Source organism: Micromys minutus (assembly GCF_963924665.1).
Source record: "Micromys minutus genome assembly, chromosome: 2".
NCBI lineage: Eukaryota > Metazoa > Chordata > Mammalia > Rodentia > Muridae > Micromys > Micromys minutus.
In genome coordinates this window covers 80,197,493-80,302,898 of record NC_137971.1, presented here as the reverse complement: position 1 = coordinate 80,302,898, position 105,406 = coordinate 80,197,493, and the positions used below count along the sequence as shown (strand labels likewise).

Here is a 105,406-nt window from a genome sequence, read left to right as displayed (position 1 = left end):
TACAGATGGTTGTGAGCCACCATGTGGTTGCTGGGAATTGAACTCAGGACCTGTGGAAGAGCAGATGGTGCTCTTAACCACTGAGCCATCTCTCCAGCCCAAATAATCATAATCTTAAAATGTATTATTTGACATTCTTAGGGAATAAGAACATTTAAAATATTTAGACATAGCATACAGTTAAAAAATAACAAAAGCATGAATTGAAATACCCCATTCCCACGTGTCAGCAGGTGTTCAGTCGGTAAAACTGTCTCTCTCTTCTGACCTTCATCAAGTACCTCCATCCATCCCCTTCCCACTCCCTTCATCCAGCAGCACCGGTCCAGAGTTTCTCTAAATATGGTGGTTTGGCACTATCGCCGCACACACAGGACAGACGTCTCTGCCTGACTGGCCCTGCTGCTGTCCCCATCCTCACACATTTCCACACACGAATCCTTCTTTCTCCAGCTGTATGCAGGCCATCTTTTCCCAAGGCCACAAGGTACTTTCTACTTTTCTTCTTGAATTTTCCAACCCAATTTCTCCTCCAGAAGACTGTCCAAGGGACTGAAGGGAGACTTGGGCCAGGCCCCTGCTGCCCTCTGCTGGGCTCTCTGTTAGCTCAAGGCCTGTTTGTTGCCTGCCAGATTGCCTCCTTTTGAGGGTTTGTCTTGGGCTGTAATCCAGCATAGGTTTCTTGTAAGGCGCTAGTGGAATGGGATTTAACAGATGAAATAGTTGTCACCCGTAAATTCCTAAACATGAGGACGGTTGCAAAATGCTTCTGAGGAGATTGTTATAACGGCAGTCCTTTAATTAGTACAAGCTTCATGGCTTACATTAAAACACCATTTGTGTCTGTGAACTAGTATTTGTCCGGTTAGCCCTCAAACAGGTGCCAGTTTCTCTAAGACATTAATGTGCTTCTCCACTGACTGGAATTCAGACCCTGAAGCAAGTAAGTGAGAAATATGGTGTGTGTGTATGTGTGGGTGTGTTGGAGGAGGGGGTGGTTTCTGAGCTCTGTCCAATCAGTCTTCCTTGAAGAATACTCACTGCTAATGTCACAAGTGTGTGTGAAAGGTGTATTAGTGGCTGTGATAAAATGCCCTGATCAAAGAAGTTTATAGAAGGAAGAGTTTATTTGGGCTTATGGTTGCAGAGGGCTGAGTCCCCCGGGGCTGGAAGCCACCCTCACATCTGCAAGGAAGCAGAGAGGAAGCGAGTAGGATGGAGCTCAGGATCTGCCCCGGTGTCCTATGTACTTCCTCCAGGAAGACTGCAGCTCCTAAACCTCCTCAAACATCAATACCAACGGGGGGACCTGAACCACATTGGGCAATGCTGATAAACCTTGTGGAGAGTCCCAAAACAGTAGAAAGTAACATTCCTCAAGAGATGGTGGCCCTGAGGGACCTGGGCTGAGGCATATCATCGCGCAGCTGTAGCCTTAGTGCTCTGTGTCCCAGTTTGCCCAATCAAATATGGCATCCCAGGTCCACAGAATCCCTATATGAGCACCAGGAGGCGACCTTGGAGCCTTGACTCCAGCAGGCACATCACTGTCTGACAAAGATTTAAGCATCACAGCAGCCTCTGGCCACTCCGTTCCCCCAGCCCTGTTGTCACAGACACGCTGCTGCCCAGAAGAGGCTTGCTATTGCACGGTGCTCCTCCCACTCCTCTACTCACCAGTGACCTTTGGAGGAGTTCGCATTAGGCCTGTTAGGGAGGAGATACTTCCCAGTAGAGAAACCGAATTCCTCTTAGGTCCTGATCTTCCTGTCCCGAGGTCCAGGCACCCTCTTACTACTCTTTGTCTCTTTGTGCCAGTGACTGTTTATGTTCATTCAGGCTGCACAAAACAACCTGGCACTTCCTTGCCCCGCTGGTGCTTATAACAGCCAAGGACTCTGCCTGTTGCGGAAAGCCCCCAGTCACTGCTGCCAGCAGCAGCCTGGCCCTCGGCCCTCTTGGGAGTTTACCCCTTCTCTACTTTCTTTCCCTGTAAGGTTCACTAGCCAAACTAAAGTGGTCACTGGCCTCACTTCCTTTCTCCATACTCTGACAGGAGGCTCTTTGCCCCAGCGTCCTCCGGGATCTAAGGGTGGTCTGAAGGCTTCTAAAGCTCTATGGGTTTTTCCTAATATGTACCTTCACCTTTCCTCTGAAGTTCATGTCCACATCATGAAGCTTACACACTTAGTCAGGGTCTCAGCTAAATAGTCTAGACTTCAAACACGGATTCTCCTGCTTGTGCCTCTCAAATGCAGGGATTACAGGTGTGTGCCACCGATGTTCAGCAGTCTGCTAACCTTCCAAGGCACACGGTCACTTGTGACCACCTTATTAGCACCTAGCATAGAGCTTTGTTTATAGCAGGTACTCAATACATGTGATGCGTCTAATTAATTAGCCACGCAGCTAGCCCCTAAAATGCTGCTCACTGAAGTGAGTGGCTAAAGTGAGAAGCTTAGAAACACTTGTTGAATTGAATGGGCCAATTTCATAATTCTGGACTCTATTAACAGTTAAATAACCTACGGAGACAGTTATAACAAAGCTCCTGTACCTGCCACCTTGCTTATAACTCCAATATTTGCCAGGCCTCAAACTCCCCAGATGGCTCTGCCCCAGGGAGGGACCATTATCCTGACCTGGGAATTCAGCTGAACATTTCATCTGGTTTGTAGCCACAGCAACACCTAATGGTGTAAGCAGCAACGTGACGGAGGCAAGGTTGCAATGGCAGAAACAGCACCAGTGTGGAGCTGAGAAACAACCATCTCTAACGAAAGGGAACTCTAATTTGTACTTATTAGTAACGCCATCGGACAGACTGACTGTAGAAAGTGGTGGCCTGCTGTAAAACATAGGCACACTGTGCACAGGCTGATTCTCCAGACCAAAGGACCTCGCTGGGCGGGGGCACTCTCCTGCATTCTCAGTGTGTGGAAGGTGGAGGCGGGAGGATCAGAGGCTCTTTATTCTTTGCTAGTCAGTCAGTTCAAGGCCAGGCCAGAATAGAGGCCGTCTCAGCAAACAACCAAGTGGGGGAAGGGTGGCAGCTAAAGCCACTTAATTTGATACATTTTTTTCCTTCTTGGTTGTGAGCCACCATATGGTTGCTGGGATTTGAACTCGGGACCTCTGGAAGTCAGTGCTCTTAACCGCTGAGCCATCTCTCCAGTCGTTTTTTAAAAGATGGGCTCTTGCTTTGTTGCCCAGGCTGGCTTCAAATTTCTAACCCAGTGCCCAAAGTAGCTGGGTTGATTTGAGGAATTTTTAAATCTTGTTCTTTGAATGAATGGGGACTTTATTAATCTTTATGTTGATTTGCCTAGAAAAACATTATAATTCTTGTTTTGAGACAGGTTTTCATTGTCTGGAACCACACAGACCAGGCTGGCCTCCACTAGCCTTAGCCTGGTCAGAGCTGAGATAAAGGTATGCATCAGAGATAATAAAAGCAAGAATTACCGTGAGAATAAAGCTCTAAAGATAGAACTCTAGACATGTAGAGTTTGAGTCCCCAGGTTAATTACTTTCCTGAACTTCAGTTTTCTGGCCCTCGGTGGTGTTAGCTTTGAGGCCGGTTCTGTCATGTAGCCTTTGCTTTGTAAACCTAGAACTTGCTTTGCTGTCAGCAGTCTCAAACTTGTCCTGAAGGCTGGGATGCAGGCATGCACCACACCTGGCAATTCCATTCTTTAACATGGAGGTAGAGGGCTGGAGAGATGGCTCAGGGGTTAAGAGCTCTTCCAGAGGTCCGGAATTCAAATCCCAGCAACAACATGGTGGCTCACAACCATCTGTCATGAGATCTGATGCCCTCTTCTGATGTGTCTGAAGACAGCTACAGTGTACTGGGAACTGCCACGTGTGGTACACACACATAAAATACCCTTATGCACAAAATGAAAATAAATACATCATCTTTAAACAACCTGACTTCAACTCCTGTGTGCACTAAGATGTTTTTACAGACTGATTTCCAACCTAGACTTTTTTCAGCTCTGTCAATCAACAGAGAGCCAGAAAAGGAGTTTCCTAGTCTTATTCCACCTATAGGGTTCCAGGTCAGACAGTGCTGGAGACCCTGTCTTGAGACATTGTCTTGTCCTGTGCATTGGTGAAACACCTTAGAGTACACCGAAAGCACTGAGCTACTAACTGGGGATTGTATGTTACTTTCATAACTTATTTTTGACACCGTTTTCAGGAGAATCACATCTCACGAGAGTTGGTTCTCACCTTCTAGCATATGGTACCTGGACTTGACGTCAAGTGCATTTATTCAAGCTGTCTCGTCAGCCCTACCCTGAAATAGTCAAGAGCAGCTTTTTTAAAAAAAGTTTACCTTTATGTGAGAACACTGATCTCACCAGAAGAGGGCATCCAATTCCACTACAGATGGTTGTGAGCCACCATGTAGTTGCTGGGAATTGAACTTAGAATCTCTGGAACAGTCAGTGCTCTTAACTACTGAGCCATCTCTCCAGCCCTGTCTCAAAGATTTAAGTTTGTGTCAATACGTGCCCAGAAAGCCCAGCAGAGGGTATCTAATCCCCTGGAACTACAGGTAGGTGATTGTGAACTCTGACAGGATTGATTGTTAGGAACCAAACTCCTGCAAATGACCAACTTCAGAGCCATCATGCAGCCCCTTGTTTGGCTTACTTTTGGAGGAAGGATCTTGTTATGAAGTCTTGGTTGACCTGGAACTCATTCTACAGATCAGACTGACTCCTGGTTTATGACTACAAACGTCACAGTGAGACCAGCAATCCTATGTTGGGATGAAAAGCAGAGGAAGCACAATCACCATGATCCAAGGTCAGCTAGCATGCATACTCAGTACAGGGGAAGAACCAAGAGATCCAGGCTGGAGAGATGGCTTAGTGGTTAAGAACACTGGCTGCTCTTCCATAGGACCTGTGTTTAATTCCAGCAACCACATGGTGGCTCACAGCCATCTGTAACAGAATCTAATTCCTTCTTCTGGTGCTGGTGTATAAGAGAATAGTACACCCACATACATTAAATCTTACGGGGGGAAAAATAGAATCAATAGACTCTGTCTCAAAACCAAGGCAGAAGGTTAAGGATTCCCTAAAGCTAGCTGCCCACTATAAACACTATGGTATGCTTATGCCTGCACTCAAGAGCATGTACAACTTGAGACTGAGATCTCACCTAAATCCTATCTCTAATGCTTTCTAAAGGTGGAATTTAAGTCCATTCTGTTGTCCACACTCAGACAAGTTGAATTTTGCTGGCCTACCAACCAGTTTATAAATATGTGTTGTTAAACTAACAACTGAGGAACAGGAGAGATGGCTTGGCAGTCAAGGGTGCTCTTGCAAGACACTTCAGTTCCCAGCACCACAAGGAAACTCACACCTCCAGTTCCAGGGGACTCAACCCCCTCTTCTACTCTCTGAAAGTCTACCTGACTGTGATGCTGTTTAACTCAACCACAAATCCGAATGCAGATTTCAGTTTTCCTTAGGATCCCCCTAGCAAGAGAATCAGCTCTTACAGAAGTGTGCACACCATGCTTGTTAAGGTCTCACACATTTTAAACATGACTATAAGAGGACTTTAACTTTCACAATAGAACACACCCCACTTCCTATTGTTTTACAGTTCTACATGTTGACAGCAACAACCCACCAGCCTTTACACTAGCTGGACTAGTAGTTTAAAACCAACTAAAACAGATGCTAGCTAGCTTTCTGCCAAAACAGTTCCCCATCACCACATGCTGAGAAACACAAAACATAAATTTACTCAAAGTGATTTTATTGCTTGTGTACACAACAGCATTTATGCCACTAGAGCAGAGGCTGTAGATGACTCGCTGGAAAAAAAAAAAGGAGAGAAACTGAATTAGAATTGGGACTTCATGATTCACCGAACTGTTGTTACTAGTGCTATCCCTAAATAACCATAATAACCAAACGCACCAAAATGAGCAAGAAAGAACCCAAAAGTTCATAGATTTAAACATAAGGATGAATGGCAATACCCAGACATCTAAGGCCAAGTCAAACTGGCCAGAATGAGGAAATACCGATCTGGCATAAACTATTTGTTTATATGACCATCATAGGGAGCAATTCATGAAACTAACAAAAAGGTTGTAGTGTACATTCATGCTTTAACCAGAGTCTGCTATGACCCTTTTTTTGCTTTTAGAAGCAAACATGAAAAAAATAATAATAAAATAAAATACAAAGCCCATCAACACCCATTATTTACTATCTAGCTAATTTGCCAACAAAGAACTATATACTTACTATTTCCAGTTGGGTGGAAGCACCCGCTTAGTCTTATAGTAGCGAGCCAACCGGTGAATTCTGCTCTCTATCAGAATCAGGCGGAATTTAGCATCCTTATCCTAAAAATAAGAGATATATACTTTCTACGGTTAAGTCCCACGGGGCAGGGTTTCTTATATATAGCCTTGGTTGTCTTGCAACCTGCTAGACCAGGCTGGTCTCAAACTCAAGATTAAGGGCATGCATCACCAAACCCACAGAGGCAATTTAACCTTAAGCCCCTTAAAGAGCCCTGGCATCTGGGACCAACTGGATATAATGTTTAAGGGAGCTAAAAATCAACCTATTTCAAGGAAACTACCATAGTGACTACACTAGTCAGTACCCAGAATCACCTGAGAGGACTCAACTTAAATGCATGGTACCCTCTGAAGACCAGCACAAGTGTCTACACAATACCAGGGTTAAGGTCTTGCTCACCTTTCTGTTCCTTTCGAGGTGCTTTCGGACAGCAACTGCTTTCTTAATCAAATGGTAGAGATCCTCAGGGAGATCGGGAGCAAGGCCTTTGGACTTAAGGATTCTCAAGATCTTATTTCCAGTCACAAAACGGACCTGTGCCACACCATGTGAGTCCCTCAGGATCACACCTGAAAAGAGAAATGTGTATTTTCAACACATGTACAGACAAAATCCTGAGCATGTGATAAATTCCTAACAGCAAAACTCTCCAAATTTCCAGCTCACTCAGACATCCAAGGAAGGTCTACCCAACATGGAAGGTCCTTCTGGTGGAAACTGCGAATGTTGGAACACTATCATCACAGTGAGCCTGCCAGAACACATCTGACCAAAGGAACCAATGATTTCTACCTTTATATTTAGTGGTAACTAAAAGCAGCTTAACATTTCTTTGTACCAATTTTTAAAGCTGCATGTTATTACTTTTAAACCTCAAATGACTTCATGGTAATAGAAACAAGTTGTTTCCCATGTATACAAAGTCAGTTTAGAGTCAAGTCAGATGTAACTCAATTCCAGACGGTCCTTATTCAGCCATGGACTAGATATTTTGATTTTTCCAGATCACACGAGAGCAGAAAGAAGAGATTACATCAACACACCTATCTGAGAGGGAGTCAGGCCTTTCTTGGCCAACTTGTAAATTTGTTCCTTCACGTCGTCAGACGTCAACTTCAGCCACTGTAGATGGAACAGAAATCGGCCTTAGGATGAGAAAGCACGGCGCCAATCTCCCACCTCCGGCCCCATCCTCACGAGCACAGATCGCTTCCCACGCCGCCCTCCAACCCTCAGCCTCTTCTACTCACCGTGGGGACGCTACGGCGGTAAGGCAGCGCCGACTGGGACAGGCCCTTCCTGAGAACAGAAGTATAGAGAGTAAAGCGGCGGCCCACACTCCAAGCAGCCCCACTGTCCCTTCACCTGAAGCCAGCATCCTACTCTCCCGGCCCTGCGCCCCAACCCCTCAACCCAGCTTGGCGCCGCGGGCTCACCCGGGAGCGTGCATGCGACCCATGATGGCGGAGGTCTGGCAGCAAAGAGAGAACGAGGTAGGAAACGGCACAGGAAGTTAAGCCACACAGGAAGTGACGCCACGCAACAACGCTTCCTCTCACGCGGGGGCGGGGCTACATGGTGTGGCCACTGGAGCCCGCCAGACTACGTGTCCCAGAAGGCATTGCGGCCAGACGTCACACCTCCTTTAGTTGGGCCGCTACGCCCTGCGCCCTTGTCTCTGCTCTAAGAGCCAGAGCGGATCTATTCAGAAGTCGCGTCTGAGGGAACCTAGGGAAGGTTCGAGTCCTGGGCTGAAGGATTTGGACAAGCTGCGGGTTCGGGTGATTCGTCAGGCCACCTCCTGCGGCCCGAACTTGTGCGTTACGGCGTGAGCGCAATACCTCCGTGCGGGCCGCGCCTTCCCTTCTCTCTAGATCGTTAACTCTAGGCTTGCAAGCCCCACCCCATCGCTCCTTCGTTGCCTGCGCGCCTGTTCTACACAGGGCGGAGCGCAGGCCCGCGGGCTCCGGATGGAGAAGAGTTGGGAACTAGCAAAGAAGCGTCCAGAAGATGAGGGGGAAAGGGATGATCCCGGGAGTTGATCTTTTAAAAATGACCTAGTGCCGGTTCACCACAGTGCGTTCCAAGAATGGGTGAATAGAACAGTTATGCAAGCAACAGAAAACAACAAAAGCATGAAAGACCCAAGAAAGAAGAAAACTCAGATCTACAGGACTAAGTGATGGGCGAGAAGTTTAAAACAGTACTGAAACATTTTTCTTATTTGTTGTGTTTTGAGACAGGGTTTTCCCAATGTAGCTCTGGTGGTCCAGGAACTCGCCTTGTAGACCAAGTTGTCCTAAAACACACGGAAGTCTTTCTGCCTGTCTTCAAAAAAGGGGGGGGGGGGGCTTGAGCCATCATGCCCAGCTGCTTTTTTAAAAAATTATTTATTATATATAAGTACACTATAGCTGTCTTCAGACACACCAGAAGACAGCATCAGATCCCTTTACAGATGGTTGTGAGCCACCATGTGGTTGACGGGATTTGAACTCAGGACCTCTGGAAGTGCAGTCAATGTGCTTAGCCACTGATCCATCTCCCCAGCCCCCCCCCCCCCCCTTTTGTTTTAAAACCCATCACTACTTAAATAACATTTCCCAAAATATTGGGAACTTGAACCAAATTATGTGGTATTTTTTTCCTGGTATAAATTGTAGTTGATTGATTAACCAGATTCATACTTTCAGCCCAGATCTGTACATCAAGCTTGGCTTCAATTTGCAATTCTCCCTAAGTGAGAATCTTTCATTTCACTTTAACACATTTGTCCAAATACAAATTCAGTGTTCATTATTCTTTTTCACTTCCAGGACTCACTCCAACACTCTTACCACAGAAATGTATCATACAAATACTTCATTGTTTCCACAGGTACCCCTATCTTACTCATCTCTCAGACAGCTTAAGTGGTGTCCCATTCCGTATACAATCCATTGTCCACCTAGTGGTCAGAAAAATGCATTGCTTTGTGAATCTCTTTTTAAAGACTTTTAATGTGTGAGTATGGGGTAAGAGGATAACCTCCTAGGGGCTTTTCACCTTTACTTAGCTTTGCATATCAAACTAGGGTTGTCAATGCACAGTGAGCACTTTTGGCTACTGGGCCATCTCGGGGGCCCTCTTTATTTTCTCAAATGTATTTGAAATAAACCCAAGTCCCTGGCCTCATGTCCTACCACTTTGCCCTCATTTCTATTCATTTCAGGCAGATTTCTGATCCTATACACAGTAACATGTTTACCTGGAAGAAAATAGACTTTTAAAGATGTGTATGAGAGTGTGTGTGTATGGATGTATGTATGTATGCCTTTGAGTCACAGTACCTGCAGTACCCCTGGAGGCCAGAAGAGGGTATCAAATACTTTGGAATTGAGATTCAGAAAATCCTTAAATTGCTACATGGGTGTTTGAAACTGAACCCAAGTCCTCTACAAGACCAGTAAGTGCTCTTAACCCCTCAGCCATCTCTCTAGCAATCTGCCCACTCTCTGTGTTTTTTGTTATTTGTATATATGGCTGTGCCAGCTGAGTGCAGTGTCTACAGAGGCCAGAAGATAATACTGGATCCCCAAGAGCTAGAGAAATAAGCACTTGTACCTTTATATGGGAACCAAACTCTAGTCCTCTACAACAGCAGAAAGTCATTGTGGCTACTGAGCCATCTCTCTAGCCCTATATTCAACAGATTGAACTCTAACACCCCCAAACAGCCTGGTGCTCAGGTAAGAACTCAGTTAATTCAAAGGACAAGCCATCTCTCTGAAGATGTTTGGGAGCCAGAGGATAGTGGCCATCATGAAGATTTGGCTTTAATTGTCCTCTTAGGGTCTTTATACTGTTAGAGTGCTAGTCTTCTTAGCTCCGTGAACTATGCCTAGAATGTGGATAAGTGAACGTTCACAGACCAGGAACCATCTCTACAGGATTCACATCTCAGTAAGTGATAGTCTGTAGCAGACAATATCCAGACCTTCAAAGAATCACACTCAAACTTAGGATTATTAAACTTTATAGGCTCCTAGGTAAGATGCAATAACTATATTAAAGTTTGAAACCAAAACACTGAATCAAGAAGGAAATGACAGCTGAGTTCCTTTATTTCAGAAATATTTTAATATAACTGTAGTATAGTTATGAAGTCACATTCAATTCACTGAATATATTCCAAGTATTAATAAAAATATTACACATCTTAACTCACTATGCTGATATAATTAAAGCATTTTGTTCTTACAGGCGACACCAGTAATCTCTTTCATATTTGCATTGCTAGTGAACAGCATGTAAGTAAATGTGTATCATAACAGCAGGGCTTCAGTGTTTTTAAAATCTGAGTTATCAAAAGTGATTTTTTTAAAAAAAAAGTTACAATTCATGAGTCTTAGAATTAAACAATTTAAGGCAAGATTTTGAACTTTATATACAACTTTAATTTGAAAAGATACACATGCTTCAACAACTTGATTCACATAAACACAGTAATAAAAAAAACCTTGGTGCCAGTTCTCACTGGATTCCTCAGAGAACACAGGATCTTGGGATGAACCATCATCTTCGGATCCTAGAGCACTGGCAAGAACAAAGAATTCTGGCACAGGACTTATGTGTAGCAATTATTTTTACTTGATGAAGGTAATTATAAATATGATATACAAAAAATTAGTGTCTTGGCCTGTTTCTTAGAGTTTTGTTTTTCAGATTTATTTTAAGGTAACTGTTAAAAAGCTTTTAGAAAGCCAGCTGATTGTAACTGACAGCAGGTGTGTGCAAAGAGGTTACTTCGTCCTCCCTATCACTGCTTTTTTGCTGTTTTGCTTTGCTTTTTGGTATGGGCTGAAGATTAGCATTTTACAAAGAATAACTTAAATTAAAATATATGTATTCTAATGACCAAAGAAGGCACAAATTGAATTAAATTAAGAGACAATATTACCTCTTGAATTCTTGTTAACTATACAGTATTAATTATAATATATACTTTTTGATATTAATCAGATTTCTTGTTGTTGAAAAGTGACATTACATTTTCTAATTCTGTTTCTGCTAAGATACACTGTAACAGATCACATAGCTGTTCAGTCAATGACCACCTTTTACAAACAGTATTTTTTTTTTCATTTTTTTTTTTTAAGTAGCTAAGTGACTTGTGGAATGAAATTAGCTCTCAAAAGAAAAAAAGTTCTAGTGCTATACATCTGCAAAACAATTTAAGGAAACGTTAATTGTGGAAAAAGCAAACAATGGTGTTTTGATCTTCATTTTAATTATCAAGTAGACAACACACTTGATAAAAAAATTCACATACCATACTCATATAGGTTTCCCTACAAGTGGACCATAGTGTTAGGCACCAAATGTTTCAAGTTTTGATTTTTAAAACTGCATTCCAATAATTTAACTATGTAAGCATCATTTCTGTTAATCACCTTGTACACTTCATAAAAACTTTATTCTGGCAAACTGAATCAGATTGTCTTCTTATGATACCCTTCATTATGTAGTTTGTCAGTTTTCTCTTAACTACCAAATTTGCTATATCTCTATTACTGTTCTAAAAATGTATGAACTTCTAACCAAGAAATTTATTATATATACATGTCTTCCAAAACTAAACAAAATTATGTCTGAAATGGGAAATAAAAATGAATCCTTAATGGCTACTCTGTAATAACTTCAAACCTCTCTCTTGAAATTCTGAATTTCATTGTATTACAAAAAATAATTCTTTCATGTGAATGTACAATGTTTACAAATACAGGACAGTTTACACAACACCTTCCATAAATGTCTAAATTAAAATTCAGCAAGGACCCTAACTCCTTATGCTGCCTGACATCTTACCAAACAAAAATGGGCATAAGGCTGAACAATTTCCATTTGTTTAATGAGGGAGTAAAGTATAGATACATGGAAATGAAACTCCTTCAGTTCACACCCTTGAAAATGATAATGGAATGATAGAATTTAGAATACAACCATATCAAGGAATCTCATTCAATTACTGGGCAATAAACATTAAATCAAATAGCTTAATAGTGAAAATAACAAAGTCACAATCAGAAGTAGAGAAAATAGTATTTCTGTGGGGAAACCATTAGTAATGTACATGATATTTTGTCCTCAGTAAGGTGAAGCTCTCTAATCAGAAATGAAGTGCCAGTGAAGCATACAGTTAGTAAGGCACCATTATTTACAACTTCAGTGATTGGCACTTACTCTGAAAAGGCTTTAACAAGGAATAAAAATAGTATTGTTTTTCTACTTCTATAAACTACTTAGTAGTTCTTAGCATTCTGACTACTTGTGCTTTGCTTTTCAGCCTGTTGAGTAGCAGCTGCATTTTTCCTTTGGTGTCTGTGAACATACACAGTGGTAAAGGCTGTGAGGTGCATAACAAAAAACAATGTGCTGTGTCTGTGTAGGAAGAGTACAGACAAGGTTGCCGAAATGACACAGTATTATGTCAAAGTCTTTTTCAGGACTTAGTATGCATTAAGTTTGGAATTGGTAGCATTCAACAAAATGACTCTGAAACAGCAATGGCTTCCCAAAAATCTATAAAAGTTAGTTATGTGACAGTTGGTCCAAAATGTTAAGTTTATAATTTCTGTCCAAGTATGAAATTATACAAAGTTCCCAAGGTGTGTGTATGAGAGTGCATACACACATGTGCATACATTTATAACTCCTTGATTCCGAAGCTCAGAAGTCGGAGGTTTATAGGTATGTTGCTGCAGTCAGCTGATACCACTTAACTGTCTCTTTGCTCAAGTTGAAATCTTTCAGTGGCAGGGTTATTCCACCCAAGAAGAAATTCTCCCGCAGAGATTCTGCACTGAGTACACTCAGTTGAAGTTCTCTCTGCCTCAGAGTTTCTTTGCTGTATCCACTATATACAAGCTAGAGGGGGGAGGGGGAAGAATAAGGTTTAGTTTCTTGGAAACTTTTCAACAAAATGTAAGCAATCAGTCAGAAAGATCCAGTGAATGGCCCTGGCTACAGCAGCAGGGACTGTCTCAGTGCACCAGAAGCACGGTTTTAACCTCTGGAGTCTTGATTGAACTGTCATTCCTGTCAGTGTTAACCCAGAGACCGAATAAAGCAGGACCAGTCACTGTCAAAAACAAAACAAACCCAAAATTTTCAGACGTGGTTTCTGTGAGATGGAAGTGATGGGAGGGGAAAGAGATCACCTGGTGAACCTTAAGGTGCTCTAACTGCTGGAGGAAAAAGAGGAAAGGAAAGCAAGTTGGATAATATAATTTTAGTTATTTTGTAAAAGCGGGTTAAAATTTCATTGTTCCTTTTGTTCTTTAAGTGCTACATGAGATGCAAACGCACAGTGACAGTGCAGTCTGCAGCACATCTGCAGTGCTCAGAGCTGCTGCTACTTCACATCTTCATCACAGCACTCAGGCCCTTTTCTACAGAGCTACACAATGGCCTCTGAGACAGTTCACTGTCTGACTAGAGCAGCCACACACTTGCCTGCATCTCACTGTCTTCACAGTGCACATCAACTGTGGACTAACGAGTAGAAAACCCACTAAAAACCCACTGCTATTTTACAAGACTAACACCAAGTGTTGTTTGGTAAACACTGCATGTATTTTTAAAGGTAAGTGATCCTCTATAGATAGGCATCTGGGGTGGGGGGGGGGGAGAGAGAGAGAGAGAGAGAGAGAGAGAGAGAGAGAGTCTCTTCTATATAAACAGCCCAGGCTGACCTTAAATTTAAATTACAATCTTCCTGCATCAACCCTCTAACGAGCTAGGAGTACAGGAATTTACCACCCCATCTGGCTTTTTCCTCTTCAAATTTTATTCATTCATACATGTGTAGGTGCCTGAGGAAGCCAGAAGCCAGAAGATGGGATCAGAGGCAGTTTTAAGTGCACTGACGTAGGTGCTGGGGACTGAACTCGGGTCCTCTGAAAGAATAAGTGCTTGTAAGTCTTAAGCCATTTCTTTACTCCAATGCTTGGCTATAATCTTGATAAAAATTCACGTTGTCTTCCAATCTCTGACCAGACAATTTTTATGTGGATGAAATGTTAAGATACATAAATAATATGTGTACCTAAAAAATAGTTAAGGGAGCAAGATGGGAGAATTTTAGCAGGTTTTAACTAGTTTAACTAATTACTGATCTGTTAGTTGGTCATGAGTATCTCAGCAACAATTATACTTACTATTGTTCAGCTGAATCATTGTTTAAGAGGATTACTGAGAGAAAAACATTCAAGGAAGGGCCTGAGAGATGGTTCAGCAGTTAAAAACATAGGCTACTCTTGAGGAGAACCTGGGTTCAATTCTCATCACCTACATGGCAGTTTACATCTGTATGGAATATATATAACTTCAGTTCCAGAGAAACCAGCACCCTCTTCTGGCCTCTGTGGGTTCCATGAATATACACTGCACTTACATACATGGTAGAAAAACAGTAATACACATAAAAATAAGTAAACCCTCAGAAATAAAGACATTAGAATCTCAAAACAACTACTCTTGGAAATTTTTAGAAACGAAGCTTAGCTTACCATTTCATTGAATGTTGGGTTCCTAGTTTTACGTGAAGTTTTGGTTTTACGTTTTGATGTTTTGTGGGTATCTGGAAGCAGGTATGTTTTGACATATGGATTTGGGTCAGCCCCATCTTCAGTCACCTATAAAGAAAAGCAGTCTCTTAATAGTAGTGCTTCCTACTGAGTGACAAATTTACTCTACAGTCATTTGTCACCACTCACAAGATCTTTGATGTGCATCACCATGATGAAGAGGGTGCCATTTCGGTAAGAAACAGATAACTTCACTGCTCCTCCTATTTGGCCCAGAGTAGGGCTGAAGGGACCTGCACCTGAAAACAGAAATACTTTCTTCTTTATCTCAATGTGCCTGAAACGACTCACACTTCAGCGAAAGAATTGCTGCATAAGGGCAAGGTGAGAGGAAGCAGACAGGAAAAGTAATCTCATATGCCACTAATCTGTACTTTGTTTGGTAATCACATGATAATTATTAGGAATGCTAAGTTTTTCCAGAAATAGACTGGCTTTGAAAGACTTCTCGGGAAAGAGAGGAAGGAAGGGAGGGAGGCAGTCAGAGACAGAGAGTTTGTTTTATTGCCCTTACAGAAAACCTGGGTTCTATTCCCAGCACTCCATAATGGCTTACAACCACCCATAATTCTAGTTCCAGGAGACACAATTCCCTCTTCTAACCTCTGTAGGCATGTATATAATACACATGTATGCATCCAGGCAAAACACTCATGCACCTAAAATCTTAAAAAACAAAACAAAACAAAAAAACCCAAGGTAGACACCTGAAGACTGACACCCAAAGCTGATTTCTGGCCTACACACACATGTACTTACACACATCCACCTCCACCCCATCACAAAAGTCATGCAGTATCAACCAGGAGGAAAAAGTATAATCTCACCTGCAGACTTAGCTATTCCTTCGGCTTTCTCATCTCGAAGTAAGGGGTGGAAAAAAGTACAAACAAGATCACACTAAGATTGAAGAGAAAAAAGGCTCATTAGTTAACTATTACATAACATCAAGATAGACTTATGTTATTTACTTCTTAGATTGGAAGTCACCTCTGCTACATCTGTTGATGCATTCATCAAACTCTGTAAATAACTGTTTAATTCAATTTTCCTCTTGGCTGCTACATCTTTTATGTGTGTTCTTCCCAGAACCATCCTATTAGGAAAGCTACAAAATAAAAACAAAAACAAACAGGATTTAAGTTATTTCATCAGAAAGTATTTGTAGATTCATGAACAGCGCTTACTTTAAAGTACACTTTGCTACGTTTTTGCCCGTATGACTCAAAGCACTGGGGTAAGCTGCTTTCATTTACTCATTTCCTTTATCTAAGCCTTGGCATCAGGATGCATGTTAGCTGGGCACGGTGGCACATGCCTGTAATCCTAGGACCACTTGGAAGGTAGAGATAAACAGATCAGGAGTTGGAAGTCAGTAAGCTGCAGGCAAACTGTGGCTATAAGAGACCATATCTCAACAACCCCTGGGGAGAAGGGGGAGGAGAAAGATGCATGTTTTACTAGTTTCCTGGTTTTTGTTATTAATTTTCTGTTATTTGGTCTCAGCTTTAATCAAATATTTTACAAATATTTTACCTGATTTGATCTCTAAAATAATCACGACTCAATAATCATAAAACAAGATTCACAAACAATGACATAGGCCCTAAATCAGGTGCCAAAACCATCATCTCAACTCTTATTTTGGTGATGGTAAAAAAGAAAAATGAGTGTAAAGACTAATATGTGTGTGTGTGTGTGTTTGGTTGTGTATGTATTGTTTTTCAAGACAGGGCTTCTCCTGGAACATTCTCTGTAGACCAAGACCAAGCTGGCCTCAAACTTAAAGAGATCAGTCTGTTTCTCTAGTCTTCCAAGTGCTGGGGTTAAAGCTGTGTGCCACCACTACCACCTAAGCCAAACTTTGTGTATCTTTTGAGACAAGGTCTTACTGTGTATTCTTGGCTGTCCTTGAACTCACAGAGATCCACATAGAGCAATGACAGACTTTGACACCCATTTCGCCTCATTTTTGAAATCTTGTATGAGAAGAATGTGGCAAAGGAAAACTACTGGTCATTAAGCTACAGTAAATATAAGGTTTTACAAAAGGAGTCAGATAAAAAGCTAAGCACTAGGGGCAAGAAAGATGGCTCAGCAGTGAAGAACAGTGTTGCTCCTGCAGAGTTTAGTTCCAGCTCCCACACTGGTCAGCTCACAAGGGCTACTGTAACTCCAGTTCCAGGGGGTCCAATGCCTCTGCAGGCAACAATGTGGCAAACACACAAACACATACACAATTTAAAGCAAAAAAACCCCAAAAAAACCCAAAGTCTTTAGTGTCCTCTTGCCTCTGCTTCCTGTATACATGTGTCACCAGGCCTAACTTTAAGATTTTAGTCACATGTTCATTCAACATAAAATTCTAGCTCTTTATCTACCATCAGTCCTGGTTAAGATACTTATTTTTTTTAATTGGAACTAAATGCTAACCAGTTTCTCATCTACATGTAAAAATAAATTGTCCCTACATAGGAAAATAAGTATGAATTTCTGCAAGAATAGGAACATACCCAGGTAATTTCCAAAGTGGGAAAATAATACTGAGTTTATTGTGAAGTTCCTGAAACTCATCAAATGTCCGGAATACAAATGATGGTTCAAGGTGTCCTTCTCTCAGAATTCGAACGACATAAATCTGAAAAGAAATCACACAATAGACACATTACACTATAAGAAAATTTCCTTTCCTGATATAAAAATTTACAGTGCAAGTGCTTGTAATCTTGGTGCTATATGTCACTATTAGGCCACAGTGAATAAGAGTTCACTGTGTTTGCAGCACACATCACTGCATCCTGAGAATTAGCATGAAGAGGAGAGGTGCAGCTCAGTGGCAGAGCTTACAGCGACCACTCCTGAGAAACCGGGATGAGAAACTCTGCATGAAATGAAAGGGGAACCCTGCGCAAGGGTCAATAATAACAGCCTCAAAGAGTGGGGGGAAAAGATACAAATCCTGTGTTTGTTTCAAAGGAAGGTTTGGCAAGGCATGTTAGCACAAGCCTTTTATCCCAGCACTTGGGAGTCAGACAAAGGTGACTCTGTGAGTTTAAGGCTACCCTGGTCTGTGCAGAATTCCATGGCTGCCAGTGCTATATAGTAAGACCCAGTCACAGAAAAACAAAATCAAAAAACAAGCTTTGTGTATATTTAATGAATGCTATGTAACTGTTAAAGCCCTGAGTTTAATACAAAAAATAGGAAAATACTGTATTGAAAGGCAGAATGAGGGCTGGAGAGATGGCTCACTGGTTAAGAGCACCGACTGCTCTTCCAGAGGACCTGAGTTCAATTTTCAGCAACCACATGGTGGCTCACAATCATCTGTAATAGAATCTGACGCCCTCTTCTGGTGTGTCTGAAAACAGCTACGGTGTACTCATATACATAAAATAAACAAATCTTAAAAAAAAAAAAAAAGGTGAAATGAGCGCTTTAGACATTTTTTTGTTCCTTTGGTTGGTTGGTTGATTTGAGACAAGCTCTCTCTAAGCAGCCCTGGTTGTCCTGGAACTAGGTATGTAGATCAGGTTAGCCTCAAGCACAGAGATATGCTTCCTGAGTACTGGGATTAAAATGTGCACAACCAGGCTCTATTTGACTTGTACTATGAATTGTACTGTTAAATCTGTTATAGAAAGCAAAATTTACCTTTAAAACAAAATGGAAGGAACAAGAAAACAATACTTTGGCACCAAAAGAATATATTTTGGTTCTTGTGATTTTTAAGTAAACTTAACAGTACAAAAAAAAAAAAAAAATCAAAATCATACTGTTTAAGTACATTTACTTATTTTTGGACCATTCAGGGAAGCAGCAAGTACAAAGAGAACCAATGCTTAGAACCTCAAGCAGCCAGTGACAAACGAACAAAGGACAACAGAAACTCACACACAATCTACAACTGAATAAACTTACATAGTGCTTATCTGGGTTATATTTCTTATGATATGTGAAAACAGAAACTTCCTTGATCCGGCCGTCTTGTCTAAAGGAGAACGTTTTTGGTGAGAATGAAAGGATGGGCTCATCATTAGAAGGAAGGCCAGAAAACCGTAGCTGAGCAAGGTTATGAATGAAGAAATTAAACTTTGTGGCAATGCTTCCCAAACTTGACTCAATCAGCCTACAAAAGAATCAAAAACTTGTTAACAGAAAATTTTCATAGAACATATTCTAAATTTAAGCTAAAACGACTTCTTTTTAAAATATTAAAAGCAGGCTCTGGGAATGGCACAGCAGGTTAGGGTATTTGCCACCAAGCCTGGTGATCTAAGTCTAATCTGCAGGATCCACATAGTAGAAGGAGAGAACTAACTCCCTATACAATATTATCCTCTGCCTGCTTTATAAGTAGGCAGCAGACACCACACACAGAGGAAATAATAAAAATGTTCTTAAAAAGTAAAGTATTAAGTAGGTTTTTTTTCCTCTGCCAAGGATTCTCTTTTTCTGTAGGCCAAAGAAAATCTGTTAAAATGTATCTTACTCCAAAATAAAGAAATAATATTTGAATTTCTTGAACCCTATAGAGTCAAAGACCAAAGAGTTATAGAACTAGAATATGATCAATATATTACTGAAAAGATGACTACCATTTTAATTCACATTTTTAGAAAATCTATTAAGCAACATTGGATAATTTGATAGCAAGACTTCCTCAGATAATCATGATCATACTTAATTAGTAAAAGAAGTTTTGAGATGGTGGAGTTTGTAGAAGCACTTTGTAAGGAAGGCCAGGATTATATATTTAGGTCACTAAAGGAACAACAAGACTCAGAAACACATTTAAGGTCTAAGTTCGATAGTCCTTTACTTGCTTGACTTAGGGAAACCAACGACTAGAACAAAACCCGAAAAAACTGAGAGTTTAGCTCAGTAGTAAAATGCTTATAAGTACACAGCCCCGGGTTTGGTCCCCAGTCACAGCACAGGGGGACAACAATCACAATAGAAACCATAAACACTCAAGTTGGTTGGTTAAGCTGGGAAGTACTGAAAAGTCAGCTTCCTTCATTTCAGCCAAACTTGACATTAGGAAATATTGGGCCAGTACTTCATACCTCCTCTCTACTGAAAGGAAGAAGGGGAAAAAGTGAGCTCCCTGCCCAGAAGACAAAACTACAGAATTCGGTTAACATGGTCACTGGAACATGTTTGCTAAGATCTGTTTTTATCGAAAGCAACAATGGCATTCAAATGCCAGCCGTTCCCTGGCATGCACTTCAAATACTGTCACGAAACAATAATGTACAGCCTTAGTGTATCAGAATCTCTTGCTGGGTTGTGGTATCTGTAGAAACTATTACAGTAGAATCTTGAAAAAAGTAAATCATCTCAGAAAGAAACCTTAGAAGAAGCACATTATCATTACTGTGGAAAATGTGTTTCTTAGAAATATGTTTATAAGCAAGATTCATCCAGTAGAAATCATGTACTAAAAAACCAGAGATTATACTTTGAAAGGAATAAACATTTTTTAAAACACCGCTGAAACTTTTAGTAACTTTTTCTTTCAGTGCTGGTGAAGGAACAACCAGGACGGTACAGAGGAGAGAACAACACTCTACCTCTGAGCTATATCCTCTCTTTTGTCACAAAGGACTTTTTGACACAATTAAAGATGCTGTACCTAGTAAAGAAAATAGTAGCTTCAGCATCTGTAGTTTGGGGCTGAAGTGCATCTCTAACATATTTCAAATCCTGAATACTTGTAAGTTCTGGCAATCCTGAAGGAATCATCTGTAAGAGGAAAAAAATTGTTAAAATTTCTGTTGGTCCAGTACTTAGAGTTAAGAAAACATACACTTGAGTTTGTTAATGGGCATTTAAATGACTCTTACAAATGAGAAACAAAGTTAGTAAGTCAAATGACTTACTGGAAGTAAAGTCCATTTATGAAATGTAACATGTAAAATCCCAGTCTCCCTCCTAGAATTGTGTTTATTATAACAATTCTAGTCACAATTATAGCACCTTTTTGTTGTTGTTGTTCTTTTTACTGAGGTGTTTTATATTCTACAAAGTACAGAGATCCTGAGTATACAGCTTAGTGAATGTTTGTCACCTGAACATACTAGATCGAGAGACAGAAATGCACTGACGAGCAGTGAATGCCCCTTACAGACTCCAGTCACTACCACTCTCCACTCTGGGGTCACTACTTTCCTGACTTTATTATTCTAGTCAGTAGAATCAGACACTGGGGATTCACAGTAGTAATCTAAAAATGTTGCACTAACATTTTGACATTTGTGACTAAAGCCAATTTTATTCCAAAAGCATAAAACATTCTCTTTAAATTATCAAAATACAGAGGCTCTAATATACAATTCAATGTCTATAAAGACTGTTACCAGTGAGAGAAGGTTAAGAAAAAGGTTTGTTTGCTTTCTTATCAAGTTGTAGGCTTGACAGCAGAGGTCCACAAACAACTGGAAACGAATGGTGGGCTTTTCACCTCCATTAATGACATATGCCATGTCAGAGGTCAGCACGAAAGGAGCTCGGTCCCTGTTGAAAGCACACACAGAGAGCATATTTACAGACGCACACAAAATAAATGGTGCTACTGTTCTTGAAAGTTATTAAATGAAGCCATGTGAGATACAGCAATTTTCAAGTAGGAAACAGCAAACAGTTTTGCATTTCCAGAATCCTTAAATTCACATTTTGAAGAAAACTATTACATAGCAACTTCATCATTGGAATATAACTTAAATATGAAAGTTTCACAAATGTGACTACTAGATCAATATCCTCAAAGACAGATTCAAGAGTGGTTACAAAAATATGCAGAGGAGAATTTAGACTCATTACCATTATACAAATGGAACCAATTGTAGCTGACACCATGAACTATACTAAACAGAGTTTATGCCCATTTACTTCAACAAAGTTTAGACACAAACTGGTTTTGTCTATTGTGTGGTAAGATCATTTCTTAAGGCCTTTTCATTCCCAGTTATGTTCAAAAGGAGACATAAGGCAAAGCACAGCAAGAACAAGGCCTGGGACATGTCTCTTCAGTGATAGTGATAAGAACATCAGTACCTTTTGAAGCTACCAAACATCTGTGCATGGCCCAAAAACTTTCCAAAGTCAATGTGGAACATGTGTCCTGTGCTTCGAAGCATTATATTGTCATTGTGCCGATCACAAATGCCTAAAACATAGGTGGCTACACAGCACCCAGCACAAGAGTAGATAAAGTTCTCAGAAGCCTGCAATAAAGACATAAAATTATGTTAGGGGAAAAAATGTCTTAGAGAAGGCAAGGTGAAGTGAGGCAGGGATTGCCAGTGTGCAGTAGTCATCTATCACTTATTTTTGTCATAGGGTTTCACTATGTAGCCCTAGCTGTCCTCAAACTCACATAGATCTACCTGCCTCGGCCTCCTGAGTGTTGAGATTAAAGGAACATACCACTACATCAGGCCCAATCTATCACTCTTGGAAAATAATATTTGAAAAGTTGGGTATGGTAGCTCATATCTATTCCAGCACTCAAGAAGTAGAAGCAGGAGGACTGCTATGAGTTTCAGACCAGTTAGAACAAGATCCTGTCTCAAAAAAAATCCAAGAACAAAAAATTTTAAAGGCATAAAACCACTGCAAATTTCTCCTAACAGCATCAGCATACCAACTGATCACCTTTTCATATTCTTCTTCAGAAGGGTTGTATTTCCGCAGCCATTCAGCAAGTGGTTTATCTTTAAAAGATCCGGTCACACCATATTCTACTTGGATTTTCCTGAGAGTATCTGAAGCAGGAACTAGCTCCACCATGCCTTTAACAAACAAAATATCAAGCTATGTGAAAATGTGTCCTCACAGTTAAGTGTTTAAAATATTTATACTTTTCAATCCTCTAAATAAGATACCAAATCTGACAGGTCATGTTGGAAAATGTGAGCAGCCAAAATTATCTTATTTTTTAAAAGCATTCAAGACCTGGAGAGATGGCTCAGCAGTTAAAGAGTACTAATGGCTTCTCTTCAACTCTCTGTAACCCAAGTACCAGGAGATCTCATGTCCCCTTGTGGCATCCTAAAGCACCAAGCACTAAGCACCCACATGGTGCACAAACATACATGCTAGCACAACACCCATGTATGGGGCTGGAGAGATGGTTCAGCAGTTAAGAACACTGATTCCTCTTCCAGAGGTCTTGAGTTCCAAGACACAGAGAAACCCTGTCTCTGGAAAAAATGAAAAATAACACATAAAAGAGTATCTAAAATGTAATGACTAATTTGTGAGTGTTGTGTGTAAATGTTGTTCATGTGGTAGGTACCTAATGAACGTTCACTGACTAAGAACAATGATGGTGTCACTTGATGAACATGTAATATATATCAAATAATGAATTTAATCGAGGATTGAGTGAGATGGCTCAGTGATTAAAAGTGCCTGCCATGCTACCATGCTAGCCCCTGACTTCAATCACTAGAATTCACAGAAAAAAGAAAAAGAACTATTCTTTTTTCTTCTTCTTTTTGGTTTTTCAAGACAAGGTTTCTCTGTATAGCCCTGGGCTGTTCTGGAGCTAGCTTTGTAGACTAGGCTGGCCTCGAACTCACAGAAATTCACCTGCCTCTGACTCCCAACTGCTAGGATTACAGGCATGTGCCACCATCACCACCCAGCTGAGAACTGACTCTTGAAGGATGTTTTCTGTACTCCATACTTGTGTGCCTATCATCCAAAAACACATAAGTAACAAAGGAAAACTGAAAAATCATCAACCGAGAAAGTAAAAATCTACAAAAACCAACCAACTAACCAACCAACAAACAAAAAACAAAACCCCAAAACAAAACAAAAAACTCCCAAACAAATCAATTATCATTATTTATTCTGTGGAAATAAACCCAAAATTAGCTTAAGTAAACAAATTCCTTATTGGGTCAATTGATCTACACTTCTGGGTAATACAAAATGTCTATTAGGACTACTTAGCTGTTTTGTTAGTAATTATATTAAATGTTTTATAGTTGTTTTAAAAATATTTATTTATAAATAGTCCAACCAATAAGTAACACTAGATATACATAACTAAGAACCCAGTAAGCCTGCACCAGGACCTGTAAATACATAACCAAAAGTAAGTTCAAAAGTAAACTTCATTTATGAGACAAAAGAAAGAAATCAAGACCCAACTTAAAGACCTACCTCGATCTCGGCCAGTTGACAGGCATTTGAATATCACCATCCTCAGATCCAGTCCCTCTTTAAGCCAGATCTTATCCATAATCTTTATCATCTGTAAAGCTAACATATCTTGCCGAAGATCTTCACCCACCTCAAAATTAAGGAAATAAAAATTATACCTTTCCCCAAGTACTTGTTATATGCTTTAAGATCTGAGGGGTGTTTGGAAGGAAATGTATAGAGAGAAGAGATTATCAGAGCTGTACTGGACTTTCCTAGAGAGACTTAACTTGAAACTCTTTCTGTCTCCATTTCACAAAGAGTGAGTTAAGTTGGGGACTGAGTCTTTGATCCTATATACACTAGACAAATGCTCTACCATTGAGCTACACTCTACTCAACAGTACAGAAAGTTGAATTTTAGAGTATGCAAAATACCTTTGATTAAAAAGTCACTTAAAAATATCAGTCCTCTTGGGACATCAAGGTTAAGGTCACTTATTGGTCTTTCAGAGGACTTAGGTCAGAGGACCCAGGTTCAGTTTCCAGCATCTATACATGGTGGCTCACAAATGATTTTAACTCCGGTTCCAGAAGATCCAATTCCCTTTTCTGATCTCAGAGGGTGCCAGCAGCATGTACACACATCCAGACATTCATACACACAGAGTAAATCTAAATATTAGTCTTCCCAAATGAGTAGGTGTAACTGAAACGTCAGCATTTCAATTTTCTTTTAAAAACTGGACCACATTTGAATTTTACTGTTACTATCCTTTGAGACAGGGCCTCACTCTGCACCCCTGGCTAACCTGGAACTGGCTATATTGACTAGATTGGCCTTTGCTCTAGATAGCTGGAATTTAACATATGCACAACAATATCTAGCTGAATAACATAATATTAACACAGACAACTATAAATATATTTTTGAGGCTACCCAAGGAAACTATGAAATAGATCAAGGGAGATTTGCCTTAACAAATATTCAGACAACTTCCAAAATGTCTATAATTAAAACAGATGGTATTGTTTTAGAAAAAGGCACCAATATCAGTAAAACAAACAGAAACTTATATCTATCAAAGAAGGTTCAATTTCAGCTGTCTTTGTGAACCTCCAATTAATCAACTTAATAAATTAACCAGAACTCTCCATTCTTTCTTAAAGTGTGCACGCTACGAACTAGAAGAGGTCCTGAGTTCAATGTGGTGGCTCACAACCATTTATAATGTGATCTGGTGCCTTCTTCTGGCCTGTAGGTAGAATACTGTATATACAAGTTAATAAATCATAACTCACAAATTTCAACAGGTAATAATTCTTCTCTAATACTCCAGTCCTACTGCTTCACATAATAATTTCTGTTTCTAAAAACCAAAACCAGGTAAGTGGCATACCCTATAACCCTCAGCACAGGGGAAGCTCTAACAGGATGATCCAGGGTTCAAGGCCAGCCATGACTATACTGTGAGATGTTGTCTCACACCAACAATTCCCTAGCTAATGTCACTTCTGTTTTTGCAATTTGGCAAACCTAATGGTGCCTGCCTGTTGTAATATGTTCAGTCAGGTTGGCCTAGGGCTAAAGTTCTCCCCAGTCCTATCTGAGAACAGTGTATGGAGTAATAATTTTACAGAACTACTCAAGTTGTTCTTTTTTTTTTTTTCTTTTGGAGACAAGAGTATCAGAGTCAAGGTTGGCCTACAACTTGCGGTCTTCCATTCCTAAGCTTCTTAAGCATTGCATTGAAACTGTATGCAACCATCTTAAATTTTACTGATTCATCTTCAATATTAAATATTTAATAAAGTTGGTTAAAAGAATTTTTAAGCTGCCCTTTCCCCCTCAGTGTCCTAGCTGGACACATGGTGCAAATCAATAGTATAGTATAGGTATTTGAGAAGTTCAACCAGGAGAAGGATCCCTTGAGTCTAGGACTTCAGATAGGTAATACAGAGGAATTATCATTAAAAAACAAAACAAAACAAAAACCAAGAAGCCTAGTATGGTGGCACACACTTTTAATCCCAGCACTCAGGAAGTAGAAATGGGGAGACAGCTGCTATGTTCAATTCTAGCCTACACAGCAAGTTCCAGAATAGCCAGGGTAATATAGAGAGCCCATCCCAAAACCAAACCAAATGTATACCACCCCCACCCTCAAAAAAACAAGAGACAAAAGCTAAATAATAACTCTGGCCTTCTCACCTTAAACATGACATTAATCTCTTCCCCCAGAGGATCAGCATTCACCATTGTGACTTTCAGAGGCATGGCATTCGAACTGAAGAACGAACATGACTGTAAACACAGCACTGAACATTAGGAAGGCTGACACTACATAAGAGTAAAGTATGAGTTTATTGTCCTCATGCTTTACTTTTCATCTGCTCTGAGTTATAGCAAATCATACAATGGTTGTTAACTAGCATTTACATGATCCACCAATAACATATGTAAATATCATTTGAAATGTAAATACACTATATAGCAGTAAAATAGCTTCACTAATAAGACAAAAATGCCAAAAATTTTAAAACCTGGCATAAAATTAATAATTATTTATTTTATGTATATGACTACACTGTAGCTGTCTTCAGACACACCAGAAGAGGGCATCAGATCCCATTACAGATGGTTGTGAGCCACCATGTGGTTGCTGGGAATTAAACTCAGGACCTCTGGAAGAGCAGCCAGTGCTCTTTACCACTGAGCCATCTCTGCAGCCCAGTACAAAAAAGTTCTTAATCACCTGAACTTTAAAGTATCTGAATCTCTCAACAGAACACACAGTTGTGTGATTCTCCTCCTGATCTGGAACAGCTCCTCTTTCACCTATGTACTACTGGTGAGATTCGTGACCATGATCAAGTATCAACTTTAATAATTACACAGAAAAGATTTTACCTAATTTTTTGTGTAGGTTGGGATTGCACATATAGACAAATGCTCTACAAAAAAAAATCTCACCTTAAAATAAAACTTACCAAACAGCTAATGTAAAACCACAACCCTAATTTAAGAATACAAATAAAACCTAAAATGGCAAAAAAAAAAAAAAAAGTTTGACATTATGTCTTTAAGAAATACTGATATACTGATTAGGTAAAAATGTACTGAAAAATAGACCTATATATCACACTTGCATGAAGCAACCCTATTTTTGTATTATTTTGAAGTTTATATGAACTTAAGTTTATATTGTGTTACCTTAATATTTAATTCTTTTGCCACTAGACTTGGTTTGAGAGGAAGACGACATTTATTTCTCAGAAAAAATGACTGAACTTGTTCCATACTCTTCTGGAGGACCACCTATGGAAGAGACTGCCTTTGTAAGTACATCATGAAAATGAAGATCTATTCATTTTGAGTATGTTTATGTGTATGCACATACATACTAATGGAGGCCACAGAATATGTTAATGTTTGCTGTCTTCTGTAATCACTAGTTTTCTGGACAGTCTCTCACAGAACCTGGAGCTTACTTATTAGGCTGCCTGGCCAGTGAGCTGTCCCCGCTTCCCCCCACCCCAGGGATCCTTGCTTGTCTTTGTTTTCAGCTTCCCCAGCTCTGAGATTTCAGGTAGGCACCTCTCTGCTGCCTTTCTATGTGGGTACTGAGTATCTAAATTCAAGCTTGTGCTGCAAGGACTTTGTTGACAGTGCCATCTTCCAGCACTGAAGGAAGATCTATTCCTTGAAATTTTCTTCTATGTATATACAATGTTTTTTCTCATATCCACCCCCTTCTACATCCCTAATACATTTCCCTCTCAACACCACAAACTCTCTTTTTCCTATATAACTCACTAAGTCCAATTAGTAACACCCATATACACAGGGTATGGGGCCATGGGCATGGGGGTCTCACTATATAGCCCTGGCTGGTGTAGAACTCACAGAGATGTGCCTACCTCTCTCAAGTGCTGGGATTAAAGGCATGTGCCACCATGCCCAGGCTTTTTAGAAAAAATAAGATTCTAACAGAAGTCATTATAGTTAAATGTATATAGGTCTTAATTTGACTATTTTGTCCATAGGAATATACCATAAAAAAAGAAAAGCATGCCTGAATCAGTGGCATGTATCTATAGAGTGAGCTACTAGGGAGACTGAAACAAGATTTTGAGATAACTTAGGAGTCTGAGACCAGCCTAGGCAACACAGTAAGATGCCATCCTTTCAAAACATAAATAGAAAAAAATAAGAACTGCTAGGGAATGGGTAAAGATGTATGCAATAATGCTCACAACAGCATTATATGGGAAAGCAAGAAAATATAAACAATGTACATGGAGGCTCAGAAACAATGTTCTAAATACTTTTTGACATTATGTACTTACAGAATGTGAAGTATAACTGTATGTGCTGACAAGAATTCTTCAAGATAAAGTGAAAAGAGCCATTTTCAAAAAAAAAAAAAAAACACACAACAAAAACTAGAACAAGTTTTGAAAGACTCTAAGAGCATCCATATAGACATCCTACCTTGTGTCCCTGACACAAGACAAGCTGAGTTAAAGAATTAAGATTTATGATTGTGGCTGGGTGTAGTGGTGTACACCTTTAATCCAGCATTGGGAGGCAGAATCAGGAAGATCTCTGTGATTTTGAGACAAGCCAACATAGTTCAATCAAGGACAGTCAGGACTTATAGGGAGACCCTGTCTCCAAAAAACAAACAAACAAACAAACAAACAAAAAAAACCAAACCCCAATTAGATAGATAATAGACAGACACATTATTACAATCACAGTATTTCCAAATTGATCTATAGATTCAACGCAGTTCTTATTAAAATTTCAACTGCCCAAGTATAGGCTTTTCCAGTTGATGGCTTCTGAAAGGGTTGGTTTTCTTTAAAGGGCTGGCCACTGAGAGTTTGGCTATGCTCCTGTGAATATGTGGGCAGTACTAATTGGACTTGAGTTGTTTGTTTTTCCTCCTCCTTCTTCTGTTTTGGGGAGGTCATTAGAGTTGGGAAGTGAATGGGATCAGGGTGCATTATGTGAAATTTCCAAATAATCAATAAAAACATTAAATAAAAAAAAAACCAACTGTCCAAGTGAAGTGGTGAGCATCTGCAATCCTAGCACTAAAGCTGAAGCAAGAAGATATAGGGGCCAGCTTACCTGGGTATGTAGAGATCTGCCCCCTCAACCCTCCCACCCCCAAAAAGAATATTTGTGTTCTCTTTCATGGGTACATACATACCTGTCTGGTTGATCCACTAGCCTGCCTTACTTTTTCTGCCACTCCTCCTAAAAGCTGTACAAGTTTCATCTGCTTAGAAAGCTCTTCTCTGAGTCCTTTTCCTCCTACAGAGAGGAGAGCACCCAACACATGTTCATATCTGCTTCCAAACTGTGTATCGTGCAAAGCATCCTTGAGAAGCCTAATGCAACAAAAATGCATATGTCAGTCACTTCTGTGAACTAGATGAAGCTCCTGCAAAGATCTGTTTAACAAGATCTATTTTGTGTAACTAGAAAATTAAGTCATATAAGCAAGAAAAGGTTCATTAATTATTATAAAGCCATAATGTTTAAATACTGTCTACTTTTGGTTTTATTTTTAAAGACTAAAATTTTAGCTTCTGTAAAATAAAAAGTTCACTACACATCTGGTTACCCAGAGCAAGTATCATGAGCACTCTGTTTATTTTTAATGATTATGACAACACTGACAATATCTGCAAAAGAAAGGAGCCACTTGATAAAATTTAAATCTTACCAATACAAACTGTGTGCTATCTGGATGTTTCCCAATGCCCTGGACAGAAGGAAGCGCACTAGTGAACTATTCAAATAAATTTCATATTTCAAAGCCTATGTGTAAGAGGAAATATGAGTTATTGTGAGTCAAACCATAGTAAATTATTCAGGTAAAAGCATTAAATATGTAGACTAAATATTACTCATTGGTGAAAAGATGGTATTTATAGAAATGAAACCGCTAGGTTTTATAGCTCAGTAATAAAAGGCTTGCCCAGCAGAAGCTTTATACTGCACTCTTACAGTGTCCTCAACATTTCTCTTTACTCTAATGGCATTTTAAAATAGAACAGGGGTCCCATCGTCATTGCCTACCCACTGGAACTAGAGTGGGCAAGTAGGAAGCAAGGTAGCTAGTAAAAGCTCCTACCTGTACAAACTGTGGGAGAAGATCTGTTAGCTCATCATCACTAATGGCCTCAATCCAGCTCACAGCGAGGGATCGTACTTCCTGATCAGCAAATCTACAATATCAGAAAACTCAAGATTTAACAGTAATTTCTTCCCAATGCAGCTGCATTAATTGAAAACACAATTTTAGTCTGACCCTAAGAAAGAACATTCAAATGGCTCTTATTTTCATACATCCTTAGTTCTGGTCGAACCTACTCCACAATCTCCACTTTTTTTGTTTGTCTTATTTTTTTTTGTTTTGTTTTTCTGTTTCTCTATATAGCACTGACTGTCCAGGAACTCTGTCTGTACACTAGGCTTGCCTCAAACTCAGAGATATGCCTGCCCAAGTGCTAGGATTAAAGGTGTGCCAGCACCCAGATCACAAATCTTCATTTAAAAAAAAGATTATGTATGTATGTATGTATATATGTATGTATGTATGTATATAATTATACTGTAGCTGTCTTCAGACACACCAGAAGAGGGCATTGGATCTCATTACAGATGGTTGTGAACCACCATGTGGTTGCTGGGATTTGAACTCAGGTCCTCTGGAAGAACAGTCAATGCTCTTAACCACTGAGCCATCTCTCCAGCCCCACAAATATCCGTTTTTACTCTTCCCTCTTCTGATTGTATATCACATGTGTTCTTTTGCCCTCCTACCCCTCAATACCTTCTTTTTACAAAAGTAGAAAAAACACTGACTAAATACAGATTCTATTCCCAGATTATTACAAAACTTAGCTTCATAAAACTTTTTGTCCCTATCATAAAATATTTAATAATTAATAATAATAATTTATATTAATATATAAATTTAGATCTTTGAGTTTGAGCCCAGTCTGGTCTACAAAGCAAATTCCTAGACAGCCACAGCTACACAGAGGAAACCCTATCTTGAAAAAAAAAAACTTTTTATAAATTATATAATTAGTAAAATTATTCAAAATTATCCATTTAATTCTTTCTTTAGGTTAAGTTTTAAATGACACAAAATGCTTTCTTGACAATTTCAATAAAAAATATTGTTTGCATAAATTACATAAACACAGTTACATCATCTTATGCTGTTTTCACGTTAAAAGGTAAGTACTCCTGCAGTAGACACATTGATGGAAAATTTGACAATAAAACGTCAAACAGATGGATTTGACTTACTTTGCATCAAGGAGCTCCAATGCAGCTAGTGGGCACAATGGTGGCCACTGGTGCAGCAAGGAATAAGTTTTGGCAAGATTTGCCCACTTCCAGTTTGGAGCACTTGATAATATCTTCGGAAGACAATTTGAATGTTTTAGGCAATAATAGCGTTTTTCCCACAAAAAGATCTTATCTTCTTTAGAAAGTCTGTACATATAATAGAATGAAATTACTTCTCAGTAGAATTGATATAATTTTCTCAATAATTAAAAATTCTAAGAAGAAATGTATTCATTTGTGATAGTTACCTCTTGATAGTACTAATATCAAATAGAAATTTCGATGTACAGCAAACTACTAATCTACCTTCATTTGGAGATGAAAATCACTCTACCTTGACAAAAGTGCCATATTTGTTAAAATAACGGGAAATTCCAACAAGATGCCAAGCACTACAAAGCGAGAGTTAGATAATCAGAACTCATTCTCTAAGACGGCAAGGATTCCATCCACCCAAGTAAAATCAAGTGCAATAAGGAAAATAATGCTGCAGTGATTTTAAGGAAGCATATAATTTAATTGAAAAACAGTCGAAATGGGAAAAAGTTCAATGACATGTTCATGAAATATTTTACTGTTGTTCCTCATTCTTTTTGAGGCAGAATCTTATATAGCCCTGGCTGGCATCAAACTTGCCATGCAGCTTAAGATGGCTTCAAACTCCTGTTCCTCTTGCCTCTATTACCTGTGTTGGGATTATATTATTCATCTTTGCGCACATAGTACACAAGTAAAATGTATCCATCTCGTATTCAGTATGAAAAAGCCCACAAATATGATAAGAAGCACATAAGTTGCAATGGCTAGTTTTAGGTCAACTTAACACAAGTCATCTGAAAGGATGGAACTTTAACTGAAAATGCAGACAAGCCCATACATTTTCTTAAGTAACGATTCTCCATCTGTGGACATCAACCATTAGTTGGCAATGCAAATAAATATTATAAGATTTTTCTCTACATAGAAAGCAGCCCTGCTGGGGTTATAACATCTACAGATCTTGTCAAAGTTTTCTCCGAAAGAGATGTGGCCTTTAAATAGCCTTGCTAACAAAATAATTCTTGGGCTAGAGAGATGGCTTAGAGGTTAAGAGAAATGACTGCTCTTGCAGAGGTCTGGAGTTCAAATCCCAGCAACCACATGGTGGCTCACAACCATATGGAATGAGATCTGATGTCTTCTTCTGGTGTGTCTGAAGACAGCTACAGTGTACTTATATATAATAAATAAATGTTTAAAAAATAATTCTTTCTTTCTTTATGTGCATGTATGTTTTCAACCTAGCTTCATAGTATGATGATTATAAATTTTTGCCACTTGGATATAAGATACTACATTGGGTTAATTATATGTCATTTTTAAGGGCTTGTCTTTGTTTATCCCCTTTCTGTTACTACTTATGTTATAGAGTATTTGTAGCAGTCAGATGGCATCATTTGAGCCTGTGCTTTCCTCTCACCTTTATGTGAGCTATAGGATTTAACTCAGGAGGCCAGGCTTGACTGAAAAGCACTTTTATCACCTTGTCAGCCCATGAATAGATAGATTCTTTATAGGTTAAGCAAATTAATCAACTGTTACTTATTAGAAACATATTTCTCAACCTGTTTGCCTCTGATAATACAAGGACTGGATGATGGCTCAGTTGTAAAAGTGTTTGCTTTGCAAGTGTAAGTACTTGAATTAAATTCCCAACACAATGTGTTGTATTCTGTTTTTTTTTTTTTTTTTAAAGCAACTGGGTGATAGAGGTGGAGACAAATAGATCCCTAGGGCCTGATGACCAGCCAGTCTATTCAACTTGCTGGCAAGCTCCAAGTCAGAGACCCTGTCTCAAAAATAAGGTGGAGAGTGATTGATTAAGGAAGTTATTTAATGTTAACTTCAGTACTCTATATGCACATATATGTACACACATACAGTAAAAATGGGTCTGGATAAATGGCTCAGTGGGAAAAGTACCTGCTGTGCAAACATAAGCACCTGAGATCAGATCCTTAGCACTAACATGTAAATTTGGTATGGCAGTATGCATCTGCAAACCCAGCACAGGGAATGAAGAGTCAGGGAAGATTCTTAAAGTTCCATGGCCAGCCATCCTAGCCAAGAGGTGAGTTCTAGGTTCAGTAAGAGTCTGTCTCAAAAAAATGTTAAAGAGACAGAAGAAAAGACTCCATATAGACCTCTTTTCACATGAGCACACACATGCGTTACACAAACAAGTTTAAAGACTAAACAATTATAAAGACTAAAAGATTTATACATTTCCCTAATTTGTACGTAGCTGGTCGTTCATTGGCACTGCTGGGATCAATCTGCACTCCCAGTCCCAAACAGCCTGGTCCACATCAAGACAAGTTTTAAATCATGGGCTATAATACAATAGTACTACACTGGAGAGTTCCAAGAATGTAGTAAACAATGCATACCCAAACGATGAATCTCTGTTAATAATATCCAGAAGTTTTCCCTTTATATCATTCTCCAGTGTTTCCAACTTGTATTGCTGTATAATATTTCTATCTATTTGAGGAGATGTATAAATAATGTCAAATTCAGGAGAAGGAAAATCAACCTGAAAAAAATTAAGAGAAATCAGTGAAAAAGAGTGAGTGTGTGTGTGTATATACTAGTTTTTTTCTATTTGTTTTCCTGAAGACAGAATTTCTCTGTGTAGCCCTGGCTATACTGAAACTTACTCTGTAGACCAGGATAACCTTAAACTCAGAGATCTGACTGCCTCTGCCTCCTGAGTCGTGGTACTAAAAACATGCTCAACCACTGCCTGGCAAAATCACTCAAATTATAATCCAAATTTTCCATATTAGTATCTTTGTCTTTCAGGAAACTGATTTTTCATAACAGCTTAGATAAATTTATATTAAGTAGAAGGCTAGTGTTTCTTCCTGTTGGTAATGATTACCAACAACAGTTCACCATTCTCAAAATCATGTTTGTATTTCTAGGGATAGAAACAACATGTTTTACTCTCTCAGGAAACTGGAAATCGTTTTATTAACACTTAAACTGAAGACAGATTCTGAGATTAAAACAAGATTAATTAGGCTTCTTCAGTAACAATCCATGTTATGAACTCCAAACACTTTTTACAAAGACATTCACATTTAAGCCCTCCATGTATCAAGAACTACCATTACCTGTAGCACAATTCTTTCCATGACATAGGTTTTTTTGGGGATTGCTCCAGGAATAGAATTTGTATGTGATGAAGTCCAAAGGTAGAGAAGTTTAGTTCCACATGTTAAAAACCTTAATGAACATAAACAGAATACTGTGATTTTCATTATTTTTTTTTAAAGATTTGTTTATTTATTTTATGAGTACACTGTAGCTGTCTTCATGCATCCCAGAAGAGGGCATCGGATCCCATTACAGATGGTTATGAGCCACCATGTGGTTGCTGGGAATTGAACTCAGGACCTCTGGAAGAGCAGTCAGTGCTCTTAATCACTGAGCCATCTCTCTAGCCCTGTAATTTTCATTTTAAAAATTTCAAACCCACAAAACATCATGATAATCAACTTGGAATGTTAGTAGAAACAGTACAGTTTTTAAGAATACATTGGAGTCAGGTACTACACTGTACTGAAAAGTTAGATAAAATATTAAAGTGTAGGTTAGGAACAGAGAAAGGAAGAAAGAAAATGCATCTTGGAAAGAATGGCACTGAAGGGAGCATAGAAGGGACAAGGACAGCCACTGCGGTCTCACACCACTATGTAAACAGGAAACTGTAAAAAAAAAAAAAAAAAAAAAAACCAAAAAACAAAAACAAAAAAACCCCAAAACTAACTCTTTCCAAGTTTTCTCCAGAGATCAGGACTTCAAGGTCATGGTTTGGATTACAGAACTGCATCCTAATTTTTACCATTAGAATAAAAAGCCAAGAGAATCATTAACTGCTTTGCCATTGAAGCACAACTTATTTGAGGTAAGCACTCCACAGTACATTTTTTCTCTAAAAGGCTAGACAAAAATATTTAGGAGTCTCTTTCTATATATATTATATATATTATATAATTACATAATATATATATACTCAATATAATATATATTATATTGAGTATTCAGTAGGTTGAGGCAGAACCCAAAGTTTGAAATAGTCTGAGCTACATAGTTATTTCCTGCCTAAAAACAATAAAAAAGAAAGAAGGAAGGAAAGAAAGGCAGTGGGACTCACAACATATGTTGATCCTTACCCCAAACTATCAACTATTTAAAACACTTAGTTACATACTTTAATAAATTAGATAAGTTATTTTTTCCAAGATTAATCATTAAAACTTTTTGTGTATGAATGTATAAATAAAGTATAGAGATGGCTCAGTGGTTTAGAGCACCTGCTGCTCTTACAAATAACCTTAGTTTCTAGAAGCAGTATTAGGTAGCACCCAATCATTTATGACTTCATTTCCAGAAGAGAACTCCAAATCTTCATTACATATTTTATCTATAAGTTGTTATGTATTTTCTCCAAAATAAACAATTTCAGGGCTGAAGAGATGTTTCAGTTGGTAAGTGCTTGCTCTACAAGCCTGACATGACTATGATCTCCAGAAGTCATATTAAGAAGCTAGGTGCGCAGTGTATACTTGCAATCTCAGTGCTGAGGGAAGCGGACACAGGTGGGTTCCTGGAGCGCACTGACTAGCTACTCAGAGACCCCGTGACTCAGAAATAAGGTGGATGAACAGCAATCATGGTTGTACTTGGAACTCCACATGCTGTCCCCAAGAGAGATCTTTAGAATTCTTAGGTCAAGTGCTTATAACACTAAGGACTGTCCCTGCTTCCACCCTGGCCACCAGCCTGGTTTTGATGTACAGAGTGTCAGAGAACTCACTATCACAATTCAGTAATACTCACCGTTTAAAGTCAAACAGAGTTAAAGAAACTTTGCCCAGAGCTTCTGGCCCCCTTCTTTGTTTATTAGAATCAGGGGAACTTCCACTGTTCTGATTTAAAACTCCAAACAGAGTAAGGTGAAGAACTGACTCTAATGGCAACTGTGATATCTGGATAGGAAAAATAATTCTGTGGGGCAGGAAAAAAAAATTGTTGGTGTTAAGAAAGAAAAAGATTAAAAATAAGGCTTAATAATCATTTAATGAATACTGATAATTTTAGGTGTTTTATTTCACTTATAAAACAATCTTTAGTTCTGTGTAGCTTTTATGACTAACTTGTAATGTTACAGCTTACATACATTTCACTATCAATATAAAACTTCAAAAATGTAACACTTCTTTCTGTAAAAATGTATAAGTACTTAAAGATAGGCAGTTCTATTAAGGCCAAAAATAATTAGACCTTAGTTCTGCAACTAGTTATTTACTTAAATAATGGCATGTTCACTTAGTTAAAAAGAAAACTATTTTTAAAAAGTAACATTACAGAATATTATCATATACATAGATTTAAGATTCAGCTTGGCTGTTAAGAGCTAGATTCTTGTATAATGTTATATAATAAAAACATAAGGATTGGAGAGATGGCTCAGCAGTTAAAAGCACTAACTGCTCTTCCAGAGGTTCTGAGTTCAATTCTCAGCAACCACATGGCAGCTCACAACCATCTGTAAAGGGATCTGATGCCCTTTTCTGGTGTGTCTGAAGACAGCGACAGTGTACTCATACACATAAAATAAATAAATGTTTAAAAAAAACTTAAGCAGTTTATAAAACACCATTTCTAGAGTTCTGTGTAAATTTTTATCTTTCACATGACAAAGTCTACAGACAAGTAACACTACACTATTGCAATTTTAAAATGTTTAAAGGAGTACTTCAAATTTTTTAATATTAATTACAATTTGTCTTATAGTATTTTGTGTAGTATAAGATATCAAGATATTAGTAAGAAGTTACTGAATTTCAATGGTGATTATAATATACACATTGGAAAAATTATAGAATAGGGTACAGTGAAATAATTATAAAAAAATTCTACTTACAGTTCATCCCATTTAATAAGATAGAAGAAATTCTTGTACGTGCCAACCTTCTTTGACTGAATAGGTTTAAAAAGATCCTTTCCATTGTGAGACAGGGAACATATCAAGTAGTATTTTTCATAACTGAGAAAAGAAAGCTTAATTTGATTTCTAGGTTGGTAATAACTATTTAATGCAAGTACATTAGCAGTTTTGCCCAAGTGACAAAATGGTCACTTTTTGTTTTTTGAAACCCATGTGAAATTTAACCTTTGCAAATTCTACAGAAACAGAGAAATGGTGTAACAAAAGAAGTAGAGAGGGAAGCATATACCCCAAGTGTCAGTCTGGGGCCGGGGGTGCTGGGACTGTAATGATCCCCATAGAACACAAGCTATTTCAGGTACTGTGCTAAGAACACAGGTGAGTAAGTGACTATGTGTTTATCCATTTCTAGCTAAAATCCAGGAAGTACCAACATTATCTTCCGTTACACTCCTGGGGGGAGGTTTGTTTAGCTTCTTTTGGTCTCTTTCTTGGCAGTGGTGGAGATGCTGAAGTAACTTTCTTATGCTACACCACTGAAATACTCAACACAGACCCAGCAACTCAGCCAGTCTTCACAGGTACTGCTGCATGCTTTCACTAAACAGCAGTGACTTAGTTCCAAATTGCTGTTCATACAGACACAGTAAGACAATCTTCTAAGAACCTTGGACTCAATAGAACTGTATTCTATTTCTATTCTAACTTACTTCTAGATTTACACAGTCATTCTCCTCATAGCCACAGATTCTTCTGGGTGTAACTAGGTAGGGTGGGGGTTGTTCCTGGAGACTTCTATTCTTCTGCCTCTACCTCCCAGTACTAGGACCAAAGAAATGTATGTCATGTGCACCTATATCTATAACTTAAAATTATACAGGGCAGTGATGGCACACACCTTTAACCCTGCCCTTGGGAGGCAGAGGCATGTAGATCTTTCTAAGTTTGAGGCTATCCTGGTCTACAGAGAAAATTCATAGACAGCCGGGCTACACAGAGAAACCCTGTGTTAAAAGAAAGAAAAAGAAAGTCTTTTCATTACATTTATCAAGAGTGTGTTTGAGTCCATGAAAGTGTGTACATGGAGGTTAAAGGACAACTTGTGGGAGTTGGTTCTCTCCTACTATGTGGGTTCTCCTATATGGAACTGCAGTGAACAAAAATAAATAAATAAATAAATAAACAACACAATTTGTTTTCCATGTTTTTAGCTGGACATTTTGGAACACACCTGTAACCCCGCTACCTAAAAGGCTGTAGTGAAAGGATCACTCAGTTTCTGAGGATGAGACCAGCCTGAGCAATAGAGTGAGAAACCATTTCAACAACAAGATAGACAAAAAGAAACAGGCAGTAATAGCCATTTAAATGAAAGGCACTACTGAAAACTCTGCTGACAGATGGGACCCAGTAAACACTTATTTTATGACTTAACAAAACCACTTTCAGCCAGGAATGGTGGTGCATAGCTTTAATCCAGCACTTAGGAGTAAGAGACAAGTGGATCTTTGTGAGTTCAAGGTTATATAGCAAATTCTAGAACTGCCAGGACTACATACATAGAGACCCTGTCTGAAAACTACAAAAACACACTCCATCATTTCAATTCAATCGAATTTAATTGAAGCTCAATTCAAGTGGAATTTTCTTGGTCAACTCTTCACTAGACTATTTTACTGAACAGTTTAAGCCATCATGAACATATTTCAATAAAATATTAATTTTACACTTTTTAGTTTATATTAGTTATTTCAACGTAATTAAAATTGGCTACAAAATGCTATGCCTTAAAGATTTTAACAAAAGATAAAACCTCAGTATGAAGAAATATGCTTTTGTAGAATTCAAATATTAGTAGCTAGTAGACTGTGAGCTATTAAAGAGATAAAGGGCCTGAATTTTAGTCCTATTACATTTTGTTTCAAATTATGTTGACTCTAAAAGAAAGGCAGAAAAGCTCAGCAATCTTAAGGTAATTCTTTTAAATACCATTTTTGTTTGTTAGTTTCACTATATATTTTTCTGTTTTTTTTTTTTTTTTGGTTGGGCTTTTTTTTTGTTTTGTTTTGTTTTTTTTGTTTTGAGACAGGGTTTCTCTGCGTAGCCCTGGCTGTCCTGGAACTAGCTTCATAGACCAGGCTGTGTTTGAATGGAGATCTTCCTGCCTCTGCTTCCTGAGTACTGAGATTAAAGATGTGCAATCATCACACCTGGCTCTCCTGCTCTTTTTTTCATGTCATAAAAATGTTGTTTTTCACTACAATTACTTCAGACAGCTCTGTAATTTTCTGGATAACTGTGAATGTCCGTTAAGCAGCTACTTACTTTGACACCCAGTTACTGGAAATACCGTGGGCAGCATAGACAGTGAACTGGAGCTGCTCTTTTGCAGTCCAGGCTTCCTTGATGTTCCTGCTCCCTTGGGGACAGACTGTAGAACTCTTACAAGAATTTGCGTGGAGCCTGAGAAGGTCATAAATTGCTGCCGTTAAGTGATCCATGCTTACTTGAACAGGATTTTCAGGATTCAGTGACCCTATATTGAAACAGAGTCTTAATTCTATGAAAAAGCAAAAGTCATTGCCAAAATGTAAAAAAATCTAAAGACATACCCCTAGTTGAGTTCTTGCCAGTATCTCCTCCAGGTAATGAAGTCACCTGTGTACACATGTATCAATTAGTCAGAAATTGACCATAATTTAATATAAAATGTTTTCTTTTTCTTTCCTTTTTGAGACAGGGTCTTGTGTAGCCCAGGCTGATCTCAAATTTGCTAAACTCCTGATCCTCATCCAAAATGATGGGGTAACAGGAGGGTATCCCACTCTAGGCCTTTGCTTTTGTTTTAAATAATCTTTACTCTTGATACATTCAAGTGTCAAAAAAACCTCAGAAGAAATCTGCCAAACATGCTTGAAAAATTAATAAAATAAGAAACAAAGAAATGGAGGGCTATGAAAATGTCTCAATTGATAAAACAACTGCCAATAAAGGAGGAGGAAGAATTCCCTGCACCCAGATAAAAGCTAGTGTGTTGTGTCAGCCCAGGAAAGGAGAAGGGATGAGGCAGAAGGTGGATCCTTGTAGCCCCTAAAGCTCATTGGCCATTAATCTAGCTACGTTGATGAACATTAGGTTCTACAAGGTACCCTGTCTCAAAAGGGGTAGAGAGCAGGTAATATCTGTTGTAGACCTCCAGCTTCCACATGGACATTTGCCCACCCCCAACACATATTCATATACCCACATAAATATCTGTATCCATATAAACACACACACAAATGCAGAATAATGACCAAAATAAAAAGGCAAAACATAAACCTAAGTAAGCATGTTTTGCTTTGTTTAGTTTATTGAAATGGGGTCTTACTACTATGTAGCCCAGGTTAGCCTTGAACTTCAAGATCTACTTGCCTCTGCCTCTCAAGTGCTGGGATTAAAGATGTGTACCACTATGCCTGACAACAAAAAAAAATTTAATAATATGAAAATTAAGGCAAGCTGGAGTGGGAAGCCATGCCTATAATTAGAGCACCCGGGAAGCTGAAGAAGGAGAATACAGCAAGTTCAAGGCTGGCCTGAGCCAGAGTGAGACCTTGACTCAAAGTAAGAAAGAAACAAAAGGCCGGCATGATAGTGCATGCCTGTGGAGTAAAAGCAGGACAAGCAGTCCAGGACTTCCTTGGCAAAGGTACAGAAAGTTTGAGACCAGCTTAGACAAATCAGAGCACCTAAAACTTACTATGGAAAAGAATAAAATCAGTCCTTTTATTTTAAATGAATTAAATAATTATTTTGTAACATAGTACAGTATTTTTCACTAGCATGAGTGAAATATCCTTAAAGAATCTAAACTCTATTACCATTCAGTGATTAAAAGAAATTCATATATAAAAAAATTATTTAATGTAAATTCTCATCTTGACTACACTTAACTCTTCCTTTATACAATAAAGGAATAAAAAACCAGAAACTTCAGACTTTAAGATCTATGGTGATTGAGTTTTCAAATACTTAAAAAGAGCCCCCCCCCCCAAAAAAACCCTCAACCAAACCAAAGTGGACACTTAATCTTTAAGTGTCATATAGCTAGAATTTCTGCAAAAAATGAATAGATCTGTGAGCACCCAGATACAGAGGAGCAGGCCAATGACATAGCTTCTCCTTACAGTAGCTTGTAAGAGTCACTTTTTCTTTACTCCTTTCAATAAAAGGCATAAACATTTCTACGAAGTGGATTTATTCAGGTCCCATGGGAGGAAGTATCACAGGACATAGTTTTATTAAAACCTGACAGATGCATAGAAGAAGATTCAACATCTGCTGCTTCTAAGGCAATGCCACTGTGATGGACAGAGGTTTGACTCAGTACAATAAGCATGGGCATTGCCATCTTCCTAAATCGCCAGGGATCTCACTTCTAGAAGGAAGATATTGAATCCACTATTTGGTGTCAATATTCACAAAGCTCTTCCATCACTTCAACAAGGAATCCCCATCTTACTAAAAAACCAATTCAACAACCCCAAAAGTAAAAGCCAAAGTTAAAATAACTATTTTTTGTCTAAAGAGGTGACCATACTGTGTGAGTGGCAGGTGGTCACCTACGTCCACACACATACTCACATCAGCACTTTTGTTCCTCGGAAGGTTAACTGCTCGCTTTAGCTTCTTCACTGCTTCTGTAACGGCGGGGGTCTCCACCCCATCTAAAGCACTACAGATTTTTCTTACCGCTTTAATCACTTGATCAACAGCTCGGTGCTGGTTCTTTAAAAATGAAAAGTAAAATAAAAATAACCAGGTACAATATATAGCCCATGTCAAAGATGAAGCCAGAAGCTAGATATTCTAGACAATTCTAAGATTAGATATTTTCTATTGAAAAATAAAAGAACTGAGATAAGTTCTCAACCATGTGGCATACTGAGTGAAATATACTAAAGCAAGACATAGTTAACTTTTACTCTTAAACAATTATTCATGTATAAATGTTACTAATTTCTTACTAGAATTAAAAGACAACAAATTATAAACAATTACTAAATCATTTTAAAACTAGATTTACTTATTTAAAATAAATCTAAAAATTATGCAAAACTAAATTTATCTTTTAAACTCTCACTTGGAAGTAATTTCCATGTTGAAAATAACCCTTTCTTCTGTAAAACACTGGTATTAAAAACTAAATTCTAACAAACTAAACCAAACAAGTAACCCTTGAGGGGCTTAAGAGATGGCTCACTGGTTAAGAGCTCTTGCTGCAGATGATCTCTATTAGTTCAAGGTTAGCCTAGTCTAGATAACAAGTTCCAGTTAGACAGGGCTGCACAGAGACCCTGCCAGAAAGTAACAAATCAACCAACCCAATAAAAGTATCAGGAGGACCTGAGTTTGCATCCCATCACTCAAACAAGCTGAGTACCCCACAAATGCCTCTAACTGGCTCTGTGGGACTCCACAGTATGCAGGTATGTAGTGTACCCCCATACCAAACATGCACATACACATTTGCATGTGCACCCACACACAGTCACACAAATCTTAAGATAAAAAGCAATAAATAAATAAACCCCTGAAGTTGTTTTTTAAAGGTCAGTTGTAGCAGTGCTGGGTCAGCTTCCTATAAGGCTTTTTACAAGTCTGTCTGCCCTCAGTCTCCATGTGGACAGCTAATGACTGTCACTCCCCTACAGCTGACTGCAGCATAAACCCACGTGTATACAAGCCAATGTACTAAAAGATCGTTTACCCAACGATGCAGACTTCTCTACTTAAAAACTATTTATTCATTTTTACTTTTGTGGACAACTGGACTTTTGACTACTTTTGTGTTCTTTTTCTTCTCCACTCCCCCCACCCTTTCAACCCCTAAAACTAGGTAGGGGGGAAAAGAGGATCAAGGGGTAAGGGACAACAATATCATTAAATTACTTCCTGCTGATTAGGAATTAAGTTCCTTGGGACAAGTTTGATCTTTGCTGTTAGGATATCTAATTTCTTCTTTTCATCTCTTTGCACATGACTACTTGACAATCAGCAACCAAGAGCATCCAACCGCAACTACTAACCAGCCAACCAACCCTTCTTATTGGGGCTCTAGCATTTATATATCCTTTGAAAAGTCCCCAGATTTCCAAGTGTCACACACTACCACATACTATCTGCACCTGGTAAAGCCATGCCCCTGCTAGAGCATAAGGTAAATCATAGTCACCTGCTGTGAAGCAGCCCCATATACACCTGAGATTAAAATATAAACATATTCCCATATTTGTGGTTTAAAAAAAAACAAAAATTTCACTACATATTTGTGTGTATGTGTGTGTGTAATGTGTCCATACAAGTAAAAGCTACATGTGTGTAGGTATCAGTAAAGACCAGAAGTGTTGGAACCCTTGGAGCTGGCAGGTGGTTGAGGTACCTGATTTGGATACTGGGCACTCGTGGGTTTGACTTAAGTCAAACCACACAGACTCAGGTATTTGAATGCTCAGTCACTAGGGAATCAAACTAAAAAGAGAAGGATTAGTAGGTGTGGCCTTGTTAGAGGAAATATGTCACTAGGAGTAGACTATGCAGCTCAGGTTGCTCTGAAACTTATGAAACCCAGGTTGACCTCAAATGTATAAATTCTCTAGCTTGTGTAGTGCTAGGATTACCTGAGTGAATTCCCTGCCTTGCATGGGCCATTACTCATTATATATATATGCTGAAATATCTCATTACGTACCATAAATATGTATTCAGCTAGCTACACATTTTCAGGCTGTAAAAATAGCTTAGTCAGTGCTGTCAGCATACTGGCTTTGCAAGCATGAGTATCTTCATTCAACCCCTAGAACCCACATAAGAATGCTAGATTTAGTGATGTATGTCTGTAATCCCAGTGTTGAGGAGACACGAGAATCCCTGAGGCCTCATGGTGGTTAAAATGTTTATAGCTCCCATGGGTTTATAGCTCTTTCAATGTTTGGTTCGTGACTCGTGGACTAATGGATTGAGAGGTTTGACCCTGTTGGAAGTGTGTCACTAGGGGTGGGCTCTGAGGTTCCAAAAGCCCCTAAGGCCCACTCTCTCATTCTCTGTCTGCAACTTACAGATGTGAGCTCTCACCTACTGCTCCAGCACCTGATAGCCGGCCTGTGGTCATGGACTTACCCTCTAAAACTGTAAGCAAGCCCTCAATTAAGTACCTTCCTTTGTAAGCTGCCTTGGTCCTGGTGTTTCTTCACATCAATACAATAGTAACTAAGACAGCCATACTAGCCTACTTGGTATACTCCAGGACTAGCTCAAAGGAAAAGTAGATGGCATGCCTGAAGAATGACACCTGGTTATCCTCTGGCCTGTACAAACACATTCACCTGTACACAGACACCAACAAAATGTAGTCTTAAAAACTGAAACAACAAAACCATCCATATATTTCTCTTCCTTCTCTTAGACAGGAACTTGATATATTGCCTAGGCTGGTCTCAAATTCATAAGCTCAAAGGATCCTCTCTCTTCCTTCCTAGAAACTGTGCACCATGTACAGCTTAAAGACTCATAAAATATTCATGCTACATTTTTATGCAAGCACTATGAAAGGCTGGAACTCAGCAATGCATCTTCCCTTTTAGGATTTCTATTCGTGAGGCTTGGCATAAGTCAAATGCCCCTTTCACCTTCAAGCATAAATGAAGCCATCTCATTTTCTTAAATATCCAATTACTGTGTAGTTCTCAGGGCCTGAACTGAAGATCAGCACTCAAGCTCTCCCTTTCTGGTTATCCGATTTATATTTATGCTTGTAACTCGTCTTCATGTGAAAACCTTTCCAATAAGAAGGTAACACCATCTTGCACCATCTGCTATTATTAACATGTCATGGGCCAGTCTAACAGTTCTAACTCCACCCCTCTTTTGCTCTGCTTTGTAGAGCAGAACTGAACTCACACTAACATTTTTTTTTTGTCACTAGAGGGCACTAAAAGGTCACTTTAACACAAAAACAACAGAAAGACAATTTGCAGCTGAGTCCTGTATGCACTTATTAATTTCTTTTCAATTCACTATGGAAGTTCAATGGTTCTCAAAGACCAGTCCTACTTGTACCCTCTGATCATGTTCTTCCGATCTGTCAGCTCTGGTTAAAGTTATTTAGGAACTTTCTCTTCCTTGGGCTCAGTCTTCCCGTGTTAGCCATTTGCTTTTCAAAGAGGCTAAATTTCAGTCAGTCTGGAAAGGGTTTATCAGAAGTCCTTCTATGTCTTAAAAACTGTCCATTTTTCTATAGCCTGGACACAGCAGTTACTTTTTACAGCTGCAAATTCTGGACCCTCTTGAAGACAAGCAAATTTTCTTTAAAAACAAACAACAGACATTAATTAAGTAAATATTTTATGTTTTCTGAGTCATCCTCTAATGAGAATCAATTCTAGCCTTTTATGGGTGAAGACAGACAATAAATAAGCAACAAAAATATAGGTGGCAGGCTGGATTTGGTGTATGAGTTACCATGTGCCAGTTTTTGCCTTAGAATTCTCTTTTATGGGCTGGAGAGATGGCACAGCAGTTAAGAGCACTGACTGCTCTTATATAGGTCTTGAGTTTGATTCCTAAAATCCACATAGCAGCTCACATTTAGATTATTTAGAAATGTTATTCAAGCAGCTAGCACAGAGGCTGGGGAATATAGCTCTGGTCAAGTCCCAGAATGTGTCAGGCTGGTTCAGTTGTGTGTGTAGGCATGTTCACACAAGTCTGTATAATCTTGATACTTGGAAGATGGAGGCATAAAGAACAAGAGTTCCAGGTCAGGTAATGGGAGCTAAATGAGACCCCACATCAAAACCACAACCAATCTAGTATAGTGTGCTCCCTTGACTGGCTAACCGACAGTTCCCACAGGCGGTCAGTTCTCTATATCATGTTAAACACTTTTGCTCTGGGTATTGATTTGGATTTGTATTTTAAGTCAGATCCACACAGAATAATCACACTGCCAGCTCCAAACGTGTTCAGGCATCTTCAGAGGCCAGAGGAGATGGATCTCCTTCGAGATGATGTTGCAGGAGGTTGCGAGCCATTCCACTTGAATGTTGAAAACCATACTTAGGTCTTCTGCTAGAGCAGTACATGCTCTTAACTACTGAGTGCTTAGAATATTTTCTCAAGTCCCATACTGCCACTTTAGCAAAATGAACAGAGTATTTCCAGAAATAAATTCAATAGAGTTAAAAATTTCAGAAACTCCCTGATTTCTTTGTAAAGTTTCTCATGAGAAAGTAAATCATAAACCCATACAAAAACTACACATGAATCTTTATTCCAACATTATTCATGATAACTAAAAGCTAATAACTTATGCCCAAATATATATATTATTAGATGTACAAATAAACAAAATGTACTATAATGGAATAGTAATTAACAAAAGGAACTGTTGGTTGGGGCTAGGGAGATGACTTGGTTGGTGAAGCCTATTCAGCACGAGGATCTGAGTTTGGATCTTTAACATATAAAATGTTGGGTATAGGGTTAAAGGGATGGATCAGGGGTAAGGAAGTGTACTGCTCTTGCAGAGGCCCTGAATTTGGTCCTCAGAACTCATATGAGGTGGTTCCTAATCATCTGTGACGTCAGCTCCAGGAGATTCACCCATACTAAGTACTTACACCATACAACATACCACACAAAGGTACAAATACATATTACAACAGATAAAAGGGTTTAATTTGAAAAAGCAAAACAGGCATAGAAAAATTAGTACATTCCAATTATAGGAAATGTGCAGAAGAGGAAATCATGCTAGAAACAGGAACTAGCTCAGCAATTATTTGAGGCTAGAGCTGGAAGGAGTAGTTGTGAATTAGTATGTGGAAATGCTCTAAAACGGCACTGGGGCGATGATGGTAGAATTCTGTGAATTTGGAAAAATCTCTCAATAGTGGCAAACACCTATAATGCCTGCCCTCAGGAGCTGTGGGCAGTAAGATCAAGGCCAGCCTTGGCAACATAGCTAGTTAAAAATCAGCCTGAACTGAATAAGCTCAATGAACTAAAACAGGAAAAAGATAAATACAGAAAAAAATATAAACTTGGGCTGGAGAGACAGCTCAGCAGTTAAGAGTACTGAGGTCCTGAGTTCCCAGCAACCACACTGTGGCTCACAACCATCTGTAATGGGATCTGACCCTCTCTTCTGGTGTGTCTGAAGACAGTGACAGTGTACTCACATACATTAAATAAATAAATAAATCTTTTAAAAAGTTATACTTAAGGTGGTCATGATGTATTATGAGCATATAACTTTAATCCTAGCAAGTGGGGAGGCTGAGATTGGAGAATCCTAAATTCCACAGTCTAAAATACATAGTAAGTACCCAAATAGTAAGACAAACATACATGTTCAATCAAACTGTAAAAGGGGGTATAAAAGAGTTGATATTTGAGACAAGGTGGTTTGGAGCACTCAGATAATATTTAAGTTCCTTAAGGACTGAAAAGCCAAGCAAATACCTGAGAAGCACTCTAGAAAGTATGGTACCACACTCCCTGCTAGGAAACACACTGGCAGATTATAAACTAAAGGGCTGGGTCTCAGGATACAGTCCTAGAACATAGGAAGCTGAAGCTGAGGGCGGAAGTTCACAAGTTCAAGGCCAACTCAGGCTAAGCAGTAAATTCAAACTAGCCTGAGAGCTCACTTTGCTTTATAGTCCTGGAACTCACTATGTAGAACAGGTTGGCATCAAACTCAAAGAGATCCACTGCCACCCAAGTGCTGGGAATAAAGATCTGTGTCACTACAGCCAGCTCTAAAAGCCAGTTTTTGCTTCCCCACCCCCCTTTTCCCTTATTTGACATCTGCTTTCTGTTCCTATTTTTCACTTTTAAAGTAAACTTTTCATTTGGAATAATTTTAGAATTATAAGAAGTTACAAAAATAGTACAGAGAATTCCCATATAAGCCAGTTCAACAGTCTTCATAACCACGATACATTTGACAGAACGAAGACTGGAGCAGTGGCACACAATACCAGTGTTTCCACTAACACCTTTTCCTGCTCTGTTCCAGATATTAACTCGGATACATCACTACATTTAATCAATTATTTTTAAAGTGTCATTTTCATTGGCTGAGGGGTTGCAGAAGGAAAAGCAGAGAATTTTGAAGACTAGTAAAGAATAATGCAATTGACTTAGGAATGAAAAATGGTTATAATCTCCATGTGTTTTTATGGCAGAGATAGTAAGGATTAGGTGTAGTATGGGAGATGAAAGATCCTTTTTTTTGAAAGGTCAAGGATAACAAGGATTTTAGTGTGATTAAATGAGAGAACAAAGTTGCTATTTATTAAGGCAGAATAATAATAGTCATTTTTAAAGTGGAGAGGCTAATCTAGGAAGTACCAAGGGTATATATGGGCTATGTCTGTATCTTCTCATTTTGCTCTGAATCCAAAACTTCTCTTAATACACAGTTGGGGTCATCAAGAAAGCCTAGTAGATAAAGTAGAACTAAAGCTACAGAATGATGTGAGCTGCCATATGGGTGCTGGAAGGAGACCCAGGTCCTCTGGAAGAGAAGCCATTGTCTTAACTGCTGAGTAACTCTTCTCCCACTTTTGCAATGATTTTTCTTAATAACTCAACTAGTCTTTTTTAAAAAGGGGGATTTGTTTGTTTGTTTGTTTAATGTATGAATGCTCTGCTGAATATATAGCTGTATGCCATCAGATGCCCTTATATGTTCATGGGCCACAGTGTTGTTGCTGTTAAGATACTATGTATACTTTGACGATTCCCAAGTGTATTATCTCCACTTGGACTTCTTGTACCAAGTTCCAGGTTCATGCAGTGTCTCTTTTGGGTGAGTTGATGGCATCTCAGACACCCAGATTAGTTACTGTCCCTGTCACTGTGACTAAATAACTGACAGAAACAGCTGAATGAAGTAAACTATTTGGGCTCACTGTTCCAAAGGTTCAGTGTACTAGCACTGTCTCAGGATGTCATGCTGGGGTAAACCCTGACAGGTGATCTTTGTTCAATTTCAGAAACCCACAGGGTAGAGAGAACCAACTCATGTAGGTTGTCTCTCAGTGAGCAGACCCACAAAATATACTAGTAATTAGTGGTCTGTTCATTCTACATTTGTTTCTCATAACAATTTCTCAATTTTGTCCCCAAGTGTTGTTAACCAGTTCTCTTTGTAACACCCAATCCTCTTTCTTCTTTTACCTGCATTATTACACAAATCCTTTCCTCTGAAACGAATTCGGCCACCTTTAGCCTGACCTCTACATTATGGCCAATTTAACTTTACAAGACAGAACTAAACAATTCACTCAGCCTGTTCTTGGCAAAAAACACTGTAAGTGGCTAGAACCAACTGTAAAAAGATCAGCCTACCTTTTTGATAAAGGATCAAATAATAAGGGGCTGGGAAACGGCTCTGTGACTAAGACCACTTATTGCTCTAGTAGAGTACATACGTTGGATTTCTCGCTCTTACACGGTAGTTCACAACTGTCTGTTAACTCCATTTCCAGACGACCTGATTGTCTTCTTTTGACTTTTGAAGGCATCAGGCATGTGCATGGTACATATACTTGTAGGTAAAACACTCACAGACATAAAAATAAGTAAAAAATTAAAAAAAAAAACTAAATGGTTTTGGCATTGCAAAAAATAAAGTCTACATTCTTCTTTTCTTTTTTTGGTGACTAAAAATAAAACATACCTTCATTTTATTTTATCATTTTCACTACAAATTAAATTTAACAATTTCAATAAATGCAACTAGTTAATTTATCTGCTTAGTTATTTTTACTGAAATCCTCATTACTATTGATAAAATGCTAAATTTTATCTAATTATTGCTGTGTCTTTTTTAATTAAGCAACTTTATTTAAAAAACAGATAAATGTACAGATTTTAAAAGCATTTTTACATAAAACTATATGAATATATTTTTTGTCAGTACTTGATTTTTTTGAAAAAGTTTGATAGTATGCATTGAAAACTTACTAGTTACAATGAACATAAAATATATATAAAACAAAATGTAACATGGAAATAGTCAAAGTTTTTTTGGTGTGTAAAGATTAAACATAATGATTTTTAAATACCAATGATTGCTACAAGGCTGCATTCTTAGCTCTTGAATTATTGATTTAAGGTCTGGTGTACCACACTCAGAGAGGGTGCTATACACTTACTTTTTTTTTTCTAAGAAGGACCGAGGCTTCCACATTTTTGTTACCTCACTCAGGACGATAGTCTCTAGTTCCATCCATTTGCCTAGGAATTTCGTAAAGTCATTGTTTCTAATAGCTGAGTAGTACTCCATTGTGTAAATGTACCACAATTTCTGTATCCATTTATCTACTGAAGGGCATCTGGGTTCTTTCCAGTTTCTGGCTATTATAAATAAGGCTGCTACGAACATGGTGGAGTATGTGTCCTTATTATATGTTGGAGCATCTTTGGGGTATATGCCTAGAAGTAGCCCTATTTTCTGAGGAACTACGAGACTGATTTCCAGAGTGGTTATACTAGCTTACAACCCCACCAACAGTGGAGGAGTGTTCCTCTTTCTCTGCACCCTCATCAGTATCTGCTGTTATCTCAGTTTTTGATCTTAGCCATTCTCACTGGAATCTCAGGGTTACTTTGATTTGCATTTCCCCCATGACTAGGGATGTCGAGCATTTCCTTGGGTGCTTCTCAGCCATTCGATATTCCTCAGTTGAGAATTCTTTGTTTAGCTCTGTACCCCCCTCTTCTTTCTTTCTTTTTTCATTTTAAACAAGAAGTTTATTTAAACAACAAGACGCTTGACTTGAAGGGAAAACTATCTAGGATAATTTTGTTCAAGAGTAATTTATCCCTACTTAAAGACAGATTGCCCTATATGTAACAGCTACGTACAAAAGAGTTATAAAATTGTCCTTGGTTTTACAATGATAAATGAAAAACATTAAAATTCTCCAATCAAACAAGGTATGCAAGGATTTTGTGTTGTTGGGTTCTTTTGTTAAAACAGTGAGAGCAAAATAACTTACTGGAATATAAAGAGAAGAGTTGAATGAGCATGCCACTAATGGAGAAGGGGGTATTTTTACAGAACCAGTACTTTCCCCAGACCATCTCCATCTGATGTCAACCAAAAGAGAACATTGGCCATTTAGTTTAAAAAAGGAAAAAAAGAAAAAAAAAAAAAGAAAAAAAAAAAAAGAGCAATATGCTTGTGCACATACACCAGTTCCTTTATATACAACAAAGAAATGGGGATAGGGAGATGGAAGAAGAGAAAACTACACTGTAGTAGTCAGGACGTGGCAGGACCAAATTGCAGTTCTAATTGAGAATGTGTTCTTGGTCTATAACAAAATTCTGGAGTAAAGTAGCAGGTTCCCTTTTTAGTAGACACCTCCTGTCTGCTGCTGGAACACACCAATTGTATCTTCATCTTCCATTTCCAACTGTGCAGGTGTGTCTGTTTCATTGATTGGTTGTCCATCAAACCGGAATCTGATCTGCCTCATTGACAAACCCTGCCATTCACAATAGGCTTTCATTAGTTTACTAAGTGGTGTATGCCTCTTAATCTTAAACTGCACCACAGAACCATCCTGTCCCGCCACCTTCAAATTAATATGATCGTTGTTCTCAGTCTTGACTCCTTCTTGGGTTTCTCGTCAGCCATGGCGAGCGCCGGAGTCTCCTCAGCACCAGGTCCGCACTGCAGGAGCACACAAGCAGCACCAGGAGCGGCAGAAGCACCCGCCCCCTTTTTAATAGAATTGTTTGATTCTCTGTAGTCTAACTTCTTGAGTTCTTTGTATATATTGGATATTGGACCTTTATCAGATGTGCGGTTGGTAAAGATCTTTTCCCAGTGTGTTGGCTGTCGTTTTGTTATCTTGACAGTGTCCTAAGCCTTAAAGAAACTTTGCAATCTCATAAAGTCCCATTTATCAATTCTTAATCTTAGAGCACAAGCCATTGCTGTTCTGTTCAGGAAATTTTCCCCTGTGCCTATGTGTTCTAAGTTTTTCCCCACTTTTGCTTCTAATAGTTTCAGTGGACATGGTTTTATGTGGAGATCTTTGATCCACTTGCACTTGAACTTTGTACAAAGAGATAAAGGATCTATTTTCATTCTTCTGCTTGTTGACTGCCAGTTGAGCCAACACCATTTGTTGAAGAGGCTGTCCTTTTGGCACTGAATGTTTTTAGCTCCTTTGTCAAAGATCAAGTGATCATAGGTGTGAGAGTTCATTTCTAGATCTTTATTCTGCTCCATTGATCTACCTGCCTATCTCTCTCTGTACCAGTACCATGCGGTTTTTAACACATTGCCTTGTAATATAGCTTGAGGTCAGGAATGGAGATTCCTGCAGATGTTTTCTTGTTGAGAATAAATTTTGCTATCCTAGGTTTTTTGTTATTCCAGATGAATTTGTAAATTGCTCTTTCCAACTCTATGAAGAATTGAGTTGGAATTTTGATGGGGGATTGCATTGAATCTGTAGATTGCTTTTGGTAAGATGGTCGTTTTTACAATGTTGATCCTTTCTTTCTTTCTTTTTTTTTTCCCCCCGCTTACTATATTTTGTTCTCTTTTCTTTTCTTTTTTTAAAGATTTATGTATGAGTATACTGTAGCTGTCTTCAGGCACACCAGAAGAGGGCATCAGATCCAATTACAGATGGTTGTGAGCCACCATGTGGTTGCTGGGAATTGAACTCAGGATCTCTGGAAGAGCAGTCAGTGCTCTTAACCACTGAGCCATCTCTCCAGCCCATGTTGATCCTTTCAATCCATGAGCATGGGAGATTTTTTCCATCTTCTGAAATCGTATTCAATATCCTTCATCAGAGATTTGAAGTTCTTGTCATACAGACCTTTCACTTGCTTAGTTAGGGTCACACCAAGGTATCTCATATTGTTTGTGACTATTGTAAAGGGTATCTTTTCCCTAATTTCTTTCTCAGCACGTTTATCCTTTGAGTAGAGGAAGGCTACTGATTTGGTTGAGTTAATTTTATATCCAGCCACCTTGCTGAAGTTGTTTATTAGCTGTAGGAGTTCTCTGGTGGAATTTTTGGGGTCACTTAAGTATACTATCATGTCATTGGGAAATAGTGATATTCTGACTTCTTCCTTTCCAATTTGTGTCCCTTTGACTTCCTTTTGTTGTCTAATTGCTCTGGCCAGGACTTCCAGTATTATATTGAATAGGTAGGGGGAGAATGGGCAGCCTTGTCTAGTCCCTGATTTTAGTGGGATTGCTTCAAGTTTCTCACAGTTTAGTTTGATATTGGGTACTGGTTTGCTGTATATTGCTTTTACTATGTCTAGGTATAGGCTTTGGATTCCTGCTCTTTTCAAGTAAAGTCTATATTCTAAGTACTCAGCTCTACTATTGCAATATAAAAACATCAAACAATATGAACAAACAGGTTTAGTGGGCTAAAAAATTCATTTATGAACTATAATATAGTAACTTATGTCTAATCATGCCGAATGTTTTCTTCATTCCTTTTAAAATTTTTATTTTACATGTATGACATTTTGGCTGCATGCATGTCTGTTTATCACTTGCATGCCTGGTACCTGAGAAGGCCAGAAAAGGGTGTAAGGTATCCTGAGACTACAGTTACACACAGTTGTAAGCCACAATATAAGTGCTGGGAATCAAATGCAGCCAATGGAAGATCAGCCAATGCTCTTTAACCAATGAGCCCTCCCTCTAGTACATTTTATTTCACACTTACATGCTATTATAGAATTGCTTACTTCCATGTACCATGTATGTACACTTCTGTTTACAGGCCCGTTTCAATTTTTTTTTCTGGCTAATTTAAACTGTTTAAGAGTTAGTCAGAACTCAGAATGTTTTAAATATTGCTTTGCCTTCTCTTTAGACTTTTTCTCTTATATGCTGGGGCTAGAGCCCAAGCATGCTTTTAAGCTCTGATGTTTTGGGCTACCTTTCTCTTTCTCTAAAGCTCTCCCTACTGCTGTCCATTGCCATGTGCATGGATGACACAAAGAATACAGTTTTAAAACATTTAATCTAATTCCAAAACTAAAACATCAGAGAAAACAGAAACAATCTTTATATTCTTATACCAAAACTTACTTCAGTTTGAAGAGCCAGTTCTGCTCGGTAGTGATAGGAATCTAAGAGTTCTTCAACAGGATGTCTGAAAGAAAAAACAGTTTATCATGGCTGAAGACTATCTTAGACAAAAAATAGTTGTTTTGATCACAGAAAATAAATATATTCACATCCAAAACAAAGTTTGAAAACCTGTAATGAATGCTTTAGATGCTATACCTTGTCATGACTTCTTTATAAGGTTTTTCTATTTGATACAAGTATTTGTTTAAATCCACAGGTGCTTCATCATCTTCTGCCTAAATAAATACATATACATATGTTTAAGAAAAATCAAATATAATAATTTGGTCATTTTATCAAATTAACTATAGTTAAATAGATGATAAAATCTTAAAAATCAGACTAATTTTTGAGGACTGGAGATAAAATGGTATCAAAACTATCATTTATAATTGACTCAATAAGTTAATATTAAGAAAAATTCAGTTTTTAATTGCTTTAAATGTTTTGTTCTTTGGGACTGAAGAGATGGCCCAGAGATTGAGTACCTGCTGTTCTTGCAGAGGAACTGGATATGGTTCCTAACATCCATATGGTGGCTCACAATCATCTGCAATTCCAGTTCAAACAGATCTGATACACAGTTCTAGCTTCCATGCTCACCAAGCATGCATAAGGCACACATACATACATACAGGTAAACACTCAAGCACATTAAATAAAAACAAATAAATGTTTAAATGTTTCATAATTTAATTTTGCATGTGGGTGTGTGTACAAGGCTGTGTGCATACATACATACATGCATACATGTGTAGAGGCCAGAAGTCAGTGTCACATATCTATCTACCTCTATTGCTTTCTAGCTTATGCTTTAAGACAAGACAGGCTCTTTCCTTGAATAATCCACTGGCTACACTGGCTGATCAGCCAGCCCGGGAGGTCTGTCAGTCTTTATCTCCTTCGTTCTGGGATTTTGGAAATGCTCTGTAATACCCAGCATTTTACAGATACTGGGGAATCCAAACTCAGGTCTTCAAGTACTTTATTCACCTAGTTACTACCCTGTATGCCCCTGTTAATTTTAAAAAGAAGGTTTCACAAGGCTTCATGTGACTCAGACTGGCCTTGAACTCTTTTTTAAAAAGAGCAACAATTGCTCTTTGTAATTTTTAAAAAGATTTATATATATATATATATATATATATATATATATATATTTTTTTTTTTTTTTTTTTTTTTAAATGAGTATACTGTATCTGTCTTCAGACATGCCAGAAGAAGGCATCAGATCCAATTACAGATGGTTGTGAGTCACCATGTGGTTGCTGGGAATTGAAATCAGAACCTTTGGAAAAGCCATCAGTGCTCTTAACCACTGAGCCATCTCTCCAGCCCTGGCCTTGAACTCTTGACCCTTCTGTCTCTTTGCTAGGCTAATAGAAGCATACTATCATATCCGAACAAAACTTTTACTTTTTAAAAAAGATTTTATGTGTATGGGTATTTTGTTTGCACCTATGTGTATCTATTGGTGCGTCAAGCAAGTGCCTGGTGCCCTGAGAGGCCAAAAGAGGGTGTTAAATGCCCTAGAACTGAAGTTACAGACGGCTGTGGGCTATTGCATGAGTACAGGGAATCAAACCTAGGCCCTCTGGAAGACTAGCCAGTGTACTCTTAACCTCGGAGTCCTCGAGGTAGCCACAAACTTCTATTTTACAGGCCCAGCAGTATGGCACAGAGGGTAAAGGCATTAACCCCTAAGCCTGATGACCTGAGTTCCATCCTTGGGACTAACATAGTATAAAGATAAAGAATCAACTCTCACAAGTTGTCTTCTGACCTAAACATACCCATACCATGGCATGCTTAAGTACACATGCATACACACACAAAATACATAAATGTAATAAATTTTTTAAAAATGGATAAGATAAATGTTCCTACATGTAGTTTACAATGAACAAATAAGGCAGAAACTAAGCTGTGCCAGATGGTGCACACCTGTAATCCAGGTATGGCAGCAAGTCTGATGTCAGTATGGTCTAAGGAACTCCAGGACAGCTGGAGCTATGAAGCAAGATCCGGTCCTCAAATAATCAATGGAGAAAGAGGGTGGGCAAAATCTAGGGTGGGACCAGGTGGGGACAAGGTCATTTAAATTTCTACCCTTTTTTTCTCTGTATGTTTTGTCCCATTCTCTGCTCATCACCATTGAGAAAAGTACTAGTTTCTCCTGCCATTCCACATTATGCAAACATATTCAAGAGAGACTGAAAACCCATATTCTTTTTTTCCTTCTTAATTAACCCTAAAATTTTTACTCTTGCATAAGACTATTAAATATGAAACTATGTTCTTGCAATGAACTAGGTTAACTTATCTTTTTCTTTAAAACCTAAATGAAAAAGCAAGGGTTAAGGAAGTAACAAAGTTAGTAAAATGACTAGCACAAAGCTCTCAGTTCAGTCTTTAGCACTGTATGAAACTGCTCATGGGTGGCACAAGGTTATCCTTAGCTACAGTGAGTTCGAAGCCAGTCTGAAAGAGAGGACACTAACTCATTCCCATAAATAAATAAGTAAACAAACAAACAAACAAACAAATAAATGCCAGCAGACTTTTTTCTTTCATTTTGCTTTTCAGATTTATACTTCTAGATCTGAGGAATATACTACCTAAACGTCCATGACTAAAGACCTAAAGAGATTATTGCTAGAAACAAGTGTATCACCCCATCATCCCAGTCTGGTACAGGAAAAATGGAAAACATACAGACTGAAAATCTGTCAACTATCAGACTCACCAAATGCAATTCATAAACACTTACTGTTCGAGCCAGATTCTTGCACATTGCATTGAAGGTCAAGAGCTGTAATTTAATCTCCGTGTCCCATTTCCGACAATTTTGAATATGTTCGTGACTTCCAAGGCAATGATTACTGTTAAAATACATGAATTATCCACCAGTATTATTCTATTCAAATCACAAGTTATAGATATAAAAGTAAAATACAAATTGTCACTGCATCAGAAGTTGAAGGAAGCGGTGAAACATACGATTTTAAAATTAACTGTAAACATTTAAATAGAAAAATTTTCATACATGTCAGTAAATATGAAAGATAAAAAGACAAATAAGAGTATAATGCATTGGGCTGGAGAGATGGCTCGGTGGTTAAGAGCATTGACTGCTCTTCCAGAGGTCCTGAGTTCAATTCCCCCAACCACATGGTGGCTCACAACAATCTGTAATGGGATCTGATGCCCTATTCTGGTGTGTCTGAAAACAGCGACAGTGTACTCATATATAATAAATAAACAAATCTTTAAAACAATTGTACTAATAGCTATAACAAATTATTGAAGTTCATACAATGATTATTGCAGGCAAATAAAAGTCAGCAACTGACTCCTGTATACATAGTAGCTGCATGCTACAAAGGAAAATGGAGTGTACAAATGACGCGATTAGTGGCCTTTTAGAAGACATTTTCACACATAAGGTTATTAAACTTAAGAAAATATCAGGTCTTTCTTACTTCTAAATTCCCACCACTATCTTAGATACAGCATATCTCAATACAAGTTTCAACAAGAGGACAAAATGTATTTCTTATATTTTATAAATATATAAAAAATAAAAACATAAACAAATTAATAACTTTAAGAACAGGGTCTCAGTATGTAGCTCTACCTGCAGTCCAGGCTGGCCTTAAGCTCACAGGGGTCCACCTGCCTCTGCCTTCCAAGTCCTGGAATTAAAAGCATGTGATACCATGCCTAACATCTAAATATATTTTTAGATTACAAATCTAAATTGAAAAAATTCTAATTTAAGGTATTAAAAATGGAATTTCCAAAGATATCACTCAGAGGTTAAATAAACTTACTTCTGTAGAACCTCCTCTTGACCACAAACTTTCAGAACGTAGCTGCCAACATCCACTTGATTCAAGTCATCATGTACCCAGCAAAGGGCTTGCATTATAATTATTTCTACAGTAGAACTCACTGAAAAAGAGTTAGTTATCATTTTCATTTTGTTCACATATCTCTAAGTATTACTTTTAATCTAAGAGATGACTGTACAACAGAAATATAATGCAAATTCAATTTTACTATTTTCTTTCTTTGAGATATTTTGACTTCAAAAACTCTTATAAAGCAGAACTGTACTACTACCTTTACGCTCAGCCCAGTTCCATTTAATAGAGATAGATATTATAAATATGCACTTATACCTAACCAATAGATATAATACATTCTGAGGTTAGTCAGGCTGATGAAATTAAGACTGATACAAACCAACAATTACTATCAGCTTTCACTCACGCTTTATTTTACAGTACCACCTGTTGACTCTTTAAAAACTTAATATTCTTACTGCATACCAAATTTAAATGAGTTAAAAGGCGTAAATTTTCCTCTAAAAATTAAAGAATAACTGTTATAGTTGGCTAACATTTTCTGTATCAGATTTACATTTTTTTCAAACAGCTTTCTAAAAGTACAAAACCAACATGTATTCAAATACTGGACACATTGCTTGTTACAACAATTAAAGAAAAAAAAAAAAAAAGAAAGGCTTCAGTCTTAGACTAAATTACTGCTTTAGGAACAGGAAACTTACTTCACCATTCAAATCCCACTTAAATAAAACACACTATAAATATATTCAGTTCTAAAAAAGATATTTATCCAAGCTTGAAAGGAATAATTAACACCAAAGGGAACTACCTTCTATGCAGAGGAGATTAGAAGTGATCTGAAGGCTCATGTTACTAACAGCTCTCTGTAAGAAAGTACTTTTCTTGCCAAAAGCAGACAAAGTATTATAATTAGCTGTGATAGCTAATGCTTTTGGGCCCTAGCAAAAAACCATATTTTACTACATTCAGAGCAAAGTCCTGCAGTGACCTTGTTCTCTTAACCAGAAAACTTCCCAAATGAATGCAAACATTTTATTTATTTATTTTTTACAACTTTATTTTAAAAAGACAGATTACATGTACAGATTTTTAAAAGCATTTTGGCATAACACTATATAAATATTTTTGTCAGTACTTAATTCTTTTAGAGGTTTGATAGCATGCATTGAAATCCCACTAGTTAACATAAAGTACATGTAGAACAGAACATAACATGGAAACAGTCAGAGTTTTCTTGGTAAATGCAAACATTTTAAAAAGATACCTAATGATAAAAAAATGTAGTTTATGAGAAGAAAGGATATACTGGCATTAAAAACGTTTTATTCCTAGACAAAATAAAACTTACCATCACATGTAAAAGTAACTGGTAGTTGAAACCCTTCAATTTCAATGGAGACCTTCACACTGGCATTTTCTCCACACATGTTTCTTTGCACTGTGACTGGACTTAACAAATAGCCTGGATTTGTACAGTGATTGGTATGTGGAAATTTGGTCTTCAATCTGTTCACAAGAAAGAAGATATCAAATAAGATTTTTAGTTTCTTTAAAGCTGCATTTGAGAGCCCTGAATAAGGCTTTACACTACTCAGAGCAGCTCATGAGAATGGCAATGAATGAATTCCTGTTAAAACTCCAAACACCCGAATGTGCCTTTTAAATGAAAGGAAACCAAGAAAAGAGAAGATATTAACTAGTGCCAGGATATCTTTGGTAACACTGTCAACAAGATCCAGGCATTCCAGGGAGGGCCAGCATCAAATGAGGTTCTCTGCTTTAAAGTCTTAGGCTGCACCTTGCAATTACATAAAGTGGTCTGCTTTAAATGAATTTTTAAAAAAGATTTATTTATTATATGTAAGTACACTGTAGCTGTCTTCACACACACCAGAAGAGAGCATCTGATCTTATTACAGATGGTTATAAGCCACCATGTGGTTGCTGGGATTTGAACTCAGGACCTCTGGAAGAGCAGTTAGTGCTCTTAACCTCTGAGTCATCTCTCCAGCCCCTTAAATGAATTACTGATGGCATGAAAAATGTAACTAAAATATTAAATACCAGAGGGATAAAAAGTTTCTGTCCTTTCAAAATATTTTTTTTCTAAATGAAAACCTTTTTTCCCCTGTAAATACTGTTTGTGTGGTTATAAAGGGCAAAAATGGGTTTTCATAGTGCTACAGGGCCTTACAGTACGTGCTACGGGGGCACTTTAAAAGTTAGGGTCACATGCAAATAGGAGCAACCCAGATATAGACAGGAATGTGGTACATCATCTCCAGACATGACTGGCAGCATGGCTATGAGAAGAGGACCAGTGGCTCCATGTACACAGCGCTTATTACCAAGCCTGTCCCTGGGACTCACATGGTAGAAGAGAATCAACTCCCGCCTGCCATCCCCTAACCTTCACATCTTTATAAACTTTATGACAGCCCTGAGAAATAAGCACACACAATGAATAAACAAGCAAATATAATAAACATTTTTAAGGGAGGGAGACATTTAACACTGTCAGTGCATGCTAGAAATAATGTCACAGGCCCCAATAACTGACTTTTTCCTGGAGGTTGGTAACAGGTTCCAGTCCCCTTATCTAATCAGTTTTTCTTCTCCTTTTGTGCAGTGCTGGGATTGAACCCAAGGCCTCATATATGCTAGGAACCTAGGCATATACACCACAACTGAGCTATATATTTAGCCACCATCTATTTTTCATGAGGCCTTAAATGGAATGCATGCTGGAAATACTGTCTATGTGCTTCTATAACTAGTAAACAATCTGGGGCTTTTGAGATGGCTCAGTGGTTAAGAACACTGGCTGTTCTTAATCTGATTGATTTTGAACCTTATTTTTACTATTTGTTAGCTGTGTAAAAGCAGTTAAGTTGCTGACATTATCTTTCTTCAGAGTAATATGATCATTTATATATCAGGATTGTCGTAAGAATATGTAAAATAGTATTGTGAAGTACTTAGTGCCTACTACATAACAAATACTGTAAATGTTTTATAAAATAAATGAATCAGTCAAAGAATAAATGTGGTTTCTACATTGTGATTTAGAAAACACACACACATAATGTGTGTATATGTGTGTATATACATACATACATACATACGTACATACATACATACATACATACATTTATACATACATTTTTTTAAACAAAAAGTTGAAATGTGATCAAAGTGCACTGAATTGATATTGGTACTATATCACATATGGACACTGTAAGATACTTAGTTGCTTCCAATTTTTTCCTTTCATAACACAATAAGCTTACAATTGTGTAATAAGTCAATCAAAAATGGCTTATTCTTATTAATTATTTCACCCATAATTGGCATTATCCTGTTTGCCAATTCATAAAAATAACATTAAACCTTTAATCCCAGCACTCAGGAGGCATAGGTAGGCAGATCTCTCTGAGTTTGAGGCCAGTCTGGTCTATCAAAGGGGTGAGGTCCTATCTCAAAAAATTAAATTAAGAAATAGAATTCGTAAAATAGAAAAGTATCAAATCACTAGTCAGCAAATCTGAGAAATGCCTGAGAATGGAAGATCAGCAGTTCAATGTCATCCTTGGTTCTACAGCAAGCTCAAGGTGAGATTGGACTGCAAAAGACAGCACTAAATAAATAAACAATTAATTTGAAGATAATTCAAGTTTTGAAAAGATTTGGAAAGTCTTAGAATTAAGATCCTACTGAGGGGGAGAGGGTATGATCAGTGTTGTTTGTATGTATGAAATTGTTGCACTAATACTTTTAACAGTCCCTGATAATAAAAAGATCATTACATGATATAAGTATGAGATCTGAATCACATATAAAGAGGAGGTAGGAGAGAATGTAGGCTCTCATTTTGCACTACAGAAACATAGAAGCAGCAATAACCACAGGCCTGGGCTGGAGCTCAGTGCTAGAGGCCATGCCTAGTACCTTAGGTACAATAGTCATTATTCCAAAACAAGCCTACTATATCAAATACATATATTTTCAAATATATATGTATATATACACATATATATGTGTGTGTGTATATTCTTAAAAAACTTTTCTCTAAACCACAACTAGTAAATCTACTAAGTTTCGTGAAGAAAAAGAAATAAGGAAGCAAATATAATGAAAAGCAGTCTTAAGTCAAAGTAGAAAACCTTCACTAGTTCAATTCTTTAATTTCATTGACAAAAATTTGTACAACTAAAATGTCCAGGCCTAAAATAGTCACTGAGTTATTAAAACAGTTGTACTGTAATTTCTACTGTAAGCACACACAACACCCTCATAGACTGATGCTGACTTCACAGCCTAATCAAAATGGTTGCATGAATACTTCTAGAAGACTTATAAAAAGCACAAACTGGGTACTATGGGTGTAGTTCAGCAACTGTGTGCATGCTTGGTTCAATCCCCAGAAGAGTGAGTCACTGTAGAAAATTCTAAGTGAGGCTAGCCTTGGCTACAAAGTCAGTTTCAGTCTCAAAAAAAGAGTGGGAAAGAGAGCCAAGACCCTCAGTGTTAGTGGTACAGTGCTTGTCTGGTGTACGTGAGGTCCAGGGTTCAACTCCCAGCACTGGAGGAAGGTCTGAGACTGTAGATGTATATATGTGTGTGTGCATGTTTTTAAAGTCCACTGGGGTTGTGAGGAAACTGCTGGAAAAAAAGCAGTCACTTTTGAGGAAGCATATGTGCTGAGTCTCTGTTTCCAGAGCAAAAAAAAAAAAAAAAATTCCTAGAACATGGCTTCAGAAACCTCTAGTTCTTATTGTTTTGATAATTGCTGCAACCATACTATGTATTTCTGAATGTCTGAGAATTAGAATTCATTTTCTATTTTGTTCACCTAGAGTTACATATTATGTAAGCCACTCTGAGCATAAATATGTATGTATGTATGTATGTGTGTGTATGTAGATATATATATAGCAACCTCCTTCTTCAGTTCTAGTTACTGTCCTGACTATTATGATCTGAAAATAATTCAGTAAGCAAAAAGAAAAATCTGTGACCCAATAGGGAAGGAAAAGAAGTCATGTGCTCAGGATGCCAAGATTGATGGTTAATTATTACCTGTCCTATAAAAATTACTGTTTTTTTAACTTAAAAACTGTATCTGAGGTGGGTAGAGTGTTGGCTCACAGTGATTAAAAGCACTGTTCTTGCAGATGACCAGGTTCAATTCCTAGCACCCATATGGCAGGCAGTTTACAACTGTCTTTAACTCCAATTACAGGAGGATTCAATACCCTCTTCTGGCACAGGGTATACACATGGTATGTTTACATGCATGCAGGCAAAACATTTATACACATAAAGTAATAATGTAAATTTAAATTTTTACCTATTGTTTTTAATTTATGTGGGAAAGGGGTGTATAGGTAGAGGCCAGAAAGCAACCAGAGGGAGTAGATACCAGGAATCAAACTTGGGTCATCAGCTTGGGGGCAAGCACCTTTACCCACTAAGCCACCTGAGTGGCCCCTATAAATTACTTTTTTCAGATACACATGTTCTACAAGATAGAGCTTATATCAGTATTTGTTTTCAGATATCCACTGAAGAGTGATAGAATGTAGCCATCCTATCTAAGAAGAACTACTGTAACCACTTAAAGTTGGGAGGTCTGTGAAAACAGCTCTACAATTCAAAAGGCAGATCATAAGAAATTTAATCTTCCAACTTGCGAAGTTTAAATGTAGTACTCAGTTAAAGACAGTATGAGGAAACCATATAGCACTTGTTTGGGAAAAGAAGAAACTATGTAAAAAAAATAAAATAACAGATTATTTCCATTAAGGTAAAGATTACTCCTAAATCATTAACCAAAATGGCACATACACTCAAAAATGATCTGAGGCCCCCATGCCCTGCTTAAAAAGGAGATCTTTTTACTGAAGACAGCTCTAGTGTCACAATGAATCCCCTGGTGGTAACTGCTTTTCCTGCATGAAGGAACAGATTTTGTCCTCTCAGCCCTGAAGTTTGTTACTTCAGTCTTTTGTATAACTTTTCTCTGTCTGGCTAAAAATAATTTTCCTCTCTGCTAACAAAAGCATCACAATAGAGTAAGTTGCCATACTCCCTCTCTTAAGAAGTCCCACTAACAATAGGAGAAAATGAAGTTAAACCACATGGAGGTTGAACATGGTAAGAAAAGTTAAGAAAGGAAAGAAAAAGACAGAAAGTCTGAAAGGTCTGAAGGGAGGAGTAAATTGTAAATTTGACCTTACATGTACCTATAAGACTTGAGAAATACAGGCAAAGGATCCAAGCTCAAGTTCTATATATGTGTGTGTGTGTGTGTGTGTGTGTGTGTGTGTGTGTGTGTGTGTGTATGCACATACATATATCATATTAAATATATCAAATATATTCATATATAGGAACAATTTCAAATTTTAAATCTTTAAATTAAAAATCGAGTTAAAAAATAAAAATTTCAAAGCAGTAGTGGTGGTACATATCTGCTACCCCAGCACTAGGAAGGCTGAGGCAGAAAGACTATCTTGAGTTCAAGGACAGTATAGCCCACATAGTATGTTTCAGCCTAGCAGGGGCTACAGAGTTTCATAAAACAGAGATGGCATGATAGTTTAGCAGGCAAGTGTCTGATGCACAAACCTGACAACTTGAGTTTGTTTCCCAGATCCCACAGAGGAATTGTAACACACACCCTAACTGATACACTTAATGGAAACATTTAACCAGAGGCAAAGAAGATATGGTCTATACTGACAACAGAGAAAAACTGTTAGGGCATTTCTCTAGACTCAGTTTTTCCATCTATAAAGAATAAGGTACAAGGGCTGAAAATATAGCTCTTAGTTGGTAGAGTACCTGCCTAACGTGACTGAGGTCCTGGATTCCATCCCCAGTACTACAGAAAACTGGACGTGGTAGCTCATTGCTGTAATCCTAACCCTTGGTGGAAGCAGGAACATCAAAAGTTTAAGATCTTCTTCAGCTACAGAGGAATTTGAAGACAACCTGGGCTAGAGAACCCATCTCTCAAACAATAATAACAAAACAAAAAAATAATATTGTCTAATACATACAAGAGTGAGAAAATATTTAAATAAATGGGATAGCATCCTGAGTGCTAGATAGTTTGTGAGAAAATGGACATGGTTATGTAACCCTAAACCTAGAACTCAGGAGACTGAGGCAGAAAGACAGAGTTTGAGGCCAGCCTGGGCTACAAAGTGAAACAGTGTCTCCTAAGACAAAACATATGTGTATGTATATATGTATACATATATATTCCTTTTGAAAAGATGGAAGTTTGCCTAAAAACAAAACAAGGCACTCTCTCTAGGTATATGGAAATACACATGCAAGGCAAATCTTCACTTGTTAACAGAGGGTCAGAAATCCACTCCTGGTTTGATTTTTTTCCCCCTTAAATATTTAGAAGACTGAAAAGTAAAGATTCATCTGTGGCTTGTAGTTCTGTGTCAATTAGCTGTTTGCTTCAAAGTTTAGCCACATGAAAGAAGTAATTTTTTTTTAAGTTAAAAAATTTTAGGATTGGCATTAAGTAGCAAGTTTTGGATTTTGGTTTGTTGTTTTTTGAGACAAGGTTTCTTTTTTTTTCTTTTTTTTACAATTTATTTATTTAATGTATGTGAGTACACTGTTGCTCCCTTCAGACATACCAGAAGAAGGCATCAGATCCCATTACAGATGGCTGTGAGCCACCATGTGGTTGCTGGGATTCAGGACCTCTGGAAGAGCAGCCAGTGCTCTTAACCACTGCCATCTCTCCAGCCTGAGACAAGGTGTCGCTGTGTAGCCTTGGCTGGCCTGGACCTCAGAGATATGTTGCCTCTGCCTTACTCATCTCTGAAGTTTTTTTTTTTTTTTTTTTTTTGTTTTAATTTAAAGAACCTGTAAATTTATAAAGAAAAATTCCTTACTTCATAATGGATTGACAAAAAGCTGCCACCTCCTCATTCTGTACTTCAAATTCTTGAAGAAGAGAACTTCCAGTTGGCAAACTACTGGTCCCATTTGGGTCTTTCTGTAATCAAAAAAGTGGTTTTATTTTAAAAGTCAAAGATCTCCAAAATGCTACATAGCCAGTTTTATGAAGCTATACAAAATTAGAGAGAGAAGATGAATCATGTAAGTAGGAGAGCCTTCTATTAACCTTCGCACAGCATCTTATCCTAGAACTCAGGCAGTTATCAGACTTCCAGTGATCCTCCTGGCTTAGCTTCACAAACATGGCTATTACAAGCATTAACTATTACAACTGGCTAAAAACACCTATTTCTTAGCATACACCTTGGCATACAGTTGAGGCAGAAAGATCTCCAACTCAAGGCCAGTCCGTATGTAATCAAGAACCCATCTCAGAAAAACAAAAAACAAACAAAAAGGGAAATTCTATCCTGGTAAAACACCAACTAAACCTGGTTTTAACTCATTGTTTTTAAGTGATAAAAATTAAAAACATGCTACACTGATGAGCTAGAACAGTAAAGACCTTTCCATTCTAAACACTTGCAGCTGAATAAAATTAAGACTGTCATCTGTTTTAAGAAAAGGAAGAGACCAAGCTCATTTGGGATTTTAATAAACCAGGATGTGTATATATTCAACTCAAGCTTCAAGTACCAAAAGAAATGAGATCTTATGTAGAAAATGGATTTTAGAGAAATGTATTGTTTTATGTTAATAAGCATATACAAACATCCTAACAGTCTTTTATAAAAGTCGTTTTTGGCCAAAATTTGTTGGCAGTATTTAGGGAGACCAACTTACCACTTAATAACAGCCAAATAGTATTGTTCACTTAGAGGTATTTTAAAATATGACATAGAAATATTTGATTTAGTACAAATTCCAAATACAAATTTCCTTTAAAATTATGAATAGTTTCAACCCAAACAAAGTGAATTAAGAGCCACAGTTTTATCTCAGTGGCACAGACATGGCATAGACCCTGTGTTCAACATTCTACATGGCATAAGTAAATGAAGAATAAAAAGTAAGTGGGAATAGAAAGATGGCTCAGCAAGTAAAGGCACTTGCTGCCAAGCAAAGAAACCTGAGTTTAATCCCACATGATGGAAAGAGATAAGTGATTTTTGAAAACTGTCTACTGGCTTCTGGGCACACATACACGCATTCTAAATAAATGTTAAAATGGGCTGGAGAGATGGCTCAGCAGTTAAGAGCACTGGCTGCTCTTCCAGAGGTCCTGAGTTCAATTCCCAGCAACCTCATGGTGGCACACAACCATCTATCTGTAAAGGGATCTAATGCCCTCTTCTGGTGCGTCTAAAGACAGCGACAGTGTACTCACATACATTAAATAAATAAATAAAAATCTTAAGAAAAATAGAATGTAGTGATTATACTTTAAAAAAATAAATGTAAAACCAAACAGCATACAAACTTCAAAAATCAGTAATTTCAATAATCCTGGTGTCTATGAAGATGCTTAAATAAAAAATGTAAGGGCAACATGAAGAAAGTGAGCTAAAACAAAAATAGATCCTTACGATAAAAATTCCTAACACGTGGCTCTCAAATGGCAGGGGAATCTGGAATTCCAGGCGAGCCTAGGATCTACAAAGTCAGAACCCTCTCTCGAAAGACAAAATTATCACACCAAAACAAATCTAACAGTTAAATATCCATCCTCATTTACCCCTTACTTCATAGTTTTCAATCCTTTGAAGCTGTCCTGCTTTGTGATGGTCATGCTTTAGGGTATTTACTCCCTTGAAATCTGCTGAAAAATGGACCCATACTAGAGAATTTGGCCTCTCAGCTAACCAGGAGACAAAAGTTCTTCTAAGGGCCAATGTCCTCACAGCTGCTTTGTATGCAGTTTCGCCAGTTCAATACTGTGGACTGTGATCTACACTGGAAACTGCAGTTTTACTAAAAAAGGATACTTGTATAGGATATTCAGTATTTTCCATAAAACCTGTTACATTGTTAAAGGTCTCTTTTAAATTATAAGAAAAGTTTGTTCAGGATTGCTACTAGGTAACTTCCCTGCTATGCCCATACCAATCTGAATTATCAATGACATATTAATATTATAGAAATAAGCACTGTAACAAACAGACTTTAGTTCTCTAACAATAAGATCTAACCGCTGCTGTGCCACATGGTTCAGCAGGTAAAACGTGGCCTCCCCCAGCCTGACTGTCCAAGTTTGAATCTTCAGTACCCAGGTAAAGGTAATAGCACTCATTTCTGTAACCATTGCAGAAATGGGAAGGAAGATGAGAAGTGGAATCGCAGAATCCTTGAGAAGATCACAGCCACCTAGCCTGAGGTGGAGAGCAGTGAAACCCTGTCTCAAAGTGGAAGGTGAGAAATAACACATAAAGCTGTCTGCTGACCCACACCATGTGTACCATGACACACAAAATTATATTACATTAAAGTTTAAAGAATGAAATTAATTTTTTTTCTTTTAAAAAGTGCAAATAACCAGTCTCTTCCAATCTTACTTGTCTAACCTTTCTACTGAGTTTTATGTTGCAGTAAGCTTCAATCATATCCTGTTCATCCAAAACACAATGGAGCTTACCCTGGCTCTGAATTTTCTCTTTGCCAAAAATATCTTCCTCTTTATTTACTTATACCATGTTTTTAAAAAAACCCAAAACCAAAAAGAACCAAGTTTTTAAGGAACAGTAAATTACACTTCTACATACTTTACTACTTCCCCCCACCCATGTGTGTGTGTGTGTGTGTGTATGTGTGTATGCGCATACGCACACATGCTCATGTTGAGAAAAGAGGTTGATTTCATTCTCAAACATAGAAATGTCTATAACAGCCTTCAGTTCTATGATCGATGAGATATGACTGACACTTGTTCCAGATGCCACCCTACTCCCCAAGCCTGATGACCCATGTCTGAGTTCTCAGCACCTGTGTAAGAGCAGTAGCACTCATTTCTGTAATCTTTGACACAGCTGCCTGTTTCCTCCAACCCACACCAGGGTTACAAGCCAGCTTTTTATATAGGTGACGGAGAATCTGAACTCAGGTCTTCATGCTTTCAGATCAAGATTTTCTATTGAGCTATTTTTCCACCTCTACCCAACCACCTCTAAGTACTTAGTTTGAATCAAAACCTGTACCATCACATCCTGTTTTGAGTCTTGGAGTAAAATTCCTGAGAATAAGCACCAAACTGAGTTTTGTATTTTTACAGAACTTCACATCCAGCTAAAAAGGTACACAACCACCAATCAGTTCAACTAGCTGAATATTTTGCTCCCTCTAAAAACACACCACAAAACAACAAAACATTTAAACAATTAAAAAAACTGCTTTTTTTCCCAATAATCCCCTAAGGAGTAACAGCAACTTTCATTAATATTTAATTATCTAAAATAACCTTTTTAGTTTTAGTATTATTTTAAGCTTGCAACAAATACTAACAGGTATTCTATCAGACTCTTCTGTACAAAATCCATAAGCATGTGTTTATTAAGTAGCTTCAATAAATTTTTACTATTATAGTTTTACAGATGGGGATATGGAATACTTGACTCATACTCAAAAGCCTCCATGAAAAGCGGTGGAAGATCACTTGGTGGTGGGAGTAGAGGGGGCGTATGTCCTGGCACTTGGTAGGTAGGGGCAGAAGGATCAGAGGTCCATGTCTAGCTTCAGCTGCACAGCAAGTTTAAGGATAGCCTGAAAACTGTCTCAAAAAACAAACAAACAAACAAATAGGAACCCCTCCTCAACAAAAACAAACTTCCTCAATTGAATATTTAGACTTTATGTAGTCAGGCTGGCCTTAATCTTATAATCCTTCTCTTCCCCAGTTTCACAAGTGTTGGGATTGTAGGCATGTGCCACCACATGCAGTTATTCGAGTCCTTCCCTTTCTCTGAAACAACACATTTTTATACCTATGCTTTTGAGCCAAGTCCTAATACCTAAGTGCCATACCAACAACCAAATGTATCATCAAATTTGAATCTAAAGGCAAGAGGGTGGGTGATGTGTCCATATGTTTGTATGTGTGCATGGAAATCAATTTTCCATCTTCAAAGTACTCAGACAGATTTCCAAATTAGAGGGTGTGGTGGTTTGAATAAGAATGACCCCTATAAGATCATCCATTTGAATGCTTAGTCATTGGAGGGCGGGCGGTACTATTTAAGGAATATTAGAAGGTGTGACCTTTTTGTAGTAGGAATGACCTTATTGGAGGGAGTGTATCACTGGGGGTGGGCTTTGAGGTTCCCACACTAGGCCCAGCATCTTTTTTCAAGGCTACAGATCAGAATGTAGCTCTTGGCTACCGCTCCATTGTCACATGTGCTGCTATGCTCCCACCATGATCATAATGGACTAAACCTCTGAAACTATAAGCAAGACCCCAATTAAATGGTTTCTCTTATAATAGTTATCTTGGTCATGGTGTCTCCTCACAGTAAAAAAAAAAAACACTAAGACAGGAGGTTAGTCTTTGTCCCTAATTGGTTGGAAAAAAGCAGGCAATCATCTTTACCTAATCTACCAATTCAACCATTAGCTTCACCAGAAATACTCTCATAGACATTCTCAGAATAATGTTTGCTCAAATGTCTGAGCATGGCCTAATCAAGATAAAACAGAAATAGGAGAGAGAGTACTCCAACTAGATAGCATATGCTACCAAATAAAAGTCCCAGTACCAGGAATAGGTTACACCTGACACTGGTCAAAGGAATCCTGGAAGTCCACATCCTCTGCAGACACCACAGGCTATTGGCAGTACTATTAGTTACCTTTCACAACCTACTGCTGAAGATACCACCACATGCTTACATCACAGAACATGAATAAAATGGAGCTGGTACTCAACTGGAAGTTTCACCTCTATTAACTAGTGTTCACAGTCCTAGGTGACATACACATGACAAGAGGAGAAAAGTAATCATCAATTGCTCTCATCTGGAAACTCTGTGAGCTATAATAGTGACTGGCCTGAAAGGCATGCCCACTAATGCCATAGTGGTATGAATGTTAAGGGAGTAACTGACCACTTTTAAAAAATCAATTTAAGGCCTTTTCTGGTATGGAATCTATACCAGACAGTATAAATATGGCCTAGGGTCTAAGATTAGGTAGGTCACAGGCCCCATAGGACCTAAACTTATCATTATTATTCTGCTAAACAAACACAGCAATAAAACAACTTCTGATAACATTTTGCTCATAGACCTGCATGTTGATTAGCCCTCCACAGAGAAGCTTCTTGAAGCAGATGGTAATTAACACAGAGACCTGCAATTGGACAACGTGCAGAGAATAAGGGACTAAGGAGTACTTGGCCCTAGATGAAATATATTTAGAGCAAAAATTTATCAGTATATTCTCCGATTTAAAAAAAAAAAAAAAAAAAAAGGTTGTCTCAAGAGTATTTTGTGGGTTGGACCCAGTGGCACATGCCTTTAATCTCAGCACTCTTAGCACTTTACAGAGACAGAAGCAAGTAGAGCTCTGTGAGTTCAAGGCAATCATGGTCTATACTAAAAGTTCCTAACCAGACAGGATTACATAGAGACCCTGTTCAAAACAACAAAAGAATATTAAATGGGAAGTCAGACCTAGTGGTCTACACCTATAATCTTAGCATGGGAAGTTAAGACTATAGGAGGTCTTTACAGGTCAGCCTAGGGTATATAATAAGGAAACCACCAGTATTGACTACAGAGTGAGACCTTGACTTGAAAAAAAATATATGGGAAAGTTTTATACTAGTACAAGTTTCAAAGCTCTTGACACACTACTCAGAAATTAAATGGAATAAAAGCAATTTTTGTAAAATACAACAAGAATATTCTTCAATCTTTCTGCATAATTAACGAGTAAAGTGGGGGGAGGTAAAAAATTGGTTGGAACTGGCATAGTGATACATGCTTATAATTCCAGCATTTGGGAGGTAGAGGGAGGAAGTCAGGAGTTAAAGGCCAGCCTTAGTTAGCTACACAATGAGTTCAAGGGGGTACTTCAGACCTTGCCACAAATAAATAGAAAAAAAAAATTGATGTTGGACATTCTGCTAATAACATATAAAGTTAGGCTGTTAATACAATAAACTTTTAGAATCAAGTGTCCACATTTATAAAACTACATTGTTGTTTTCAAAATTATAAAACTATTTCAAAAAATAGTAGGTTGTTATACTTTAGTACAGGATAACCTCAAACTCACTATATAGCCTAGGCTAGCCTTAGACATTGTCTTGATCGTCTTTCCTTAGTGTTCTAAGTGCTAGGATTTTGATTTAACTATTATCATTTTTGTTTTAAGTATATGTATTTTTTATATGCATACAAAATGCCTAAGGCCTGAGGTCAGAGAGGGCATCAAATGCCCTGGAACAGGAGTGTCTTAGTTAAAAGTTTTATTGCTGTGAAGAGATACCATGTACAGCAACTCTTATAAAGGAAAACATTTAATTGAGGCTGGCTTACAGTTTCAGAGGTTGAGACTACTATCAATATGCCAGGAAGCATGGTAGCGAACAGGCAAACAGTACGGGAGAAGTTTACACCTTGATCTACAGGTAGCAGGTGACTATGTGCCACACTGGACATAGCTTGAGCATATAAGACCTCAAAGCCCACCTCCAAAGTGACACACGTCCTCCAAGAAGACCACACCTCCTAATAGTGCCACTCCTTATGGCCAAACATTCAAATACATGAGTTACAGATAGTTGTCAGTTACCACCAAACCAGGTCCTCTGAAGGACAATAATGCTCTTAAACTCGATGCCATCTCTTTGGCCTCAAATATTTTAAATGTGGGCTATCATACACAACTTTCAAAACCACTTTTATGAATGTCATCTAATCTCACCACTAAAATCTCTGAAATCTGTTTAAATTAGCTAAAATAGGTATTGATCAGCATATCTGATTTAAGCTTAAAGTACCAAAACATCTTTTTAATGCTGTTCTTTTTCCTGGTTTTGGTCACACACAAAAACTGCATTTAAGTATTTAGATTATTATTAACCAAACAAAAGACACTAAAAGGAAACAGGAAGTAAGCCTGCTGAGTGAGAAGAAAAATATCCTTTACAGTGGAGTTTTTTATTTAACACACAGAATTTCTAACAGGAAACGAACACGTAAGTACATGCAGTAATTATAGAGAATAGGTATTTGCAATGCTGTTTCCCAACAGCATAAGCTCCAAGGAAATAGCTAAGTAGGTATGTGAGCACATGAAAGCCCCATTCCAATGACTTCCAAAATCAGCCCCTTATTGGTGTTCTCTTTACCACTCTTTACAGGTGGCTCACAACCATCTGTAATGGAATCCGATGCCCTCTTCTGGTGTGTCTGAAGACAGCGACAGTGTACTTATATAGAATAGGTAAGATAACTTAGAAGGTAACAGTGCTTACTGTCAAGCCTAACCACCTGAGTTAGATACATGGGATTCACATAGAAGGAGAACTGATTCTTGCAGAAACTCATGCACACATATGCACAAATACTAAATTTAAAATTTGAGGAACTAGGCTTGAAACTTCAATATAAAAATGCTTTTTGTATATCAAAGTTAGACTAAATGCTTCTAATAATTCTGTTTGCAACCCAAGTGTCACTATTATGAAATAGCTATAGATTCCTTGTACATAATTAGATATTAAACTTTCCTACTTGAACCTTACTTTTTGGAATACTGAGCTGTAAAACTAAGTTACCACATTAAACTCTCATTTTACATGGAAAAAAAAAACAGAACTTGCTTGATTTTAGGATTTTTCTATAAAATATAACTTTCTGTAGCAAGCACTTGTCTTGATGCAAATCTAGCACAAACTATTTTACCCTAGCATACACAAAGGAAAACTTAAAATATTTAATAGGATTGAAAATCTGGCATACTACTATTTCATTGCTTTGCAAGAACACCACACCTTTCCAGAGATCCTATTCTATGCATTAGTTTGAAAATACACACTCAAAATACAAAACCTCCTAAGGGATACAGCTCAGTAGCATACAACGAGGCACTGTCTTCGATCCCTAACACAAGCACAACTATCACACTGACATCAACAACAAAACCAAAACCCTACAAAAAAGTTAGTGTCCTCTTTTAAATGGCAACTTTCCAATTTTCATATTATATAAATATATAATGTTATCTATTATGTTAAATAAAGGGATTTCATAAATTAACCTAGTATGACTATTTCCTAAATGAAGAAATGTGATCAAGGTGAGGCATGATAGTGCAAGTCTGTTAATCCCAGTTGGGGAAGCAGAGAATATCAAGTCCCAGGCCAGCCTAGCCTACATAGCAAGGTCATCCAGGACTACCTACAAGACTACCTCAAAAAGACCAAACCAAACAACCAGAAAGACAAATAAAAACCCTTCAAACCAAGATAGTGATTTTACATAATTAAGATCCTCTTCTTCTGGGAAAAAAAATGTAATTTTGTCAACAGTTCTCAGATGCCTTAACTTGTAGATCCTAAAGACTTTTTACAACACAGGCTTACTGGTACTCTAAGAATGTGCTCCAGTAGTCATGTACAATAAGATAATAAACATTATGCCTCCTCGGCCACATTGACTCTAGGCCTGGCAGGTAGATTAAGCTACTTCAGTGCAGATGGTGCGCTACTAGTCAAGCTGTGGGTATTCAGGATAGCCAAGGTCAGTTCGACTTTCTAACTCATCAGCTGGCTAATGATGCTACTTTTACCTACTTGGCTTTAGCCTATAGTTCTCATTAACCTGTTTCCTTATTTATTTAATCCTTTGTCAATTTAACTAGTTTAAAACATCTGACACTCCCCAAAATTAGGTGTGATGGTTCACACTAGTAATCTCAGTGCATGGGAAGATCAAAACTGAGGAAAGAGGATAGCCAGAAGTCTGAAGCCTGAGCTAGACCTGAATTTTCCCCCCAAGGGTTAGGGATACAAAAGGGCTAGGGAGGCAGTTTCGTGGTAGAATGGCTTATCTAGGAGGTGAGAGGCCTTAGGATTAATCCTTGTCACCAACAGGGCAAAGAAACAACAAACCCTGCTGATGTGGTGCAGCTCCAATACATAATCCCTGAAGTTTGTGACAACCACTAGACCAGATGGCTCAGACAGCAGCAAACCTTATATTCAGGAGACTACATATTCTCATTATTTCTTCAGGATGCTTTCTAAAGGGAACCACACAGAAAAATATCAGAAAGGTACTGTTATTTAAAACAAACAGAAAAAGATTCACGCAGGCAGACATCTGTAAATATCATACTTTTCCTCATCAAAGGCAGGGCTGAAAGTGACTAGTCTTTGCAATCTAATCATGGGTTTAGTGGCCTTATAGAAACTATTCCCAGTGTGCTCTAGTTCGCTATGTCTTCCCATACCCCTAGCTTCATAGACTCCTAAGGCGTAAGAAAACTTGCAAGTCCTCCACCAAGAGAGTTCAAGGGAGTTAGGTATCATTAGGAGAATTCAGAAGTTTTGAAAATCTAGATTTTTCTTCAAATTCCATATTCTTTCACCTTAACCCCAAATCAGAATCGAGTGGTCCTAAGCTTTGTGCAGGGCATAATGACACACAAGCAGATCTAAGGAGCTGGCTTTTTAGCACATTTGAGTATCTTCTGTAACAAGGAGCTTATTACTTCCAAAACATTCTGATACCAGATCTTTGCATCTAACAAGTAATTCCCTTTCCTTCCTCTGGATGAATAAAATGTTACTATGAAAAATTTGAAATACACACAAAAGGAAGATAGTATAAAATGCCTGTGTATCTGGCTTCAACAGCTATTATCTGTGGCCAGGTTTATTTCATCCATAACTCTCCCTATCACAACACCTCATTTGGCATTAAAACTACATTAACTTCATTTATAAATCATCTAAAATTTATTGTGTACTCACACACTCCAGGCATATGTGTGGAGACCAAAGAGCATTTGAGAAATCTAATCTCTTTCCACTATGTAGGTCCTTGGCATCAGGCCATCAGGTTTGGTGGCAAACGTTCCTACATGCTGGTCCTTTTACAAATTCATCTATCTACCTATCCACTCACCTACCTACCTTACAAAAACTAACAACTATAATACCAGAATCATACCAAAATATTAACATAATTCCTTAACTTCATTATACACATTTTTTTTTTACCTTTTACAAATATAGGGATACACTACTCTGCCCTTGTGAATGTAACTGTCTCAGTAGCTTTCTTAAAAAAACACGAGTTCAATCTGAATACATACAACCCAAATAAAGCTATGTAAATTCATACATTCCAAGTCCCAGTCCTGAACGGTATAGAATATGCCTACCAGGAGCCTCAACTTGTTAAAGATAATTACTATACCTTTTTATTTTATTAAACTTTTTAAGACAGGGTCTCACTGTGTGTCAAACAGGTTAAACTTGAACTCAAAGATTCACCTGCTTCTGCCTTCAAGGTGAAAGAGTGACACCACGTCAGGCCTTGATTATTTCATCTTAACAAGGGTGAAAGAAAGGAAGGATGATCAATGGGAATTAAACTAGACGTAAGTTCACAAAAGCAGGGTAAGTACATGCAGCTGGTAATGTAGTGTTTCCAAAGGCCAAGAGAAAGAATTTCAGTGTTTTTACCATAAATGATAAAACATTTAAGTTTCCTATAAGATCAAAGGCTCACTTTTTCTTTGATAGTGAGATTACAACGTTCTATTGCCCCAAATGAGTGGGCTCCAGGTAGCTGCCCTTATCAAACAACTACAAACAGCTGACATCTCAAGCCCTGACTAGTAGTACCATACACAGAATTACTTTTGATCATGTTTAACCTACAAAAATGAGACTGCTATTAAAAAGATTATGAACTCATTAGTGCCCTACAGTACAAGGTGAAAGAACTGGGGAGGACTAACTTTCCTTCTTCCCCTCTCCTCACTTAAAAATTTTAGGTAAAATTCACAGAATACAAATGTCACCGTTGTAACTATTTAAAATTGTATAATTCTGTAGCTTTTATAACATTCAAAATTTTGTGCAATCATCAACAATTTCAGAATGGTTTCTTCATTTCAAAGAACCTGTACTGTTATGCCATTCCATATACAGCAATCTAGCCCATGCAGAGGCTATTCTGCTTTCTTTTTCTACACATCTGTCCCCTTTAAAAATTATTCATTTAATGCATATGAGTTTTTGTCTGCATGTATGCTATACATCGTGTACATGTTTGTTTCCTCTAGAACCCAGAAGAAGGCACCAGATTCCCTGGGACTGGAATTACAGACCATTGTATATCACCATGTAGGTGCTAAGAATTGAACTCAGGTCCTCTGGAAAAGCAGCCAGTGTTCTTAACTATTGAGCCATTTCTCTAGTCTCTCATTTACCTCTTAATAATGCTTCATATAACTGGAATTATATAATACCTGCAAAGTGGAGTTTTTGTTGTTGTTAATTCTCAAACAAGGTTTTTTACCCCTGGTTAGTCTAGCACTATGTAATTCAGACTAACATCAGAACTTGTGGCAATTATTCTAACTCAGCCTCCTAAACTCTGAGATTATAGACATGTGGCACCAGAATTTTTAGATCTAATTTCTTTCTATCTGCATGTGTGGTTCTGTTTGTTTTTCCTGCTGGTGAGCAATAAACCCAGAGTGCCTTGCCCAAGCTAAGCCCTCAATCCCAGACTCGGGCATATTTTCAAGCTTTATGTATCATGCATCAAGATTTCATTCATTTTTTTTAAGACAAAAGTATTCCACTGCATGGATATACTATATTTGTTAGCCCATTCTTTAGTTCAACATTTAGGCAGTTTCTACTTTGAATCTTTGATTTTTTTTAATGAATAACTGAGTTTTTAAAAAGTAGACAAAGATCTAAAATAGACATTTATCAGCCAAACATTTATAATTGCTAACAGTTTGAGGACAGCATGAGATGCATAGTGAGTTTAGAGAGTATTGTCTCATACAAATGAACAAACAGGTGAACAAAATGATTATGTGTACAACACCCCCCCACCCCATAAAGCACAGAGATGCCTAGTAAAACCTCAAATAGAGGCTAGAGTAGAGTTCAGTGGTAGAAAGCTTGCTAAGCTTCCGTAAGTCCCTGGGTTTGATCCATAGTACCATAGAAAAACAAAAGCCATGAAAGAATAATCAACACCTACTAAAATGGAAAATAGTGAGTGCTGAAAGAACTCGAGAAACCTGAACTTTCATACATTCCTAGTAGGAATGTAAACAGGGAAATGGTATGGAAAAATAGTATACATAGTTGAGCAGTCTAAGTCCTTAGGAGGCTGAGGGAAGGGAAAGTCTGAATTCAAGGTCAGCCTGGTTTCTCATAGTGAGAGAAACTCTATATCCAAAACCAAACCAAACAACAAACTACACACAAAATTACCAATATGGTCCACTCAGCTGCACTGCTCCTGCTTCTCCCTCTCCCTCTTTGAGGAAGACACTATATAGCCCTAGTGGACCTGGAAACTGCTATACAAACCAGGGTAGCCTCAAACTCAAGAAATCTGCCTGTTTCTACTTCCTAAATGCTGGGATAGAAGGTGCAAACTTCCTAAAAGGGGGATTAAAGCTTTTCTTTTGTAATCCTTAAACATTCGTTTCCAAGATCTACAGATATAGAAACAAGATGTTTGAAAAGGAAAATTTTAAACTGTCTGACTCTCTTCTGAGCAAAAGTACAGTATTTGCAGATGCCCCTTAACTAACAATGTCTTAAGCCTGCAATCCCAGCACACTGGCAGGCTTCACCGGAATGGCTGTTTCAAGTTTCAGGGCAGTTTGAGTCTTGTCTCAAAGGAGCTAAAGAACACTGGTAATGACCAGGTTCAGTTCCCAGTACCCACATGGTGGCTCACAACTGATGCCCTTTTGACCTCCACGTGTATTGCACATATATGGGGCACAGATATACAAGAAGGCAAAATAACCACACACGTAAAATAAAAACAAATCTTAAAAAAAATTCCTAAAAAAAAAAAAACTAATGATAATCTTTATACTACTATTTCATTCTTCTTTTATCAATACAGGGGTTTACGGAGAAGTAGTTAAATGGCCCTTTTCCTGTCTCTCTGAAGTTACGTTTTTCTTTGTGGTTGTGTCTTTCACGATTTAGTAACAAAAGAAAATGTATTGGAATTTGTATAATGAATTCCTCATTTGCCCTGAAAATAAGAGAAGAAAAGGAAAGGTATAATACACACACACACACACACACACACACACACACACACACACACACACACACACACACACACACGAGACCAAGATTATCTTTAAAACTCACTTCAGTGGTCTTGCATGTTTGTTTTGTGTTTTGAGACAAAGGTTCTCTAGAGAGCCCTGGCTACATAATCACTAGGTCAACAGGTTGCCCTCAAACTCACAGTGATCTACCTGCCTCTGCATTCTAAATTCTGGGATTAGAGGTCAGTGCTACCAGACCGGCCTACCTAGGTTTTTATAATCTTACAAAAAACTAAGCAAATTTTCAGTTGGCCTAATCACATTTAATCTTTTGCCACGCAAGAAAAGAACCAAAGCAGCCTTGAGAGCAAAGAAAAGCAAGATTAAAAAGACCATCCCCCCCCCCCCCCCAACAAATGATTCACACAAATACGCACTCTTTTTTGCTGCTGAATTTTAGAAGTTAGCAAAGAGAAGCTATACCTGAGATACCTGGCCCTGGGCTTTTGAAACCTGAGCTGTCCGGATGATTAAAGACTGGCTTCTTGTTACAGTTGCCCCAGAAAGGGATTTTCCATTCACCTTCCTTTCTAGGTGACAACTTGCTGGCAATCTCTCTTCAAGAAGAACAGCATCCCAAGGATCCTCTGCTAGCAAAACTGGATTTTTCTTTTCTTCTTCATGTTCTAACACCTCCGCACAGTCTACCTTAGGCTTACTCAGAGGATCCAAGTCTAACCAATCAAATTTATTGATGTCTTCAGACTTTGGAGATATTTGTAGATTGCAGACTGAAGCTTTCGAGTTTGCTATTTCCAAATCAGTCCTTGCTTTCCCATTTTTTAAGAATTCTGAGGTACTTGCTATTTTGTCAAATAGTTTTGCCATGTCAGGACTGACTAGTGGCCGATAGACTGGTAAACTTCCTTGTGGATGAAATGGTGTGGCAGATGTCAAAGGATATGAAAAATATGGAGACTGTCCTGGAAGTCTTAAATATATAGACTCTGTAGATGGAAAAGTAGGCATCCTTGGACTGAAGCCATTCTGGAATGTGGCCTGTTTACTGTATGCTGAAGGATACACTGAAGGTAAAGTGTATGTGGAAGGCCCGCATAATCCAGGGGGCCACTGGCCTCTTTGACCAGTAGGTCTAAGATACAGCTGTGCTGAAAAAGGGCTCGGAACAGGAGTAACTGGCAATGCAGGAGTTTTTTTAGTTTCAAAATTGTCATCCAGCAGTATCTTCTCAAGTTCAGCTTGGGTGAGCTTTTCTACATCAATATCTACTGCTCTTTTTTGGGACTCCAACTCAGGAAACACCATGAGATCATAATCCTGTTTGTTAAAACCTTGTGTTCTTTGTCTAGTGCTGCTGCTAGACAGCTCAAAGCCTCTTGGACTACCAGTCACTTGTCTATCCTTTTGCAGTTTTGCTAAGGCTTCCGCTTCCATTTGTAATGCTTCTGCTTTGTCCACATCTTTGGTTCTTATTGGTTCTGGATGTGAAGATGAACATTGTTTAATTTCACTGTTGTTGGAAATCTGAGCCATGTCCACAAAAGGGACCAGGCCTTAATCTTTTCTTGTAGCTTCCAAAATACCAGGACCTATACATAAAAATAAACATAACACTCAGTTAGATTTTCTAAACATAAATTTATTTTGTTTAAACCTATTCCAAAATGTTAAAAATGTACAAAGTAGCACAGCTTAGAATAGTAGGGAAAGCTTTAAAATTATAAAGAGCTATAATATTCTACTCAAAAATTTTATCATAATTCAATTTACCATACAGTTTTGATTACACTTCAATTTATATGCAGTTAAAAATCACTTTTAACCACTGAGCCATCTCTCCAGCCCACTAACACTGATTCCTGCTTATGCTCTTTGTTTTGTTTGTTTGGTTGGTTTTTTGGTCTTGTTCAACCCTAATGTGATATTTTTTGTTTTATCTTTTATTTTATGTTGTTATATTTTTATTATTTTCCTTAAATGCCTTTTTAAAATAAGGATTTATTTATTTAATGCATATGAGTATACACCAGATCAAATCCCATTATAGATGGTTGTGAGCCACCAAGTGGTTGCTGGGAATTGGGAACTCAGGACCTCTGGAAGAACAGCCAGTGCTCTTAACTGCTAAGCCATCTCCAGCCTGTTTGCTTTCTTACTGAGAGACAGAAAGAAAATGAACAGATGGGAGGGGAGGTAGGAGGCACTGGTAGGAATAGAGGGAGGGAAAACTGTAATCAGGATAGATTATATTAAAAAAAAGATTTATTTTTCAATAAAAGGAAAACAAAAACCATGGGACCCTATCAAAAAAGAAGGGGGAGGAGCTAGAGTAATGGCTTAGTAGTGGCTGCACTTTGGAGGATCCACATTCAATTCCTAACACCAACTCAAAAGCTCATAACTGTAACTAGTTCCAGAAGATCCAATGTTCATTTCTGGCACTCTGATTGTAACACCAGACAATAGGTGGTATGTATACATGTATACAAAACACCGATTCACATTTAATAAAATTTTACATTCTTATTAGTTTTATTATTATTAAGGTTTTATCTGCATGAGTGTTTTTTCTGCGTGTATATCTGTGGACCACATGCATGCCTGGTACTCATGGAAATTACCAAAAAACATTGGATCCCCTGGAACTGGAGTCACAGATAGTTATGAGCTGCCATGTGGGTGCTGGGAACGATATCCAGGTCCTTTGCAAGAAAAAGTGCTTTTAAAACACTGAACCATTTCACTAGCCCCCAAAGAATTGTTTTATCTTTTAATTAAAAAGGAAGGAAGCTGCTACATGATCGTTAACAAGTGAAAAAGGTTTCAAAAAGTGCCTCATTTTATAGATAAAAAATTAAGTCAAATTAAAAAATAATATAATAATTAATATTTATCTCTAACTTTCAAGGTAATCCCCTGTTGATCACAAAGGCCATAGCTATTTTAAAATTCTCTAAAAGAGGGCAATTAAACTAGTCAATCAAACTTTTGGATACCATTTGCATACCCTAAAACAAAGAAAAATTAATTTAAAAGCGCCTTGCTCCTTCTGTGGTAGACATTCATTTATAATTTAAAGTTAAACCTCAGGAAAAATAAAACAGGTCAGTCTAGCTACTCATCTAAATGCTTTCTGATCCTAACAATTCTAGATAGTTAGCCAGGCCTTGTTGCCTCCCTAAAGAATACGGGAGAATGAGGTCCCAGAGAGCTCCAGGGGTGCCAACTATGAGGTCCCAGTCCAGCTTATACTACATAGCCAGACTCTGTCAAAAAACAAGAAGAAACAGGGCCAGTGGTAAAGGCACCTACAGTAAAACTTGACAACCTGAATTGAGTTCTCAGTACCTACATGGTTGAAAGAAAATGCCAATTCCTAAAAAGAAAGCCAATTCTTAGAGGCTATCTTCTAAACTGTCACATACACAATTTAAAAAACTTAGTTACAAGATACTAAGAAAATGAAGAAGCAATGATTGTAGTTCAAGAATAGACACAATTCTTTTCGCTGCTAGTCACCATCATGGTTTACATGCATGCTCCTTGAAAGGGCTTGTCCTAGTTGGCTCTCCCCACCTGGCTAAAGGTGACATCGGACAGTGTCAGGAGCATATTTACAAAATGGCCAAGAAAGAACTGACATCTTCAGAAATTGGTGTGACTCTGAGGGACTCATGGTGTGTCTACAGGTCTAGCTTTTTAGCCAGCAATAAAATTTTAAGAATCCTTAAGTCTAAATGCCTTGACCCCGAACTCCCTGAGGATCTCTACTACTTAGATTAATAAAGCAGTCTCAGGGACTAGAGAGATGGCTCAGTAGTTAGGAGCACTGTCTGCTCTTCCAGAGGTCCTGAGTTCAATTCCCAGCAACCACATGGTGGCTCACAATCATCTACAATGGAATCTGATGCCTTCTTTTGGTATCTGAAGACAGCGACAGTGTACTCATACATAAAATAAATAAATCTTCCAAAAAATTTCTCAGCCTGCAGGCATCTTGAGTATCAGAAATGATGAGGATGATAAATTTCACCTGTGACAGAAGAGTTTCAATGGCTCCTTATCATAAAACTAAGCAGGTCCTCCTCTCATTTGAAAGTATGAGTCATCCATAGCTTCAGTTCTAGTTGCATAAATCTGTCTTAAATACTTGAGCAATAAAAATCACTTAAAAATAGACATTCTAATACAACAATGGCATGGAACTGATGATGCCACTATTAGAAATAAAATTGTGAAGCTGGGAAGACATTTCCGTCAGTAAAGTGCTTGCCACGAGGGCCTAAGTTTTGTCCCAGGCATCCACATAAAAACTCATACATGACGGTACAGGCTTGTAATCCCAGGATCAGGGAGGTGGTTCCAGATAGATGGATCCCTAGTGCTCACTGGTTTTCTAGTCTAGCCTACTCAGTTAATGTCCAGTGAGTGACTCTGTCTCAAACAAAAGATGGACAGCACCTGAGGGAGGACACCCAAGGTTGACTTCCAGCCTACATACACACACCATACACACAATTGTGGAAATTGTAGTTACTAATGCTTAATAAAAAATCATGGTAAGTATCTACATTTCTATATTATCTATGTAGAGCTAGAGATACATAGATAGTGTCACACTCTACATAAGCAATTTAATCCTCACAAATTTTACAAAGTCCTATTGCTAATATCTCTGGTTCACAAATGAAGAAACATAGAACAGTTATATAATATGCCTAAATTTGGAGCAGGTAGGAGCTGGAAAAATGGCTCAGCAGTTAAGAGCATTAGCTCTTTCAGAAGACCTGCATTTGGTTTCTAGAATTCACATGGTAATTCCAATTTCAGGGGATCCAACATCCTCTTCTAATCTCCAAGGCACCAAACACATAAATGGTGTGCATACATGCATGCAAACAAAGCATAATACTCATAAAATAAATGAATCTAAAAAGTAAAATTAAACTAAACTTATTGTAGGCAGCAAGTGTGGAATATAGCCAAGCATTACTAACTTACATGATATACTTTTAATTACCTGGAACTAGTATAGGCTTAAATCACCATAATTTATCCATCATAAATATCAAATTTCTTCTTCAATCTTGAACTATTTTTTCCTACAGTAATAAGTTTTGCTTCAATTTCATCCTGAGGCAGTTAGCACTGCTATGTAGTCATAACATACATAATTTCTCAGTAATTTACCAGCAACAAATGACTGGCACATTTATAATTTCACCAGTCTTTCTTACTTCTATAGTCAAAAATTTAATGACAGGGAAAAAAAAAACTCAAGCCAAAAAAAAAAAAAAAAAAAAAAAAAAAAAAACCAAACTTTTAATAACAATTCACCCTCTACTTAAAAAAAAAAAAAATCAGATGGTTGGATTCAGAATAGGGAGAGGCAATTATCTTGAAAAGAATATGGCAACAGAGAACTAAAATTAGAAGTTTTATCTCTGTTAAAGACAGAAAAACCAGTAGATAAAGAGAATATTCTATCTCTAATTCGTGAGAAAGAGGAACTCATCTACGAGGAGAAACCAAGTACTTTGGTATTAAACACTAATTTATCACAAAGATAAAATAAAAGACACAGAATTTAAATGAAAAATTTAAAATGTCAACAGTTTTATTAATAAAAACAAATAGATTAAATAATGTTAACAATATTTTTTTTACTATATCCAAATTATCACATCACAGACAATTAATATGAAAGTGAATAGAGTATTTTCTTCTTTTACTACTGAGTCTTTGGAATTTGATGTTTATTTTACACTTCCTTATCACAAGAGAGCAGTTGGCATTTGTTTTAAGTTCTTTGATACAGAGTTTCATGTAGCAGAACCCACATTAGCTACATTAAAGGATGCATTTTAATCCTCCTGTCTCTCTCTCTCCCAGTGCTGAGATTATAGGTTAATGCTACTGGGATTACAGCCTGCATCACCACACCCAGCAAGCTCATCACACATGTGCACAGTCAACAGAGTTTAGAAGCAAAGGTTTAACAGGGGGAAAAGGGGAGCAAACAAGCATTCTACCTTCTGCACAGTAACAAGATGGATGATAAAACAGTCCCCAACAGCTATCTTTCTCCTCAAGGTAGAAAAGCAATTCAAATGCTTTACTATTTGGGGAGAAAAGAAATTGTCTTTTTATTTAAGTCTACAAATTATACAGCCCTTACATAAAAGCTACCTGATCTTTAACTTATTGTAATTTTTATTTTAATTTTTTTGCAACACAAGAAATCAAAGCAGCCTGACAGTAGTGGTGCACACCTTTAATCTCAATGCTCAAGAGGTGCAGGTGGGTAGATCTCTGTGAATTTGAGGCTAGCCTGGTCTACATGGTAAATTTCAGCACAGCCAAGGCTCCAGAGAAACCCTGTCTCAAAAAACTCAAAAACTAAAACCCAAAACAACAACAACAAAATGGAAGGAAGGAAGGAAGAAAGGGAGGGAGGGAGGGAGGGAAGAAGAAAATAAACCAAACCAAAAATATATGAGGCAACTGCTCTACCACTGAGTTATATCCCCAACCATCTTCATATTTTTTGTTTGTTATTTAACTTTTAAAACATATGTAACTTCCAATTAACAATATTCTAGAATATGGTGGTTGGAGAGATGGTTTAGCAGTTAAAAGCACTAGCTGCTCTTGAATTCTTGAATAAGACCTGGGTTCAGTTTTCAGAACCCAAATGGCAACTTACAACTAGCTCTAATGCTAGTTCCAGGGGATCCAATGCTCTCTTCTGGTTTCTGAGGGCACCAGGCAAGCAAGAAGTGTGTGTGCATACATACAGGTGAAACACTCATAGGTATACAATTTTTAAAAATATATTTTGGTGTAAGAAAAGTCATAAAAAGAAAAATAAGAGTTTATATATAGCTACTGCACAGAGAAGGCTTCCTTAGCCTTATTCAAAACCTATAAACCACAGAGAATTTTCATAACATTTGGGGTACACACATTTTTAAAAGTTATTTTTGTTTATGCACATGAATATTTGCCTACGTGCGTATGTATACCATTTGTATGCCTGGTGCCCACAGGGGACAAAAGAGTGTTTCAGATCCCTGGAACTAGAGTGACAAGAGTGTTATAAGCTGCTATATAAATACTGGGAACTGAACCAGATTCTCTGCAAGAATACTTTGTATTTTTAACCACTCAGCCACCTTTCCAGTCTGGTACATAAACATTTAATACTAATGTGACAAAGGCAAGCACCATGAAATGTGTTCACTTCCTCAGTGGTGTTTCCTAGATATATGTACCCCCACTCTGCTCAATGATGAAAATTGAAATAAAGTTTAACTATGCTGTGCAGTAGTGGTATGAATGTTTAATCCCAACACTTGGGAGGTAGAGGCAGACAAATCTCTGTGAGTTTGAGGCTAGCCTGGTCTACACAGAGAAACCCTGTCTCAAAAATCAAAAAGTTTAACCATAAACTATCTGTGGAAAACAATAACCCAAGAAGAATAAATTTCCTACTGTCAGATGTCACCTTTAGGCAGGTGGGGATGTAGACAGTAGAGCAGTAGAGTAGAGCCAACTAGTAATACTTGTGAAGTTAGTATCAAATCAAATTATTACATATATGATACTTTCTTAAAGGAAGTAAAGGGTTGTTTGTGAAGGGTTGTGTGTTTATCTTATGTATTTCAGGCTGGCCTTGAACTCCTACCTCCACTTTTTAATCACTTGTCACCATGCCCTGACGGAAGGAAGTAAGCTGTAATTTTATATTTTATGTATTATATAAATACTTTAGCCTTGTCCAAAATGAAGTCTACTTTGGCATACCTAATAGGAATGTCATTGCTTAACGTGTGACTGGCCATATATAACAACCAACTAGATTAGTTGGGGTGGGAAAAACTTACTGTGATAAAGTGTAATCTTAATTCAACCTGGAGACTGAGTTCAACACCACCACAGGCACTCTGCAAACTGTGCCTATGCAACGAAACATAGTCCCTGAAACTCATGTGGGAATCCCTGGTGTCAATACTCCATGCATACCATTACACACTGATAGTGAGAGCGTAACACATTCTTACTTCACAAGGGAAAACTACAAGTTCCACGTTGGGAACATTCCTGGACTTTGCTCTACATGCTCTTTTCCTTGGCTGATTCTAATCTATCCTTTCCCTGCAATAAACCATTAACCACAAATGTAACAGTGTTCTGTAAATTTTATGTTTCCTAACAGATTATCAAACCTAAGGGTGGTTTGGGAAATTCTGCCTTTCAATGTATGACATGAGGATAGTCTTATGGGCATTATGCCTTCAGAGGAGATGATAATAAAGACAGTAAGGCAGATCTGAAATACAAAAAACAGGAAGCAGGAGTGAATAACGCTCTAGAGACAGGACAAACTGGTTAGAGACTGACAACAGAGTTCTATATAATGTTAGTGTTCAGAATCCATATTTTGCTGATGAGATGTCATGGTTCTTTTTATGCATTTATTTGCAGTTTGATAAGATTTATGTATGTTTTAAATACTCTAGATAATCTAAATCAGAATCCTAGATTTTTATAATAAGCTAAATTACTATACTATTTATACCTACCTCATAGTATGTAACTCCCGCAACAGACAACTATAAAGAACCAAACAAACTTGACAGAAGGGCATAGAGCAGTGATTCTCAACATATATGTAGCAAGCCCTTTGGGGGCAAGTGGAAAACAACACTTTCACAGGGGCCCCTAAGACCACTAGAAAATAGATAACTGACATTACAATTCATAATAGTAAAAACATTAGTTATGAAGTAGCAATGAAATAATTTTATATTTGGGGTCCACCACATGAGAAACTGTATTAAAAGGTTACAGGTTAGGAAAGTTGAGAACCACTGGCAAAGAATACATCTATAATCTCAACAGTGAGGAGGCTGAGAAAGGAGGACTGCCATGAGTTCAAAGACAGACAGACAGACAGACAGACAGACAGACAGACACACACACACACACACACACAGAGAGAGAGAGAGAGAGAGAGAGAGAGAGAGAGAGAGAGAGAGAGAGAGAGAGAGAGATACCCTGGAGGAGGAGAGATGGGACATAGCTGGCTGAGACTGAGACTGATTACTGGGTTTTATCATAACTGCATTTCAGCTTTGATTAGGCATTTCACCTCTCAGGGAACCAATTTCCAAGTAAATGAAGTGATTATGCATTGAATGGTAAGATTTACTCAAACACCAGCATTTCAACATCAATCTTGATTTGCAAATTTTAATTTTTTCTCTAAATTTATATTAAATGTACAGTGATATTTCTGCCTTACAGTCTGACATAATGAAAGTTTTCATTTGAATCAAACTTAATTTTACTTTATGGATTTGGTGAAATGTTTTTGATGAAGTTGGAGAATAAGTTAGCTGAGGATATAGGCTTCAGGTTCAATGTCTAGCCACAAAAAAGAAAAAAGTTCAGTCATTAAGATTACATATCAAACCTCTCTGCCCTTTTTCAAAGAACCTTGAAAAATCTGACAATAAGAGTGTGCAGTGTTGTAGATGCTCTACTGTACTTAACAGTGTAACATAATACAGAGATAAACTCTACACACATGAATTTACACTGTTCAAAAACCCCTACCATTCTGTAGAAAATAACAAATAAAAACAAAAATGGAGGGATTTGGGATATAGCTCAGTAACAGAAAGATTTGCCTAGCATGGAAAGGGTCGAGGTTTCTTGGCAGGGAGGGAAGGAAACAGGAGACCTAAGAGATAAATATGCAGATAAATGAGGGGACTAGCAATAACTTGGCATAAGGATGATGGCAGTGGAAATGTTAGAAGTAGTTTGATTTAAACAAACATGCTGAGTTTAGAGAGTATGTGAAACAGAAAAACAAAAAAATCATTTTGTTGAGGAGGTGGTGGATGCTGCTTTTAGTCAATGGGGGAAAAAATAAGGCATAGGAAAAATTAAGTTTCCCCAAGGTTCTTCATGATCTTAAAGACAGGTAAAGCGGGGCATGGTGTCTCACACTTGCACTTGCAGCCCCAGGAGCCAGAGGGGCTCAGTAAAATACTACTGACTTTAATGCCAGCTTGTTCCACCTATACAGTTCCAGGCTAGCCAGGCCTACATAGTGTAGCCCTGTCTCAAAAGAACGAAAACAAACAAAAAGACCAAAATGTAGGTACAGTTCTCCAGAGATCCAGCACCTGCCAGGTGAGAGCCAGTGAGATAGCTCAGTAGGTAAATTGCTTGCCAAACAGCTATAAATAGAAGAGCATAAAAGTTCAAGAATAAAGTGGAGAGCAACTAATCTTACCTGTCTTTATTTCAGTTAAATTATTATTATTATTATTAATTATTATTATTGTTATTATTGAGAGAGAGAGAGTGTGTGTGTGTGAGGTGTGTAGGGGTACTCATGCCCTAGCACCTTAAGAATTGGTTCTCTCCACCCCATGAGTCCCAGGGATCCAATTCAGGTTGTCAGGTTTGGTGACAAGCTTTTTTTTACCCACAAGGCTTTCTTGCCAGCCCATATTTTTAAAATTTAAAATTCAAAATGTTTTGTACAAGTATACTAATGAGCTTAAGTCATGATAAAAAGCAATGGCTATACTGTAATCTAATAATCACTAATCTTTGTTCCGCTCTCAACCCTTAAGAGCAACATTCTAAACATCCAGGACACTCAGCCACAACAACTGTGTCTAGACAGGGATCTACTATGTATGAGATGGGGGAGCACAAGGAAGAGAAGACCCAGTCACAGAAAGAAGCTTCTTCTGAATGGCAACATGCTAACCACAAGTTTGCAATCTAATGTGGTTTCCCAACAAAAGTTCTTGGTAGAGATAATTACTGAACTTTGGATTACTTTTCTGCTCATTCATTTGATATGAATCATTAAATATACTTTGACATTACCAAAATTTCAACATGACAAATAACAGTAAATCTTTTGTGCTAAATGTTACAGCATGGCTTAAAAGAGGTGAAAAATTAAAACTGAGAAATACAACTAAGAATTACAAAGTAGCTCTTTCTTTTCTGCAACAGCCTTGTCATCCAGACTGAGGGAGGCCTGGAATTTTGGAAATTCCGGGGCCAAGCACTGCAAGCACCCAGGAGGCCAGGGTGATGCTGGAGGCATGTATCACCACAGGATCAACTTTGACAAGTATCATCCAGGTTATTTAAATTGGTATGAGGCATTACCACTTGAAGAGGAACTTCAAGAGCTGAAGACTAGAAAAGACTAAAGGTGTTGGAGGCGCCTGTGTTCTGGTGGCTTAAAGCTACTGCAGAGATTAAATGCCAACATTAAAGAAAAAAAATTACAAAGTAAGAAACATAATAAACAATAAACTGAGTTAAGCTGGGAGTGTGGCTTAGTTGATCAGAGAGTGCTTACCTAGAATGCATGAAGAATACAATATATTTATGTATGTGTATAGATATATGTGTGTATCTGTGTATATGTGTGTGTGCGCGCATGCCATGTGTCCAATCATTAAAATAAATATTGATGTGCTCTAAACACTAAGAATTTCAAGCCCATGAAAAAATGCAGAGAAACATTAGTCAGAAGGGAGATACAAATCTACAACCAGACACATTTCAAATCTACTTGACAACTATAATTTTTTAATGAAAAATACGTAGTGGCAAATACATTCAGAAAGTCTCATATTTTGCTAGTAAGGGATATAAATGGGGCAGCCACTCTAAAAAACATTTTTGTGTGCTTCCTTTAAAATGTAAACATAATTATTGCTTGAGCTAGCAATTCTACTCCTACTCAACAGCAACAAAAACAGACTTAATTTACATATCAATCTGTTTAAAGGTGACCAAACGGCAACCTTGGTATAGCACTATTATTTACAATAGCCAACAGATGGAAATAACCAAGTATCCATCAATGCATGGATATACAAAATGTGGCATATGCACAGAACAGAATATCATCTAGTCATAAAAAGAAATGAATACTGTTATATGGATGATCCTTAAGGGCATTATACAAAGTGAAATAAACCAAACAAAAGGAACAGATACAGTCTATTTCCACTCAGGAAATGTCTGAAATAAGAAAACAGGGAGACAGAAAGTTGAGTAATGATTATTAAAGAATGCAGGAGGTAGGAGCATGGGAAGTTATTACTTAATGGGCAGTCTCATTTTGTAGTAGTAAGTTTTTCTAAAAAGACAGTGGTGTAGACAACATTAGAACTGATGCCACTAAACTATAAATGAGCAAATGTCCGTGTGTGTGAAAGAGAATGATAGAGAGAATGTGTGTGTGAGAGACAGACAGACTGACTGACTGACTGAGGGGATAGCTCAATGGCAGAGTTCTTACCTACTAGGTTTAAGATCATGGGTTGAAGTCCCAATATCATGTACCCACCGGAGTCCGTTACATGCTTTTAATCCTAGCTCTCAGGAGTCTGAGGCAAGAGGATCAAGTGTTCAAAGCCAGTTTGATACACAAAACTAGACTGTAATTCAAAACGAACACCAATCTTTTTGAATTGATCAAAGTATCGTCTGTTTCTTCCTCCTTTCCTCCCTCCTCTTTTTGCTGACAGCATCCTTGTGTAGCTCAGGTTGCCCCAGACTCACTACACTAAGTAGCAAAGGATAACCATAAACTCCTGATCGTCTTGCCTCTTTATCTGTCAAGCACTATGACCACAGGTGTAAGCCATCAAGCTTGATCACAGAACTCCACAATCACTCTAGCAATGGAGCCACATCCCCAGTCTCATATTCTCTGTTCTAATTGCTGTTGTGGCAGTTCTGTGACTACTGTTTTCCATAATCAACAGAAGGGCTCAGTTTGGGTGCACAGATGTCTATATAAATAGATTTATATATGTAAAACATACCTCAGTAACTATGAGTGAGGCCAAAAAAGCAACTGCAGTTAGTGGGGTTCACACCTGTAATCCTTGCACTTACAAGGTTGGGGGCAGAAATACCGTAAGTTCAAGGCCAACCTAGGCTACAGAGTAAAAACATAACTCCAAAAAAAAAAAAAAAAAAAAAAAAAAAAAAAAGGCAGACAAGCACTGTCATGCCAAGCATTTCAGCATGCACACAATCCAGCCTGAAAACTCCTTGGCAGAATACTCATCTAACATGCAAAAGGAGGAAGGGAGGAGATCTATTCTAACAAAAGAGGGCCAGATACAGGATACACACATGTAATTTCAGCATTCAGAGACTAAGGTAGAAGAATGGAGGGCAATCAAATGTACTCTAGGTTGCCAGTGAAAATCTGTCTCCAACTCCCTCAAAAAGGGGGGGGGGGGGGAAAGGAAGGAAGGAAGGAAGGAAGGAAGGAAGGAAGGAAAGAAGGAAGGAAGAAAGAAAGGGAGAGAGAGAGAAAGTACAACACTGTATATCCCTGGAGCTAAAGGCCCCCTTTTCCCTCTTATCACTGTGGTCTAAAACTGATTTATACATTAAACTATGAAATGCTTGTTAGAACAGTCATAAATTCTACTGTGAACATAGATAAAGTGACAGTAAATAGACCAGTGCAGTTGCAGTTACTCAGTACTGTGGTTTTTGTTTCTAAGAATAGTTAGGTCTCCATAAGAGCTTATCTTGTAGGAAGAGCTTACATGTTTACTTACTCTCACAAACTGAAAGTAGAACATTTGAAAAGTATTTTCCTGATTTCTAAGTAGACTGCATTTGTTTTTAAAAAAACAAAACTCCCTCCTCAACAGAAGGCTTTACCAGCACTAATCTGCACTTGGGAGTTTCCTCTCATCCATTTCCTCACCTGGAAAGATTGTGGTTTTGCTTTGTTTTCTCATTATACAGTACAACTTTAATAATGATGTATAAGATACATGTAGTGGCCTATAAAGTACCTCTAACATTTATGATGCTGAGACAGTAGGATTATTCTAGGTTCAAGCCCAGAATAGGCTATACTTTTGAGACCCTGTCTTGAAAGGGGAGGGAAGGAGGGAGTGAGGGAGGGAGGAAGGGAGGGAGGAAGGGAGGGAAGGAAACAGCTATGTACACCTGTAATGCCAGTACTTGGGAAGATCAAGAGGTGAAGGCCACATAGCAAATCCAAGGCCAGCCTGCACTCTGTGACCCCTAGCTAAGAAAACTGTTGTCATATGGATTACAATTGGTTCTTCCAGGTTGCCCTATAAACTTGGACTATAAACTTTTGGAGTATAATACATACTCCAAAACTGTGCTACAAGTTACATATGTAAACATTCAAACACCAATTTAAGAAACACAATGAAAATAACACTGGACTAGTACTGCAAGACAGTGCCTTTCTACACAATATGTTAAATAAGTCATAATATAATTACGTCCCCTTTTCTTCTTCAAAAAAGCAAAAATATTCACCATTTATCTAAATAATAAGGTCTTGAGGAATAAAAGCATTATGTAAGCTATAATCAAAGCACATATCAGGCTCTCATGTGGTTTAAGTGAGTGGTTCTCCACCTTCCTAACACTGTTCCTCATGTAGTAATGACTCAAAACTATAACATTTTTCCATTGCTATTTTATAATGTAATCTTGTTGCTATTATGAATAGCAATGTAAATATCTGTGTTTTCTGATGTCTTTAGGTGACCCTTGTGAAAGAGGGTCATTCAACCCTCAAAGGACTCGCATCCCACAGGTTGAGAACCACTGTTCTAAGTTATCTACTTCTAATGTTAGTCTTTAACAAATCTCAATGTACATCAAATGAAATATTTTTTTCTATAGTATAACTGTTAAGCTAGGTATGGTGGTACACGCCTGTAATCCCAGGTACTTAGGAGGCTGAGGCAGGACAGCAAATTAGTTCCAGGATAACCTGAATTGCATAGAAAGACTGAATCTCAATACTAAAGCCAGGTACGGTGATTCATGTCCATAATGCAGTACTTGAAGGGCTGGGGCATGAGGACTACCATGAATTTCAAGGTCACTTGGGCCTACATAGTGAGCTCTGGGCCAATCTGAGTTAAAGTATATGACTCCATTTCACAGTAAAACCTTCAGAAAGCATTACTGTTTAAAAGTAAAGATAGTAATTATAGTAGTATTTTAATATATTTTCAAAGTTTAAAGATCAATACCTACAGCTAAGGCAACAAAAACTGCTTTCAAATCTATTTCAAAAGTGTTTTAAAATTCCATTTATTTTGTAACCAAATAGCTAAAAAGAAATCCAAGGTCAGTTATGGTGGTACCTGCCATCCTAACACTTGGTAGACAGAACTTAAGAAGAGTTAGATCTCAAGGTCCTCCTCAGCTACAATCTAAGGCCAACATAGGCTTCATGAGCTACCTACAAAAGCAAAAAGGAAATCCAAAAAGTAGTTCACACTTGCATTTATTTCCATTTTAACTGTCAAAATGTCTATGTGTACATCTTGTTCTTTTTTTTAAGCATTTATTTATTTAATGTATATGAGTATATTTCAATGTCTTCAGACACACCAGAAGAAGGCATCAGATCCCATTACAGATAGTTGTGAGCCACCATGTGGTTGCTGGGATTGGAACTCATGATCTTTGTAAGAACAGTCAGTGCTCTTAACCACTGAGCCTTCTCTCCAGCCCCATCTTGTTCTTTTTTAATCTATCACATCAGAAAGAAAACACAGGCTAGGTATGGTGGCACATGCCTTTAACTCCAGTAGTCAGGCTTCTCAACACAGTAAATTCCAGACCAGGGCTACACAGTAAGATCCCAAGTGGATGAGGTGCCAACAATTTAAAACAAAAATCCTAGGGTCAGGGATGGTATAAGATACCTCTTAATAGGTTTGTTGGATAAGGAAGTTCCCAAAATTCCTCCTCCCTCTTAATACAGGCTATTGCTATTGCTCTTGGTTGCTAACCAGACCTAATTAATAAGACACTATTGCTGAAGACATGAAACACTTCTGGTTGCAAGACATGCAAACATCAAGCTAGAACTAAGCTGGAAACTTCCTCCTTCCTTTTTTATGATACCAGAAGGCATTGTGCATGTTAGTAGAAGAGAATTGTCACCACCACCCTTACTTTGTTAGCTATAATTTCTATGGGCTATAATACCAATCTTCTGGCCAAGACTTGCACACTGGTACAATAGGGTCATGGCTGTTGTCTTATGGTTACTATGGCTGTGATGACACACCATGGACAAAAAACCAAACTGGGACAGGGGCTTATTTGGCTTATACTTCCAAATCATTGTTCATCATTGAAGGAAGGCAGGACAAGAACTCAAACAGGGTAGGAACCTAGAGGCAGGAGCATACGTAGAAGCCATTGAGGGCACTGATTACTGGCTTGCTCCCCATAGCTTGCTCAGCCTGCTTTATTGATGCAAATTAGCCAGCACAGCTGTTATGGGGACAACCAACTACTTCTAATTGGATTTGAGGCACACTCCATAGGAATTCATGCCTGTACTTGTACTGAAAATGGATGGAAGAGAGATCACAAGCCCAAAGAAAGGAACCTGTTACTGTTGTTTTGCTAAGTAGATAGAGTGTTGACTGCTTCTCTAGATATTTATGTTGTAGGACTATTCTCAGTGTTGGTCAAGGAAGCTTCTGTCTACAGTGGATAAGAGTTAATGAAGAGCTGTATGACTAGTCAAACAACTGACTACTGAGTGCTCAGCCTAAAACAGGACATCAGTGCCACCCCTCCAAAGTTCAGGTAATACTGAGGAAGGAGAGGCTGAAAGATTTTAAGGGCCAGAATATGGGAGGGAATACTGTAAAACAATCTTCAGGCGTGACATGGCTGCAGTATCCTTTATTCACAGAAGCATGGCACAAGACCTGCATAAGACTAGGCCCATCAGGGAGTGGGTGAGTGGGGGAACACTCTCATAAAGGCAGGGGGAAGGGGAATGGGATAGGGGAACACTGGGAAAGAGTTTGAAATGTAAGTAAAGAAAATATCCAAAAAAAAAAAAAAAAAAAAAAAAAAAAAGACTGGGCCCATTGGGCCCATTAACATTCTATCATGGATTTGGAAGGGATTCATAAACTTACCTCATTCTCAAGGAGCTATAGGAATGGTTGCAGGGGTAGGAAGTCATATTCCTCAGTGGCAACCCCTGGCTAGCCACCTTTAAGTAAATAAATAACCACCCATCCATGCTTATGCAGACAGCCTTAATTAAAATTTCCACAAAAGGAAAAAAAGGAAGACATAAAAGTTGTTGGGAGGAAGAGGAGGTAGAAATAAAAGAGGACTAACGGGTGGGGGTGGAAATATCATAGTATAATATTAAAAATTTAAATTAAAAATTTAATTAAATTTTTAAATAAAAATAACACTGCAAAAAAGATACAAGGTATACAGAAATACATAAAATAAAGATATAAAAACTATGACTTCATGGCCAGGTGTGCTGGTGCATGCCTTTAATCTCCGTACTTAGAGATAGAGACAGGTAGTTCTTTGTGAGTTCCAGAGTAACCAGAGATACACAGAGGGACCCTGTCTCAAAATAACAACAAAAGCAAGCAAGCAAGCAAGCAAGCAAGCAAGCAAGCAAAACTGTGACTCCCACATAAGCAAGGCAAACTAAGAGGTTTCTTTTAGCTTCAACCATAGTCCTACAAACAATATGGAAGACACCTATTGAGAACAGAATTTCCAAGTGTGACCATGATTCCTACTAAAAGAATATTGTATATAAATACTATCAAATAACTACCAGAGCTATCAGGCACTTTTCTCAATTACCTTACCACTGGCAGGTAATGGAAGAGAGCTTAGGATCTGACCACTTTTACCCATGTTGCTCTTGTTAATAGAAAGAACTAATTCTGTAAGCCTCATTTTGAGCATAATCCTTCTCATCAAACCTGCTTACTTCTTCACCTCCCAACCTAGGAGATCACATCCTTCCTTGGAACTTTGAATCCATCACTGTCTTTATAGCCACAGTGTTAGAACTTGCTAACCTGTCTTCCTAGGTGAATTGAACAATTTCTTCTTTGCTCCCCCCCCCCCAATCCCTTACCTCCCCAGTTTCTGGGGGTTGGTTTGTAGCCCAACTCAGTTACCAGTATCAAATGAAACCACCAAACTAAAGGGGATATGTGTCAGTGGTAGAGTGCTTGCTTAGGCCCTAGGTTCAATCCCTACTGGGAGGGCAGGGAGAGTGTTTGTCCAGATGAAACAAATCACCAAATTTTGAAATTCGGCACACTAAACCACCTTCAGCTTTTGCCTGTCTTTAATTTGTTTTGAAAATATGATCAATTAGTAAAACAGATTAATCTGTCTTATCAAAGCAAGATAAGTCACAATTTCATTCTGAAAGTACTGAGAATCAAACCATGGCCTGTGGTAAGGCAAGGTTTCTTAGCTATACCTCCAGCTCACAAGGCTTTTGTTGTTTTGCTTTTTTGTTTCTGAAGATAGTCTTCTGTAGCTCACTCAGGTTCATCTCTGCAGGTATGCTGTTAAAGAATTTTAAAAGTGTTTTGCACCTCTCCTGTTCTAAAGGGTTGATGTGATGGTGTGACACAAACTCTGAGCTCTTAGAAAAGCAGCCTGCCTTTAGGTACAAATGTACTGAATGTGCCTAATTTATTACATTCCAAACACTATGCCGGATTTACTGCCGGGCACAGAAATATACACAACATAAAACTGAATGGAAAATTTGGAGCTCTAAACAAATACAACAAAGACTCATACAGGTACACAGCTAATTACAGAAAGTTAGTTGTTTCTAAAATCCTGAAAGCAAACACGCCAACCTTTCTGCTCCATAAAACTGAAAAAAAGATCGAGATCACTAAAGTCTAATGTTTGCAAGTTAAACTGCAGGCAATATGTACACAGACCATAACACGACTTTCCTTCCTTTTTCATGATTACTTTTAGAGACAGCATCTCACTGGGTAGCCTAGGCTGGCTTTAAAGCTGATTCTCCTACCATAGTTCTACAATGAAGACAATCAGTGCAGTCACAGGGTACACCACCATGCCCAAGACAAATGAGATCTTCACAAGACAAACTGCTTTTGAATCGGAATTTAGCCAGCACTCATGGGAATTTGTGGAAGCTCTGTATTTATTTTGTACCTACGTTGAAAAATCACTTTGGAACTAAGTTTGAGTTAACAAATATCTCCGTATCAGTTAACAACACTTTTCAGTACTCAAAACACTGACTGAATGCCAAGCATGCAGACAGCTTCAAAAACTTGAAAATTTCAACCAAGGCATCAATGGCAGCGTGGTCTGTAACCTTGAATAACCACACCAACTCCCATGACAGCAGAGCTGCCCAACAGTTTCCTGTGGAGAGTGAGAACCATCATCAAGGAGGCAAGAGTACAAAGTCTTCCCTGGAACCAGCGTTCCTGGACCTCTGCGCAGCCGCTCTTCCCCACCACCGCTACTTCACCAACCCCCAAAGAATAGCCTTTTATTTTCTGACCTTGTGGCTTGCAATGTTCCACATTCAGTAATTTTTCCCAAGGCAGTTTTCCTCCTGACACCTACCTGGAAAGATTTGGGGATTCTTCTTTAATAAGGAATCTTGCTCAGGGATGCTTTCTTCGTGTCACTCAATTCAAACACCCACTAGCTAAAATGAAACAAACAAACAAAAGATAATTAGAACTTCACCTCCAATCAGGACAATACAGGGAAAGAACTACCATATACACTCCCCTCCTCTTCAATTATTTCTTGTTCCTCAGTCACTCAGGAAGAGTTAAATATTCTTTAATGCCCTCGCAAAAGGATGGTAGCTCAATATACACAAACATTATTGCGTTCCCAAAGCAAGTAGATTCTGATTTTTGTTTAAGGTAACGAGGTGAAGGGTCTCAGGAGAACCAGCCGAGGCTCCAAAAACCGAGCTGGGAGAGGAGGAAGAGGCCATAGCAGAAGTTCAACAGTCACTCTCCAGAACAGTCCGGACCTTAGCCTGGGACCGCCGCCGCGGCTCCTTCTCTGCCCCGGGGGACCGTGGGGTGGCTTCCCCTCCCCCCGGGGGACAGCAGCGTCGGGCGGCCCGCGACAAAGGGGCCTGGCGCGGGGCGCTGGCGACCGCCGGGTGGGGGACGGGGCCCGAGGAACGAGTCAGAGAGGATGGAGTGACCAAGGGGCACGGCGGCCGCGGTCCCTCCCCTCTGAGTCCCTCGGCCGCCGCGCAGCGCCAGGCCTCGCTCCGCACGCACGGTCGCCCCTCACCTCACGCTGTGGAAGCCCTGGTCTCCACCGCGACCCAAGCCTTCGCGCCCTCCAAGGTCCGAGCCATGTTTTCCTCCCGCCTCAGCTGGCTCAGCCGGCCGCTGAGGAGAGCTTCGACCGACTCCGCGGCCAGCCGAGCACTGCACGTCACTTCCGATGGTACAAGCACCGCCCTCGTGCTCGGACGCCTTACGATTGGCTGACACGGATGGTCTACCTGAGGGGGTGGGCAGGGCGCAGGCGGGGCCTGCGGGGCAGCCGCGGGGAGGTTGCGGGCCCGAGTGGTTGCCCTGGGAAATGGGTGTCTAGGCGAGGCAGGGGGGCCTCTCGGGGAGGCTACCCCAGGAACGCCCCCCATCCTCGGGCTCCGAAGCGCCCTTTGTTCCCGGGCCCTTTCCTTGCACCGCGCGCGGCCGACCGACCTCTGGCCTGCGGTTGCCTGGTTTGAGATCTTGGCCGCAGGCCGTCCGGAGATTAGCTCGGATTGGAAGACGGAAGAGAACAGTCAAGAGGAAATCTTTCATTCCCTCCAGCACTTAGCGAGCTCTCGAGGACGTTCAGATGCTTGGAACTTTGTAATTAGCTCACCATGTGGGTCCTGTGAAGGGCTGGATGCGTGCGGCGTTCTCACCTTTGGTGTTTGCTGACAGCCTTGCCGCGGCCAGGTGAGGAAGGTTAGCGAGATAATAACAGCGCTTGGCCAGACATCACACCCAGGTCCCATAGTAATCATACCTTTCTCGTGAGGCTGACTGGAATTGTGCTTGTAAAGAGTTTAGCGCTCTGTTGTCGAACTCAGAACTGTGAAGCAGATAGGGAAATTATTCCCGTTTTTACAGATTGCAAAAGAAGGACGGGTCTGTAACTGTCAGAAGAGAGGAATGGCAAAGTAAACTGGCAGAGTCTACTTGGGCTTTGGAAGTGTGTTCCCAGCATTTTCTCCTTTCCTTTAGTAAGGGAGGGGAGACTTCTGAGCCTTTCGTTTAAATAAACACTCATGCACTTCTAGAGACTGGATGAAGTTCTTTCAGGGGAAGCCGGAGAAGGGGGCAGGGACAGAAGGGAGGGGAGAAAATATGAGAATGTGGTATCTTTCTGTAGTCCAAGCCGAGGCTAAGACAGGAGATTACTAAAGCTCAGCAGTTCGGGACCTGTCTCAAAAAAGAAAAAGAAAACTCTGGCTCAGTGGCAGTTCACCTAACTAGGCATGTGTGAGGCATAGGTTCAGTCTTCAGCACTAGCTAAGCAAACCAAAAAGCTATTCTGAGGAGAATTCTAGGAGCAACTTCTGGCTGTATCACCTTCCCAGACCCTAGCTAGTCACCAACCTTCCTGTACATTGGCACTTCAAGCAAGCTTACACACCCCAGAAGAATGTCCCTTAGGAATCTGCTCAGCTCTACAGCATTGTTCTGCTTTATCTTCTGATCAAAGGAGGAATTTATACACTTGGCAGCTCTTCCTCAAGATTTAAAAGGGTGAGGAAAAGGAATTCTCTCAGGACTGGCTTCCTACCTTCTGCTGGAGAACAAAGTGTGCCTTTAGAAAAGAAAAGAAAACACTGAGTCTTATGGAAAGATAAATTGGTTCTCTCTCTCTCTCTCTCTCTCTCCCTCCCTCCCTCTCTCCCTCCCTCCCTTCCTCTCTCCCTCCCTCCTTCTCTCCCTCTCTTCCCCCACCCCCATCTATCTGAGGGAGAAAGAAAGGAAGATAACTTCTTTTGGTTCTTGGTAGATGATACCCACCCTGGTCTGAGTCAAACAAATCCTTGTTAGGATTCTGACTTTGTCATGTATTTCGGCTTTTGTATGGCCCCATGGAGGCTCTGATCATCTAGGAAGTACCAGTAGACTGAAAAGGTAGAAGACTTAGGTAGCATCCTAAGAAGGCAGCATTGCAAATTGCTAGGTACCAAGAAGCTGAGTTAGCCCCCTCTTAGCTTTCCTCCTCTGTCTGGCGATGGTACCTGCTGATGGTTGTTAAAACAATGTGAACACAGACTTGTGAAAGAAAGTGCTCACCATGCTGCTGTCAGTTGAGGCCACTGGACACTAGCTAACAGCTTCTTCCTCCCACTGGCTTCAGTTTCAAGACTTGAAAGTAAAAGGAAAAAAAAAAAAAAGAATTGAGGGGTTGCATTACATTTTAAACTGCTTCAACCTTAACCCACAGCCAATACCCCCAAACTTCTTCCAGTACCAAGTGAGACATGGGAACCCTTTCTCTCTTACTTTATATGAAAAGAACGGCTGACATTTGTTGAGCATTTCCTGAAACCGGACCCTGTTCTTTGTGCTTTGTATTGCCTTACTGAATCCCACTCACAACCTGAGTTAAAAGGGGGCCATTATGTCCTCAATTGAACACTTTGAGAACCAGAGAAAAAAAAGCAATTTGCCAAAAGCCACACAGTTATTAAATAATAGTCCAAATCCAGATCATACCACATAGCCCAACCTCTTTAACCCTCTCACTGCTACCCAGAGAGCTTTAAAAGGCCATCAATAACTAGGCATGGTTGTGCACACCCAGAAGTCCAGCACTAAGCAGACAGGGGCAAAGAGATCACCAAGTTGGAAGCCCCTTTGTGTGTATATCGAGTTTCTGAGTAGCACAATGACCCACCTATAATCCCAGTACTTGGGAAGTAGAAGCTAGGGTTGAATAACGAGGCTATACAGTGAGACTCTTGTCTCCTAAAATAGATGTACCTCAGTGGCATATCACTTGCCCCATATGTATAAGACTTGGGGTTCCAATCCTAGCTCCTTTTTTTTTTTTTAAAGTTATCTCTAGACTCTTTAGAAATCATCAACTATGGCAAAAAACATTGGCACTGATAATTGATACTCAGAATGGTGAATTTGTAAACAATAAAAGGGTATGAAGTTTGTGAAAGGGATAAATATTTGCCTTAATCCAAAAAAAGGGGAGTGGGTGTTGAGGGAGCATAGGGAGGGTATGCTGAGCCCTGACCATCTATCTGTACAGTGTGTCGACCACAGCTCTATGCCGAGGATACACTGGGCAACAAGACTGTATCTCTGTCCTCTGAGTTCGGAGTACATGGGAGACAAGCACTAAATGCCCAATTAAGTGGTCATTTACTCTCAATTGTGATAAGCAGTATGAGGGAAAATTACAGTGTTCTTTGATTTAGAATGGAAAGCAGGAAGCCCCTCTCTAGGAAATGTCATTGAACTGAGTAGAAATTAAGGAGGTCGGGCTTGCTGGTACACATCTATCATCCTAGTCCTTAGAAGATGGAGGTAGGAGAATTAGAAGCTCCATGCCAGCCTTGGCTACTCGTCAAGACTAACCTGGGTTGCATGATACATGATCTCATATTTTTGGTAGTGAGCCTGGCCTTTAACAGCTGGATCATCTCTTCAGCATAAGACCCTTCTCAAAAGGTGGGAGAGAAGAGAGAGAGAGATATTAGGACAAAGAGAAGTCTACACAGAGGGAACTGTGTACAAAGAGACAGAGGGAGCAAGGTTCAGTAGAGGAACTGAAAGGCCAGTGTCATTGTTACAGTGGGAATAAGAGGGAAGTGACTCTAATTTACGTAATGAGTCAAACAAGCTTCTCATGCTAGGTTTTGGAGACAGTTAAAAGTTTAGGTCTTGCCAAATGATAGTATACACCTGTAATCTCAGCACTTGGAAAGTAGAAGCAGAAGGCTGAAAAGTTTAAGGCCAGCCCAGGTCATATAAGACTTTGTCTCAGGAGGCTGCAGAAATGGCTCAGTGGTTAAGAGCACTGACTGCTCTCCCAGAGGTTCTGAGTTCAATTCCCAGCAACTGCATGGTGGCTGACAGCCATCTGTAATGGGATCTGATGCCCTCTTCTGAAGACACTGTCTTCAGAAGACCAATGTCTGAAGACACTGCAATGTACTGATATGAATAAAATAAATAAAATCTGTTTTACAAAAAGACTTTGTCTCAAAAGCCAAGCAAACACCCCCCCCCCATCTCACACCACCCCTGCCAAACAATTTGGAGACTGGAGAGGTGACTCAGTGGTTAAGAGTGTGCAATGTCCTAGAGAACTTGAGGTCAGATCTCAGTACCCATGTCAGACAGCTCATGATTGCCTGTAACTCAAGGAGGTCTGAAACCTTTAGTCTCTTTGGGTGCCCACATACACTTAGCACAGACTCATGCAGAAACAAAGCACCATATAATTTACAACTTTTAAAAATGAAATGAAATTTTAAAAATTATCTGGGTGTGGTGCCATATGCCTTTGATCTCAATACTAGGTGTCTCAGGGGTTCTATTGCTGTGAAGAGACACCATGACCACAGCAACTCTTATAAACGGAATCATTTCATTGGGGCTGGCTTACAGTTTTAAAGGTTTAGTCCGTTACCATTATGATGGTAAGCATGGCAGCAGGTAGGCAGACATGGTGCTAGAGAAAGAGCTGAGAGTTCTACATCCTGATCTGCATGCATGTGACTGTGGGCCACACTGAGCATAACTTGACCATTTAAGACTTCAAAGCCTGCCCCTACAGTAATATACTTCCTCTAACAAGGCCACACCTATTCCAACAAGGCCACACCTCCTAATATGTCACTCCCTATAGGCCAAGTATTCAAACACATGGGTCTATGGGGGCCATACCTATTCTAGGGTATGTAAATACTAGGGAAGTAAAGGCAGATGGATCTCAGAGTTTTAAGATAGCCTGGTCTTCATAGTGAGTCACTAGTCAACCAAGCCTGCATAGTAACACCCTGTGGATTTCAAGCTCTCACACAAATGGTCAAGGTTGTACTTTTTTGAAGGTTCCATGGAGTGGTGGGAAACGCCATAGATAGGGCTGGAGAGGATTGAAGTAGCCGACTTTGGAAATTAGAACAAATATTTTGTATTAGAAAATACTATGCTGATGAGGCCAGGGTTCCTGTTTTAGGAGACAGTCCAGCAGGGGAGAGTGACTTGAATAGGTAACATAAAATGATCATCCATAGAGATCTGTCCAAATACCTTGGAAGCTCAAGAGAGATACACAGGGAAGATGGGAAGTTTGTTAGTTACCTGTGGCCTCCATGTTTATTGATACCCTAACTAAGCATCTTAAAGGAACATGCCTTCATGGTCAGATTTCCTTTGGATCAGGAGTGTAAGCATCGCTCAGATTGGCCCTTCAGCTATCAGTCTTACCATTAATGGAGTATTGAGTGTGAGGGAGGTAGGGAGGCCATATCAAAGGATACTTCAAGAGGCATTGAGAAGGCCACCTGCACAGTGCTGGCTTCCCTGGGATCACTGCAAATTTAAGGCCACTGGACTCTCAAACAAGTTCTAGAAAAGTCAAATTTTTGTCTCAAAAACAACAAGACTAATGTGAGGACCAGTAGTTTAGTGGCGCCCTGTCTAGACTGTGTTCC

At 38.6% G+C, this 105,406-nt stretch overlaps 2 protein-coding genes and 1 pseudogene across 3 annotated transcripts; all 3 read right to left on the bottom strand.

Annotated features, from left to right (window-relative positions):
• Positions 1–5,769: 5,769 nt before the first annotated feature.
• On the bottom strand, positions 5,770–7,863 carry RPS13 (ribosomal protein S13). The gene is made up of 6 exons (XM_080913629.1): positions 7,787–7,863; positions 7,601–7,649; positions 7,394–7,472; positions 6,750–6,919; positions 6,288–6,388; positions 5,770–5,848 (listed from the first exon to the last, which is right to left on the bottom strand). Exons 1-6 carry the CDS (start codon positions 7,807–7,809, stop codon positions 5,815–5,817), a joined length of 456 nt encoding a protein of 151 aa, XP_080769755.1. The 5' UTR covers positions 7,810–7,863; the 3' UTR covers positions 5,770–5,814.
• A 2,602-nt stretch (positions 7,864–10,465) lies between these two features.
• Positions 10,466–100,067, bottom strand: PIK3C2A (phosphatidylinositol-4-phosphate 3-kinase catalytic subunit type 2 alpha). Its single transcript, XM_080911999.1, has 34 exons — positions 100,003–100,067; positions 99,307–99,391; positions 80,263–81,389; positions 66,498–66,601; positions 59,921–60,078; positions 58,534–58,654; positions 57,471–57,582; positions 54,857–54,936; positions 54,659–54,722; positions 42,142–42,285; positions 40,128–40,173; positions 39,841–40,051; positions 37,492–37,614; positions 36,405–36,572; positions 34,676–34,787; positions 33,947–34,092; positions 31,476–31,664; positions 30,289–30,382; positions 29,878–29,972; positions 29,359–29,539; positions 27,351–27,455; positions 26,349–26,441; positions 24,158–24,287; positions 22,637–22,773; positions 22,037–22,206; positions 21,340–21,496; positions 20,616–20,725; positions 18,899–19,106; positions 17,491–17,615; positions 15,968–16,085; positions 15,805–15,877; positions 15,107–15,216; positions 14,900–15,025; positions 10,466–13,256 (listed from the first exon to the last, which is right to left on the bottom strand). The coding sequence occupies exons 3-34, from the start codon at positions 81,331–81,333 to the stop codon at positions 13,074–13,076; spliced, it is 5,064 nt and encodes a 1,687-aa protein (XP_080768125.1). The 5' UTR covers positions 81,334–81,389; positions 99,307–99,391; positions 100,003–100,067; the 3' UTR covers positions 10,466–13,073.
• LOC308416885 (small ubiquitin-related modifier 2-like) lies at positions 51,930–52,216 on the bottom strand (annotated as a pseudogene). The gene has a single exon. The product of its transcript is annotated as a small ubiquitin-related modifier 2-like (transcript).
• Positions 100,068–105,406: the final 5,339 nt, after the last annotated feature.

Coding starts and splice junctions, on each gene's coding strand:
- RPS13 (XM_080913629.1), bottom strand. CDS start 7,809: ATGGGTCGCATGCACGCTCCCGG. Junction 7,650..7,786: donor GGTCGCATGCACGCTCCCGG/GTGAGCCCGCGG, acceptor TTCTGTTCTCAG/GAAGGGCCTGTCCCAGTCGG. Junction 7,473..7,600: donor ACCGCCGTAGCGTCCCCACG/GTGAGTAGAAGA, acceptor TTCCATCTACAG/TGGCTGAAGTTGACGTCTGA.
- PIK3C2A (XM_080911999.1), bottom strand. CDS start 81,333: ATGGCTCAGATTTCCAACAACAGTGAAATTAAACAATGTTCATCTTCA. Junction 30,383..31,475: donor TTGGAGCTCCTTGATGCAAA/GTAAGTCAAATC, acceptor CTGATATTGTAG/ATTTGCTGATCAGGAAGTAC. Junction 24,288..26,348: donor AGATTAATGTCATGTTTAAG/GTGAGAAGGCCA, acceptor CTTAATTTTGAG/GTGGGTGAAGATCTTCGGCA.